Source organism: Rattus norvegicus, chromosome 13 (assembly GCF_036323735.1).
Source record: "Rattus norvegicus strain BN/NHsdMcwi chromosome 13, GRCr8, whole genome shotgun sequence".
NCBI lineage: Eukaryota > Metazoa > Chordata > Mammalia > Rodentia > Muridae > Rattus > Rattus norvegicus.
In genome coordinates, this window is record NC_086031.1 from 96,744,408 (window position 1) to 96,888,586 (window position 144,179).

Consider the following 144,179-nt stretch of genomic DNA (forward strand, 5'->3'; position numbering starts at 1 on the left):
CATTCTAACCACAGTGAAATGTAATCTATGTAAATTCCCTGATGGTTCCGGATACCAATGTGTTCTGTATGCTTATTGGGGATTTTACTTCCTCCTTGGGAACTGTCTATTTATTTAATTTGTCTGTTTATTGATTGGATTTGTGTTTTAGTTTTGGTATTCCTTATAGATTCTGGATAAGAATTCCCTGTCAGATGTATAGCTGAAAACTCTCTCCCATCCTGTAGGCTGTCTTCACTAAGATAACTGGTTCCTTTGCTGTGCAGAAACCTTTTACATTGATTCAACCCCATTTGACAAGTCTCATTATTTCTTCCTGAGCTAGTAGAGTCCTTTTCAGAAAACCCTTGCTTGTATCTGAACCTTCAAAAATCCCTTACCCCATGGTTTCAAACTTTTTTTATTTCATACTAAGATCTTTGGTCTATTTTGAATTTATTTTTGTGTAGGGTAAGAGATAGTGTTATTACTCCACAGTGGATATCCACTTTTCCCATTTGTGAAGAGGCTGTCTTTTTCTAACTTAGACTGCTGCTGCAATTGTCAAAGATTAGGTGATTCTAGATCCCAATAGTTGAGTGTCAGGATTAATCATTCTAGCATCTCTTCATGATGAGAGCCTTGAGGGAGCAGCAAGGACATACTGTGACATAATAAAGGCCATATGCACTGTGATCTCATAGTCAATGTCATGTCAAAGGAGGAACAGCTTATACAATCAGAATGAGACAAAGTTTCCAATCTCTGCTCTTAGACCATCTTAACTAGAGTGGTAAGACAAGAGGAAAAGTTAAGAGATACAAATCGATGGGGTTGGGGATTGCTCAAGGCCCTGGGTTCCAAGAAAAAGAAAAAAAGAGAGAGAGAGAGATACAAATCGAAAAGGAAGAAGACAAAGTATCGGTTTGTAGACAACAGAATACTTAAACATTATTCACACTCACCACGGAACTCGTTTCTGTGTGTGCCTGCAAGGGTGTTTCCAAGGGTTTAACTGAGTCCAGGAGATTCACCTTGAGTATGGATGACACTATCCCATAGACTGGTGTCCTAGGATGAATAAAGAGGAGAATGTGTGGTGAGTACCAGCATTCATTCTCATTGCTTCTTGATTTCAGAAGCGGTGTGACCAGCTATGATGCCTCATCCTCTTGTTGCCATGGATTTCCAGTTATGGTGGACTTTATCCTTGAACTCTGAACCCAGACAAACCTTTCCTTCCTTAAGTTGCTTTTGTCAGGAATTTGATCTGAACAACAGAAGTAAATGATACAGATGCCGAACTTCATCATAGTCCTTTTCCGAATATACTGGGATGGTCATGTGATTTCTGCCCTTCAGTATGTTTATGTGCTCTATTACATTTATTGATCTGTGTTGAATCATTCTTGCATCCTCGGGATGAAACCACCTTGGTTACAGTGTAGGATCTTAATTGCTGTTAAATCAAAATATTTTCTTGAGGACTTTTTTATTCTTGTTCAACAAGGGTATTGGCCTGTAGTTTTCTTTTGCATTGTGTCTTTTTCTGATTTTGGTGTCAGGGGAATGCTGAGTTTGGCCCTGTCTCTTCCTGTTCTGTTTTATGGGACAGTCTGAGGAGTATTTACATTAGCTCATCTTTAAGAGCTGGCACAATTCTTCAGTGAATCCATTCAGTTTTGGGATTTTATTTCTTAGGAAACTCAGTCTTGTTGCTTTCTATGGATCAGTTTAAACAATTCATAGTGTCTTGACTTAATTTTGGTATGTCATATATGGGTTGCAGTAAAAATTAAAAAATAAATGGGGAAGAGAAGGAGAGGCAGGGGGAGGGAGAGAGGGAGAGAGGGAGAGGGGAGAGATGGAGAGGGGAAGGAAGGCAGAGTGAGGGGCAGGGGGAGGGGGGAGTGGGAGAGGGAGGGGGAGAGAGGGAGGGGGAGAGAGAGAGGGTGAGAGGGGGGAGGGGAGAGAGGTGTTGCAGTCATCAAAGCTGGAAGGGGGATGCTACCTGGTCCTTTGACATCAGACATGGAGTTATAAGATTTGAAGTTTCCACTGCTGTTTTTCAGGCTTAACTTGGTCAGTATTTCCTTGCTATGCCCCTATGCCTCCCTTGGGGGAGTTTTAATGTACAATCTGTGGCAGCATATGTTGGAAGTACATGATTTGATTTTAATTTTGCTTTATATGATATTTAAGAGACTTTGGAGTTTAAACTACATTGAGACTGTGAAAGACTATGGAGACTTTTGAAGTAGAACTAAAATAGAGCCAGGGAGTGGAATATGGTTCTTTGAACGAGAATGGTCCCTGTAAGGTTCATGGTTCATTTATTTGAATACTTGTTCCTTGTTGAGGAACTCTTTGGGAAGGATTAGGAGTTGTGGCCTTCTTGAAGGAGGTGTGTCACTCAGGGTGGTTTCAAAAAGCCCTTGCTATTCCTGGTTAGCTCTCTCTCTGCCTCCTACTTTTGAAGAAGGAGGTAAACTCTTGGCTACTGCTTCAGCACTGTGCCTGTCTGCTGTCATGCTTCCTGTCATGAAGGTCGTGGACTCAACCCTTGGAACTGTAAGCCTCAATAAACTCTTCTATAAATTGCCTTGGGTATGGCATCTCTTTACAGCAATAGAAAAGTAACTAAGAATTAATATAAGAAGGGGAAACACAGAACAGAACTCCCAATACAATAAGCTCAAAATACTTCTAAACGTATACATAAATAGATGTACAAAGAGGGAGTTACAAATGGCATATTGCATGCTGTGCTGAGTTGAACCTGTGATGAGCCTGTCTGGGGTTTGTCAGAGATAATCTTAACATTGGTAGCTCTGTTCTTAGTATACATGGAGCTTCTACTGGCCTGCCACCCCTGGCTTTGTAATCTGTGGACCAAACAGGTCCTTCTACTTCTCCAGTACACCCCAGTTTGAACCCTCCAGCATAGGCAATGTTCTAGATGAGTGTGTTTCTCAAGTGTATTAAGAGGGAAGGAAACAGGGGTTGGGGATTTAGCTCAGTGGTAGAGCGCTTGCCTAGGAAGCGCAAGGCCCTGGGTTCGGTCCCCAGCTCCGAAGGAAAAAAAAAAAAAAAAAGAACCAAAAAAAAAAAAAAAAAAAAGAGGGAAGGAAACAACTACATGGGAGGACCTGTCTTAACATTTTCAAAGCCCTCTAAGCACTCATTACCCTGCTGGAGATACGCAGCCATAGATACTGAGCATTCCGCTGGCACTTCAGAGTTATCTGACATTGGAAGTGAACCTTACAGCATATAGCTGGCTCCAGAGGCTGGGCTGCTCTGCTGATTTCTTGTTTGGGGATATCAAGCTCCAGAACTAATCTCAGTCAATGGTGTGTGCTCTCAGCCACCAAGGGAGGAACCACCTTCCCTATGCACTTGACTGCCTGAGTCGAGTCACCGGCTGCTTGCACTTTTAGCTTCTGGCCTTCCCACTCTCCACAAGTATCTCTCAGGGCTTCCTTCTCACCCTGGACAGTGGCAGTTTGAGCTAGGGCCTTGAGCCTTGGGACTGCTTCCTATCCAAGCCTCAAGAGTACTCATCCGTAGACTTTAGATACCTTTCAGGTAAGATGGCACCCAGCCACAGTCCTCTGAAACAGGACCACTCTCCCAACTGCAATGACTGACTCCACAAGAGAAGCCACTGCTTCAGCAAGACCTACAATGGGACTTGAGGCTCGTGAGGGATATGGGCTGGTCTTGTGGGTAGGACTACCATGTGTGTAGGACCATCAGGATGATCTGGAATAGTCTTTTTACCCAGGCCCCCTTCTGCCCCCCTCTTCACACCAGCCATAGAGCTGGAACAATGTTCAGCATGGCTTTTTTCTTTTCAGCACCCACCTTCCACTTTATTTTTTGGTCAGGAGCCATCATAGGAGATCATAACTAGCAGGTAATGTTCCTGAGATGAGTCTGCCTTGGTTTAAAAAGAAAATCCATGTCAGATTTGCTCCCATAGGCAAGGCCCAGGGGAAATTCATTTTAGGAAAGATCCCTGCTATTAATATGCTTTTCCTGTTATTATTAAATATATAGCAATCACTGGGAATTAGCCCACCCCTTTGAGCAGATCTCTGCAGACCTACGAAGATGTACTATCTTGTGTTGATGCTAGCTAGACAAGTAGATAATTCTATAGAATTCCTGATTTGATTAAATAACTTTAGGAGGAAAGTTTTTAGAGATGGTTTTAGTTGCTAGAAAGATGTAATGAAGTTAGAATCAGGAATAGAATGTGCTCACTCCTCAGAACCGTAATTAAAGGCCATATAATAAATACAATGATGTTTCATAATCTCACTAAAAGAAATAGACTTGGGACGATTTTGAGTTCAAGGAAAAACATTTAGGTCCATGGATAAAGTCACAGGTGTGCACTATGTTAAGGCAAGGCCATGTAAAAACTGTTGCTTTGAACTTTTAATCAGTACATTATGATGAAGCACTGTTTGGAACTTAATATCAACATCCTTCTGTAACTCCCTTTCTATGTAACATTTTATCTCTCAGGTAATTTTCTAAGGAACTTTTGTCTAAGTAGGTATAAAAAGGCCAGAGAAAAGAAATAGTTGTTGGTTGAATGATTTGGCTTGGGGAACTTCGCCCCATCCACCCACCTATCCATCCATCCATCCATCCATCCATCCATCCATCCATCCATCCATCCACCCACCCACCCATCCCAATGTATATGTCTGTTTGTCTATACATTTGTGTGTAGGTATATGTGTATCTGTATAAGAACACATGAATCCTTGTGGAGTTCAGATGGTCGGGCCCAGTCAGAGTGTGGGTGTATGAATGTATGAAGAATGTATACCTGTCTGTGCATATTTGCCTGTATAAAGCATCTTAATCCTTTCCCTTTCCTTGCTCCCTGGTTCACAAACAGTTAACCAGTTTATCCGGTTTATCTGGCTGATTCACCAGGGAAAGGAGCATGGGCAGTAAATGTTTATCCCCTGCTGTTTTAAGATGAGGTGCTAATCAGTTTCTCTCCTTCAGAGGAGCTCAGACCTGCAGGTCAGCTACCTAATTGATTTAGACTTAAGGCAGGTAATCGTATTTTACAGCAATCCTAAATATCTCATAAGACCAAGTGTTACCTCACTCCTCCTCCTCAAGCTCATCCCCTACTACTTTGCCTCAAGAAGACCAAACAAGAAGGAACAAGACCTCTGCCCCCGGCTGCCCCGCCTCCCCCAGCTGCCCCGCCTCCCCCGGCTGCCCCGCCTCCTTCCAACCTCAATCTCTCCCAGTGTCTTGTCAGTCTTTTCTTCTATCTCTAAAGCCTTTCCTTCCTCTGTCTTTCTTTGGGATAGAGTCTATTTTAATTTTTAAAAATTTCCTGACACTTCTTTTTCGACAGGCCACACAGAGGTAGGTTCTAGACTGCCATCATACCCGGAAGTCTTTAATTTTTTGGATGGTTTAATACAGACATTGATAATTAGTTTTAAACTCCCCTCCCCATATCCAGAGTTATTATCTATTGTGTTTTCATTTCCATTTGAATCTAGGTTATTTCAGAGTGTCCCCATTGATTTCTCCAGTGGCTCGTTGGTAAACGTGTGAGCTTCCTTTCATATTGCTGTTTAGTTTCTCTAGTTACTCCTGTCACTGGTCTCTAGCTTTATTGTATTATGGTATGCTAAGGCATAAGCCCCTGTCCTTCTTGTGGATTTCGGTGGTCTTGGCAGAGTGCCCGGCACAAGGAAGGAGCTTTGTAAAGGTTTATTGAATGGAAGATAGAGACATAGAACTTTCCCAAGGCAAAGTTGCTATCTTTGATGTTAAAGCCACTGATTTTGGCTGGGCAGGAGTGCTGTTGGCCTTATGTGTTACATTTAAAATGGGGCATGTTTCGTCAACCCTCCTTTCATGACGTCATGGTTTGAATATGCTTGGCCCAGGGAGTGGCACTAGTTGGAGGTGTGGCCTTGTTGGAGTGGGTGTGTCACTGTGGGAGTGGGTTTTAAGACCCTCATCCTACCTGCCTGGAAGCCAGTATTCTTCTAGCAGCCCTCAGATGAAGATGTAGAACTCTCAGCTCCTCCTGCACCATGCCTGCCTGGATGCTGCCATGTTCCCACCTTGATGAAAATGGGCTGAACCTCTGAACCTGCAAGCCAGCCCCAATGAAATGTCTTTATAAGAGTTGCCTTGGTCATGGTGTCTGTTCACAGCAGTGAGACCCTAAGACACAAGAGAACCCTTTACTCCCTAAGGTGGAATGCTTATCTACAGGAGCATGGCCTCAGGACCAAGACCCAACAATCATTTCCCGTTTTCTCCATTTCTTACTCTTTGTGGCTGAGCTCATCCCTAAACTCTGAGTTCTGGCTGATATGAGAGTTTGAGGATTCAGACTAAAGAAATCTTGTCCATTTGACATCGGACTACCCGTTCACACATGACTTGCTCCTCCCTGTCTCCTTCAGGGCACTTTTGGAGCCAATCATGGAAGCCAGGGAATGTGTGGCATCTCTCTCTTGAGAAAAGTGTGTGTGTGGGATTGGGATGACTAGGGCGGTGGTATGTGGGATGGGAGTTTTGAAGAAAACATGACTCAGTGGTTTACTTAAGTATGATAAGAAAGATTACTCTGGACTAGATACTAGATAATGAACGGTGGCAATGGGGTTTCTGAGCAGGGACACTAGTGAGCAAGTGGGAAAGTGACGGCCACGGGGCAGGTCTGGGTCAGGAAGTTAAAGCCTCAGGGTACAGGGTTTGGATTAAACCAGTTATTTATAACTCAGTTACCCGAGTCATCACCAAGACCAAGTCCTTGGCAAAGAGCAACCCCTGGGGAAGATGGGTTTGTTTTGTTTGTGGTTTGAGAGGGCACAGTAGTCTATCATTGTGGTAAGGCATGGCAGAGACCGTGTGGCTGGCACGCCTTGGATCTGGGCACATCGGCAAGCAGAGACAGGCAAGGCTGGTGCTCAGTGATCTTTCTCCTTCCTTTTTTCCATATGTCTGTCCTAAGCTCTAGCTTACTAGGTAATGTCACCTACAGTAGCGTAGGTGCTCCCTCATTTAAAGCACTCTAGAGGCACTCTTGTGAGACACACCCAAAGATATACCTCATTGCTGCCTGACATCTTTCCTAACTCAATCAAGTTGATGGTCAAAACTTACCATTAATGCCAAACAATGTGGTGGGGAGGGATTCTTTAATTTTTCATTCATTCATTTGTTCACACATTCGTGTGTGTGAGTGTGTGTGTGTGTGTGTGTCTGTGCGCGCGTGCGTGCGTGAGTGCGTGTGTGTTTGGGGAAACCATGCACATACTACATGCATGCATGTACATGTGACTGTGTGTGTGTGTAGGTCACAGGACAATCTAAAGGAGTCTATTCCCTTTTACCGTTTTGTTCCAAGACTACGCAACTGTTCTTGGTCCTCAAACTGTGGGTCACGATCCCTTTTACAGGGGCCGCACGCCTGATATCCTGAATATCATTTACAGTACAATTCATAACAGTAGCAAAGTTAGAGTTATGAAGAGCAATGACAATAATCTTATGGTTGGGTTCACGGGAACCAGAGGAGCTAACTGTTTTAATTGTGAGAACCGATGTTCCCAGGAAGGAGCTGAGGTTGTCAGGCATAGCAGCAAGTAAGCACCTTTAGGGTACGGCTGGCTGGAGGATGGGCATATTAAGGCGACTTTATAGGGCTCTTTGTTAAAAGTAGAGGTTATGAGGTGTGCTCAGAAGGTTCAGGAGCCTGATCAGAGTTTAGTCAGGCAAAGAATCTTTGTGTAGGCGCTGATGGAGGCCAGAGGTGATCCTTGCAGGTACACAGAGGCCTGAGGGTGTCCGGTCAATAAAAGCAGTAGGGGTGGTGACCTGTGACAGTGTGTAGGAGAGGTGTCACAATAGATCCTGTCACCGGCATGCCAAGGGCAATGGAGGTGCACGCCTGGGAGCACAGCTCCCGTCAGGCGCAGTTTCCTACATCCCCAGCCCAGCTCAACCCCTCTCCTGCAGACCTGGGAAGGACTTGGGGTTCTTGATGATAATGACGTTCTGCAGCTTCCCCGGGCTTCTGCTCACTCACGATGGCACCCAGCACTCCCATCCCTTCCTTCACGATGACAGCTGTCAGGAGAGAAAATCTCTCTTTACTCTTGGGTGGAGCTCGGTGGGTTCCTTTGAGTACAGACAACTGTAAAGCTCCCTGAGATTTCCTGGACAAATAGGAATCGTCTTTATACCCAGATCACAGGGACCAATCAGTGGTGTATGACGTCAGAACCAGTCAGAAGGCGAGGGCAAAATGGCGGCTGTGAAGGCCACTTTGATGTTTCATTGGCTCCCTCGTGTGGCAAAATACAGTAATGTTATTTCAAGAAAAACAAAAACAAAAACAAAAAAACCATTTGATTCAACAAGGCAAAAAAGAAATCTCTACCTAAAAAAGCGGTTCCAGCACTAGCAATTAAAATTAGCAAAGTACACTGGCGTGTTTACCAAGGTCTGGATTTCAAAGCCCTCTGGAGTCTCATACCAACTCCTTCACAATATGTATGTGCTATCTGTCTCTATTCATGTACTTACCATACGTCCGTCATAGCAAATGTATGTATGTATGTATGTATGTATGTATGTATGTATGTATGTAGCAATTTAGTATCTACATATGCAACTATAATCTACCTATTATCTATAATGTATTTTTATCATCTACAATCTACAATCTATTATCCAAGTATCTATCTATCTATCTATCTATCTATCTATCTATCTATCATCAATCATCCTTATTAATAATCTATCATTATCTAGCCTATATCTGCCTATCTCTATCTATTATCTATTCATCATAATCTCCCTACTATCTATCATTTATCTGTCATCTCTCACTCTCTATCATCCATGTATAATCTCTTTGTTTACCTCTGCTTTATAAACCCACACAAAGAATCTGCCTCTAAAATCCCTTTGTATTACGTTTGTTCCCGCTGGCTGAGGCTTGGTGACTGTGGTAGGATGAGTGACAACTTCCTGAAGATGACCACACCCTAATCTTCCGAACCTGCACTGTTACTTTATAGGGTAGAAGGGACTTTGAAGAAGTGATGTCAAGGATCTTAAGACATGGTGAGACTCCCTTACTCTTCAGGTGGACCCAACATCACTACCAATTCCTTATGAGGGAGGCAGGAAGTTGAGTGGGAGGTGTCATGATAGCAGAAACCAGGAAATGATTTATGAGGCAGACCATAAACCAAGGTATGCAGTCAGGGTCTAAACACCAAGGATGGCCAGTACACGAACTTCTCCCGCACGCAGGGGGAACTCTAAGTTTAATCCAGTGAGATTGACTAAGACCCTTCAGCTCCTGAGCCACGGGAACTCTAAGTTTAATCCAGTGAGATTGAGTAAGACCCTTCAGCTCCTGAGCCACTCCATTTTTTACAGCGACCATAAGAATGTATGCAGCGGGAAGCTCCACAGTCTACACAGCCTGGAAGGCGGAACAGTAACTTCCCCTGTGCTCTGAGGGCTGGTTCTCACGCACACCACTCAGGACATGGCTGTGGGGCAAGTTCCCAGAGAAGGGAGTGGAAGGAAGATTCCTTTGTGGGAGGTTGGGGTGACACTTACTCACCTTTGGGGCCCACTGTTACAAATAGCTAAAGATGAATGAGTCCGTCCGGTGTCTGATGTCTGGCAGGGCTGGGATCATCAATTCTCTCTGGACCCCTCTACATTTTATCATTTCTCTCTTAAAGCTTTCAGTTTGCACGTGTTAATCATGCACATGCTTTTATTATTACATGTTCACGCATGCATATGGTGTGTTTTGATCGTGTGAACCCCTGACTGCCCTCTCTGGTCTGCCCTCACTCTGCAGACCTCCCTCTTCATAGTTGGCCCCCCTTCCCTCACAACTTTCCCTCTCTTGGGGGGGGGGAAGCAATCACTGTAGTTAATGGCACTAACAGAAGCAAGGGTGTAAGGTTACTTACTGGCGAATGGGCATCTCTCTAGCGGCTACACCACTGAAGAAAAATGTTTCTCCCTCAACGACCACTGATTGCCTATAGATCCTCAGGGTTGGGTCTCACCCATGACAGAATGTTTACAGATCCAATCTCTTACCATTTACCTAAAAAAAAATTTAAGCAACATTTTGTTAATTCTTTGATGATTTCACTACATTTACACTCCCCAACGTCTCTCATTACCACCTTCTCCACCCCTTCCCACCGAACACTGGGATTTTTCTTTTTTCTCCCTTGAGTCCAGTCTATGTTGCCTAGCTAGTCTTGGGGCGGGGTGGGGTCTGTCCTGGTGTGTTGTCAACCTCTCTGGGGTTATATCATTAGAAAAGACGGACTCTTCCTCTCCCTGAAGCTACGAAATAGCCATTGCTCCTCAGTTTATGGGAAGGAGTTACATCCACTTTCCCCTCTCTCTGCTGGGATTTTCTCTGACTGGAGTGGCACAAGATTCATGCGTACTGTTACAAGTGCTTTGAGTTTGTTGTGGGGTGTTCACCAGAGAAGACTGCTTGGACATGGGTTTAAGACAAAAGAAAGTCTCCATTAGCCAGCCATGACTACGTCGGGTATTTGGAATCCTACTGTAGCCCAGCATTCCTCAGGGTGGCGCTTACTGTGCTCTGCCCCCTTTACCACATATTTTTTAAAAAAGTTTTATTTATTTTATGTGAATACACTGCCGTTCTCTCCAGGCACACCAGAAGAGGGCATCAGATCCCATTACAGATGGTTGTGAGCCACCACGCGGTTGTTGGGAATTGAACTCAGGACCTCTGGAAGAGGAGTCAGTGCTCTTAACCCCTGAGCCACCTCTCCAGCCCCTATCACTAATTTTTATGGCATCCTTTTGGCTGGGGTTCTGGGCTCCAAGGCCGCTGATGTATTTCTCAGGTGGATCTTCTCTGAGCGGATCTCTCTGAGTGGATTTAAAGGGCCTCGGTGATGGATCAGCTGCTTCAGCAGCCTGAAAGTGACTCTCCCTGTGGAAGGCAGAACTTGCTCTGGAATGTGCTGAGAGCGGGTTTGTGAGTGAAACGCCTTTCACACAGACCACTGCATTTGCCCTGGAATGTGCTGTGACTGGCTCACATGTCAGCCCCTCAGGGCAGAGCAGATGTCCGTGACCCCTGAGAGGGTGGGGATGGCCACGAGGTGGAATAAAGACAACACTGACAGACAGCCCCCTTATCAATGGATTCCCATTTCTGGATATGATGGTCAGGAGGCAGCTTTCAGAGCCTTGGGGGTGAGAGGCGTGTGACCTCCTCGGGGTGGTGTGCACAGGTGTTCTGCTTTGTGCTGCTGTCATGCAGGTAAATTCCCGGGACTTCTAGCTTTGCTTGGAGGGACCATATCCGTTTGCTGCATCTGTTTTTACATCAATCACTACTTCCCTTACTGAGATACGAAATCTCCTTGTTAGGTTAAAGTCCTTTCTAGCATACCCCGTGTGTCTCAACACAGCCTCCTTCCCTCCCAGCGCTCTGTGGTTTTGAACCCGGATCTTTAATATTTGAGAGTGTTTTCTTTTCTTCCTGAGAACATGCCGGGTCACCCGTGGCTGTCAGCTGAAGTTCTAGCTCCCATTTTTCTTGGTCCTCAGAAGTCATAGGCTCACAGCATCAAAGGCAAGCAGATCCTGAATTTGGAGTGTCAGCAACCAGAAGGCTCAAGCTGTTTCTCCACTGGTATTAGTGGGTGAGGGTGACTGTGCTGGGACTTGGACCCATTCCTCTCTCTTTCATGGACTGCTAGACCCTGTGTGCTAGGAGCTATTCGCCACTCTGACCCTATGCGCCTAGTGACCTAAGGGGAGGACAGTGTCCTGTCACTTGTTCCCTGATTGGGAATTGGGGATGTTGCTCCTGGGTGTCTAAGACCCACCCTGGGCTTGGATGGAGGCTGATTCACTCTTTTTGCTGTTTTCTTGGAAGGTGTTTCTCTTGACAAGGGCTGTGGTTTGCATGTAACATGAGGGGCTTCCAGGCTGAAAGCCCTGCCTTGGAATCCCTGATGCAAGACATTAAGGAACTGAGGACTTCATTTCCTGTGGTGTTTAGAGGGAAGACCACAGAAGCGGTTGGGATGAAATGAGGGGACTGGGTTTAACGCTGTGATTGAATCCCAGTGGCTTTAAAAGGAGGAGGTACATATGGATGCTGGAACACACACACACACACACACACACACACACGTGCACACGTGTGCACATGTGCACACATGCACACATGCACACACACACACACTTGAGCTTTCAAGAGAATCCATACAAGGTGGGTCCTCCCAGCCTTACACTTTCAGAACTGTGAACCCAAACAGGCTTTTCCTCCATAAAGTGAGCCTCGGGTATTTTGTAATAGTAATGAAAATAGACTTGTATAAAATATTTCGAACTTATGCAAAAATAGCCCCAGGCCCCTTCTGTATATCATTTGCCCAGATTTACCAATTGCTCACATTCTGTAAGTTTGTTCCTTTGTTCTGTTGTGTAGATTTATCTACTGCAGCTCTACTTCTGTTTATTTGCTCACTATTATATGCATATCATATACATATATCACTGTGACCTGCACACGTGTGTGTTTGCGTGTCCTTGTGTCTATGACACCTGTGAATCGGTTGCAGACATGAGGCAGTCGTTCCCTCCAGATGGTTGAAGACGCATTACAGATAGGATATTTAACACTGATACATCGCTATCACCTAAGCCATGGTTATATTTTAATTTCATTAGTTACTTCTACAGCTGCAGTAGTTCCCTGGCAAATGCCCCAGCACGCGCGCGTAGACTGCATTCGGGATATGTCGCCTCAGTCTCCAAGCCACAGCGGTTTCTCCGCTGACATGGTTTCTTGTGACCCTGGTATTTTTTTTCCTAAGAACACGGGGCATGCTCGGTGCAACGCCTTCAGTGGGGGTTTATCTGCTCTTCGAACAAGATTGAGATATGGTTTGTTTGGCAATAACATCACAGGTGCAGTGTGCCCGTTGTAGGACACTACTTTAAGGAGGCATGCAACACTGATTTGTTTAATTTCTGGTGACGATCACCTAGGCAGGGCAGGGACTGTCATTTCCTTTATTGCTAAGTGACTTCCCTCTTGCAATCAAACAGGCATTGGCGGGGAGTACGCTGACACCACACCTTTTCCTCTTCAGGATTTCGCCTACCATCTTTTGTAACAGGGTCCCGAGACCTTAGCACAACTGACTTCATGGTGGAAGCGCCATTCAGGCTGCAAAACGCAGCGTGTAGACAGCACAGCCTGCCAAAACTAAAACAAAGGCCTTATCCACTCAAGTTCCGTATGTGTGGGAAATCTCTAGATGTACTAAACTTGCTTATTTTTTCTTCTGGAGTTCTGCTTCTAGCTAACTGTTCTTCCTGACAACCCATGACATGGTGTTTTGCGCTTAAAAGTTTATCCCAAGAAAAGCTCAGGGCTGTACTAGGTTCCTGAACACCCAGTGTAGTCACCAGCTGGCTAGTACACTTTCTACTTGTTCGAACCTATGTCGGTGTATTCTGTCATAAAGACCAATGTGGTGGTTTGCATATGCTTGGCCCAGTGAGTGGCACTATTAGAATGTATGGCCTTGTTGGAGGAAGTGTGTCACAATGGGGGTGGGCTTTGAGATCCTCCTCCTAGCCACCTGAGAATGTTGTCTTCTGTTTGTCTTTGGAACAAGATGTAGAACTCTCAGCTCCTCCAGTGCCATGCCCACCTGGATGCTGTCACACTCCCTCGCTCCCACCATACTGGCAATGGCCTGAACCTCAGAAACTATAAGCCAGACCCAGTTAGATGTCCTTTAGAAGAGTTGTCTTGGTCATGGTGTCTCTTCACAGCAGTGGAAACTCTAACCAAGACACCCAACAACAGCCTTTATCAGTATTTCTTGTCTGAACCCACCATTGTTATGGTCGTTATGAATTAGTGTTTTAGAGTTTTAATGATGTCCTGTTTTTCTGGTTGGCCTTTCCTGGCTATAAAGAGCTATCCCTCCTGGACATTTGTGTAGATAAGGACACGTGGAGTCTCACTTTACTCGTGGCTTAGAATGTATCGCCATTATTATTTATTTGGATGCTCACCTTGACCCTGAATGAGTGGTTCTCTCATTCATTAAAAATTAGGTACTGAAGAGGGATCTTCACTATGGCGGCACCTCCTTCTCTACCCTCGAGCATGGCGAGGATGGCGAGGATGGCGAGCATGGCGAGGATGGCGAGCATGGCGAGGCTGGCCTGAAGCTGCGGGTGGGGCCAGGAGGTGATCCCACTGTGCATTTCGGCTGGGGTGGATATCGCTACAGGGACCCCTCACCTCCTCCACGTTCAGAGAGGTGTCAGCAGCAGCTCGCTCATTCCCGCTCTCCTTGGAGCAACAGACTGGAGATGATCAGCATGCAAGGAGACGGCTTCGTGAGGTCAGTGAGGAGCAGCGGCTGTGGAAGAATAGCTGGGCTACTCAGGCACGCTGCCTGCTGCTGGAGAGTCTGGCAAAGCACAACTGTGAAGTAGATGACGATCTAGCATGTTAGATGTTAAAAGAGATGGCGAGAAGCGGGCCAACCCGAACCAGCTCTGAGTTGACAATGTTCTGAGCGCACCGACTGTGCTGAACGCTGACTTTTCCTCACATCAAGGCTCTGAGGGAGGATGAGGGAGTGCTTGCCTGCTGTGAGCTCCAACGAGTACCAGCTGATAGAGCCGGGACTTCCTAGGCAGGGTCAATGTGCTCAAGTAGGCTGACTATGTGCCACGCGGCCAGGACCTGCTGTGTGTGCTGCGGCATCCTGACCTCTTGGAGTTTTGAACCCAACCTCTAGGTGGGCAAATTCAACTCACACGCGTTCGAAGTGGGTGGCCCCTGGCGAATGCCGCATGCGAGTCCACTGCTTCTGTGGTGTGATGCCCGTCATCTTCGCGGTGGCCAGCAGCAGCCGCAACATGGTCGGTCAGGGAGGATAATCACCCCATCCTCCTGCAGGGGGCTCCGAACCTCTTCAAGAGCATCTCAGGATCCTGCACACCAGCGCTGTGCTCCTCTTCCCCAGCGAGTAAGACCCGCTTGCTTAGAAAGTCCTCGCTGGGAAATCCACACTCCTCCCGAGGATGCAACTCCTGAACCTCGAGGGGACCTGCGTGCCACCTGGGTTAGTTCCTTCATCTGGGATGAGTTGATGGGCACCACTACTGCTACCTCCACTTCACCTGTACACCAGAACATTCTCTGCTTTTTCAAAGATGGCCCCCGACATCATCCAGTGCATGCATCTCCGCCCATACAAGCTGCTCCAAACGGGGGACACCCACTTTTACTTCAGCCTTAAGCATAATTAATTATGTAAGTGAAATGTAAGCGTACAACCTGTTGATCACCCACCAATACAATTAACAATAAAATTTCCTCCCCCCACCCCCTGCAATTCTGACCCCCCACTTTTCCTTTGGCTTGCTTAGGTGTTCCGAACTTAGTAGCTTAAGGCGACCTATGGAAGGAAAATAAAATACGCCACAAAAGTACCCTCTCACTCTCGGTAAATAAAATAAAAGCAGCAACAAACTAATAAAGAAGTAAGTGAAATGAATGAAGCAAAATTAAAAATGAAGTGAATTTTGTGTTATGCGGCATTAAAAAATCAAAATCGAAATTAAATGTGAACAGAAAAAAGATAGATACATAAATCCTTGCCCATTTTATGCTTATCAGAGTGAATAAATAAAATACCATTTACCATAAAAAAATTACACTTCGCTACATGAGTTAAAGTTGGTCTGGGATTCGAAATGAATGCCACATGGGTTATTTTCACTTTTTCTTTCAGTCTGTTCAGTTCCCTTCTCTAAAAAGAAACGTGCCTTCTATCCTTCTTGATTTAGCTCTTTATATAATCCAAGAATACATGTATTTTGAGTGTTACTAACCCCTATGATTATGAAAATAAAAGAAATATTACATGGGGTTCCATACTTGTTCTCAGTGTGTGTGGGGGCACTGGGGATCACACCTAGGGGCTTCTCCATTCTGTGTCAAAGTCTCTGTGGTTGATTTTTTTACTCTTCCCTATCTGATAAATTCTTTCTTCCATTCAAGTGCTGACCAGGTCTGACCCTGCTTAGCTTTGAGATATTATGGAGCTTGGACCAATTCAGGGTGGTATGGCCTTAGATGTACCTTCTAATCTGAACTATGGTTGGGAAAAACTGTCTTGATTTATTCTGCTATCGTTAACTAGAAGATTCTTAACCATGGCATTATTTTCACATTCAGACAAAGCCTTAAAAAAAAAGAGTAAATTGTGTTTCCATCAGTTCTGAGGAGTTGTGCAATGGTTTTATTAACAGCTTATGAGTATCAGGCCTTTGGTGTTCTCCTAACAACACGTTGGTGGTTACGCCCTGGGGGAAATGGCTGGATTGGCACACTTTAATTAACACCCCATTACTTTCCTCTCTTTAGAATTCTGAGAAATCAATGCTTCTCCGGAGGACCCCAGATAATAAGCAACAATTCCGGTTCTCTAGAGCTGAGCCATCCGGTGTCCGTTTTAAGCACGAGGCTGCATGAAGTCTCGAAGAGTATTCAACATTGTGTACGGTGTTAGCGTACCTCTGGGGTAAGGGGATTTTTTTTTTTCTTTTCTTTTTTTTCGGAGCTGGGGACCGAACCCAGGGCCTTGCGCATGCTAGGCAAGCGCTCTACCACTGAGCTAAATCCCCAACCCCTAGGTAAGGGGATTTTTAATGTCTCATATCAATGGCAACTTAAGTTTTAGTTTACATAGCTGGGCTGTGTACTTTGCTCTCAGTTTAAATTGCTAGCTGGAGGATTTATGTCCTTGTTGGGAACAGAACTTAACTGAATCTAAGCAGGCACAATCTGGCATTTGTCTTTAGGTCACTGTACAACTTCCATCACTTTCCCTGACCCCCTTAATGGTATTCAATCATGAGGTCTACCTGCCCTGGGACATTGCTTTGCACATTTGACAACCCTGTCTAGAACTACCTGATTTCTGTTCATGCTAAGGTTTATGTAAGAGAGAATAGGGCAAGTGTTCCTTGTCTCTTTTGGGCACTTTGAAATAACCAAATTAATACGTGAGTACCCCAGGGTTAGTTTTAGTTACTAGTAGAGTGCTTACAATTTTATACAAAATGAAAATGTGTCCATCTTCGAGCCCCTAAAGTGCCTTCAACATCACTAAGATAAACCAAATGTGATGGCTCCCATACCCAGGTGACTGAGGCAGGAGGATTTGAGTTCAGGGCAAAGGGGACAGAGTACACTACACTAGGTCCTGTCACAAACAAAGCACAACAAAAGAAAACAAACTCAGTATCAAACAAACTAGAACACAAAGCTGTTTCCTTAATTCGTTTCCTGGGCTAAGGGGACGGCACAGTTGGTGAAATGCTCGAGTTTGGATCCCTAGAATCTGTAGTCTAGACAACAATCACCTGTAGTTTCATCAATGGGGAGTTAGAGATATCAGGGTTCCCTCGGGGTTGAGGCCAGTCAGTCTACCTGATCCAGTGAGATCCAGGGTCAGTGAGAAATCCTGTCTCAAAACGCAAGATGCACAGTGAGTAAGAAAGCCATCTGACATCAACTTTGGCCCTTACACTCACACCACACTCACACACACACACACACACACACACCTACCCACACTCACACACACACTCACACACACTCACACACACACTCACACACACTCATACACACACACTCACACACACTCATACACACTCACACACTCACAACACTCACACTCACACACACTCACACACACTCACACAAACTCACACACACTCACATACTCACACATACTCACACTCACACTCACACACATACACACACACTCACACACATACACACAAACTCACACACATACACACTCATACACACACTCACACACACTCACACACACATACATACACATTCATACACACACTCACACACACTCATACACACACACTCACACACTCACACACACTCACACACACACTCACACACACTCACATACATACACTCACACACATACATACACACTCATACACACTCACACACACTCACACAAACTCACACACACACTCACATACTCACACATACTCACACTCACACTCACACACATACACACACACTCACACACACATATACACTCATACACACACTCACACACACACACTCACACTCACACACACTCCCCCATAACTATATATATATATATGCATCACACACATACATTTTTAGTAATGGTATATGAATAATAGCATATATTTAAAAACTATAAAATTCTATAATTTAATAATTGTTTTATATAACACAATGAATATATAAATAATGTGATTGATCACAACATTTCCCCGATTTATTCTTCTTCATATTCGTGTATTAGGCCGTAAGACTGTTATGTTGACAACATGGTAACAGCAGATCACCAAGCCACCTGCAGGCCTTGGGACTGTCCTGTGGTCCCTGAAGTAAATGCTGAGCTGGAGTATGGTTTGCAGGATGTTTATCAGGGAGCAGCATCTGTGGGTAGGGAGGGAAGGGAGAAGCCAAATGTGACATAGTTGTTGCAGAGCCTTGTCTACTCACAAGGAGCACACTGGTCCACACGCGGTCTACCAGGCACACTACAGTAGGCTAAAATGTCTGGGTCTCCACGCTTGCCTTTTATTACCGGTTGGACAAGAGCCCCCTAGTGGTGGGGCTGATGATTAACAGTTACATCCAGGCTGTTTAGAATCTGTCCCTCTGTAGAGAGCTGCCTCCCCCATCTAGCGTGACTGCTGTCTTCTGAAGAGAGCAGTAGCAAACAGAATGTGTATGTGTGTGTGGGGGGATATGATGCTGCATCCCAGCCAAGAGTTTGGGTCTGTTCCAAAAATAGAGGGCTGGTTTAACGCCAGGGAAACAGGAGCCAGCATTGACTGGGTGATCTGTATCAACAGAAAGATGTCTAAGGACAAACACAGAGAGGGCAAAACAGCAGTAATAACAACGATATATCATGTAGACACTAACCACAGGAGAGCCAGCATATCTCTGCTAATATCAGACAAAGTAAAGTGTTGTTAGAGGGTGAGGTAAGGCACTTGTGGTGGCAGAGCTCAGATCATAAGAGACAGCGAGATGATCAGGTGCATCGGGGGGGCAGCTGGGAGAAACTTTTCCAGTCAGCTCCCAGTGTAGATAGTTTCTTTCTTTAGAGCAGCAGTGCTCAACCTGTGGTTCATGACCACCAGAAAACACATATCTCTGATGGTCTTAGGAACCGAGAAACCACTCGGTAGCAAGATTACAGTTATGAAGGGTTAACAAAAATAAATTTATGGTTGGGGGGTCTCTGTAAGAGCACTGGGAATATGTGCTTTTCTGACCCACAGGTTGAGAACCACTGCTTTACAGCATTGTGTAGTTAAAAAAAAATAAAAGGTGCCATCAAGTTATATAAAGACATGTTGGAAGATTTAATTCATGTTACTAAGTGACTGACAAGACCCATGCTATATAATTCCATGCTATATAACGTCTGGAAAAGACAAAGTATGCAGACAATACAAAAATTGTTACTTTGTATTTGGTGGGGAGGGGAGGGGGAATCTTGGCACATGGAGGAGGTTTAGAACAAAGAAACCATTTCATAGATTCAGCCAGGGTGGACAAATGTTGGCACACATTTGTACAAGCCCACAGAATCCGCAGAACCAAAGATGAGCCCTAACAGAAACTGTCAAAACAGTGATATATGCATCGTACCCCTGTAGCCCAAGACATTAACAGAACAACTTCTGTATCTTAGAGTGAGAGAGTGTGTGGGAACTCCATTTTTTTCTTTAATTTTTCTGCAAACCTAAAACAGATCTGGAGTCTATAAATTTAAACAGTCACCAGCAGACTGTGTACAGCGTTTCTTTTGGTATAAGTTACAGAAATCACCTCAGACTAAGCCCAGAGTAAACATAAATATAGGATAGGACTGGGCCCTGCTCAGTGATGACTTAAGCCTGAGGTGTGATTAATGTACGGGAGCTCAATGCCAGGCTATGATGTTGCAGGACCTACACGGAGGGCTCATCAGGAGTATTAAGCAGTAAGCAGCCAGGCTGGGAAAACCCACTGTAATCTAGCATGTGAGTTCAGCTTGCAAAATCACCTGTGTGATGAGGAAGACTTGGGTAGCTCTTGGGTAGGGCTGCCCAGCTTCAGAGTAGGAGGTCCAGAGCCAAGCCCCACTCAGCCCAGCTTTCTCTACAGAGGACGGAGTCCTGGATGTGCAAGATTCATTGCATTGCATTCATATACAATGCCCTGTATACACAAGCAATCCCGATAGCCAGAAAGGAGAAACTGAGTCAATATGTAATCCCATTCTGTAAGAGAGAACAGTGGCTGCCAGGGTCTGGGCAGAAAGATGAATAACTGGTTTGTTTTCCATAGCGTAGAGCTTCGTTCTGGGAAGATCAGAAAGAGTTCCATGGATGATTGTGCTACAGTGTGGACACACTGAGTGCCACTGTTTCTAGCTCTGTTTCTGTTGCTTTGATAAAGTAGCCTGACAGAAACGACTTGGAAAGGGAAGGTGTTCATTTAGCTCACAGTTCCAGATTATAGCGTCATTCTGGAAGCCAAGGGGAGAAGGTGAAGCAGTCAAGAACAGATGTTGTATCTTGCCTCCTTTGACCGGCAAAATTTTGCTTCACGCATTCTGAGGCCGTGTCGAGTGTGTTGAGTATACAGAATTAAACTAGTTAGTAATCTTCCCGATGAACACACCATTCACCTGTCGAGTTACCTCTCGCAATTGTTTGCTTCCAAGGCCGTCTTTGCAATGTTAGCCCAACTATCCCCTTTTCCCCTTAGTATCTTTTGCCTCTCCCCTGATCTTGTTTCTGAACCTTCAAATCCTGCACACTTGGCTGTTTTGAGCTAGTCTAAGAATGAATTAATCAATTGGCTTTTAGTCCTGGGCCAGAATCTAGGGCCTTATTGGTTAATTTTGTTGCTGTTGTTGTTGTTGTTGTTGTTGTTGATTTGACATAAACTAGAGTCAGCTGAGAAGAGGAATCTCAAGTGAGAATTGTCTTCATCAGATTGGCCTGAAGCAGTGTCTGTGAGAGATTGTTTTGATTGATACTGGAGGGCTCCACACACTGTGGGCAGAGTCTGGGTTATATAAGAGGCTAGCAGAACAAGCCAGAGAACAAGCCAGCAAGCTTGTCCATCTGTGGTTCCTGCTGCCTGGTTCCTGTTTTGAATTTCTTCCTGGTTACCCTCAAAGTCAGACTGTGACCTGGAACTGTAAAAGGCTGTAAATCTTGCCCTCCCCAAGCTGCTTTTGTGTAGGCTGCTCTTTCACAGTGGCCGAATGAATGAAACTAGATCAGCCCTCAAGCCTATGCCCTGTACTGAGGTAAAACCCAGCAAATATTTTGCTTTCAATGTGTAGTTACTAAGAGCCAACAGGACTACTGATTTATTGGTGTAAACCTAGTACTTCCTTTTTTATTTGCCTTACTGCTTCTGTGATCTTTTCCTTTCCTGTGATGTTTTCCTTTTGATCAACTCTTTTAAATTATTCTTTTTTTTTTAACCTGTAGACTGGCTACTCATTCTGCTATTTTTGGTGGTCACCCAGACCATTATGTCAGTCCTGCAGGGACTGAGAAATCTGTCTTAATCTCCCATTCCTCGACGCTGACAGTTACCCCGGAAGTTTGGTTAGATCCCACTTGTTTTGGAGAAGAAGAAGTTGCTCAGGTGGCTCATGCCATCCTGTTTTAGCATACGTGTCCCGGGCACAGATGCTCAGAATGACAGGGAGGCTTGGGTGTCTCAGCTGGCTCCATCCAACCCCGAGCTTCTTATTAGTCTTTCCTCTGATCCTGCCAGCATCCTTGGTGACAGCTGTCTCATCCAATATGCCATTAGGGCAGTGCTGTCTGTCTGTCTGTCAGTCTATCTATCTGTCTATCTATCTACCTACCTATCTACCTACCTACCTACCTACCTACCCATCTATTTGGAGCAAGGTACCATTGCATAGCCCTGGGTGGCCTAGAATTCATCACGGAGACCAGGCTGAACTTGAACTCACAGAGATCTGCTTCCTCTGCCTACCAAGTGCTGGGTTAAGGGTGTGCATTGTCACACTTGCAATTTGCAGTTTGATTTCATTTATGTGGACGAGCGTTTTGCATATAGGTGTGTTTCTGTATTCTGTGTGTGTGCTGGTGTTCACAGAAGCCAGAAGAGGGTGCTAGGTCTCCCAGGACTGGAGTCACAGAGAGTTTTGAGCTGCTATGTGGATGCTGAGAATTAAATGCAGGTGCTCTGCAAGAGCAGCCCTCTTAACCACTGAGCCATCTCTCCAACTCTGATAAATTATTTAGTTACCCTGAAGTGCAGTCCACAGGAAAGACAGGCCAAATGCACAACCTTTTCCCTTTGTCAATTTTCAGTACCCCAGTCACTTAAAAATGTGCTTAAAATATACTTGGTAGGTGTTCTCCAAAGCACCAGTGAGAAATGAAGGGTGTTTGCTAAAGAAGTGAAGCTAAACTAGCCAATTTTAAGCAAGCCCATAGGCTTGTTGGGAGCAAACTGAGTCCTAGGGGGCAGCAGAGACCAGCAGCTGCTGCAGTGGGAACAGCTTGGCTTCCTTACCTTTCAACATTTGTTACCACTGATTTGGGCTAGCTATCTTCACTGATCTAACATGTAATATCCCTATTATCTCTTCAAAAATACCCGGGTCCTTGCTACATGTCTCCTGGGGGGGGTGTGTGTGTGTGAATCTTACAGGGACTCCCAGTGGGACCCCCACAGTCCCCATGGTGTTCTTGAGACAAGATAGCAGCTTTCAATAATTTAAGTCTTTGGGAGAATTCAACATGTTGCAAAGTGATTGTTGATTGATTAAGCTAGAGGTTCTCAACCTGTGGGCATGACCCATTTGGGTGCACATATCAGATTCCTGCCTATCAGATACATTATGGTCCATAACAGTAACAAAATTTAACTGTGAAGTAGCAACAAAATAATGTTATGTTTGGGGGTCACCACACCATAAGAAACTGTATTAAAGGGTCATGGCATTAGGAAGATTGAGAGCCACTATTTTAAGCAGTGCCGAGAGTATCTTCACACCTTGGTAATAACTGAGACAAGCGAGTTTAGAGTTTGATTCTTTGATGGATGGCCATTGCAGTGAAGCCCCCTTTTCCCACCTGTAGAACATGGCTAATGGTCTTGGGCATTCCACAGGACTGATGCAGAAACAGGAAATGGTACATGCAAAGGCACAGCTAGTTTTGCTTTTTTGAGACAGTGTCTTGCTCTGTATTGTTAGCTAGCCTGGAACTTGTTATGTGTAGACTAGGCTGGTCTTAATGCATCCCTATGCATCATTATGGCTGGTGAATTTAATTCTTCTTACAGTCAAAACAAGAGCAACAGCAGGAGCAACAGGAGCAGCAGAAACAGCAGCAACAGCAACAAAAACAGCAGCAGGAACAACAGGAGCAGCAGCAACAGCAGCAGCAGTAACAGCAACAGCAGGAACAGCAACTGAGGAGCAGCAGCAGCAGCAACAGCAACCACAGTAGCAACAGCAGCCATAGCAGCAGCAACAGCAGGATCAGTAGCAGCAGCAGCAGCAGCAACAACAGCAGTAGCAGGAACAACAGCAGCATTCACAGCAGCAAAAACAGAAACAAAAGCAGCAACAGGAACCACAAACAGGAGCAGCAGCAACAACCGCAAGAGAAGCAGCAGCAATAACAGCAGCAGCAGCGACAGCAGCAGCAATTGCAATAACAGCAGCAACAGCAGCAGCAGAAACAACAGCAGTAGCAACATCAGGAACAGCAGCAATGACAGCAGCAGCAGCAACAGCAACAGCAGTAAGAACAACATGAGCAAAACGAACAGCAGCAACAGCAGCAACAATAACAATAACAGCAGCAACAACAGCAACAGCACACAAAGCAGCAGCAACATCAGCAACAGCAGCAGCAACAACAGCAGCAACAGCAACAAAAATAGCAGCAGCAGCACCAACAACAGCAAAAGCAACAGCAGCAACAGCAGCAACAGCAGCAGCACCATTAACAGCAACAGTAGCAGCAGCATCAACAACAGCAGCAACAGCACCATCAACAGCAGTAGCAGCAGCACCATCAACAGCAGCAGCACCATCAGGAATAGCAGCAGCACCATCAACAGCAGCAGCAGCAGCAGCAGCAGCAGCAGGAGTAAAAGCAGCAGCAACAACAGCAGCAGCAACAGCACCAGCAACATCATCAGCAACAACAGCAGCACCATCAATAACAGCAGCAACTGCAATAACAGAAGCAGCACCATCAACAACAGCAACAGCAGCAGCACCACCAACAACAGTAACAGCAACAGCTTCAGCAGCAACTGCAGCACCAACAGCAGTAACAGCAGCAACTGCACACAAAACAACAACAGCAGCACCATCAACAACAATAGCAGCAACACCAGCAACATCAGCAGCAACAGCACCACCAACAGCAGCAGCACCACCACCAACAGTAGCAGCAACATCAGCAGCAACAGCACCACCAACAGCAGCAGCACCATCAACAACAGCAGAAAGAACAACAGCAACAGCAGACAACAGCAGCAGCAACATCAACAGCAACATCAACAGCAACATCAGCAGCAACAACAACAGCAGTACCAACAACAACTGCGATAACAGAAGCAGCACCATCAACAACAGCAACAGCAGCACCAACAGCAACAGCAACAGCTTCAGCAGCAACTGCAGCACCAACAGCAACAACAACGGCAGCAGCAAAAGCAGCCACAGCACACAAAGCAGCAACAGCAGCAGCAGCAGCAACAGCAGCCACAACAGCAGCAGCAACAGCAGCAACAAGAGAAGCAGCAGCTATAACAGCAACAAAAGCAGCATCAAGAGCAGCAGCAGCACCACCAACAGCAGCAGCACAACCAGCAACAGCAACAACAGCAAGAACAAAATCAGCAGAAAGAACAGCAGTAACATCACACAAAGCAACAACAACAACAGCAACAACAACAGCAACTGTAGCACCATCAGCAGCAGCACAATCAAAAACAACAGCAGAAGCAACACCTGGAACAGCAGCAGCAACAGCAGCAAGAACATCAGCAGAAAGAACAGCAGCAGCAACATCAGCAGCATCAGCAGCAACTGCAATAACAGCAAGAGCAGCACCACCACCAGCAGCAACAGCAGGAAGAACATCAGCAACAACAGTAACAGCACACAAAGCAGAAACATCAACAGCAGCAGCAACAACAGTAATAATAGCAGAAACAGCAACAGCACACAAAGCAGAAACAACAGCAGCAGCAACAGTAATAATAGCAGCAGCAGCAACAGCAGCAAGAACAGCAATAGCAATAACAGCAGCAGCATTAATAGCAGTAGCAGCAACAGCAGTAGAAGCACAGCAGCAACAACAGCAACAACAGCAGCAGCACCATCAACAGCAGCACCACCATCAACTGCAGCAACAGCAGCAGCAACTGCAATAGCAGCAGCAACAACAGAAACAGCACCAATAACAACATCAGCAGCAGCAACAATAGGAACAAAAACTGCAGTAGCAACACCAGCAACAGCTTTAGCAGCAACTGCAGCATCAACAGGAGCAGCACCACCAACAACTACAGTAGCAACACCTGCAACAGCAGCAGCAGCAGCAACAGCAGCAGCAGCACCACCACCACCAGCAACAGCAACAGTAGCAGTAGCAGCAGCACCAATAACAGCAGCACCACCACCAGCAACAGCAGCAACAACAGCAGCAGCAACAGCAGCAGCAACAACAGCATCATCATCAAGAACAACAGCAGCAGCACCATCATCATCCACAACAGCAGTAGCAACATCAGGAATAGCAGCAACATCAGCAAGAACAACATCAGCGGAAAGAACAGCAGCAACAGCAGCACACAAAGCAGCAGCAAGAACATCAGCAGAAAGAACAGCAGGAACAGTTACACCATCAACAACAGCAGCACCATCAACAAAAGCAGCAGCAACAACAGGAACAGCAGCAGCAGCAGCAGCAACTGCAATAACAGCAGCAGCACTATCAACACCAACAGTAGCAACATCAGGAACAGCAGCAACAACAGCAGCAAAAGCAGCAAGAACAACATCAGGAGAAAGAACAGCAGCAATAACATCAATAGCAATAATTACAGCATCAGCATCAGACTACCAACAGCAAGAGCAACAATAACAGCAGCAACATCAGCAGGACCAGCAGCAACATCAGCAGCAACAATAACAGCAGCAACAACTGCAATAACAGCAGCAGCAACAGCACACAAAGCAGAAACAGCACCATCATCAGGAAGAGCAGCAACAACAAGAACAAAACATCAGCAAAAAGTTCAGCAGCAACAGCAGCAATAGCAGCAGCAGCACCACCTGAATCAATAGCAGCAATAGCAGCAATAGCAGCAGCAGCAGCAGCACCAGCAACAACAGCACATATCAGCAGCACCATCAACACTAACAGCAGCAGCAACACTAACATCAGCAGCAAGAACATCAGCAGAACAGCAGCAACAGCAGCAACAGCACCACCAACAGCAATGGCAGCAAGAACATCAGCAGAAAATTCAGCATCAGCAATAGCAGCAGCAGCACCATCAATAGCAGCAACAGCAGCAGCAGCAGCAGCAGCAACAACAGCACACATAACAACAACAACAGCAGCACCAACAGTAGCAACATCAGAACAGCAGCAAAAGCAGCAAGAACTACATCAGCAGAACAGCAGCAGCAACAACTACAGCATCAGCATCAGCACCATTAACAGCAGCAGCAACTGCAACAGCAGCAGCACCATTAACAACAGCTGTAGCACCAGCAGCAGCAACAACTACAGCAGCAACAACACCAATAGCAGCAGCACCAGCAACAGCAGCAGCAACAACTATAGCAGCAAGAACATCAGCAGAAAGAACAGCAGTAACATTAGGAACAGCAGCAACAACATCAGCACCATCGACAACAGCAGCATCAGCATCAGCAGCACCATCGACAACAGCAGCATCAGCATCAGCAGCACCATCGACAACAGCAGCAGCACCATCAGCAGCAGCAGCACCATCAACAACAGCAGCAACAACATCAGGTACAGCAGCAACAACAGCAATAACAGCAGCATCAGCAAAAGAAGCACCATCAACAATAGCAGTAGCAACATCAGGAACAGCAGCAACAGCAGCAAGAATATCAGCAACTGCAAAAACAGCAGCAGCACCATCAATAACAGCAGCAGTAACGGCAACACCTTCAGCAGCAACTGCAGCAGCAACAACAGCAGCAACAGTAGCACAATCCACAGCAGCAGCAGAAAGAACAGTAGTAACAGCAGCTACTGCACACAAAGCAACAACAGCAGCACCACCATCAACATCAGCAGCAACACCGGCAGCACCACCATCAACAGCAGCACCACCAGCAGCAACAGCAGCAACACCAGCAACATCAGCAGCAACATCATCATCATCATCACCACCATCATCATCATCATCCACAGCAGCAGCAGCAACAACAGCATCAGCAACAATAACAACAGCAGGAACAGAGCAGCAACAGCAGCAGCAACTACAACAACTACAGCAATATCATCATCAGTAACAAAAATAGCCTGCTGTAAAATTATAAAAATTGCATTGTCTTTTTTTCCCTCTGTGTGTCCCAAGATATCTGCTGGATATCTTGCCTGAAACACACATCCCAACTACGGGGCAGCCCCTCTGCCACCACACACTCTCCCAAACTCAATTCTCCACAAGAAAGGACATATAACACAATAACCTCTGATCCAATTGATAAGATGTAATCGCCCACTTAAACACACAAAACCCATAACATTCATAATAAGCTGTAAAGGCATGGAACCTTAACGTCAGCCTCAATGTTCTCTCTCTGCAGCTACTCTGCAGTCTCCTCCTCCCTTCCATTCCCGTCTCCTCCTCTTCCTTCAAACTTTTCTCCCGCCCATCCTTCCTTCTCGTCCAATCATCCCACATTTCACCCCTTTTGTCTAATTAAAAAAACTTATCTCTCAAATATAAACTGAGTACAACTGTTCTCATTTTGCAATTAAAAGCATGAAATATATCTAACACCCAGTCCAACACTTTATGAACATTTAGTTAAGAAAGGCTTTAAATCTGTTATATCCTGGCTAGCTTTTATACTATCTGATATCTAATACATGGCTTCCAGAACTGAGAGGTCGTAGAGACAAATCTCCATTAGCACAGTCCTCTGTTAGCGACATGTGAGCGCAAGTCTTGGGCCTTCTGGCCCAAAATCAAATCTCTTGAAATGCAAATTTTGAGGGGCTGATCACCGTTTCTTGGCAGAGCTTATCAGTCAACTATTCTGCATAATTTGTCCTTTTTTGGACAGTATTAGTCTGCAGATGAAACAGGCAGTTTTGCCTCATCTGGAGGTAGAGATGTTCAACTTCTTTGTTAAATCCTCCAAAGGGGAACTGTTAGGCGCAGATATGTCTCAATCTCATCTTTTGTGGATTTCTGATGTTTTTGAAAATCATCTATGTATATAAGGTAATCTGGACTGTTGTCCGTTAACTTGGAGCCATGAATTTGCTATTTGGCCCTTAACTCACATGTGTAATCAACTCAGAAGTTTGTAATGGCATCAGTAGAAGGACTGGCTCTAAACCTTGTACTTTTAAACTTTTCTGACAAATAAATTCTATTCCAAAACAAAGATACGATTTTTAGCTTAGTTACCAAATGAGATTATGACTGTATAACTTAATTCAGCTAATTCTTCCCTGTTAAATCACAACCATTACTAATTTCCTCATAAAAACAACCTCAGAATAACCACTTTCAGCGACGACTCTTCTGTAACTTCAAGCTGTACATGGTCGTTGAGATATCCTTGGGGGTAGGGGGTAGGAAGAATGAAGCAAATGCTGTAGCCGGGTGTGTCCTGACTGGACCCAGCTGAAACTCCTCGAGACCAGGAATCCAAGTAGGCACACTCTGTAAAATACAACTCTCAAGACAAAAGTTTAGAATCAAGATACCTTTTTATTTGATTCTCCTGAATCTAGTTTTTCAGGTGGTCTTTCTCTCTCAAATCTGATCAGTATGACTCTCTGAGGTTTCCAGAGCCTAATCACACTTTTTAAAAACACAAAGACAAAAATCTTTCTCCCAAAATACTGTGTTCCTTAGTCTGTAACCAGAAAAGCTTGTATCTTGTTCTCTCTCCCAGAGTAATAATATAACCATAAAACTCAGTCACACCCATTATGAAGATTAAACAATTTTTAAAAAAGGAAGTAAGCTAAACAATGAGCCTGATAGGGTTTTGTACTCTGTGATATCAGGAAACAAACCCAAAATTCCCGTGGAGCCCACATTAAGAGAATCTGAGCTTACTGTTGTGTTAAATATTAAAAATAACCACAAACCCTCGATAGCCGACATCAACGAGCCATATGGCCTTTAGCGAGGTAATTCATAAAACAAACTAAACACTTTCTATCAACTCTAATATCAATAAACAACTTATGAAATCAGGACTTTAGCCCAAAATATATCCATCTGTTAAGCTCTCTACCCAGAGCTGCAGATTTTTACTTAACCTTAATAACTCGTAAATATCACAATTTTCTACTAGGAGTCAGTGACTAATTTTTCCCTAAGTTCTGAAAATCCCCACGTGATTTGGATAATCTCTGTACTCTCCTTAAAACAAACGGAATCACCTTCTAATGGTACCTGTTATTAAGAAGTAGCTTGTCTAACTAGGATTTCAACCCAAAATTCCTGTGGAGCCCAGGTTAGAAGGACTATGAGTATCTTGAAAGACTTTCTTTGAAAAGCAGCTTTATCTCTAAGTCTCTGAGCTGTAACCACTTCTCACACAGCAGGAGACCTACAGCCTGCCAGCCCAGGCTGTTTCCATTTCTTTGTTTAAGTTTCCCCGGGCTTGAGACAACTCAACATGGCGCTGGCCTCCTCTTACTTAGAAAATAAAACTTTCTCTCAACTCTTAGGATTACTAGTGGATTCTCGCCCACAGGTTGGTTTGCCACCTGTTGTTGAAAAGTTTGAGGGGAGGGGAGAAGATTGAGATGGAAAGGAGGAAGAGACAGGAGGAGACTGCAGAGAAGCCACCACGGAGAGAACATGGAAGCTGATGTTAAGAGTCCTCTCTGTGTGTTTACAGGTTGTTATGAATGTTCTTGAGGGATGGATGTGTGCAGGGCTTTGTATGTTTAGGTGGGCAATTATATCTTATCAATTGGATCAGAGGTGACTGGGTTGTGTGTTCTTTCTTGTGGAGAATTGAATTTGGGAGAGTGTGTGGGACGCCATGGAGTTAGGATGTGTGTTTCTGGCATGGAAACCTGCCTTGGGAACTAGATAGGTAGAGAGATTGTCGCCAGGCTCAGAGAGAGGCCTTGGCAATGTGATATGGGATGGAGCAGAGCAGGTGAGACGCTTTGCTGACTGAGACTAAGATATCTAGCAGAAATCTTGCCTGAAACACACATCCCAACTTCGTGGCAGCCCCTCTGCCGCCACACACTCACAACAACAGCCCCATCAACAGCAGCAACAACAGCAGCAACAACAGCAACAGCAAAAGCAACAAGAGCAGCAGCAACCGTAGCAACAGCAGCAACTTCAGTAGCAGCAACAGCAACAGCAATAGCAGCAGGAGCAGCAATAAAACAAATCTTCCAATAAAGCTGACAGTTAAAAAGGACCCACCATGCTTATGTTTCCAGAATGTCAGTCAGAACCCCGGGGAGCATATGCTGGTAGTGGTAGAATGTCTAGGTTTCCATGATGGTTGGCAAGTAGCCTTGATGCTGCTCTTGTGCTGTTACCTTCCATGGAGTAAAGTAAGTCTGGCTCCTTGGAGTGCTTGCACACTGATCCTAGAATGTGGAAACAGAAAGGGCTCTGGAGGCTGGAACTGGAAAGCTCCCATCCTGTGCCACACCAACCAATCACTGGTCCTGCCAGGGACCTCTAGGGCCCATGGGGCATGGTTCAAGGGAAGGTCTGGGGCAATTTGGATCTCCTCTCTTGGAAATTTAGGCTGTGAAACAAAGGAACCCTCTGTCACTTAGTAGAAAGACAGTCAACCCTGGAGAGGCTGTAAGGGGCGAGTGTGTGTCGGGGGTCTTAGTTGTGCTTCGATGAAGACAATGAGTGTCTCAGGAGGCTAGCTGGGAGCAGGACTGGACTAGACGGTTGTCCCTTGCCAAGGCTAGCTGACAGAGGAGCAGTGGACTCAGGATCTGCCTGTTCTCCTGGGTCTCCAAATCTGTGCTTAACCACCCAAAAAATCCTACCTTCTGAGTTTTGGAGGCTCAGCTCCATGCAGTCTCTGGTCCCTGACTTCTTATCCTTGGGCCTAAGATTTATTTAATTTATTTCATGTATATGAGTACACAGTAGCTGTCTTCAGACACACCAGAAGAGGGTGTCAGATCGCAATACAGATGATGTGAGCCACCCTGTGGTTGGTGGGTACTGAACCCAGCCAGTGCTCTTAACTGCTGAGTCATCTCTCCAGCCCCAGCCTAACTCTTCGTAATCCACATTTTTCTCACAACCTGGCTGACCCACATAGCGAAACATGACTGGCCTAGAGCACACAATCAAACTGAAATAGCTGAAAGATATTCCCTGAGAATCTCTCTTTAAAGGGGGCAGCTAAGCCCTCCCTGATGAGAGCGGGCTGGGCACAGCCACTGTTTTAATAGTAGAATAAATCATAAGTAATTGTGTGTCACTTCAGGCTCTGCCTTTTCTTGGGATCACGTGACCTGAAATATGGCAGTCCCTGTGTCATGAGAACACACAAGCTGCTCATTAGGTATGTCTGTGACCCCATGGAAACCATGTGTGTGAGCCATCCTGATTCTAGCTCTCTTGATTCATCTTGATTCTCCCTCATATTGTCTGTTGATTTCAGTCCCCTTCCTTCCTCTTTTCTTCCCAAAGCTGCAGCCCTTTGAAAGACTTTTCAGGCCAGAGCCAACCCTAAATTCATTCTCCCCAGAAACTGTGGAATAATAAATGTTTGTTGTTCTAGACCATTAAGTACAGGATAATTGGTTAGTGGTGATAGATAAATCATACACATGTGGCTTGGTCTCACATTAAATTAATGCTCTCCAACTCAAATGCCCCCCAATGCTGCCTTCTATAATTATGTATCTTGTTCTTTCTCTTAGGTTTTGCCTCTCTCCCCCTATTCCCTCCCTCCCTTACTGCCCCTGCCTCCTTTTCTTACTTTCCAAATGGCCTGAACACCTATTTCCAAGAGAAAGTCAAACTAATTGGAACTCCAGGCTCTGTGCTTGCACCTCCCTCTCCACTGGATCTGCCTGCCATCATACCTGTGGCCTGCTGCACTCCTGGCAGAGGTCTCCCCCTACTCTCTAGGTATAATCTCTTCTGGCTTCTCCTAGGGCCTCCCCTCTGGAATCCACCCCTCACCTCCCCCAGCCATTTTAGGAAGAAAGGTCACTAACCTGTGTGTCTAATCTGGTCAAATGCAAGGAGGACTCAAAGTCAACCATTGATGAGTAATATCAGGGCCAAAAGGATCCTGGTCCATGGTTTTACCCTGAAAATCTGCCTGGAGGGACAGTAAGCAAGAGACAGTGAATACTCACACTGATTTCATTAAACTTTACTGTGAAAAGAAAAGCAGAAGCCAGACATGGTGGTTCACATTTGTAACTCTAGCACTTGGATGGTAGAGGCAAGGGGATTATCTACATTTCAAGGTCAGCCTGAGCCATACAGTCTGGACTTGCTCGACCTGGACAACAGAGTAAAGACTGCTTCAAAGAGCTAATTAAGTTGAGTGGTGGTAGTGGTGGTAGTGGTGATGGTGTTGATGGTGGTGATGGAGATGGTGGAGGTTGTGTTGTTGTTGTTGGTGGCAATGGTGGTGGTGGTGGTGGTGGTGGTTGTGTTGTTGTTGGTGGTAGTGATGGTGGCGATGATGGTGGTGATGGTGGTGGTGGTAGAGTTGGTGGTGGTGGTGGTGATAGTGGTGGTGGTTGTGTTGTTGTTGTTGTTGGTGGCGGTGGTGGTGGCGGTGGTGGTGGTGGTGGTGGTAGTGGTAGTGGTGGTGGTGATAGTGGAGGAAGAGGTGGTGGTGGTGATAGTGGTGGTGGTTGTGTTGTTGTTGTTGGTGGTGGCGGCGGTGGTGGTGGTGGTGGTGGTGGTGGTGGTAGTGGTAGTGGTGGTGGTGATAGTGGAGGAAGAGGTGATGGTGGTGATAGTGATGGTGGCGGTTGTGTTGGTGGTGGTAGTAGTGATGGTGGCGATGATGGTGGTAGTGATGGTGGTGATGGTGGTGGTGGTAGAGGTGGTGGTGGTGGTGGAGGAGGTGGAATGATTTAGGTATGTCTGTGACCACTTGGCATCAGGGACTAAAGATAAGGAAGTATGTCAGTGAGGTGCCCAGCAAGAACAACCTTCAAGTCTGTGTGTTCAGCCCGAGACTGTGTGTGGAGTCTGGGAAGGGCTTGGGACCCTGAAGCGCCCCAGCTCCTGTCTCTATGACCTTTTCTAACACCATAAGAACTTCCGGTGTGCTATTGCTTTTTTAGTGAGCAGTTTCTTTTCAGAGGAAATGCCAGCATCTTCCCTGTTAGCCTAGATGGTGACTTCTGAGCTGCCCCAGTGTGTGGGACGTGAGGTCAGGATGTTCATTGTGCTGAGAGACACCGGGAGCACTCCCCGCTTGTCTCTTCTTACAGTGTACTCTGCTTCTGACCCCGGATCTTGGCTTTCCTCTCACGCCCCCAGTTTTTTAATACACGCTGTGTCTCTTACAGTTCATCAGATTCTGAAGGCTCTATGAGATCAAGGTTCAGACCTACAAGACTGCCCACTCTTTAGATCTCATTGCTAGTGTTGGGTGCCCACTGTGCCCAGTCATGCTGAACTTGATCAAATCTAAGATTATTTTTTGAGATAAGGTCTTCTGTTGCTATATAGCACAGGCTAGATTCAAACTCAAGATCCTTCTGCTTCAGTCTCCCAAGCAATGGGATTATATTACATTAAGTGGGCTGCTACCCCCTGTACCTCTTGGTTACAAGTGAAGGTCCCTAAGACATTCATCTCACCGTTCTGAATAGCTTGTCTGACTTGAATCGGAGTAGGTGGACTTACTGAGGTTCTAGTTTAGTCTAGAAGAAGACAACCCATAAGTAGCCAGCTGGAAGGGATGCCGGGTGGGGGTGGGGGCCGGGTGTGTAGGGAGGGGGCGGAGCTTCCAAGCCCTCTCTAGATGCACCACCTCCCTAGCATGCCACATGGTCCACAGCCTAGATGCTTTCCAACCACATCATTGGTCATAACATAACCAGGGTGGAGAGTAATTCAATCCAGAACTTTCCTTCCTGGAGGAGCGGACGGCAATGCAGGTTCCCGTCTGGGCTCTGAGTAGCCTCCTTGATTTTTGTTTGTTGGTTTAGGTGTTTTCTTTGTAACCACCCGTGATCCGGAAGCCCACCCAGAGACACTTCATTAAAAGCAAAGATGTTTTCCACCCAGGCAATTCCATGGGATTTAAGAGCTCTGTGTTAGGAACTTGCCTTAAAGACTTGTTATTGGCATAAAAGACACTCCTGTTATTCTTAATTGCTTGAGGGAAATCCCAGGGGTTTTAGGAACTCTGTGCCAAAAGAAAGAAAGAGAAAAGAGAGAGGAAAGAGGAAGGGAGGGAGGGAGGGAGGGAGGGAGGGAGGGAGAGAGAGAGAGAGAGAGAGAGAGAGAGAGAGAGAGAGAGAAAGGTGCACGTACACACACACACACACACACACACACACACACACACACACATGGGTGTGGTGGAAGAGGAACCTGGCCACGACTCCTCTTCCTCTTTACCCATCACCCATAGCCTCACAGAGATGGCAGCTTGGGAACTAGATTCTCCATTGTCCAACCCTGCTGCTGCTATCCTAGTTAGGTCTGAATCAGTTCTTGCCCAGTTCCAGAAACTGACTTCTAACTATGAGAAAATGTCCTTGCCAGGTAATAGCTATCAGGGTCCCTCCATACCTCTTCATCTTGCCTCTCCTCCACTGCACCGCATAATCTTCCTCATCTTCCTCACTGCATGCTGTGTGCAGGGTCTTCCTCACTGCATGCTGTGTGCAGGATCTTCCTCATGCATGCTGTGCTGTGCTCAGGGCCTTCCTCACTGGCATTGCTATCCAGCTTCCCACATCTCACCTGCTTGTTTCTCACAGCAAGTCCTTTCACAACTGGAAAGCTCTTCCCCAAATCCCTCCTTATACTTGTGGACCTCACAGTTCATCACTCCGCCCTTGATTGCCACCCTGTCTTGTCATAGTTTGGCAGGGTCAGGCTGTGTTCATTTGTCCTCTCGTTCCTCTGCTCAACTGTGGCCCCTGCCCTCTGAGTCCTATCATGGATGGTGCATTCCGTCTCTTCCTGTTATTCAGATGCCTAGGAAATTGTAGGTCTTAACGGTGAGAAGATACAGATTTCAAATCAGAAGACCTAGCCTCAAATTTGCTACCCAAGCAAACTTGGAGGAGTCTGGCTGTGTGCTTGCTGGGAGTCTGATCAGCCATTCAATGTAAAAGCCCTGTGTAGGTCCAGTTTATTCCACTGAAGGGTTTAACTACTCTGTCTTAGCCAAGCTGGTTCAGCTGGTCCTGCATCGGCCACTGGAGGGCAATCTTAGCCAGTCTCCCAACTGGGCTCGATTTGGTCCCTTCTCGCCATGGATGAGGGCCTGAGGTATAAGTGGTTTCACAGATCTGCTGAGGGATGTACCCCAATGCTGTCACTTAGTCAGAGTTCTCTTTTCTTTGGTGTAGCTGGAGAAGGTTCTGCACATGGTCCATTACCCTGCAGCACAGTGAGCCATCCTGGGCAGATGGGAAGCCAGCCTTGCCCTCATTACTGCAAGTCTTGCCCCCCCCCTCCCTCCTGTGTCCTTCTTTCCTTCCCACAGCCCCACCCTCGTTGTTAAGTCCTCTAGTCTGGCATCAGATTCGCCCTGTTAACTCAGGCTGCTTGAGCCTCCTGAGTGCTGACATTCCAGGCATGAGTCACGGAACTCAGCTCTATTTAGATTTTGTGTTACGATATAAGAACGTACACAAGATCATCGTTTTTAGCCACACATTTCAACGGCAAGTTTTAGTTGAACCACCATCACCTCTTGCTAAGGCCATCACTGAAGAAGAAGAAGAAGAAGAAGAAGAAGAGGAGGAGGAGGAGGAGGAGGAGGAGGAGGAGGAGGAGGAGGAGGAGGAAGAGGAAGAGGAAGAGGAAGAAGAGGAAGAAGAAGAAGAAGAAGAAGAAGAAGAAGAAGAAGAAGAAGAAGAAGATGAAGAGGAGGAGGAGGAGGAAGAAGAAGAGGAAGAAGAAGCAGCAGCAGCAGCAGCTGTGTGCCTAGTAGCAGCCAGTCCTAATCTCCCGTCTTCCCTGTTCCCAGCAGTCACTTTCTGTCTCTGCCTAGGAGACGAATAAAGCATTCTGGGTGTGTGAAGGCATTTTCAGAGACTGCTAACTAAGGGTGAAAAACATGCCTTGAATAAAGACGACCCCATATTTAAGAAGGCTCGGAGGTCAGAAAATGGGAAGAACCTTCTAGAAGTCAGCCATTCTTGTTCTGGGACTGCCGGGGTGAGTTGCTCAGCTCTGTCAGACCCTCCCTGACATAAGGATGAAGACTTTGGAACTTGACTGTTAGATGTTTCCTACAGTGACTTTGAGAGTGACATGACTTTGGTGATTAGCTTCGTTTATTCTGTATAAAGTTTCAGGCATGCAGCAGTATTTCACTGTCGGGGGATAAAGTTTGGGGCCTTGCTTATATCAGACGAATGGAGTACTGACTATGAGCTACCCCATCTCTTGTTGGATCCTCAGGACTGGCCTTAAGCTCATGATTTTCCTGCCTTTGCCTCCCAAGTGCTCATTTCCCAGGTGTATAACATCACACCTAGGCGCTGCATCCATTTTTATGGCTCAATACAATTCCGTTCTTGTTCTCGGGATGTCCTATTTGCTCACCCACTGATGTGTGTGAGCATGTACCAACCCCCCCCCTCCTTTGCCACGAGGAACTCCTCACTGTACAAGCATCCATGTACAAAGTGTGAATGGCTATCTACTTTCCATTCTCTAACTGTGGAGAGCTGCTGGGAGCTACCATGCAGCTCCAACGTCTGGCGTTTTGCAAAACTGCCAGGCTGTTTTCCAGAACATCTGCACCACTTCCCATTTCTGCCAGCCGTGTCCGAGAACCCCGGAATGCTCTAGACACTGAGTCCATCCCTTGCTTCCCTTAGCATTCTGAACACGGGAGGCTCAGGAGACGAATCCGACGGCTCTCAGCCATTCCTTTTCCAGCGTTATTGGGATGCAAGACAGCAAGCTTTACAGATTTTAATTGCCCGAGAAGCCTACTTGGGCCCTTGGGTGCAACCAAGGTAATCTATCTTTCTTGCTGAGGGGACACTACTGCCTGGCTCCCTGGAGCCAAGGAGGGTTTGTCTGTGGGTGAGATCCAGGGGCTGGTTTGGCTGATCTGCACTTGGCTATTTGCCAAGAGGTGCTTATATCAAGCAGGAGCTGCCAGGCAGGTGTCTGCACAGACTCCTTGCCTCTGTAATGGATCCTGAGGCTTCCTGGCAGGGAGCTGGCTCTGGCTCTCGCAGCTGTCTCAGGCATGACGTTGGGAAGACATCTGTCCAGATGGACAGAGACTGTGGGTACAGGTTGCTTCCTCCTCGGTGCCTGGCTGGATAACAGGTGGACATGACTGCTCCAGAGGGGCTGCTGAACTGGGGCCTTCCCCCCTCCACTCGCCATTCCTTTTGTGACAGGACAAATGAGGGCTCTATTTGCAGTGGCTCAGACCTGCCTGCCTGATGAGGAAGGACTGCTTGGCATAGCATCTGGATTGGGAACGAGGCAATTTAGGAAGGGGGAGTGAGGAGGAAGGAAGATGGCTAATCCCAAAGGTGCTCCGTCGTCGTGGGGAAGCAGAATTACCAGCTGTGCAGCTTTTGTGCCAGGAAGAAGAAGGGCTTGCTCATTTTTGTCAGTCTGAAGGGGGAGATGCTTTTGGGAATCGGGGAAGAAACACAGGAAAAAAAAAAAAAAAACGCTCCTATGAGGTCGTTATAAATTAACTACTGACCCTGTACAGGATTGCCAGGTCCTGTAAAATCCATCTTGCTTCTATCTATTTATCTACTGGAAATCTAGATATGTGGTTGTTTCTTCATATAACAAATATTTACTGTATTTCTGGGAGCGTCCTAGGAGCCAGAGACTGAATGACGAATAAAACTGGTCCCTGGGACCCAAAGTCTGACTGGTCAGAGGCCTTGCCTGCTCTTCTGATGGTGCGAAGGGGGCGGGGCTAAATTTGAGGGTGGGGTTGGGGAAAACCTTTCCTGGGGCACAGGTCTGAAGGATGAGCAGAGGGCAGAGCGGAAGAGTATTTCAACCTGGCAGGAACAGTGCATGCAGAGACCCAAGGTGGGACAAACACGACATCCCATAAACAGAAAGCAGTACTCTCGGGGAAGAGCACGGAGGAAGGAGAGACGTGGGGACTGGTAGCAAAGTCAGCAGGTCCGGTGTGGGTGCCCTGGCTCCCACTATCTACGCAGAAGCCCCACACTCTTCTTGGCTTGCTGGGGATGGTCAGAAAATTGTGTTCGAAACGACCACATTTTTCCTGTGACTCAGCACAAATTTCAGATAACTGGGCGATAGAGTAGTCAGGAATAAAAGTACCTCTCCTCCACCCCCCAATTAGGGCTGCGGGGCTTCTAGAATCTTCAGTGTTCCAGGCAACTTCAGGGGGGTGGGATGGAGCCGGGGTTCCGGTTTAGAGGAAGGGTGGGTCAGCCTCGTGCATGGTGAAGACTTAGCTGTGAAGCCTCAGTGAGCCCAACACTGAGCGAGTGTTGATTCCAAGGAAAAGAGGTGCTGAGGGCTTAAAGGGGGCTCCGAAGGCACGAGGGAGCCAAAGCTTCCAGATAACTGCCTTGAGCCCTGAAGGTCATGCTGACCTTCTATTTCTGATGAATCACAGGAAACCCTGTTTTTGTCTGTTTCATGTTTGAGAGGTAAATGTGTTCTCTGCTCGCTCAGAAGCACCGAGCTCAGGGCTGAACACACACAGATGGCGTTCAGCATGAAGACTGGAAGGCCTCAGAGGCCGTCTGGTTCAGAGTCCAACTGTGAACCCTTGTTTTAGAATCATCTGCAGGTGAATGGTCTAAAGACTGTGGTGTGTGTTCTTGAGTCTTATCTCAGAAGTACTGAATCACAATTATCTTAAATTTTGTTTTATTTCCTTCTAGAGACAGCGTCTCAGGCAACCCAGGCTGGATATGAACTCACTATTGAGCCCGCAGTGATCTCGGACTCCTTGTCGTCTGGTCTCTACCTCTGAATGTAGATTGTCTCTGCTTGAGTGGCAAGCCCTCTATCCACTGAGGTATCTTACAGCCCTCAGAACACTCTTAGAGCCGCCGCAATAATGCAGGCTACTAGGGAGACTGTGTTGTGGGTAAGTGGTTCAGAGAATTCTTGTTACACTGTATTGGTTGTCTGTGTCTTTTGCAACAAATGAACACACGTGACAGAAAAGAACAGAAGTTGGAGATGGAGCAATGGCTCGGGGTTTGAGAGAGCCCTGGCTGTTCTTCCAAAGACCCGTGTTTGAGTCCTAACACCCACACGGAAGCTAACAGCTCTCTGTAACTCCAGTTCTGGGGTCTCTGGCACCTTCTTCTGGCCTCCAAGGACATATCAGTTATTTAATGCATGGGTATACACGCAGGCAAAGCACCATGCACATTAAAGATAAAAGTGCAGAGGGTTATTCTCTGTCTGTTCTGGAGACCCACAGATCTAAGTTACTTCTACTGGACTAAAACCAAGGTGTGGGCAGGGCAACTCCTTGTTGAAGTCCTCCCTGCCCTATCCAGCTTCTGGAGACGTCTGATAGCCTCCGCTGTGGCATCTGAATAGTTTGTGAACAGCAGGAGAAGGTGGGGCAGAGTCACCTGCACCTTGGGTACATATTTGACCCTGTTTATGACTCATGTCCCTTTGGAACAGAGCCTCCCTCAGGTGGAAAGTCTACATGCCCCACCTCCCTGTGAGCTGCCTTATAGGGCAGCATCCCCACAGGGCTCTGAGAGGCCCTGGAAGCCCTGCTTTCCTGACACCCTACAGGACTCACAGGCAGGCCATGGCAGCTCTGGCAGCGGGAGTATCCAAGCAACGTGCAGTTGCTGAGGGGCTTGGCTCTAACCAGAATGCTGTGAAGTATCTGGGCCAGGACTTCGAGACCCTGAGGAAGCAGTGCTTGAACTCGGGGGTCCTATTTAAGGACCCAGAATTTCCAGCATGTCCATCAGCTTTGGGCTACAAGGATCTAGGACCAGGCTCCCCAGACACTCAAGGCATCGTATGGAAGCGACCCACGGTAAGCAATAGGGAAGTGACCCTGGCTAGGCACAATTGAGTGTCACGCAGCGTAGAGAGTTGCCACATCTGTTCAAGAGTTGAAGTAAGTAACAGTGGTGAATTCTGTTTTGGATCCCATAGTTCTGACCCTGCCTTACTTTCTGAAAATTATTTCCAAGGAAGAGAATACACAGGCTTTAGACAAGTTAGACCTCATGAGTGGCTCTGTTGCTGCTTTGGCCTTGAGGGACACCTCTCTGAGCTTCAGTTTTTCCACCCTTAGAATAGTGTGGCTGGGACCATTGTAGTTCAGGCGTAATTGCCTCAGGGTGTAATTGCCCTGCTTGTAAGAGACACAGAACACTCGGTACTTAGGAACGCATAGTGCCCCCAGGCCAGCACACAGGGGAACAAACCAAGGTTAGAGAGAATCAGCCAAGGGCAAACTGTGATAGCATGGCTGCTGAGGGACATGGGTTACTGAAGGTCGTAGAAGGTTCCGTCCAGGCTGGAGAGGAGATAGGAGAGGTGGAAGCCATCCTAAAGGCTGTGGGTGTGGCCACTCTGTGGTCTTGATGTGCATTTCCCTGGTGATAATGATGCTGTATGTCTTCATTTTTGTGCTTCATATATCTCGGGTGATCCTGTAGAGAAACACTCGTTTAAACCCTTTGCCCAGTTCTCAATGGTTCTGTTTGCCTTTTCTTCTTTGTTTGACTTTGTACTTTTTTTTTTCTCCATCTTTATTAACTTGGGTATTTCTTATTTACATTTCAATTGTTCTTACCTTTCCCGGTTTCCAGGCCAACATCCCCCTAACCCTTTCCCCTCCCCTTCTATAATCTTGTTCCCCTCCCCATCCTCCCCCCATTACTGCCCTCCCCCCAACAATCACGTTCACTGGGGGTTCAGTCTTAGCAGGACCAAGGGCTTCTCTTTCCACTGGTGCTCTTACTAGGCTATTCATTGCTACCTATGAGGTCAGAGTCCAGAGTCCAGGGTCAGTCCATGCATAGTCTTTAGGTAGTGGCTTAGTCCCTGGAAGCTCTGGTTGCTTGGCATTGTTGTACATATGGGGTCTCAAGCCCCTTCAAGCTTTTTCAGTCCTTTCTCTGATTCCTTCAATGGGGGTCCCGATCTCAGTTCATTGGTTTAATGATGGTATTCGCCTATGTATTTGCTATATTCTGGCTGTGTCTCTCAGGAGCGATCTACATCCAGTTTCTGTCGGCCTGCACTTCTTTGCTTCATTCATCTTATCTAGTTTGGTGGCTGTATATATATGGGCCACATGTGGGGCAGGCTCTGAGTGGGTGTTCCTTCTGCCTCTGTTCTAAACTTTGCCTCCCTATTCCCTCCAAAGGGTATTCTTGTTCCCCCTTTTGAAGAAGGAGTGAAGCATACACATTTTGGTCATCCCTCTTGAGTTTTATGTGTTCTGTGCATCTAGGATAATTCAAGCATTTGGGCTAATAGCCACTTATCAATGAGTGCATACCATGTGTGTTTTTCTGTGACTGTGTTACCTCACTCAGGATGATATTTTCCAGTTCCATCCATTTGCCTATGAATTTCATAAAGTCATTGTTTTTGATAGCTGAGTAGTACTCCATTGTGTAGATGTACCACATTTTCTGTATCCATTCCTCTGTTGAAGGACTTTGTACTTTTGAGGTTAACCCTTTCTTTACTTCTGGAGCTGCCTGTTTTGTTTTTGTTGTTGTTTGTTTTTGCATCTAGTAATCCTGAGAATTAAGCTGTTTGTTGCATTTGCGCAGCCACACCCTGATATTGCTCCCTCTGCATCTACACTTCCCAAAGTTTCACCTACAAGAGAAAATATGCAATATTTATCTTTGCAAATTGGGCTCCCTTCATGTAAAAATGATGATTTTTTTTTGCTTCTGTCCATTTTCCTGCAAATGACATGGTTTCTTTATTTATAGTGAACAATACTCCACTGTGAATGTACACGTATACCCCCCACATAAATATACATTTTTTACTCAGTCATCTGTGGATGGGTACCCAGTTGACTCCGTTAACATGGCTCCTGTGACTAGGACTACAGTAAACATGGGCACACAAGTGTCACTACTGTAGCTGACCGTGAGTCTTTTGGATCTACACCCAGGAGAAGTATGGCTGCCTCTGCTTATCCCTACGCTTCTAAGTAGCAGGTCTACCTAGGCTCTTGTTTCAAGGAACGGAAGACACGTTTGTCTACGTGAAGGTTGCAAGATCACATTTGGGTTCTTAAGAGATACTTTCTTTTGGGAGGTTGCAATCCTTTAGGGCTTTTCTGTTTATGAGGGGCAAGCACAGCAGCTACTCTACCCCGGAGACATCGATCTGTTGGTTGCACTGATCTTCAGTGCTCTCAGCTCCTTGTCTCAGTCTGTGTTCAGCATCCATCCCGAGCTCCTGTGATGTATGTAATGCCCAGTGTGGATGAACTTAGTGCAGCCTTGTCAATACTCTTTTCTACCTCAAATACCTTTTTCCCCTTCTTGGCAATTAGGCAGCTTATTGATTTTAAGGAGAAATACATAGTCAAGAGTGAAACCATGCCAGGAACATAAGGACCCCTGTTAAAAGATGTGGAGGGGCCCAATTGTTGGAAAGTTAATGGATCGTGGTAGGCTCAGTTTGGAGCACCCAATCTTTCTCTAGCTGCTGCCTCTTGGATTAGTGGCTTTGGTGTTTCTAATTCAGCCATAATTTGCTGTGCACTTGTTCTGTGCAGGAAGGTGTCTTGAGAAGTTTTAGCTAGTTAAGGAGGGGGGCAAAGAACAAGCAGACAGCTGAGGGATACTGGGGTGGAGAAGAACTTGGGCTTGGATGTCACACAGTGGTCAAGGTTATGGTCCCTCATCTATCATCCGCTAGCTGAGTGACTGTGGGTGAGCCACCAACCTCTCTGAGACCCAGTTTCCTCAACTCTGAAGTGAGAACAACAGTCTTGCTCACTTCCTTGGGTTGTGAGTGAGTCTGGATGAAAGAATATGTAAATCCTTGGAAAATAAATGGTCTCTATATGACATCACATGAGAGAATGTCTCGAGAGTAAACTATTAAATAGGCATGGGAGTTCAGTGAAGAATCACTGAAGCTTGACCGTGCAATTGGACAGGAAAATTATGAAAGAGAGCTGATCTGGGATTGGTGGAGAAAGATAGGTGAGAGCCAAGGTGCTGGGCTGCGGAAGGGCACGCAGGCAAGAGTATTTGGAGAAGGCAGGGTCCTTAGAGCAGTTAAAATATGGTGGGCAATGGGTGAGGCTGGAAACATTTACTGGACCAGGTCTTATCTCCCTGGGAGTTGTGGGCCTGAGGACTTTCTGTGACCCTTGAAGGATCCATGTAACATACCGGTCACGGCTTTTTTTTTTTCTGACTGGCTTTGCCGACATTCTCTCTTCTTACTCCAACCTAAGATTATAGCAGAGCTTAGCAGACACTGGATGTGTGTGTCCTTGGCTTGTATCACATGAATAGTGTGATGGAACTGAGCAGAGAGTCACTTTGGAAACAGCAGTGTCGTCTATGGTTAGTAGAGTTTGATCGATTTCCCCATTATCTTGCTCGTGAGGATACAAGGAATGTGAAATAACATATGAAATGGAACCAGAACAGGGGCCAAGGACCAGGGTTCCTGGGTTCTGAGAGTGGGGAACCAGGAGTCCACAGGGGAAACTAGGACGGTGTGTCGAGAGATGGGAAACTCAAGAGCTAGTGAAGACGCATGCCACAGACGAAAGCTTTTAGAGGGAGAGCAAGCCAACGGTAGCAAACATTAAGGAGCACCCAATGAGTGGGTTAGAAAATGCTCATTCCGGGGTTACTGGTGACCAGTAGGAGGTCAATTTTATGGAGCCGTGAAGAAGGTGGATTTCATGGGAGTGATGGATGAATGAATTAAAACATATTTTCATTAATTATTCAAAAATTTTAGACATGCTTACAATGGCTGTTGACCTCAACCCCTCCCTCTAATTTCTTCCAGACCCAATGCTCCACATTTCCACCCTGTCCCTATTTCATGAGTCCTTGAGTGTCCGGCCATGCCTAGAAGACATTGTTTTGATCTGGTCATCCCCAACCTCTGGCTTATACAGTCTCTCTGATCCCTCTTCTGAGATGCTCCTGAGTCTTGAGGGAAGGGAGTGTGACAAGGCTGTCCCATTTTTGGCTGAACACTTCAGTGACACTTAGGTTTTGCATTTGAACCACCGTTCCGCTGTGAGATTGTGGTGTAGGGATACACATTAGAGGGCAGTTTGGTACTATGTCCATTCAGCATAATAACAGCAGGAGGGGATGTTTTCTTTTTTCTTTCTTCTTTTTTTAAAGGATCATTTAAGAAAAGAGACTCTTTCAACCCTCCACTAAATGTGCTTTCTTCCTTCCGTATCAAAGTTACTTCCTTCTTTACACAAACACAATTTAAATTAAAAGATTATCCAATCTGTTGCTTTTTCTTTTCTTTTCTTTTTTTTTTTTTCGGAGCTGGGGACTGAACCCAGGGCCTTGGGCTTGCTAGGCAAGCGCTCTACCGCTTAGTTAAATCCCCAACCCCCAATGTTACTTTTTAACTAGTGTTTTCAAATTCCCCCACCTTTTAGTGGTCAGGAAATAATGGTCCAGAGGACAAGAGCTTTGAGCATCTGAGGGCAGCACTGTAGCTATGGCTTTTATATTTAATGTAGTGTGTGTGTGTGTGTGTGTGTGTGTGTGTGTGTAAGGTATGTATGTGTGTGGTCTGTATGTGGTATATGTGATGTGTGTGCAGTATGGTGTGTGTGTGGTGTGTGTGTGTGTGCGTGTGTGTGGGTGTGTTTGTGTGCGTTTGTGTGTGTGTTTGTGTGTGTGTGTGTGTGCTGTGTATATATAAGTGGTATGTGTGTGTGTATGGTGTGTATATTGTATGTGAGTGTGATATGTGTGGCGTATGCAAGTGTGTGTGTGCTGTGTGTGGTATGTATATGTGATGTATGTGTGTATGTGATATGGTATGTGTTGTATGTGCATTGTGGCATGTGTTGTGTGTTGTATGTATGTGCTATGTGTGTGGTATGCTGTGTGTATGTGCTGTGTATAGAATGTGCATGTAATATGTGTGTGTGGTACGGTATGTAGTATGTGTTATGTATATTGTGGCATGTGTTGTGTGTATGTGTTGTATGTAGTGCTGTGTTGTGTGTATGTATGTTGTATGTGTGTTATGTTGTATAGTGTGTGGTGTGTGTATTTTGTATATATGGGGTGTGTTTGTGTACCAATGTCCCATCATGTGTGAAGGCAGAGGGAGGTTCTCCCCGTCTCCCAAATGAGTCCTCTGGAACTGAATTCAGATTGTCAGACTTGGTGGCAGTTACCTTTACCTGCTGAGCCATCTCTCTGGCCCACCATGCCCTTCTTTCATTTGCCACCAGAGACTGCAGAAGATTAAAACAAAATAGAACAAAAATTAAATCTCCTTCACTGGAGGACTGGCTGAATGATTCATGGTACTTTTAATGCAACTGTAAAATTCTCTTTGTTCTAATAAAAGATGTAAAAGGTGCCTATGATCACACAGACTCAGACGCGCGCGCGCACACACACACACACACACACACACACATGTTCACACCAGCCGGGGGAGGGCTACAGTTTGCATGTTGTTTTTCCCAGAGGGCCCACCTTAGGATGATTGGGACATGCAGTAGGACAGTTAGACTGTGTGCGTCACAGTCACTGTGTTTCTCTGAAGAGGGAATTAGAACTCTGGTTCTTTCCACCTCTCTCTGTCTCCTTCCTCAGTCATGAGGTGACAATCAGGCCTTGTTTTCCACACACTCTTTCCATGTCATCTGCCTCAACACAGACCCCCAAACAATGGAACTGATCATGGACTGAACCTCCAGAGATGTGAGCCCAAGTGAGACTCTCCTTCCTCTTTCTCCTCCTCTTCCTTCTCCTCTTCGTCTTTCCCCTCTTCCCCTTCTTCTCCCTCTCTAGATAGAGTCCTTAATGCACCCTCAAAATAATGGTCTTGCTTCATTCTTCCAAGGGTTGGGTTACGGATATGACCACCATGCCCGACAACTTTTCTTCTTTGGAAGCTGATTACCCCAGCTACATTGTTACAGTAATAGAAAGTTGACTAAAACATACAGAGACACACATGAAAACGTGCTATCATATTAAAGACAGTTTTTGGAAGGATGTTTTAGAAATCTCGTGGGGCTGTAATTACTTCCTGTTGGAATTTTTTGTCCATCAGTAACAGTTACTTTCTCAACAAAAAGTGTAGATAAAAAGTAACACTTGGGTAGGAGAGTGAGTTGTTAGGGGAGAGGGGCTGTTTCTGGCCGTGGAGGCAGGAGCTGACAGGTTCACACTGAATTGTAGGACTGCCTTCCAGAGAGTTCCACCTCCTCATGGAGAAGCCCAGAACCCCTGTTCACAGCTATATCTGGGCCCCACCCTTTTTGCTCAGCTCCCTCTCTTGCCTCCTTGTCAGGTCGGACATATCATTTCTTCACGTCTTTGGAGTAAGCAATGCTTTTCACTCTGTAGACAACCAGACCCTCTGTGGTGCAACCCATTGATCTAATCCCTCTCAATAAGTGTAGTCCAAGTTCCCTTTGGTCCCTTGAGGTCTCTCTCACCCTTTCCCCCTAGCAATTTATCTTGTGTCCTGTCTGACTGTCTTCTTTGAACATCCCTCTGCAGACTGTACTAGAGCCCACCGCTATAGTAGACCACCATTGTCTTCATGTGGCCGGCTGGTTAGCCAGAATTCCCACTGGAATTTTAATAGGTGCTAGTCTTTCTACTCTGTTTCCCAATAACATCAGCTTGATTTGTCTGCGCAAACCAAAAGCACTCTCAGGCCACTGTTTTGTCTTTGTTTTCCTCAGTCCACCACCCTTTCCTCTTCCCTGCCTGCTGTGATCCCATAATATCCAGAATGGGGCCCAGTAGTCCTTCCTGGGTAAACAAAGAAAAAAAAGGCTGACAGCAAACCTCCTGGTCCCTATCCCCTAGTCTAGGTGACATCACCAGTGAGCAGATGCCACATGGAGGCTGATGAATGACCTTGTCATAACCGAGTTTTCCGGTCTGGAAATGGTACCCCCGACACCTCATCCCTGACTTCCTCCCTGACACGGCCACAATCCCATTAGCTACAAGATCCTTGCTTCCAAGTCATGCGTTTAATGGGCGTCCACAGTGTGCATTGCCTTTTGGCAAACGGCTCTCTAACTTGGCCTCTGGGTAAAGAGGGCTGATGTCCAAGTGGGCAGGGTTATAACTCAGATATTAGGGTCTTAGGCTTTACCTTTCTCCTGCAACAACACACCCTTCAGCCTGTTCACATCCACACGGCCACATGCCCACACACCCAGCCTGCAGAGCAATCGAAATCCTGGTCATTACAGGGTCTTTGGGCTCTGGCTTTTGTCAGGTGGACTAGTAGCTGTGTCTCTGGTGTCCTCCCTTCTCTGGTCTTAATGATATGCCAGAGAAGTAGAGTCATGCGTGTGTAGTGGTAGACAGCCTTCTTCCAGGTCTGAAGCCTGTGCTGCTGTTTTAACCCGTGCTGCCTCCATCACTGAACGGCGTCTTCTGACTTGTGTTTTCTCCTAAACTACCTCCAGGAATTGTGTCCCAACCCTCAGTTTATTGTTGGTGGAGCCACACGCACAGACATCCGCCAAGGGGGTCTTGGTGAGTAACTGGGTTGAGCCCTATTTATTTAGGGCGAGGGCGGGTGAGCGTGCGGAATGAGCAACATCAGATTAAGCTGTTAAGACTCGGCCAACCCAATTATGCACACATATGGGCTTCTGTTTCTGCGGCTGCGTGCTTCGTGGTGGGTCTCAGCGTTGTGACTAACTTTTGGCTTCCCTTAGCCAGCCATTTTCTGCCAGCTCATTGAACTCTTTTCACGCCAGACGGAAGAGCCAGGCTTACATATCTATCATAGAAATCCTGAGATGTTTTCCACAGCTGCCCTTAAGCAGGTGAGCTTCCTGTGGAATGACCCTCTCTGTGTAATTATAGCAGAGGAGATGCCTCTGTTGTGAGTAAGAAAACATGATCCTATCTCTCCCAGCCAAACATTCTTTCACAGGCTGGGGATCGTGGAATCAAGAGCCTCTTTTTAGGGGCTAAGGAGTCATGGAGGGATGGGTACCAGTCAGGATGAGATACTGGGTTCAGTCCTCCAGACAAATGAACAGGGAAACAAACAAACAAAACAAAAACAAAAACAAAAACAAAAACAAATTAACAACAGCCCCCCTTAGAAAACCCGCCATTTTCCCATGTCTCTCAGTATTTTCGAGCCAGCAGCAATTCAATTTAGAAAATATTTTTATTTCTATATTGTATGTTCTAGACTTACAGAGGTGTACCTCAGTCCCAGAGGTCATGCTGGAATACAAGAGGCCTCCCAGTCTACTCCCCAGCACCAAAATTCATAAACAAAGTTGACTGGTCAGAAGAGTTTGACAAAACACAGTAACAATTCACTTTGTTGATTACCAAGTTTGTATCTTATTCCTAAAGAGAATCATTCAAGGCAGTTTCTAACCACTAAGTTTCCATATCTTCTCATCAGAGTTTAAATATGCAGAGGACGTGCATAGAGACAATACCTAAGGCCTTTTTTTGGGGTGGGGGTGGAATTTATCCTGAGTGGCCCTGGGCTGGCTGAGGCAGAGGATAAGCATGAAGTCACCCACTACTCTCCATTGCTAGAGTATCTGAGATTACAGGCCCCTGTGCCAAGCCCACCACCCATTATAGGCGGTACTGGGTATCAAACTCATGGCCTTTGGTGTAGTAGGCCAGCCCTCTATCGACTGAGGAGCATTGGGAAAAGGACATTTTTTTTTTTTTTTTTTTTTGGTTGTGAGCCTAGCCTTTAACGGCTGAGCCATCTCTCCAGCCCTTTTTTTTTTTTTTAATATCAGAATACTGTTAGGGAGCAAAATTTACTTGAAAACGTAACAAGTTTTAACCAGTTCCTAACTGTTTAAACACAAACTAGGCACAATTGTTGCCTTACTTCTTTAGAAGAAAAGTGATTGGCTCCCAGGAGTAGCATGATAAGGAGCTTGCATGACCATCTTTTCTTACTGTGGAGAGAGCATTCAGAAATAGTGTTCTCAGTGCTGGGGCTCAGTGGTAGAGTGCTTACCTAGCATGCAGGAGGCCCTAGCTGGGTTTAATCCTCATTGCTGCCAGAAAACAAACAACGAACACCCTTCGCCACACTGCACGACCCCTCAGTCTCCTTCTGTAAATATTTCAAACATTTAAAGTCTATCTATCTTATAAAAAAGAAGCATAGGCTGTCCTTGGTAACAGGTTAGCTCTGTCGACCTACTGACCTCCTAACCCCAGAGCCTCCCTGATGGGAGTTTCTACACAGAAGTGGACAACATTTGATACATTTTATGGCACAGCGGATCCTAAATTAAACCTGCTAATCTTCCATACTGCCTTGCTACCTAGTTAGTGAAGATTAGAGATGTGTGTGTGTGTGTGTGTGTGTGTGTGTGTGAGAGAGAGAGAGAGAGAGAGAGAGAGAGAGAGAGAGAGAGAGAGGAGAGACTACTTGATGGAAATAAGCAACCCCCTCCTTCTACACCAACCCCTTGACTTTGTTCCTTAGCCAGTTCCCCCCTTCTCTCTTCCTCCCTTCTCCCTCTTCTCCTCCCTCTCTCCCTTCCTCCTTGTTCCAGCCTGGAAAACCTCTTTCTCCTCAGCCTGTGGGAAACCATCATGACTTGGAAAATTGCAGGGCCATTGATTTTAAATGCTTTCAATGTTCTGTGCCTCAATGAGTACAGCAAATAGCTTAGTCAGAACTCAGGCAGCACGACTACAAAGCAGGAGCTTCAAATGGGGTGCCACACACAAGTGCCCCACTCCCAGAAACTCATACCCTGTGTCTCCCTGGCCCTGGAGTGAGGCTCCCAGAGGGTGAATGTGCTGACCTTTAGCAGGCTCTGGGTGAGGACACGATGCCCTTTTTCTTCAAGCTAAACAGTTAGTCTAATTTAGCACACAGCCCAGGGAAACACAACTTTGAATGTCTGCCTTTAATGGCTCCTTGTTAGAGACCTTTTAACTTTGGGAAAGGCTGTTAATGAGAGCTTTTTCATTGATTGACTTGGTGGGATTGTCCTTTGATTACTGTTAAGCAAGGAGATTTGAGAGCTTCCAGAAGGGGCTGGAGGGTTTCCATGGAGAATGCGTGCGGTGGATGGAAACCCAAGCTAGAAGCACAGGAAATGAACCTAACTGGCTCTCTGATTCCTGCGCGCATCAAAACAACTGGAGCCGCCACTGTGGCGGTGGATTTTAATGAAGACAGCTAGAGGGGGCCACTGAGCTTTGAGGAGAACAGGTGCCCAGGGACCGTATTTAGTATGCAGGAAAGATGGTGTGTCATAGCCAAGGCTGAAACCAGTGACTGAGTAACTGCAGTTCCCGCGGCCTGCGAGATCTGAGTCAGGGTCGGTCTTGAACAACGAGGAAGGATTCCTCACTGGGTATAACTCATCTACCCCAGGGCCCAGGAAGCTTGACATAGCATTTGCCAATTTGGGAGTGGCAGAAGGTAATGCTTACTTAATGCCTTGTTTGCATTCCAGAGTCCGACACTGGCACTTGGGTGTTTCTCGTATTTTTTCTTTAATTGAAATTTTAAAAATATTTAATTTATACAGTAAAAAGAGGTCATTTATTTATTTCTGCTATACTGGTGATTGAACCCAGGGCTTTGGGCATGCCAGGTGGGAGTGGTGACACTGAGCTCTACTGGAGCCCTCCCTCCTTTGAAAATTCATTTTAAGATAGAGTATTACCAAGGTGCACAGACAGGCCTCAGCCTCACTCTGTGAGCCAGGTGGGCCTTGTTCTCGTGCTCCTTCTGCCTCAGATTTCTCGGAGTGCTGGGATTATACATGTGTACCAAAAAACCGAGCTGAAAATGATATCTTTTTGAAAGAATTCCTATGATATGATTTTCGGTAAACACATTTAAAAATTCAAAACAATGCAGTATCTCTAAACAATACTTGAGAGTTGTAACACTCCTCCACTGTCCCCCATTACAGTCCTCCATTCCTCTATAAAATGCCTATTTTCTTCGCAATGCTTCACAGACCTAATTAGAGTGTGCCACCATCCCATCAGAATATTTTGCCATCCCATCATGGTGTTCCCCTGCCCTATCATAGCACGCAACTATCCCATCTCAGTGCTCCACCAACCCGGCCCAGTGCTCCACCATCACATCCCAGTGCTCCACCATCCCAGTGCTCCACCATCCCATCCCAGTGCTCCACCATCCCATCCCAGTGCTCCACCATCCCATCCCGCCCCAGTGCTCCACCATCCCATCCCGCCCCAGTGCTCCACCATCCCATCCCTCCCCAGTGCTCCACCATCCCATCCCATCCCAGTGCTCCACCATCCCATCCCAGTGCTCCAACATCCCATCCCAGTGCTCCACCATCACATCCCAATGCTCCACCATCCCAGTGCTCCACCATCCCAGTGCTCCACCATCCCATCCCAGTGCTCCACCATCCCATCCCTTCCCAGTGCTCCACCATCCCATCCCGCCCCAGTGCTCCACCATCCCATCCCATCCCAGTGCTCCACCATCCCATCCCATCCCAGTGCTCTACCATCCCATCCCATCCCAGTGCTCCACCATCCCATCCCATCCCAGTGCTCCACCATCCCATCCCAGTGCTCCACCATCCCATCCCACCCCAGTGCTTCATCATCCCATCCCAGTGCTCCACCATCCCATCCCAGTGCTTCATCATCCCATCCCAGTGCTCCACCATCCCATCCCAGTGCTCCACCATCCCATTTCAGTGCTCTACCATCTCATTACAGTTATTTACTATCTCATCACCATGCTCCATTGTTTCATTATAGTCCTTGACTGTCTTACCCCACTGTGCCATCACAGTGCTCCAGTGTCCCACCACAGTGCTCCAGTGTCCCCTTGCAGTGCTCCAGTGTCCCCTCACAGTGCTCCAGTGTCCCATCATAATGCTTCACTCTCCTAATTCACTGCAATGCTCCACTGAATTATCACAGTGCTCTAATATTCTATCACAAGGTGTGTTCACCTCATCATAATGTTCTGTCCATTGTTTCAACATAGTGTTCCACTATCCCAAGATAGTGCTCCATGGTTCTATCCCAGTGCACCACTGTGCCATCAGTGTTCCATTGTCCCATCACAATACTCCATTGTTTTATCCCCGTTGTCCTTCTATCCCAATGTAGACTTGTCTCATCCCAATTCTCTGTCCCACCACAGCGCTCCATTTTCCCATCATAGTGCTCCACTGTTTTATCACAGGGGTATTATCTCAGTGCTTCATTTAGTAATCACAATGTGCATCTGTTTCATCACAATGCTCAGTCCCATTAGAATTCTCCACTGTCCCATGACGGTGCTCCACTGCCCCATCAGAGTGCCCCATAGCCCATCACAATGTTTCATCATCCAATCAAAATTCTTCACTGTACTATTGGAAAGCTCCACTGTGCATCAAACATTATTCCAATGCTGCACTGTCTTGACATGGAAGTCCCTTGTACCATCCCAGTGTTCTGTCTTTCACATCATCCATCATCCCATTGCAATTGCAATGTTGTATACACTTCCACTTTATAATAATCCGCTGCCCCATCAGAGTGTTCCATGTCCCATCATAGTGCTCTATTGTCCACCATAGTATCTGTCTCATATCAGTGCTCCATTGTTCCAAACCAATGCTTCCTATAAACCCTCATGGTGTTTTAAAATTCTATCACACTGCTATACCTTCCCAGTATAATATTCCATCACAGTGCTCCACAGTCCCATCACAGTGCTCCACTACCTCATCACAGTGCTCCACTGCCTCATCACAGTGCTCCACAGTCCCATCAAAGTGCTCCACTACCTCATCACAGTGCTCCACTGCCTCATCACAGTGCTCCACAGTCCCATCAAAGTGCTCCACTACCTCATCACAGTGCTCCACTACCTCATCACAGTGCTCCACTGCCTCATCACAGTGCTCCACTACCTCATCATAGTGCTCCACTGCCTCATCACAGTGCTCCACTGCCTCATCACAGTGCTCCACTGCCTCATCACAGTCCTCTACTGCCTCATCACAGTGCTCCAAGTCCCATCACAGTGCTCCACTACCTCATCACAGTGCTCCACTACCTCATCACAGTGCTCCACTGCCTCATCACAGTGCTCCACTGCCTCATCACAGTCCTCTACTCCTCATCACAGTGCTCCACTACCTCATCACAGTGCTCCACTACCTCATCACAGTGCTCCACTACCTCATCACAGTGCTCCACTACCTCATCACAGTGCTCCACTGCCTCATCACAGTGCTCCACAGTCCCATCAAAGTGCTCCACTACCTCATCACAGTGCTCCACTACCTCATCACGGTGCTCCACTACCTCATCACAGTGCTCCACTGCCTCATCACAGTCCTCTACTGCCTCATCACAGTGCTCCAAGTCCCATCACAGTGCTCCACTACCTCATCACAGTGCTCCACTGCCTCATCACAGTCCTCTACTGCCTCATCACAGTGCTCCAAGTCCCATCACAGTGCTCTACTACCTCATCACAGTGCTCCACTACCTCATCACAGTGCTCCACTACCTCATCACAGTGCTCCACTACCTCATCACAGTGCTCCACTGCCTCATCACAGTCCTATACTGCCTCATCACAGTGCTCCAAGTCCCATCACAGTGCTCCACTACCTCATCACAGTGCTCCACTGCCTCATCACAGTGCTCCACTGCCTCATCACAGTCCTCTACTCCTCATCACAGTGCTCCACTACCTCATCACAGTGCTCCACTACCTCATCACAGTGCTCCACTACCTCATCACAGTGCTCCACTGCCTCATCACAGTCCTCTACTGCCTCATCACAGTGCTCCAAGTCCCATCACAGTGCTCCACTACCTCATCACAGTGCTCCACTACCTCATCACAGTGCTCCACTGCCTCATCACAGCCCTCTACTGCCTCATCACAGTGCTCCAAGTCCCATCACAGTGCTCCACTACCTCATCACAGTGCTCCACTACCTCATCACAGTCTTCCACTACCTCATCACAGTCTTCCACTACCTCATCACAGTCTTCCACTACCTCATCACAGTGCTCCACTACCTCATCACAGTGCTCCACTGCCTCATCACAGTGCTCCAAGTCCCATCACAGTGCTCCACTACCTCATCACAGTCCTCTACTGCCTCATCACAGTGCTCCACTGCCTCATCACAGTGCTCCACTACCTCATCACAGTGCTCCACTGCCTCATCACAGTGCTCCACTACCTCATCACAGTGCTCTACTGCCTCATCACAGTCCTCCACTACCTCATCACAGTGCTCCACTGCCTCATCACAGTGCTCTACTACCTCATCACAGTGCTCCACTACCTCATCACAGTGCTCCACTGCCTCATCACAGTCCTCTACTGCCTCATCACAGTCCTCCACTGCCTCATCACGGTGCTCCACTACCTCATCACAGTCCTCCACTGCCTCATCACAGTGCTCCACTACCTCATCACAGTGCTCCACTGCCTCATCACAGTGCTCCACTGCCTCATCACAGTCCTCTACTGCCTCATCACAGTCCTCCACTGCCTCATCACAGTGCTCCACTACCTCATCACAGTCCTCCACTGCCTCATCACAGTGCTCCACTACCTCATCACAGTGCTCCACTGCCTCATCACAGTGCTCCACTACCTCATCACAGTGCTCCACTGCCTCATCACAGTCTTCCACTACCTCATCACAGTGCTCCACTGCCTCATCACAGTCTTCCACTACCTCATCACAGTGCTCCACTACCTCATTACAGTCTTCCACTGCCTCATCACAGTCTTCCACTACCTCATCACAGTGCTCCACTGCCTCATCACAGTCCTCTACTGCCTCATCACAGTCCTCTACTGCCTCATCACAGTGCTCCACTACCTCATCACAGTCCTCCACTACCTCATCACAGTGCTCCACTACCTCATCACAGTCCTCCACTGCCTCATCACAGTGCTCTACTGCCTCATCACAGTGCTCTACTGCCTCATCACAGTCCTCTACTGCCTCATCACAGTGCTCCATTGCCTCATCACAGTGCTCCACTGCCTCATCACAGTCTTCCACTACCTCATCACAGTCCTCTACTGCCTCATCACAGTGCTCCACTGCCTCATTAGAGTGCTCCACTGCCTCATCAGTCTTCCACTGCCTCATCACAGTCCTCTACTACCTCATCACAGTGCTCCACTGCCTCATCACAGTGCTCCACTGCCTCATCACAGTGCTCCACTGCCTCATCACAGTCCTCTACTGCCTCATCACAGTGCTCCACTACCTCATCACAGTCCTCTACTGCCTCATCACAGTGCTCCATTGCCTCATCACAGTGCTCCACTGCCTCATCACAGTGCTCCACTGCCTCATCACAGTGCTCCACTACCTCATCACAGTGCTCCACTGCCTCATCACAGTGCTCTACTGCCTCATCACAGTGCTCCACTGCCTCATCACAGTGCTCCACTACCTCATCACAGTGCTCCACTGCCTCATCACAGTGCTCCATTGCCTCATCACAGTGCTCCAAGTCCCATCACAGTGCTCCATGGTCTCATGATTGTACCCATTTGAGCCATCACAGTTGTCCACTATTGTACCTCAATGTTCCTTTGTCCATATCCTAATCTTTTAGTGTTCTGTCATGGTACTTCCTCTTCTGTCCTTGCATTTTGGCCAGTGCACGCCCCAGAGCACCTGATGTCTCTGTGGCACTGAGCTTAGTGGCTATCACACAAGAAGGTATATTTGTGTGTCAGAACTCATTTGGTCCCTGGATTTAGATGTCCTACCCAACCTCCCTAAGGAAAATGGGGAATATACTGGCTTGCGGATAGGAGATTGCTCTGTTGGCATTGGTGTAGCTGGTACCCATAGATCTAAACGTTCCTGGCATACCTTCCGGCCACCTTCCATTGCTAGTTTGTATGAGTTGGCTGTTATCCCTTCCATGGAAGAGAAGGTCCATATGATGGGAAATCTGACTACTCCTGGCCTCACATTCTCCCTAGTAGCTTTCTATAGATGTCATAGGAGGCTTCTGATACAATGGTTGGGATGGTCATCCACATATTGGGTCAGTTGCTGCAGACAGAAGGGTTAATTTCCTTACAGCCAGCCCAATCTGGAGCCTGGACTCACTGTTAGGATTGTGAGCTCTCTACAAACCATGTTCCAAAAGAAGTGGGCAGTGGCTCTTGGTCGACAGAATGAGAAAGGACAGTGGAACAGTGTGGCATTTAAATGTATGTACATGGGCTGAAGACAGGGGTCTAGCACAGTTTGTGCTTTCCAACTGATAAGTCATATCTGTCCTCTGAGCCGGGGACCCTGGCTTCTTTCCTTCTCCAATCTATCACTCTGCCACATCCATCTCTATTTCTTCCCTGTGGGCTCCTGTTTTCTCTTTGGATTGGTAATTAGCCAAGACTCTTTTAGCTCATCTGTGCAGATCTGGGCCTTCCTGGTTGGCTGATGAGTGTCCTCTCTACCATGTTCACAGTTATAATTAAACCAGCCAGGTAAATGCAGTTAGGGAACTGACACTTGCTTCCTTATCACCCTGGATGTGGTTGCTAACAACCCTGGGTATGACAATCATGTGCTCCACAGGGCATGGTATAAAGCAGCATCGAGAGAGTGTTTGCAGCTCTTTGATCTTTGACCTAAACCCTCTGCCATTTTGTTATTATTAAAGTATTTGAAAACTGATAGAACCAAAGCCCAAGACTTCTTGTGGCTTTCTTCCTGCTTTCCCAGTATTGTCAACAATAGGCTGGATCAGGCATAGACAAAAGTTTGGTCCTGAAGCTGCCTATGCGTCTTCATTTTTCAAAGCTTGGAGTTTTGTGGAAACCAGATGGTCTTTTGTGGAAACCAACTTTCTGACATGGATGGGTAGGGACGTTAAGAAATTGTAAAGGTGTCTGAAGGAGCTCGCTGAGCCTCAACAATTGAAGAATGTTCTAGAAACAGTTCCCAAATGGCTCCTTGACAGTAACTGTGGAGAGAGGTACACAAAGATACCTCCACTCACTGCTGTGGTACCCCTGCTAGGATTTCCAGTGATGGCTAATGGCCGGTCTCTAGTAAGCTCAGTGGCTATGGCTAACTCTTCTGTCTTTGGCTGCATCCAGTCCTTGCCTTTGCTCATAGGATAGAAAGAAAGCATTAACATGTGGTGTCCTTGGTGTTCAAGGCTTCAGAAAGACAAAGAACTCAAAGGCCTTTAGTGACCTATGGGCCCAAATGCCACACGAGGGTGCACTCCCAAAGGCAAAGACCTTGGTCCCTGCAAAGTGAAATTCTGAAAGCTCACTGCCTTCAGAAGAACATTTTTTCCTCTTTAACAAATATGGACTAGAAATTTCCAGAATATAGCAAGAAGTCATCAAGCTTTCTGAATAACATATTATAATGTTTATCCAAGATTTAAATCTATTGGGTGTTTTTTCTTCTCTTTTCTCCCTCCTTCCCTCTTTCCTCCCCTCCCTCCCCCACAAGCTTGCCTTTCTCCCCCTTCTTCCTTCCTTGACTTTTCTTTTGGGTTGGGGAAGACACCCACTGCCCCAACATATAAATGCTCTACCACTGACACATCGGCTCTCCCTTTTATATTTCGCTGTCATGTGCCTGGTGTGCTTGTGTCTCTGTGTGGTCACTTCCCCTCACCCCCTTTGTCTATTGACCTGAGTTTTCTCTTCATCTCTCTGAAATTGATATCATAGTCATCTTTGTTGCATTTATTGAATAGAGTTTTATATTCTGTGTTTTAAAGAGAGTGAGTGAGACATTTCATGTCTCTGAAGATAATCGAAAGCCCAATAGCGATGACATGACCTCATCATCCTCTCGGATGGAGCCCCTGCATTGATTTTCTTCTGTGAGCTAGCACTTTCCCCATGGGCAGGGTCTGGATTCCTGGGGCAGGGACGGGCATATGCACTCAACAGTAATTGAGAGTAGTGTCAGCCACCTTAAGACATCTTCTGATCTGTAACATACCCCCAGGACCGGGGCGAAGTAGATCAATTCGCTCGGTCCAGATGCTTACTTTTAATGAGCACCTGGGGAAGCTTCCACAAGCACAAAGGACCAAGTCTGCTCATTGATTCTAGAGAGCATAGGGTCAGACCTCTGGGGGAGGGGGGATGCAGGGGCCAGCTTCATGCTACCCAGTGGGGGTAAGGGGGGACGCTGATGAGCTGGATTCTGATGGAGTCTCTCTTTCCTTTTGCTGTTGTCTCTTTCTGCTCTTATTCTCCAGTGCTCTCATGTTCTGTTCCACTGTGACCCTTCACCTTTCTCTTCTGAGCAAAGGTGCTGGGGACAAGCATTAACATTTGCTACGAGTTTGACACATTGAGTTTTAAAAAGATACTCATATTGGCTATTATTCCAGAACACAAAAGAATTCTACATGATACGCTCAGTTCCATCCAGCCTCACTTACCTGTTTCCTTCCTGTAGGACTCAAAGTGCAGAAAAACAGGGCTGGCAACCCCAGCCACTTAGTAATTGCATCTCATAGAACAATTGCTACAAATATACAAACTATCACTTTGCCTGATACTTTGCCCCTACCCACATTCCTTAAAAGATATTCCCCCATATCTTTTAAGCCACGAATGAAGCACAAACATTGTAATTTCAAAAAAGATCGATAATTTTCAATAGAATTGGACTTGAGAACACTATTACTTTTTATTCTGTGCATTTAGAAACAGTATCCTGAGATCAAACTTATGGCTTCACTGAGCTGTCATCAGGGTCATTTCACAGGCAAGGTGAAGGTCACTTACAACACGCCAGTTCACTTCTCTAGGTGAAGATTTGTCAGGGTGTGTGTGTGTGTGTGTGTGTGTGTGTGTGTGTGTGTGTGTGTGTGTGTTTAATTTAGTATATTTGGGGTTTATGTGCTTATATAGAATATGACTCAGCGAAGCACTTTTCACCCTTCATCAGGAAGAATTTACAGTTCTTAACCATAAAAGGTACAGACGAACCTCTGAGTCTTCAGGGAGATATTCTCTATCAGGCTTTTCTTTCTAGGCTCAGTCTTGGCTGAGCAGCCTGAGTTAGGATGTACAAGTCATATCCCACAGTGTGGCAGATTCCTGAGCAGAGGGCTTCGGCTGAAATCCATCTGTGTTGTTTTAATGGATCCTGCTGTCTGTGACCCACTGGAAGCATAGCTGGTTGCTTCCTACTTGTGGCTTGCATTTTGAGGGAGTCCTCTGGAGACCTAGAGAGGAACTTTTCGTCACTGGCCAACCTTGATGGTTGGGTTTCTGTGTTCTCCCTGCTGCTGCAGGAACCCCTACCTCAGACACCAGGTCAAGGCACATGGCTGGTGACAGGACATAGGTACAGGAGGCTCTGGGCCACCTGAAGACAGGCTGACGAAGCACTGAGTACTGGCAATGTGGTGTCTCGGTCCTCAGAAACTGGGGCTGCTTCTGAACAGGAGAGGTGGATGCAGGCTTGGGGGCGGGGCAGCGAGGGTGAAGCCTCAGTATAAGCACAGGTCCTTCACATCCAGGGAGCTCTGGGGCTTTATTGGAAGGCCCAGCAATTGCATCTGGGGCTGTAGCTCAGAGATGTATCCGACCAGTCCCTGAGAAACCAACTCTCAGTATCCATGGACCAGAAGCAGGATCCTCAAGAGCCTGTCCTCCTGCAGTGAACCCGTGGCACCTGTTCACATGAGATAACACAGTTGCACGAGGCTGCCAAACCGACACTGGATTATTCCACAAGCCATTCAAGGCGTCATGCAGTTTTGGGTGCTTTCTCTTGCCCCATCCCTTCCTGTCACCTCTTGACTGCCATCTTGGGCACGCTATCCCAGCCCCCACCTTCAGCTTTCTCCCTCACACTGCCCGGCTTTATTTTCTTTTTGGCATTTACCACCGCTGGGCATGTTGTTTATTAATGTTTTTCCTCACTGAAATGTACCGTGCAAGATGTCAAAGATTGTCTTTGAAATGTATACTTAGGGTCAGGAGTCATACTTAGTCCAGAGTAGCTACTCACTGACCACTTGTGAAATGAGTTTGTACAGGAAGTCTTCAGTAGCTCTCGGGTGACAACGCTTCCTCTGCAGCCTCTCCACACACACCCCCCATCCCACTCCCCGGCCCACACCTCCCTGTTCAGGGCTCAGCTTTCATCCTCTCTCCAAGCACTCTTCCTGCTCTTATGAACTATGCTCAGGATATTTACCCAGCCTAAAAATGCCTTGCTTGTCTCCATCTCTAACAGTCTCTTGGATTTTGACCTCAGAGCTGCTTGCGGTTGGAAAGCTGTTCTCACTTTCCAGGGAGACGCTGAGCTATCCTGTGTTTGACATGTGCTGTACTTTAAGAACCCATACGCCCCTGAGGTCTTACAGCTCTCCCACTGGCTTCACAGCATCATCCTCTCTCCAGCCAGCTTCGGAGGGGGCTTTAAGCAATGCTGTCCCTGGCTTTGACGGTGGCTGGGGCAATTCCCTGGATCTTAGCACCACTTTCTTCCATGGTCCTCTCAGCATTCGGTATTTCCCTATTATGCCTGTCTCACAGCATTTTGCTGTATTCTTTGTGTTCCAAGAGGCCTTATAATTAAACACAGGAAGCAAGTAGGCACTGTGTGATGTATTTACATGAACCCCGAATGTATATATCTAATGATGTCCCCGCCCTGGCGAGTCAGTTTCATTTTCATAACCTACTAAGAAATCTTTCCCTCTCAATAGCATTAAAGGTCTGATTTGTGGTGTGGGGGAGGAACTCCCTAAATTGTTTTATGCTGGAGAGCGTATTTTCTTCAACAATAGCACAAATTAGATGGGAGTTGTTCTGCAGAGGTTTTCCTACACCGTTCCGAGCATCCTTACTCTTCTCTCGCTCCTTCTTTTCATCCAGGCTGATAAAGCTAGAAAACCAAGCATGATGGTCTCGCATTCACACATGACCTGCCACCCCTTTCTGCTTTTCTTCCCTTTTTGTGACTACATTAAGTCTGGGGTGCTCTGCAGCTCCTAGAAGCAGAGGGACACCCACCCTACCCCCACCCGGCTCGGAACTGTGCTTGGGCAAATGCCATTACTCATTGCAGCTGCTCTCCATGATGAGTGGCCCCACACGACTGTGGATCTGTTGTCAGGCCTGAGCAGCCTTTCCCTAGTCGCCATGGGAACCAGGAGTGAAGGTGCGAGGTGACCTGTGGGGCAGCAGAAGTGGATTATTGAGCGCACGTTATTATTATATGTAGTACAGCCGGAAAGAATTATGTCGAGGACATAAAAATTATAGTTGCTCTAGGGGCTAGACTCCCGAAACTCAGGAAAACACCAGGGGGCTCAAGGCTGATTTTTGAAAGTAGCTGTCCTCTCGAGGTGACCATAGTACTCCACGTCCCATAGAGAACATGGCACTGGACCCTTAAGGATGTCTGGATGTGTACAAAACATAGGGTTGATTCTTTTCTTCTAGATCAATGATATCCTGCTATAGTGAAGCTATGGGGGTTGCATGATACTCCAGAAAGCCATGCTAGATAGACCCTTCGTCACTTGCAGTTGCACCTGAAGGGGATGTTTGATGGTGGCGGGTCCAGTTTGGTAGGGGATGCTTCTAAGGGGTAAGGAACATGTGATTTAACCTACATACTCACTACTCAGAGTTAGGATGTCCACGGCCTTTCATTTGACCAAGTAGTATGTTTCTTTCTCATGCTAGGAACAGGTAATGAGACAGTCCCTCTCTCTGCTCCTCTGGCCTGGGGTGGGGGAGAGGGGAGGGTTCTTGGCAGCAGCAACCTGAAAAAGCCCTTCCACCTGGAAGAACATGGTTAGGGTGCAGGGTGAAGTAGGGTAGGGCAAACAGGAAGTAAGGAGCTCAGAGGCCGCACAGGGGCCAGATCATGCAGAGCCCCGACCCTGTGTGAAGAATTTGAAGAATTCTGGATTATTCCTAAGGATAATGGGGGACCACGTGGATTTTAAGCAGATGTTGTGCAGCCAGATGTAGAGTGTGGAGAGTGGGAACCCCAGGCAAGACACAGCTGCACTCTGAGAGACTCTCACTGGCCTCAGATAACCATAGGTCCATAGAGTAAACCGGAAGCCCTCGTTTCATAGCAAGCCATTTCTTTAAAAAGATGTGATTATCACATCATTTTGATAAACGATATAAGAGATTATGAGACATTTTCTCATAGCTCACCATACTTAGGAATAATCGCACATGGGACAAAGAAAGATCCTGAAAGCAACCCTGAGCTCTTCCGAGACCTCCCTTCATCCTTAGTACTCGAACTACCCCTAGCCCAGGTGTCTGTCCTGCCTGTAGCTGCTGAGCTTTCTCTTCCTCAGCTGGAGCTCAGGTCTGCAGCCGACAGCACAGCCACTGCACCAGTTTCGCCCAGCTCTGCGAATGTAGCGAGTCCTTCAGTGCCACTGTCTTACTCTATTCGTGCTACTGTAACAAAATGCCACAGGCGGGGTAACCCGCCAATCACAGAAATGCAGGTGGCCAGCAGTCCAGATCAAAATGCTACAGATCGGATGTCTTTGCCTCCAGAACAAAGTTTCGTTGCTGTGAACTCCTAGATGTGAACACCACGTCCTTTCACAGCAACAGGCAGCAGGGCAAAAATGTGGCAGGCCCTGTCAACTCTTGGGATTCTTCATTTGTGAGGTCCCACCTCTCAAGATTTGGTTTCCTGTGACTGAGATCCAAGATGGGAGTAAGTCCCATGTGAATTTTGAAGGAGACACAGACATTCAGACCATGGCAGTCACTTTGCTACCAATCGCCCTTGCGCTGGCTTGTGCTGGCTTAGTGGGTAGTTAGGAGAGGAGGCCATGTTAACTGGTGTTTGACTGTATTTTTGTGTTGTGATAGCCTTCGCCATTTCCTAACTATAGCACCTAGGTAGTGAATGAGGGACAGAAAGGGTCCCTTAATGTTTCAGTTTGAGCAGAGATTACTAGGGAAATGGGATTGCGGGGGTCTCTAGGGTGAAAATCAAAAGCCTTTGGCCAATAGTTGGATGTGGGGAGGGTGAGGGAAGAGCAGAGTGGCTCCCAGGCAGGAATGGAGACAACTGTGGTGGCAGTTAGTTACGACGGGTGCGGGGAGGTTGAGTGGGAGCAGACCCTGGCAGATGGGAATCAGACTACACTTCACTTCCTGTACAAACTGGGGTGACTCAGGGAATCCCCAGCAGCTAACTACTGTCGTTATAAATCTTGTTTACTTACAGGTAGCAGGTACTCCATAAATGTCTGCTGATTCACATTTTGGGACTCCCCATGTTTGGGTTAATTGTCGGTGATAATAGGGGAATAATGGAGGTGCTTATTGAGAGGTTCATGAGTGTCAAGCATCAAGCTTTATACATCTTACCTCACTCTTATCTTCCTAATAACCTAAGGGGTAGTGACTGTTTGGTGCGTCTGCCTGGTGAGTAGATGCTATTAGGTGAGGTAGGTGCTGGGTGAGCTCAGTGTTCATCAAGGTGGGGAGAGGTTGTGTTCTGGAAGAAAACGGAAAATAAAGTGGAAGAGAGGCTGAGAAGCCTCCTGTGGGAGGTGCGGAGGAAGGGCCAGTCCTGAAGTCTCTGGTTCCCTTTGTGCAGAAGTGCAAGGTATCGCTTAAAAATGGTCATAATGGTGCTGGTCTTAGCCTCTGGCCTTACAAGGAGAAGCAGAAGCCTCATCTCCCAGCTGGACACTGACTGTCTGACATCAGTGGCTGGTCGGGGCCTCAGCTGTACTCATCTGCAAGTGGCTATCAGAGTCACAATCTCCCTGCACGGAGAGCCAAGTGCAGGAAAGCATCATCCCGCCCTGCCCTTGTGCACTCCAGCAGTGAGGGGTGAAGTCCGAGAGTGAGGGACCCACTGGAGGTGGGAGGGGTTTGAGCCTAGAATACGTTTTCTTCATCTTTATTTTGTAGAAACTTGTTGGGGAAACTTTGGATTTCCCCCACTCAGAACATACTTCAGCAGGATTTGTGGTACAGGAGACTTTCAGATATGCAAGGTGCATTAATCCCAAGGACGTTTTTATTTTTTCAGACTGACAGGATGAGTAAGGAAAGGGTATTATGAAGCTGTCTCGGCAGGTGGGTGGTGACTGGGTGACCCACTTAGAGCAGAACCCCAGTGAGGGCCTCACAGGAGCTTATCTTTGACGCCATATTGTTCCTTTAGGGAAAGCAGTTACCCTCAGATGCTGGGAGACACCCCAAAACCCCATGATTCAGGACACACTGAAGCTACTGTTTGTCCTGGGTACAGGGAGGTCTATGGATTTTCCATTTTGAGCAGAGAAGTTGTTGCTGCCTGGGGGAGTCGTCACTAAAGTATCTGAGTGCATTTCAAGTTGACAGTGAACTTCTTAGTTCCTGGATTGGGCATGAGTACATGTCTGACATCTCAAACTGCTTTGATTTCCACAAGAGCCCTGGCCAGAGACCTGGGAAACTAAATTTACTCTCCTCTGGTTTGTAATTCTGTCCAATTCCATAACTGAAACCGTATTTCCACCATAACTCGGTCCCTTTGGAGTGAGTGCCCCTCTGCCCTTCTCTCTCAAGATGGTGTTGAGTGTGTGGGGATCTGGCTGCTGGGCTATGAACAGCCTGGGTGTCCCCATGGGGCCTTATGCTTGTATTCCTTGCTGATATTGAGCAGAATTCTCCTGTCCTTTTTCTTTTGAGGCTACAGGGAAGTTGAGAGGGTTCTGGAGAGCCAGCTAGGAATTTCTGTCTGGTTGTAGCTCAGTCCTTTGCAAACCCAGGAGTTGCCCAGGTCCAAGCAGTATTCCTCCTCTCCCTGTTGGTTTGCCTCTCGAGCCGGTGGGGCAGAGGCAAAGGGGCCCTGGGTCCTCTGGACACTTCGCCACAGCCAGCTGCTTCTGGGAATTTGGAAACCTCGCCTCCTTTTTCTCCCTCCTTCTTCCTGCCTCTCTTGAGCTGCATCAGTAGATGGGGTCAAGGAGAAAGATGTTGGTACTCACCTGGGCTCCACAAATACCATGCTCTCTGGTTCATGCAATTCATGTCCCCCGTCTGTGTCATCTTCCTAGATGTCCTGTCTACTCAACTAGAGATGTTTAGTCAGATACCACCTAAGAAGAGAGGCAGCATTGTGTCCTTACTAAACCCTGGTACAAGTAATCCCTTGATGCCATTAGGAGATGTTGCACGCAAATGCGTGAAGCTAATGCCGGGGTAACATGGGATAAAGTTTACAGTAAATTCTACAGGTAGGAGTTTAATGGTAAAACGATTACAGTATAGCAAATACACAAACTGCAACATAGTCATTCGTTATCATTATTGAGTATTGTGTTTTGTGTATAATTATCCACGCTATCCTTTCATAGGACTAGCCAGCCTCCACAAACAGGCCTAGTGGGCTGCACTAGGCTATAATGTCACTGGATAATGATAATGTTCAGTGTCACTACTTGAGAGAATTTTTTATTTCTACTATAATCTTAGGGGTCCCCATCAAACATGTAGTCTGTGGCACCTGAAAAACAATATATGTTTTTACATCTATTATAAAATATGTAACATAATTTTAAGATAAAGTTCATAAAATATGTGTTTACAGATATAAAAATGTATGGAAAGCATATATGTTTTATGCCTGAAAAAGAGCATGTCATTTTATGTATTTTATAATATATTTACATATACACATATGTATATTAGTATCAAGATATTTAATACTTAGTATCATTGACCCTTTACAAAAGCTGTGGGTCACAGACCCATTTTATGGAAGAAAGCTCTGAGGTTCACAGGAGTTGAGTAACTGCTTCTGGCAAACCTTCATGGATATGCTACCAGGAGGTAATGTGTTTTAGGGAGCAGGTGACAATTGTCTTAGAGTTGGCAGGTGTCATGGAGATGCCAAAGGCCAGAGCTGAGTTAGAGCCAGGTGCTACCAGGATGACTTGGGGACAGGGCAAAGGTGAAGGCTGACCTTAGAGGAGAGTCCAGGTCGCAGGGCTTCTGAAATGTCTACCTTGTCTCTGTTCCCAGGAGTGAGAGATAGTATCTCTGTTGTTTGAGCAGAGCCAAGAATTACATTACTGTGTGGCTTGAAGGGTCAGCTGGAGGCCAAGAGGCCAGCCACCCAAATCCCAGTGGACTTGAGAGAACACTACATGCTAAGAATGTTCAGAGAAATGAGTATTAGAAACTGTTGGTGTAGGTTCCAGAGGTGGAGACAAGGCAGGGACTTCCTGTAGCTCAGAGTTTTCTTTAATCAGGGAAGGCAGGCATGAGAAAAAGCAAGGGGAAGCAGGAAGTGGGTCTCAGAAAACTCTAATGATGTCTGACAAAGATACAGTGTGAGAATTACCACTAGAGACACGTAGAATAGAAATGTGGAGAGAAGTCATTTTGTCTGTCCTCCTTCCAGTGTGGGGAAGCTTTCCTCAGATTCCCTCCCCCACCTGTGTGTGTGTGTGTGTGTGTGTGTGTGTGTGTCCATGTGTCCATGTGTCTGTGTGTCTGTGCATGTTTGATTCCCCTTCCTTTCATGCAGAGGACATTTGGCAGTATCTGTATCAATTTTTGTTCATCACACAAGGCACCCCATCAGCTACAAGTCAGGTACACTGCTCAACATTCAGGATGGCCCCTACCATAAAAACATTGATTCCAAATACCAGCCATGTTGTAACTGAGAACCCTATGCTAGCACATTACACTTCTATCTTGAGAGCTTTGCTCAGCAAGAGAACCGCTCTAATCTAAGCCTGGTTCTTATCTCGTAGTGTGGGCACATGCGTCTTTGTGATTCTCTGCTGGAGAAACCTGAACATGGGCTGAACTGTAGGACTCCCTTGATGGTCCAAGTACGTGTGTTCAAATCACTTCTGACAGCGCCATCCTGAGGTGACGTGATAGATTGTGTGCTGGGTCTGGGTGGAGCTCATCATCTGCCTGCGGTCAGCATCCAGTCTGGGCAGAACCTAAACGACAAAAGCAGGAGCAGCCAGAAGCTTATGTGTTCTAACGCAGTTGAACAGGCATGAATGGAGTGCAGCCAGCTTGAAAAGGCAGGCTCACCAACAGGAGGGAGGAAGGGTGCTTCTGAGACTGCTGGGCAGTGAAGTGCCAACCTAAATTAGTGCCCTGTGTGTAAAAACATTTTGAGCAGTCTTATGGGGGAAGAGCAGGCGAAGGGTGCCTTAGCTGTGATAAAATATTGAAGATGTTTTGTTTTTTTAAAACAAGCATTTGTTAGTGGGGTCAAAGTCTTTGGATTGCGTCTGAATGTGTAATCAGGGAAAACTGTCTTGACTATTTTCACCTTGCTATGGTGCCCCCATTTCTAGTGAGAGTGAATGGGAAGGAGGGAAGTAGGAACTAGCCAGTCAAAGATAATATGGCTTTCCCTGTTCTAGGTTCTTGTCTCTTTGGAACATGTAGTCCTTCTTTGGTTATTCTTTATGAGAGTTATTGTGTGGGGGAATGGTTTCTTTGTCTCTTTGAATTCATTAGAGGATGTAAGGAGGTGGTTAAGTCATGAGGTGGAGCCCTTATGAATTGGATCAGTGCTCTTACAAAGGAGCCTCTGGCGAGCTTTCTTTTCCCTCCTACCATGTGGGATGTCAGGATGTGGTAAGAAATTCCTTATCTATGAACCAGGAAGAGAGCTCTCCAAACATACCAAGTCTGCCAACACCTTGATCTTGGCCCTCCAACTTGCAGAACTGGGAGAGACAGATTGGTATTGTTCACAAACCACCTAGTAGGTAGTATTTTATTTTAGCCCCACAAGTGAACAAAGGTGCTTCTCTTAAAGTCTTGTTACTCCCCAAGAGGGAGTGTTCATGCAGGAACCATCTCTAGTCTCACCCTGAATTTAGCCTTGAATCCCTGAGATTATCTGAGCATTTGTTGGTGCCATGGGGGAGATAAAGGTTACTTCAAAGGTCAGAAAAATTCTGCAAAAAGTAACTATGTGTGTGTGAGGGGGGAGGGAAGGGAAGGGAAGGGAAGGGAAGGGAAGGGAAGGGAAGAGAAGAGAAGAGAAGAGAAGAGAAGAGAAGAGAAGAGAAGAGAAGAGAAGAGAAGAGAAAACAGAGAAACAGAGAAGGGGAGAGGAGAGACTGGTATGTAGTCTTGAACCTCTCTTTTTTGAGAAAGGCTAGGGGTGAAATTGCGACAGAGTTCTTGCTGGTGGTGATAGCCCTTCAGGCTCTGGTCCTGGTCGTAGTTTACTGATTACACGGTCAACCAGGCTGAGTGTGAAAAACCAAGTGTGCTCACTCCTGGGCTGTGGAAGCAACTTTATTTAGCCTTGCCGTTAACATAAGAACAGAAGAGTTGGAAAAGGGCTTGGGAAACCTTTAAAAAGTTGCCAGGCTTTTAGTCTGAAAGTACATAGGAGAGGTTGACTACTTGTTTATTTATTGGAACACTTTTACCTATTATTTGGCCATATCCATCCCAAAGCCATCCCCCCTCCACTATCCCAAGAGTGGAGGGGGAGGAGGCTTCCACTCTTCCTGACACTGACCAACACATCCCCTCCTACCTGCCCTGCCTTTCCCTTTTAGAGTTAGTTTATTTTATGCACATGGGCATTTTGCCTGCATGTATATTTGTGCTCTCTCTCTCTCTCTCCCATCTTTCCTCTCCCACCTCTCTCTGTCTCTCTGTCTCTCTCTCTGTCTCTCTATCTCTCTCTGTGTGTCTCTGTCTCTGTCTCTGTCTCTCTCTCTCTCTCTGTGTGTGTGTGTGTGTGTGTGTGTGTGTGTGTGTGTGTGTGTGTGGTGTGTGTAATGTCTGTGGAGGTTAGAAGAGAACACAGAATCCCTAGAACTGATGCTAAGAACTAAGCCACCATGTGGGTGCTGCAAACCAAACCTGTGTCCTTTCCAAGAGCAGGGAGTGTTCTTAACTGCTGAGCCATCTTGTCAGTCTTTTCCTTTTTTCTTTTTCCTTCCTTCCTTCCCTCCCTCCTTCCTTCATTCCTTTCTTCCTTCCTTCTTCCCTTCTTTCCTGACTTCCTTAAGCAAATCCAGCCCTCGGAGTCCAGCTGCTGCTGCTTGCCAAGTTCCTGAAGATCTCGTTGGCTTGGCTTTGTCCAGGTCTTGTGCAGGAACAAATGCAGTGGTCATGCCCTGTCTAGGAGGCAGCATTTCACAGTGGTCTAACGTCTGGCTAGAACGTTCTCTTGGCTCCATCTTTCACAGTAAGTCCTGAGCCTTCCTGGGGCAAAGACTGATTTTATGCCCCACTTAGGACTGAATGCTCAACAGTCAGTCTCAGAGCTTTGACCCGTTGAGTCCGTGCTGGTGCCAATGCGGAAAGGGGCTTCTCTGGCTAAGGTTGAGAGATGCCTGGAGGGTACAAGGAGGTGTTAGAGCAAGAAGAACTGAATGAATAAGAGAAGCAAGGACAGCTTCACTAAACCCTAGACCCCTAGGTTCTGGAACCCTCAGTAAAGCTGGAAAGAGGCACGATTGGGCAGCATGATGCCATACTGCTTTATACGATGTGAAGGACACTCAGGACATTTTGCCCTCGTGCTGCAGAGCCATGAGCATCTACACAGGTGTAAACTACATAGCTTCCAAGATGCTGGTCCCTCCCACTCAGTAGGTTAAAGTAAGCATGTAGTGTCCAGAGCCTGTGATTCATTAGTTAGTGCTGTCGCCGGGAGTCAGTGGCACTGTCTCAGATGTGGTTTTCAGGGGCCTAGAAGGTCTGTCTAACACAGAAGTGGGATTTCTATTTGCTTTTAAATATACTCAGATATTCAAAGTGACCAGCACCAAGCCCTGGAATGTTTAACCTCTCTTGACTTTTATTTCTTCTGCTTCAAATTATGATGATTTCATGCTAATCAATATCTCAAGGGTTTTATAACCAAGGCTCTCACTGTGAACTCTGAAACACAAAAGGACCATTATCCTCTACACAGATCATACGAAATCAACTGCCATTACCCAAGGCCATAATGGGAAAGGATCGATCACTCAGTCCCTCCCTCCCTTCCTCCCTCCCTCCCTCCCTCCCTCCCTGCCTACCTCCCTCCCTCCCTGCCTGCCTGCCTCTTTTCCTCCCTGCCTCCCTTGTATACCTAATATCCTGGCTGAATAGGTTCACTGTTTTTTCCAACCAAATGCATCCAAGTTGACAACAAATGGAGCAAACTGAGGGATCTCCTCCTCACTTCCTCTCTATTTCCATTCCACCACACGAGAGCCTAGGAACTGTGCTCATTGTACGAGGGAGGCACAGTAATAAAGAGCGCACAGAGTTTCCATGCCTGAGTAAAACCCTCCCACGGAGGCCTCAGGAGCTGAATGTGTGTGCACTTCAGCCAGGAGAGGAGAGCCCACCTCTATGACCTAGGAGAGTGCTGTGATACCTTTGGTAGACCATGTGTCCTCCCAAGATTCAGTGGCAGACCTCAAGCCCAGCATGATTATGCTAAGAGGTGGGCCTTAGGCACCAATGCTCCTCTGAGTGGGTAGGAGAGTTAGCCTGGTCCCTTAGCCTGTTCACGCTTCTGTCGTGCACCAAGCAGAGAGAGTGGCTCTCATCCATACCGATTCACTACCAGCTTCTCGAACTGTGACATACACACTTCTGTTGTTTATACATAACCCTGTCTCAGGAACTGTGCTACCCCTGAAGTGTAGTGTTTGACAGACAGGGACTCCAGAGCAATGGGGACGGTGAGGGCCTGGCCTGATCAGTCGTTGTCTCCTCCAATTCCTTACAGGAGACTGCTGGCTTCTAGCAGCCATTGCCTCCCTCACCTTGAATGAAAAGCTGCTTTACCGGGTGCTTCCCAGGGACCAGAGCTTCCAGAAGGACTACGCGGGCATATTTCATTTCCAGGTATTAGTCCTTGCTTGTGACTTAGATATTACTCCAAATCTGTGGCATCAGAAACTTTGGAAGCGAGGTCAAGCTACTGATGTTAGATTTCCCCTCTGGGTGATTAGGGTACATACTCATGTTTGAGAACCATTCCTTTACACACATCTCCAATCATTTCCAATCCGTCTTCATATCCCCCCAGGCCATGGGCCAAGAGACTCGCTATGACTAAGGACCAGGAGATGTGTGTCTGGCCCCCTGGTGATGTTTGAGCAAGCTCTCCTCTCCACAGACTCCAGGGAAGACGAACTGTTTCTCAGTGTCTGTGGCATCTCCCATGTACAGATGGGGCATAAGTCCTTCTCTCAGGGCATTTAAGGCTCATGAAGGTTGGAGACATGCTCACTGACTGTGGAAACCCTACCAAGGATGCCACCGAAGGACCCCTCTCTGCTTCTCCATGTAATCTGTGCTGTGTTTCCCACCCATAGTTCTGGCAGTATGGAGAATGGGTGGAGGTGGTCATTGATGACCGGCTCCCCACCAAGAACGGGCAGCTGCTTTTTCTACACTCCGAAGAAGGCAATGAGTTTTGGAGCGCTCTGCTGGAGAAAGCCTATGCCAAGTAAGTGGGAAGGTGAAGAACCAGAAGACCCCGGAGCCTCCCCGAGTGCTCTCCCCTACCCTCTCACTCAGGATGCCATGGCCAAGATTTTCCTCCCAGCATCCATTGGCTATACAGAAAGCACCACTCTGAAGAGAAATGGAAATTTCATCTGGGAGTTCCAGATCTCATCTCTGGGGCTGGAGATGTATTTCAGTGATAGAGCACATGCCTAGAATGCATATAAAGCCATGGTTTGATCCCCGATACCATGAACTTAAATAAGTAAAAATATATGTTTTTTTAAGACTCTCTGTCTCATAAGAATATCTCTCTAGCCATTATCTTATTCTCTCTCAAGACCCAAGGTAAGAGCTTAGGGAAGCATGGATGTTCAATTAGTGATGATGATGGTAATGAAGAAATGAAATGTTTTTAGCTATAACTCAACAAAGTTTCTGCTCATTCCTTGAGTGACATTTTTTTGAGTGACATTCCAAGTTCAATGGCTTCTTTGGGTTTCTTTGAATTAGTCACTCTATTCTAACACCCCGGTGACTTTCTGGCTGTGTTAGGGCAATCCTTAGCAGATACCTCCCAGCCTCAAGGGAAGGTTCCACATTCTAGCTGTACCTGGACACCCTAGGAACCCAAGAAATCAGGGCAATTTCTGGAAGGGCTACACTTGGTTTTAAAGTTGGGAGGCCTGGAGGGGCTGTCTAAAGATCCGTTTCTAGGGAAATCCTGGTACGTCTGGCTGAAACAGCGGCCTGTGTGTAATCTGAAGTATTTGTCTGAGGCAGCGGCCTGTGCGTATTCTGAAGTGTCTGTTTGGGCTCCTCTTCACAACTCCTCTAGCCTATGTGTTGTTATTGTCTCTTTCCATGGCCCATGGTCCAGTTGTCGAGGTTGCTCATAGCTGTGGATGTTGCACATTTTTTTTTCAACAGGCTAAATGGTTCGTATGAGGCTCTTGTTGGAGGCTCCACAATCGAGGGGTTTGAGGATTTCACAGGTGGCATCTCTGAGTTTTATGACTTGAAGAAGCCTCCGGAAAATCTGTACTACATCATCCAGAAGGCCCTCCGCAAAGGCTCTCTGCTGGGCTGCTCCATTGATGTAAGCCTCGACTCTTCGTCTCTTTTCTCTGGTGACATATTGGTTTACAGTGTACAGGAAGTGGGGAAAGCCTAGTGAGTAGGTAGGAACTAGGGTTGGTCACATTTTAAGATTATCTTTGGCTGGTAACTGTTAGAGCTGCTTCAGTATGGCTAGACTCATCCTGAGCGCACAGCCCAGTTCCCTGTATTCTAGATGCTACCTACTTACCATCCTTTTGCTAAGTCATCCTCTCTGTCTTTGGGGGGAACAAGCATGGCAGCTGACAATATCTGATGAACTTAGAGATCCCCGAATGAAAGTGGAGGGTCCAGCCTTGACAGGAAGGTTGGCTGTATGGAACGCCAATGTGGTCTTAGAAATCAGATCTGGGGCTGGAGAAATGGCTCAGCGGTTAAGAGCATTGACTGCTCTTCCAAAGGTCCTGAATTCAATTCCCAGCAACCACATGGTGGCTCACAACCATCAGTAATGGGATCTGATGCTCTCTTCTGGTGTGTCTGAAGACCGCGACTGTGTACTCATAACATAAAAGAATAAATACATTTAAAAAATATATTTATAAAAAAGAAATCAGACCTGGAAGCCAGTTGTTATCTGGTCATGTGCTCTCTTGTCCTATGTAGCTGTCATCATAGGTAAGCTTGTTTGTATGTTTGTTTGTTTGTTTGTTTGTTTGTTTGTTTTGAGGCAGATCATTCTGACTATGGTCAGCAATTGCTCAGTGCCTGACCGGCATATTAAAGTGGGTTCCCTAGAAATGGGTACCTCTGCTTATGGGTCCTGGCAACCCCTACACTCTTCCCACCTGGGAGGTCCCTGGCTGTGTTCTGCACTTTTAGAAAGCATTGTAGTCCTGACTCCAAAGAGGTCAGGGTCAGCCTCACTGATTGGACTTTCTTCTTGACACAGGTCTCAACTGCAGCTGAAGCAGAAGCCACCACCAGGCAAAAGCTGGTTAAGGGTCATGCATACTCTGTTACTGGAGTCGAAGAGGTAGGAAGGGTTAATAGAATGACTAGGTGCATCCCAAAGATGTAGGAGGTGACACTGAGAGGTTCTGGGGTTTCCTGCTTGTCCAGGGCAAGTTTCTCTCTGGATTCAGAGTCCTGGACAGATGTGTAGTTAACTCCTGTTCGTTACAGGGTGCCCCGGCTTCTTGGAGAACAGTATCTGAGCTACTCTGGCCTCCTCTAGCAATCTGGTTTTAATGAAATTCAACTCTTTTATGAGGTGTGGTCAGAAGTGGTATAGGGACTGTCAGATTCTACACACATTGCAAATAAATGTTCACGTAGGCAAAGCAGTGTAAACCCACAGGAGTCCCTAAAAGAAGTAGCAATTTCTACTCCAGAGTTCGGGGTGAGAATTAATAATGAGAAGGCACAGAGGTGTCCCTCATCTTCTGACCCTAGCATTGCCAGGAACTATATGTGGTTTTTATTCCATATGGTTTATCTATGTCCAAATAGGATTTAAATAATTTGGTTTATGGCTAAAAGTGTAGATATAAGTGGACCATAAGACAAAAGTAAAATACATCCATCTAAATGGTACTATGACTGAGAAATGAATTTTCTTTAGGTTTTCTAATGGTCAGTACAGAAAGAGCCACACACCTGTGCCCCAGTTTGCTGTTCACTGTAACGGTGACAATATTTGCGACATATCTCTCTGCTGAGTGTGGTATTGTAAAATCAAGGCAGCTCTATAAACATGGACTGAATATTATGGGGAAACTTCAAGCTAGTTTTCATGGGAATTATGAGGATAAGGACTAATAGACTGACATCTTTATGAATGTATTAAGTGCCAGCATGTGTGCAGTGGTGACCATACTTGAGTGTTCACTAAATAGTAGGGTGAGAGAGTGTCTTAGTTCATTTTCTGTTACTGTAACACAATACCTGAGTCTAGATGATTTATTAAAAAAAGAGTTGTTTTTTTTTTTAATTTCATGCCCTTTGGAGTTTGGGAAGTCCAGTACTGGGTAGCTTCATACTACTTCCTAACAGCATCAGTTGGAAGGATAAGTGGACACAGAAGACAGAGAAACAAGGCAGGCTGAGTTTGCTTTCTATCACTCTTAGCAACTAATTCAGTCCTGAGAGAATGAAACCTCCTCACACCAGAAGAATGAACCCAGACTCTTAGGACAGACGTTAATTCCATTTGTGTTTTAATCTCTTGAAAGCTCCACCCGCAAATCCCATGACAGCAGTGATAAAACTTTACCACAGCTCTCTAAAGGCATTTATACATTTATACATTTATACTATATCCTATGCTGGGCTCCCGCCCTTTCTGTGGAGAGGTGTGAACAAACATTTGCTCACCTGGTTAAGGCACCAGTGACAGATCAGAGAAACAGTCCCACCGAGATCTACCTCAGGTGGTTATAGCAGGGTTATGTATGACTTAAGCACAGCTGCATCACCAGAAACCCACCATGGCCTGTGACACATGGGCATCCCTGGAGCTGCTTGTGTGACCTGGAGGCAGCACTCACTGTAGAACCACTGCTTGCCCTGCAACTGTTCACTACTTTTGTGACCTCAGGGAGGAGCTTTGTGAATCTTGTCACTTTCAGGAACTTCCTGGGCCTCCGTGTTTCCTTTACTCCTCAAGTCTTCTGAGTTTTCTTTAGGAGGTGATAGTTATATATATATATAGCTAACTAAGCAATTTTGAATTACTGACCTTCTCCAAGTCTCCTGTTTCTTATGCCAAACTGTGACGTTTAAATGCAACGATTGTGTATTTGAAATGCTTAGCACTGTACCTATCCCAGTAGTAAGCAATAAATAAAAGTTGGATGAGGTGGTGCTGGTAGTGGTGGTGGTGGCACATGCCTTTAATCCCAGCACTTTGGAGGCAGAGACAGGCAGATTTCTTTGAGTTCAAGGCCAGCCTGGTCGACAGAGCGAGTTCCAGGACAGCCAGGGCTACATGGAGAAACCCTACTTTGAAAAGCCATTTTCTATCTCTATCTCTGTCCACATCTACATCTATGTCATCTATATCAATATCTTTCATGCTATTGGCTTTGCTTATGGAATATTTATTAGGATGCTGTCTTTGATACCCAGAATGAGGTCCAACTTAGTCAACTGCCAAGTTTAAACCTAAGTTTAAGTAGATACATAGTTGTTTTTGTGGTGGATTCACTCTTCACTTGTTCTAATAATTTGCGATCAAGGCTTAAAAGCAAGCACGGAAGGAAACGAACGTGTGGTGTTTTAGCGACATTCGGAATGTAGACGCGCACTGCGGGCAGCAGTTGTGTGGTGACTCGCCTGTGTGGTGTGTGGATCTTGCAGGTGAATTTCCATGGCCGTCCAGAGAAGCTGATCAGGTTGAGGAACCCATGGGGTGAAGTGGAGTGGTCGGGAGCCTGGAGTGATAAGTATGTCCCTCTTCCCCTTTCCCAGTGCTCCGCTATCCCTGGACCAGGGTGTCCTTTAACACACAGTAGACACAGTGGGACACATTGCTCCCTGGGTTCTGCAGGGCTTCCCTTCTGTAGATTATACAGTCTGCTGAGGGAACAGTTCTGGGATGGGAAAAGCAGAATAGAAACCACTCTGCCGACATTTTTAATCCTGGATCTCTGCTTTGGCACTTGAAACGTTGGCAGCTCCATGGAAATTTGCCTAGAGCTGAAGGCTTACTTTATTTCCTGCCCGCCACACTGGGTGCTGCAAGGTCCAATCAGTAGCTCACAGATCTGATCGTTCCATGGCACAAACACTGCCCCCTCAGAACCAACAGAGAACTAAGATGCCAGGAGAGCCTGGATCCCGGGAGCCATGGCCCGCTGAGGCAGTAATGAATGGGAATGTCTCACTGTGAGCTCAGGACTGGATGGGTGCTGATCCCTGGCTGGAAGGATAGTCTTTGGGAGGCTTATCCAGGGATAAGGGGAGTCAGTCAGAGCACGTGAGGTCCTGAGATGGCTGTACTCTGGCACTCATGACTTTCATGTTCCTTGTCAGCTTGAGAACTGCCTGGGCTGTTTACCTGCTGGCAGTTGGAGAAGGCCACTGAAGGTCTGAGATGACATGTCTAAACTCGGCCAGCATCCAGCTGTGTTGTTTACTTTGAAAACCCCAACAGTGACAGTAAAAAAGTCAAGCCAACCAGGAGATTTAGATTAGATCTAGAGTTCTCCATCAGATCCCTAACCTTAAAAAACAAACAAACAAAAACAAAAACCAAGCACACGGTGGGACTCAGTACAAATTGAATGGATGTTCCAATGACTTTATGAAGTCCCAGAATCCAAGTGCTTAGAAGCCAGCTGGAGGGAGAGGCTGGGTCTGTCCTTCTTCTCTGCCAGGGAGGGAGGAATGGGGGCATTGATGAGTGTGCCCAGGGAAGAGCTTTGGTTCATTTTTAGGATTGGTAGTAACACTGTTCTCTTATCTAGATATTGCCCATGTATCTCAGGAAAACCCAAAGCTGTGAAGGTCAGGCAGCTGTAGATGACATTTGAAAAAAGCACTCGGATATCGCACTCGGATATCGCACAGGAAGGCCACCAGCGGGACACTTGAGGGAAATTCCTATAAATGTGGGCCTGGTAATCAAAGCTGCAGACTTAGGAAGTGGACAGTGTCTACGGACCCAGAGCTAGCTGGCCCCAGTCTGATAGGAGAAGAGACTGGCAGGTTACCAATGGATAGAGAAGTGCATGCCTTTTGTGTGACAGGACTTCCTTATTCTTACGGTCGGAAGTCAGCGATTCTTAATTGGAACGTAAATCTTGCCCAGGGAGTGAAAATTAGACAAATCCATCACACTCGGGCTGCACACCCAGGCAATGCCGGAGCCCACGCCTGTGGCTTCACCTGTTCCCCGGTGGTGCAGCCCTTCACACCAGGTCCAGTCTGTCTTCTTCCCTTGGTGGGGCGCATCCCATCTGTGGCCCTCTGGGGACATTTAGCTGCAGTAAACAGCTTGCACTGAGGAACGATCACCTCTGGCTCATTTTTCCCCCCTCCACAGTGCACCTGAGTGGAATTACATAGATCCAAGGAGGAAGGAGGAGCTGGACAAGAAAGCAGAAGATGGCGAGTTCTGGTGAGAAGCCGTGCCCAAGGGCCCTTAGTGGCAGGGTCTGTTCCAAAGTATATGAAAGGTCCTGTCTCTGGGACTTGCAGGAATGTGACAGCATCCCTCACTCGGGGGCTTTTGTTTTCTCTTCCCCTTCCTCTGATATGAGTCTACCTCCGTTCTTATGTCTAAAGCATTGGAACCCAGGTCTCTGTGCCCACAACAAGGCCTGGCCAGCAGCCTGTCTGCCTGTTGTGAGCCTAAAACAAGCCCCCTTCCTCCAAGTTCTAAGGCCTAGCTTATAATAAAAACAGGATTCTTTCCTTTCCTGGGCCATTAGGGGGGTCTCTTGGAAGATGGAATGTCTTAGAGGAAATCTCCACACTAGATATCGTGGAGAATTCCTCAGAAGTGGGCCTTTGGTGGGCTTAGCTGTGACCCAGCCTAGAGGTCAGAGCTTCGTTCACACCCCCGCTCCTGGAGGAGGCGAGGGGTCCTCTGGTTCAAGGTTCCAATTCCGTGTGGCTGGTAGATACACAGAGGCAGATTCTCTAGGAATTCAGACACTGATCACAGTAACAAATCTGTACGGTAGCTCTGCTTCTCTGCATAACTGGGATGTAGAAAGAAACTCGGGCAGTCCACGCGGCCGGAAGACAGAGCTCTCTCCTGGGCCTCGAATCTCTCTCCCAGTCCAGCCCATCTTACTCTCTCCCTTCTGGTTCCTTTGTTCTTCAGGATGTCCTTTTCGGATTTCTTGAAGCAGTACTCCCGACTGGAGATCTGCAACCTGTCCCCAGACTCTCTGAGCAGTGAAGAGATACACAAATGGAACCTAGTACTCTTCAACGGCCGCTGGACACGGGGTTCTACAGCCGGGGGCTGCCTGAACTACCCAGGTGAGGCAGAGGGCCATCTGGCTTTTCCTGCGGAGACCGTTTGGCTTTTAGCATGGATCTTTGGATAATTAATGCTTGTGGATCTGGGGTCCTGTTTCTCTTCTGACTTGGAGGCCCGGCTGGGGAGGGTGGACAGTGGCTTTGCAGCTGCCTGTCTGAGGCCTCACCTCGGCCTGCTGCTTAAATCATTAATCACCTGTGTTTAAATCATTTTTGCTTCAGCCCTGCTGCTATCTCAGTTTGCTGCATTTTGGTCACCCCTCCTGGACCATTGCTAAGGCCTCCTGCTCTTCTCTTGGACTTTTCCCTTCCCTACCTGGTCCAGCTGGTTGACACCACCCCACTGAGCTTTGGGGCCCAGTAACTAATGCTGTCAGAAGGCAATCTACTGCTTCTGTGGGTTGCTGTCAGAAGGGCAGCCATTACGCTTTGTGTTACCCGAGTTAGAGTGGAAGGGGTAATACTGTGGGGTTCAGGAATGGACATACGTGGGTTACGTATGGGTCATGTTCCATTCCGTGGAGGTCACCAGGGATCTATCCCTGGTGGGGATGTCCTGGTCAGACTGCTGCCTCTGACTTAACTCTGGTTCCTCTTCTTGCCAAAGGTGAGAGGGCTGCCTGGTTCCTGCCAGATGACTAACATGTACTTGTGTAGGCTCCTCCTAGGTCGAGCCCACTGAGGCAGCAGCTGAAGAAACAACTGAGAAACGACCCTGCAGCTCCCTGGAGAGACACAGGAAAGAAAAACATGCACCCCGCTTGCTAGTGCCCTCCTTCACACTTCTTTGGTTTGCTGTTGCTCTGCTGATTTGTGTTGATTGACTTGCTATCTCTGGGCAGGGTGGAAGAGCAGCCATTTCTTCCCAACCAGAGCACTGCGTGCTGTAGAAAAGGCAGCATTGTAAAACCCCATGTGGGTACAGACAGAGCACAAGGTCCTCCCTCCACTCCCATCCATCTCCATCTGGCTGCAAAGACCAGCTGTTGTCAGGCCTGAAGGGGGAGCTGATGGCCTGCCCCCATCAGTCAGCTTAACGCTTGTGAGACCTGAGGGGCACTCCTTTCCTGGAGCTTCCGTTTCTCAGCCCTCACAATGGTTCATAATTCCTACCTTCCAACTCGCTGGGGCCCAGTGAGCATTGTAACACAGAGTGCACGGGGAAGCGCTTTGTAAACTGAGCAGCGTTATACAAATGGGATGTGTTATTTTTATGGCCCATTCTCTTCCTATAGTACTGTTAAGGAGTAAACAAAAAATGTGGGGATTGCCGTAATGCTACATTCGGGAGAAATTAAAATATGCTCACCATTAGTGAGCTCTTAGGAAAGACGTAGGAAATTCGCGTGGATCATTCTGGAAGCTCAGAACCATAGGGGGTTCCCAAGGTATCTGCACGCACCAAATCATAATCCCATCTGTGCTGCCAGCTAGCTGTCAGAGAGAAATGGATTGTTCTTGCCTCGTGGTAATGAAGTAAGTGCAGAAGATTACTGAATTTTCTGTCTCCCCTGGAATCCACAGACACCTGATCTTAAAATCTATATACACCTGAGCCCTGAGGGGGGGGAAAATATCTAGAAATGGAGGTTCTGAGGAGAGGCTGAATAAGTACTCTTACTGTTAGGGGAAAAATAAAGACTGTGCCTCGGCCGTATGTGAGTGCTATGCTGTTTTTATGGTGCTGTACCACTGTATAGGGATTGTGAAAACACCCATAATCCCTCCTCCCCCTAAAACAAACGTTCCTCCCCAACTCTTTGTCACAATTGACAAATTCGCCTAGCATGGCGAAATCTGCCTGGCCTGTCTTCTTCACTTATACTCTAAATTCAACTCCACCATAGAACTCTTGGGTGCCTAAGACTGATCTCTCAGATTTCTCTATGCCCCAGCTTGGGTAGTTACTAAGTTAAGAGATATTTTTCAAAAATTGCCTTTGAATAAAGACGTCATGTGTGTGCACGGGATGTTGGTTTGTGCATCTGTGTGTGGATGCACACTTGCAGAAGATGTCAGGTGTCTTTCCAGATCAGTCCCCACCCTGTTCCTTTGAGACAGGGTCTCTCGATGAACCTGGAGCTGTGCCAGCAGGGCCAGCAGTCCCTGTTTCTATTCCCTAACAGCAGTGGTTTTACTGTCACAGTCATAGCCACGACATTTGGCATGGTGCTAGGATCCGAACTCAGGTCCTCTTGTCTGCACATCAAGCCCCCTTACCCACTGAGCCATGTCCCCGGCTCAAGAAGGCATCCTTTTCAGCATCCGTAGGTGGTGAGTCAGGAATGCTTAATGACACTGTGGTTCCTCTTACATTATTAAATGACCTGTGTGGAAGGGCCTGTGTCTCATCAGTAGGCTGCAAGACTGAATGTCCTGGGAGGTTTCTTGGGCTAAGGGGCAGAGGGTAGGTCTCAGGGCCTCGTGGGGTTAAAATTCAAACCAGGAGCTTCTCTTGGGTTTGGTGGGGCACATGGCAGTCAGATGGCTTTCAAACTGTCAGGCAGAGGCTTCTTTGGTTCTTCTGGGACTCTGCCTCACCCACCAGCTCCTTCCAGGTGAAGTCTTTAGCTAAGAACAGGAAGAAATGAAAGGCTTCCAAGAAGGCAAGATACTGCTTCCTGGTACAGTCCAGAGCAGCCCAAGATACTACCACTCAGACGGTTCTGGGCTATTGGTTGACTAAGCTGATAAGATAGATGTTCTAAATATCTACTGGTGGGGCGGGTCAGGGAGGTAGGAGGACTGATTTCCAGTCCCGCTATGCCAATCTGGTCAGTGCTATTCTTTCATTGGGATGATGCCTCTTTTTTTTCCCTCACCCCTGTTGAACCACCATCACTGCACAACTTCCAGGCACGTACTGGACCAACCCCCAGTTTAAAATCCATTTGGATGAGGTGGATGAGGACCAGGAGGAGGGCACCAGTGAACCCTGCTGTACCGTGCTGCTGGGTCTGATGCAGAAGAATCGAAGACGTCAAAAGAGGATCGGCCAGGGCATGCTCAGCATAGGCTACGCTGTCTACCAGGTATCGCTAAGTCAGGCTCCTCTGTCACGGTATACCGATGTCTTTGATCGGGTTGTTCTGGTCAGTAACTGGAGCGCATCTTTCCTATTCTTCAAATTCTCTTATTAAGGTGTTGTCTTTGCTTCCTTGTATCTCTAGAACTCTTACTGAAGCTTGGGTTCTATAGTTATTCATCCCTGTGGCTATAATCTTGTCTGTTAACACTCGGATGCACAGTTCACTACACGGTACAGAGCAGTGAGAACTCAGGGTAAATGTGCATTTTAGACTCTTATCCGAGAAGAGGCGTCTCAGATATAGGAGCCCAGAACATGAAGGTGAAAGGCATTTGAGCAGTAAAATGCATTCCAGATGTGGATAGAGAAGCCAAATGTATACCAGCCCCTTCTTCTGACCATAGGGAGTCACTCGGAACTCATAACCACCAGTTTAGGTAAGAGACCCATGTACAGCCCCTTTGGTTCCAGGGTCTCTGGATTGAGGAACATGGCTGGTTCTTGTCTCAGGCTTCAGACTCTGCCTCAGGATGCCAGGCTTCTCCACTGATTATCCCTCCGTGGACTTTGTCTTCCTGATACAGCAAATCCAGCCTTCAGGTCTTCACAGTCCAGCTAGGACCATGCTGTAATTTACCCCTTTACCCAGGCGAAGACTCCATACAGTGTATCCCACGGGACTCAGGTTTTGTGTACTTGTGTTGCGGTAATAATAAAAAACAGGCATGACCAGTTCCCTCGTGTCACCGTTTCACGCTGGGCCCCTGGTCACTCCCTGGCATTAGTTCTGGCACCGTACGTCCATATAGAAATAACCTTAATTTATCTCAGCGGCGGCTGGTTTCAGTGAGGCACCACGCCACGTTAGCCTAGCTGTCTTCTAGCCCCAGCCGTCTCTTCACTCCCATTGCTAGTCACCCTGGCCAGCCCTGGCCAGCCCTGGCCAGCCAGGAACTCTCTGGTTCTAGCCACCCACCCGGTAAAATCAAGACTCAAAAAATTGGAACCGAACAATCAGATTTACATGTTAAGCACTCAATCCACAATACATCCACAGAATGAATTCACTGCCAATTAATAAAGGCAAAAGTCGCCCACCTGGACAAGACAAAGTTGACCTAGTCCACCTGGATTGGAATCACTTCACCATCTCCATCTTGATTCCCCTGGCTCCTCCTCCTCCTCCCTTCTTCCTAGACCTGTTCCCTGCCTACCCTTCCTTTTCATCCAGTGATAGGCTACGCCTTATCCTGGACCCGCCTTGCTGCTTAATGACGTCATCCTACATGTTTGTGTGTGTGTTTGTTTTTGGTATGATTTTATTATAAATGAATTTCTTGGTAAAAATACAGCTCTAATTAAAAGACTGGGAGCAGCTGGGAGGCTCAACGTCTTAGTATAAATTAGTGCACATAAAATAAACATTGTAACACCAAGTATTGTAATAAAATTTGTAACAAAGAAAAATTCAGTTGCCAAGCTCATGCCAAGCCTCCAGCCTCATTGATCATATTCTTAAGCTTGGGGTTTCAGAGGGGTGTGTGTGTGTGTGTGCGTCTGTGTCTGTGTCTGTGTCTGTGTCTGTGTCTGTGTCTGTGTCTGTGTCTGTGTCTGTGTCTGTGTCTGTGTAATTGGAGGAATGGCGGTAGAAAAGAATTGCTACTTAATTGCAAGGGAAAAGAATTGAAATTAACTCAGCTCCTTTTCACTCAGACTTAGCTCTTCCAGCCCTGTCTAGACATAAATACTGTAAAGCCATCCTCGCTGCTTACAGAGATAGGAGCCCAGTCCACATCCATCTCGTCGTGTATGCATCCCAATATGGCAAACTTGCCTGAGCACCTACTCTGTGCCATGTGAAGAGCTACAAGCTGGTGACCCTGAGGAACAGCACAGGGTTCCTGTCCTCAGGGTGCTCACAGTCAGGAACGGGAAACCCAGCCTACTCAGCTGACAAGAGAGGTCTGCAGTGGTGGTTCCACCGCAGGAGTGTGGGCTCCTCAGCTTCATGCTGGAGGAGACTTTGATCGGGTCTTCAAAAAATGACCTGGGTTTCAAAGGTGGCAAAGAGAGAAAGAACATTGTGGCCTGAAGGGATGCCATGTGCTCCCTGATAGCTTAAAACTCAGTGACAGTCCTAGAGAACTGACAGCTAGCAGGAGCGGTTACAGAGTGAGCCACTCAAGGACGCTTGGCCAGTGCTTTATCCTTCAGGCCTCCTCATTGTGCCAGAGCAACAAAGCGATCTTTCTCAGTAGCTGTGCATGGTGTGGTGTTTGCACCAATAAATAATGCACACGGCACGTCAGTGTCGTGTATCAAATTATAGCTGTTTGTGAAATACACCAGGGTATGTGATCTGTGGTCTCACTTCTTGTCGCTGGAGGCATATCATTTAGAGCTTAGAGTGTGTGAGCAGATTGACTTTAAAGTCAAATTGAGGAGATGGATGTAGGGAGCAGCTGTGGTGAGGGGAGTAGTCTGGGTGAGGGGAGCATTTTGGGTGTAGGGAGTAGCTGGGCTGCAGAGAGCAGCTAGGATGTGCAGAGGAGCTTGGCTAGTTAGGAATATCATACTCACCCCTGCGTTACCCTTCTCTGGCTGGGACTGCCTGAAACTGGACTCTAGCCTGAGGTTGAAAACCTGTGTCCAGTTGAGAAGCTGCCAGGCAGCCCTGAAGGCTAGAGAGCCCTTCTCCTGCCACCCACTCAGGATCTTGCATTTCACAGATGGCTGCCCTTCCAGTCTTTGTGTGGGCAGTGGCTGTTCCTATCTGGCCTGGGAGACTCAGGGCCAGGTGGACTCAAAGTATATTGCCAGAAGCGTCCAGGTTGTTGAGAGAAAGCTGGCCAAGGTAATTAGGAAAGTTCCTGGCAGGGGCAGTGAGGCCTCGGTATGGCTGATTGTGTTTTAAACTTCAAACTAGAGGAGTGCCAGTGTCCCTTGACCACTGTGGTTCTGCTCAGAGGATGCAGCCAACTCTCAGAGTGGAAGGCAGTTGCATAATGGGCCTAAGGCTCTTTTGGTTCAAACAGCCCGTGTGGCAGCAGCAGAAGAAGGGCACAGGAGGATTGGGGTCCTCTTTTCTAGCCTGGCTCGGGAACAGTGGGCATAGCAGGGTTCCCTCTCTGGGTCTGAGAGTTCATCTCCATAGCTGATGTCTTTGATTTTCCCCAGAGAGCTGCAGCTGAGCTAGTGAGAAAGAATTCACCATCACATGCAGGCAAAGAAAAGGGAAGAGGATGATTGGGGTGAGGGAGTCAGAGGCTAGGGGGACGCTTTCTCTCCACATCCCTCTCTCTAACACCAGTACCACTCTCCTGTCTAGCTTTCCGCACGGCTAGATGTCACTATCATAAAGGAAGGGGCCCGTTAGTTCCAATTTTAAAATCCCAGAGGAGTTTCCTGTAGGGCTAGTTTGGATCACCATGGGCAAAGACAGGATCAATTATGACGTCAAGTTGAGTGGAATTTTCTTTCCAGCCAACTCCTTGATCTGGAAGACTAGGGTAGGAAGTCTCTTGGAAGACCTTGAATCCAGCTTAAGCTCAAATGTTATTACGTTTGAAGCATTTGGGAGATCCCGGTAGATTACACAATTAGTAAACAAAGTGAAAGGTAGGAACCCAGCCCCAGGGATCCAGGACTCAGCAGTCTGCTTTGAATCCATCCATCACTTCCCAGTTCTGTAACGCCTGCCACTCCTCGCCTCAGCACGAGCTCCCTCCCTGTGCTTGGCCTGCCTGAAAGGTGTAGGGAGAGATGTACAAGGGGAGGGTTTGAGCTCTCGGGTGACCTGCTCTTGTTGGTTTTCGCCTGCAGATTCCCAAGGAGGTACGTGAGTATTGCCTGGATGGAGGTGGTCTTCATTCGGTAAGAAAGGGCACACCTGTCTTTGGCTCCTTCCTTCTCTTGTGGACACTCCAAGGATATGGTGTTCTCACTGAGAGCCAGTGAAAACGAGCTCAAGTCCCAGCTGCCAGGTCTGTGGGAAGAGAGCAGGGGTGACCCTTGCCCCCACGTGCATGGTGGGTTGGTCTGAATAAGGTGATTACAGCATACTGTAGGACCCTTCTTGTCTGGCCAGCAGGAACAAATGCCCCGGTGTCTAGTTAGAAAGGGAAGGGCCATGCTCGCCCTCTGTGCTCTGTCTTGGTCCATGGTCCTCAGCAGCTCACAGCTGGCTTGGGGAATCCTATCAATAATGTCCTTGTGGTTTGAGGTCCCCTCTAACCTCCTGGGTCTTGTTCACCTGGACCACTCACCTCAGAAGGTAGGGGTCTGGAAGCACTCCTGAGAGGGGACCTGCATGTCCCCATGGGAGGGTACAGTCAGCACAGAGCAAGGCCCCACCCAGAGTATGCTGGCCCAGCATCATCTCAGCTGCAGCCTAGGGATGGTTAAAAGTCTTAGTGTACAGACGGCATCCCAGCAAGTCCCAGCAAGTCACAGCAGCATCTTGGGGTCAGGAGAGAGCAGGCACTGTAGGTTTATAACCAGCCTCTTGACTCTCATGGCTGGGCTTTGATGTGGATCAGTTACACTAATTATGGACCGGGGTGTACCACGCTGCAGCCTCCTCTCCTCTCCCAGGTTCTCAGCACGATCAGGAGTGTAAATAGACCAGCAGGGTCCAGATTCATAGACTTGGGCCCAGGCTATGTTCCCAGATTGCAGACTACTGGTCTGTCCTGCCCTTGGATCACAGATGCACGCCACTTATCATGGAGGGGACGGCCCAGGTGGGTGGTCTGGTGCATTGTTTTAAGTACTAGAAAACAACGGAAACTGAACCCGAGTTAAATTCCCATCAGATTTGCTCCATCGATATGGAGTGTGGGGTCCTGTGTGCACATGTAGGATTTTCCCCCAGGGGCATCTACAGTGCCCTTGGCGTGATCTGCAAGTGTCAAGGAGTCTTCTGATAAAACTTGAACTTACCTCAGAGTCCCTGGAGGGACTGGTAAAGCACAGACCACCTGGCTTCACATCTATAACCCCTGGCTCTGGGTCCAGGGTGGGCCTAAGGAGTTGCCCATGCTCCACCCTGTAGGATTCTGCTGACCTTAGTCTTGCACTCTGAGAATCACCCTCAGTTGAATCTGCTTGATCCCCGTATTACCATTGCTAGCTGAGTCACATCAAGGGGCGGTGTGAAGGCCAGAGACCCTTGACCCCGAACTGGACGGAGTCTCCATTAGCACAACAGAAACCAGATTCTTGCCTCAGTGGCTCCAGGTCCCATTCTGGCCTCCCAAGGATTCTTTGATTGGTTCCACCCTTGGATTCTTCCAGAAACTCTGTTTGCCTTTCCCCTGTCAAGCCCAGATTATAGTTAACTGCCCATCTGCACTGACTGTGCCTTTCTCTGGGCTCTTTCCTCCCTCATCTCCACCAGGGACAGCAAGAATGACATTGAGCTTGTCACACTTTGGTGTTGGCTAAGGTCCTGCTGGTATGCCCCAGCTCTCTCGTGTCCAGGGTGTAAACATTTTCAGAGGGAATCCCAGCATTGTGGCTGACTTAGTTGCCACCTGGGAGGGTCCCTGAGGAGTCCCTGTCAGGGCAACGACAGAGGGACAGGTGGGCCTACTTTTCTCCCCTGATCAGCAGAACTGAGATCCGGGGAGGGTCTGGTGAGCATGTATGGACACTGACCGCTCCAAGGCGGGTGTTTCAGCCCTTGCAGCTTGCCTGCACCTGCCTCTGTCACGGGCATCATATAAAGATTGATTGTAAGGATAGAGGGCTCTGGGGAGGGTAATTACAGCACTAACAACACTGGCACCTGTGTTTTTAGAGCACTCCGCAGTCAGTAATTAGCCTGTGTCACACAGAAGCAGCCTCCCCACTCCTCACAACAAACTCATGGGGGTATCTTACCCTGTCTGTGGGAGAGTCCTGACCCCCAGGAGGCCAGCAATCAGGCTTGGATGTAGCTGCCTCCTCTGTCTGTCTTCTTCAGAGTCTGGTCACTTTAGTCACCTCGCAGAGCCCTTTGTTTGAGGGCCAGCTGGACTGTGAGACTCCATGTTGTTCTTGTAGAGACAGCTGTGGGTGCTTGCTGCTGGAATCATGAGGAGAACTATGCGAAGCTCACAGTAGACACCCAGAGCTCCAGTCTTCGTTTAACTGGGGGAGGGTAGAAGGTCTGGCTGAAGTCACAGCTAAGGCCACAGCCTCACTGGGCTTAGCAGCCAGTAGGACACCCCAAGACCACTTGGTGGTTGACACAGAGTGAGCTAGCTCGTGACTGAACCAAAAGCCTCCTGATTCTTACACATTAGGTACAGCAAATCGCCCCTAACTCGACAGGGTGGGGCTGAACTCCAAGGAGAAACTGACTCTGCCCATTGATTTGTGCAGTTGGAGAGTCACACGGATGCACACCTTGGCCGGGACTTCTTCCTGGGACGCCAGCCCTCTACCTGCTCCAGCACTTACATGAACCTTCGGGAGGTGTCCAGCAGGGTCCGACTCCCCCCGGGACAGTACCTGGTGGTGCCATCCACCTTCGAGCCCTTCAAGGATGGTGACTTCTGCTTGAGGGTGTTCTCAGAGAAGAAGGCCAAGGCTCTGTGCGTCTACTTTGTTGAGTGTCGGGGGGTGGGGGGGGGTCGGGGGGACGGGGTGGGTGTCGGGGGTGGGCGGGGTATCAGGGGATGTTTTCTGAGTTAGGCCCCAGCTGGAAGTGCAGCATTGGGAGGACCTCATTGTTAAGTGACCTGCCTCAGGATCTTAGCTGATGCTCCTAAAGGAAGTTTGGAAAGTATGGCACCTCCCGGGGACCTTCTCTGGGTGTGCCTCCTGCTGCCTCCACTTTGTTCTAGAGGGCTGGGAGTTTCCTCATCCAGAAACCCGAGGCTGGGGAGAAAGGGCACCAACAAGAGCCTTTAACCAGCTGTTCTACCATCTGGCAGAGGCTGACGAGCTAGGGCAGTGCACACGGCACACACATACTTTGTACATACACCACACACATCAATTATATACACTACATACAACCTACTCACTATATATATGTGTGTCATATACACTAGACATAGATGTGACATATGTGCTAAATGTATACTACTTATACACGCCACATTATACATGCATGCACACCATGTAGATGCTATTGAGAAACATACACATGTACAGCATGCGAACCATGTATATCATGCACACACACAGCGCATGCATCCAATACATAACACAAACATGCAACACACAAACCACACATATATATTATATACACCACATCATATGCACACAACATATGACATGCGCATACGCCTTACATTATTTGCATAACACACACCATACATTTCAATATCACATATCATACTATGCACACATACCACTAACGCATAACAAAAATATGCTACACTCATTCACTACACATCGCACACAGGACATCCTCATGGATGCATAGAAACCATATACATATCCTATGTACCACATGCCATGTGCATCGTCCACCCATACCGCACCACAGGGCCTGAGCACACAGCACACTCTCACTGCATACCCTGCACCGTGTCCCCACTCCTCACTTCAGGCCCCCACGAGGCCAGCAGAACCTTCAGCAGTGAACTTTTCAGAAGGGAGAAGAGCGGCCACAGGAGCGGGCAGGAGTGTGTCTCAGAATGTTCAGTATTCTAGGATCTGCGGGAGACCAGTGAACCCCTTATTCCATGAAACTTAGGATGGGTTGTATGTTGGGGCAGTAGAGAGGTAAAGGATTCCTTATAGGAATTCAGCCATACAGTAAGAAAAACAAAAACAAAAACAAAAAAACCAGGAGCTAAAAATACTGGGTGTGGAATCCCCTTAAGAGGAAATTGTCCCTGAAAGGACCATTATCTGAACTTGCTTTTTCATGTTTAACTCATTTCTGTCTGGATTTCAGGGAAATTGGGGATACTGTATCTGGACACCCTCATGAGGTATGCAATCCTATTGGGCCAAGCTCTCACACTACTGCATAGCAGACGTTCAAGCTTCTTGTTGATTTGACAGAGTTCTTTATATATCAAAAACGGTAGCATTTTATTTCTTTGGGACATAGTACTATAGTGTCTAAGGAATGATACCAGAGGCTGTCCACTAGTCGTCTACTGCTGCTACTACTACTACTACTACTGCTACTACTACTACTACTACTACTGCTGCTACTACTACTACTACTACTACTACTACTACTACTACTACACACACACACACACACACACACACACACACACACACACATGTTTGTATGCATACTCACAGAAAAATGTGCAGGGTTTGAAGTATGAGTTCAATTTCTTCTCCTTCCCACATGGTGTGCGTGAGTGTGTTCATGCATGTGGGGTGTGTGTGTGTGTGTGTGTGTGTGTGTGTGTGTGTGTTTTCTTTCTGTTCCATGGGGCAGGACCCAGGGGTGGGGGATGTCTTCACCCAACACAAGTCCAGTCCAGCTACATCCACTGTTCACCTAAATGGACTGAGTGTCTATGTGCAACTGCTACTCAAAGTGCCCTCTAGTGGCCGAGCTGCCATCTTGGAACGAAGGCGCCGGGATAGACATGCTCTGTTACTGGAAATAATCAAATGTGTAAGTTTGCGTTTCTACAGTTGAGTAGGAACATGGCACCTGAGGATCCATATGCCTGGGGCTTGGGTATGAGCTTGCCCGGCAGGAAATGCCCTGTCATTTTTTTTAATCTTACTATGCTAGTCTCTGTTTGGTGTGGTTGCCCCCAGGACCTGCAGCCCTCTTGTGAAGCACCTCTCTTTAGCACCAGCCTTTCCTGGGCTCTTGGTAACTCAACTCTGGGTGCTGATGGTAGCTTAGCCTTGTTACTTCCGGGAGTCTTATCATTCTTACTGGGGGTCACAGGATCGTCAGAGGAGCCACAGCGTGTTGGTGTAGGCCACACAGAATTGCAAGTCTGTTTTGATTTCTGCCCAATGATTTTAGAGTACATCATGGAAACAAATATAATGCTTTCCCTTCTGAAAAAATAATTAAATTGTATGTGTGACAAGTATCATCTTTTTCTTCTAAAGGTCACATGTGTGGTTTTGGGTTTGTGTGTTTTGTGTGCGATGGTGTGGTCAGTAGCCTCCTGGAAGAGGTAGGTAAACAGCCCTGGAGGCTGAGAGAATAGGATGGAGACAGGAAGTCTCATGGCCTTCCAAGACGGGCGTACAAGTCTCCAAGTCGTGGGCTGGTCGTTCTTTCAGCAATCTCTGTTTGTCACACCTAGGATGGTAGGGAAGGGCAGAGAGGGGTCTGAACCTTCATTCCATCACTTATTAGCTATGTGGCCTTGGCCTGCCACTGTGCGTGCGTGTGTGTGTGTGTGTGTGTGTGTGTGTGTGTGTGTATGTGTTTATGTGTGTGTGTGCACGTGTGTGATTTCTGTATTCTTTAGCAATGTATTTAATTATATCCACATCTATTTCTCCTCTCTAGCCTCTCCCAACTTCATCTTCATTTCCTTCTCCTCCCCCTCCCCCTCCCCTCTTCCTCCTCCTCTTCCCCATCCTCCTCTTCCCCATCCTCCTCCTCCCCATCCTCCTCCTCCCCCTCCTACATAACCCACTGAATGTCATCATCACTGCCTGTATGAGAGATGGGAGTGGGGCCGTTCATTAGAGCATAAGCAATCTACCATGGCTGTACAGCTGAAGAAAACCGACCCCCTCCCCCAGTCAGCAGCCATCGCCTCCAAAGCTCCTCAGTCAGGCAAGGATCTCATGCACCTCTCACTAGTCTCTCTGGTGAGTTGACAGGCTCTGTCTTGCACAGGTCTGTATAGGTAACCGCAGCGTAGGTACTGTGAGTTCATGGATGTGTCAGTCTTCTCGTGTCTAGAAGACACCACTTTGCGGCAATCCCCCCTCACCTCTGGCTTGTACTATCTTTCTGGTCCTCTCTTTCTGTGATGCTACTTAATTCTCTGTTTCCCCATCTGCGAGTAGTGAATAGCATACAGTAACGAGATGACCTCACAGCATGGTCCCAGATAATTCATTTAATGTGCCTCTCAGGCAGTAAGTAAGGAGAATACCATTCCTACAACCGTAACCTAAAATTACAGCGTCATTAGGCTATCCTGGGCTTTGTGTGCTCATCCTAGCAATGGCTTTGGTTCCTGGAAACTCTTCAGGCTACGTGGGGAGCTTTCGCTCCCTTTCGACCTTTCTTGTGATGGCTGAGAGATCATTTTGAATGTATTTGGTCAAAGGCGTCCATTGAATGGTTTGTAATTTTTAAAGGGCTGGCATGCATTAGCTCTCATCTGATTTCGAAACGGCCCACGAAACAGTCCTAGGTGGTTTAATATTAGCATTAGAAAGTGGATGCTCGGCGTGCAGACCGGTTCCAGTAAGCAGCGATTGGTAGTTCAGTTCCTGTCCCATTACATCTGCTAGGGTCTGCCCCTTAACCTACCTCTCTCTCTCTCTCTCTCTCTCTCTCTCTCTCTCTCTCTCTCTCTCTCCCCCTCCCTCTCCCTCCCTCTCTCCTTCCCTCCCTCCCTCTCAGAGAGAGAGAGAGAGAGCTAGGAAAGCACATATAAACAGCCTCACATTTTTCATATGATTTCTGGAACTCAGATTCCTATGAGGTTGCTGGCAAAGTCCCTGGACATTCTCCACACCCACCCTGTGTGAGATTTCTCTGTGTCTGTCTTACTGTTCTCTGAAAGTGATTCAGGGTTGAAAGCAAACATCCAAGGCTCAGGGTCCTGGATTGATGGTTCATCAGCGGAGAGTGTATACTGCTCTTGCAGAAGGCCCAAGTGTGGTTCCTAGCACCCAGGTAGGAACCTGAAATTCCGACTCCTGGGTATCCAATACCTCTGGCCTCTGGGCATGATCACTCATATGCACATACCCCTCCCCACACCTATAGAGAGGTAACATTAAAATAAGTCTTAAAGGAAGAGAGAGGAACTCTGGATCTGGCATAGCACCCTGCTGGACTGCCGGCCCTCTGCATGACTCCTTCCTTACCGTCTGTCTATCTATATTGGTTACTTCTCTGCTGACGTAATAAAACACTGCAACCAGGGCAGCTTACAGGTGATTCATTTTGGCTCATGGTTCTAGAGGATACAGTCCATCATGGTTGGGAGGCGTGGCATCAAATAACAGGCACAGCAGCAGGAGCAGGAAGCCCAGAGCTCACATCTTTAAATGCACATCAAACCAGAGAGAGCAAAACACAAATGGGGGCTGGAGAGGTGGTTCACAGATGAAGAGCACTGACTGCTCTTCCAGAGGTCCCGAGTTCAAATCCCAGCAACCACACGGTGGCTGACAGCCATCTGTAATGAGATCTGATGCCCTCCTCTGGTATGTCTGAAGACAGCTACAGTGTACTTAATATATAATAAATAAATAAATCTTTAACACACACACACACACACACACACACAGAATGAGGGTTCTAATATCAAAGCCTACCTCCAGTGACATACTCCCTTCATCAAGGCCACACCTCCTGAGCCTTCCCAGACAGTGTCATCAACTAGGAAACAAGAGTTCAAGTGCCTGAGACTACGAGGGACATTTTTCACAACCCTATATGTTCCCACTTAGCCTAAAGCCTGGCCCAGTACGGGCTCGCCATAGAAACTAAAATGCGGTTCATGCCACAATTCCTGTTTAACTTTACCAGCACCCTCCCTTTCAGCCACATCCCCGTGACATGGATGAAGAAGATGAACATGTCCGGAGCCTGTTTGAGGAGTTTGTGGGCAAGGTGAGTGGAGGGCAGGTTCCTCTCGGCTGAGTTACAAAAGGCTATCGGGTCATGCTTGTCTGCACTCCCTCGGGTCTACAAGAGTACAGGAGGGCAAAGCTGCATGCTCTAGGTCTCCAGCCTGTGTCTGTCACTTGTCACTTCATCCTGCTCGAAGCTAGCAGGCCTTTCCTGTGTTTCTAGGAGAGAGAATAACTATTGTCCAGAGGCTACTTTTCTTCCTGTGTTGACAGACTTGAGAAAATGGAAGAGCCCAATCTCTGGGTCTTGCCAAAAGCCTTTCAGTTTGTAAATTGGTCCCTTCAGATGGGGCCTCTGAGTAGAAAGCCAGGGCAGTGTGACCTGTCTAAATCAGAGGGGGAATTGCTGGGCAGCAGCAGGAGGTCACTCAGTTAACCTGCCCTGGGATTAGAGACACAGCTGGGCCCACTGACTTGGGAGACCAGCAGCACTCGCCCTGCGGAATCTGAGCCTGGTGTGTGTGTGTGTGTGTGTGTGTGTGTGTGTGTGTGTGTGTGTGTGTGTGTGTGTGTGTGTGTGTGTGTGTGTGTGTGTGTATGGTTGATTGTGCATGTATGCGTGGTGTGTGTGTGTGTATGACTGTGTGTGTATGACTGATTGTGTGTGTGAGTGTATGACTGATTGTGCGTGTGTGACTATGATTGTGTGTGTGTGTGTGTGTGTGTGTGTGTGTGTGACTGTGAGTGTGGTCAGGATATGCACAGCTGTCTCCCATTTCTCCTCCCCCTGTTCAGCTGTCCAGGGCTCGTTTTGTCCTGATCTTTTAGCGGTCATAAGTCTGAGTCCACCCAAGATTCAGTGTTGTCCCCACTGGCCCCATAAGTGAGTGAAGACCCTTGATGGGTCATGAAGTGCTAAAAAGATCCCAAGAAACACTTTCTGCCTCAGGGGCACGCCCTACCCCACTGAATTGCCAAGAGACTTAAGAATGGAACGGAAGCCTGACACAGAGGTCTCTCATCCCGTGTCATCGGGAGGCTGAGGCTGGAGGATTGCATGATCTGGGAGTTCGAAGACAGCCTGGAATGTATGGAATCTCTGTCAGAGAGTGGGGGGATGGGGAAGAATGGAAAAACATAAATCATACCAGAAAAGAAGCCTTTGCAGCAAAGCAAGCCTACAAACAGGAATACGTCAATTCACTCTACCCAGTTGCTCAGACCAGCGTTTTTCCCAGCAGAGGTTTGTTTCCTCAGCTGCCAAAAGGGCATGCTTTACTTAGTACATTCAAAACACCAGAGAAGAAGCTGGTTTTTGGGTAGATGTCTTTTCTCTCTTGTGATGGGGAAAGGACCTGCACACACATCACCATCCACCCCCTCGCTGGAAGAGCGACAGAGCGTTCTGGAGCTGGTCCAAGGTCACAAGGCCTCATGAAGGTTACAGCCAAGGTCCAGTAAGGACTCTGAGCACCCTATTTCTTTCCTGGTGGGTGGCTGAGTCATTCCTTTTCAGAGAGGTGCCTGGTGTTGCACTAAAACCGACCACCCTATGCCCAGAGGAGGTCATCCGGAGACACAGCCTTTTGAGGTTTTAGTCTTACCTTTCCCATGCCAGAGGCTGTCCCCAGGGATAGAGGAGGTCCAGGGTGACTGGGCAGAGTCCAGACTGGAACCCAGTTCACAGCCCATTGCTTCTACCACAACCCTTGTTCCTCTCCCTGCCTGAGGTCTATCTTCCACCTGGGAGGTAAAGCATGCATCTTCTCTCTGATTCAGAGTTCACAACAAACACATATGGGCTGCTTCAGTCCCCAAGTCTGAATCCCAGTCTAAAATGTGCTCCTGCACGGAATGGCAACTCACATACGTGGGAAATCCGGCACCTGGTGTCTGTGAACCCCAAGCTATTATAGTTCAATGATACATGACATTTTGTGAGTGTGTGTGTGTGTTTGTGTGTGTGTGTTTGTGTGTGTGTGTGTGTGTGTGTGTGTGTGGTGACTGGCAGTTTCTACAGTCACGGCTCCTTAACTGTAGTGTGGATGCAGCTTTGTTAAAGGTTTAATGATGCTGCACAGAGGGCGTGTGGGACATCAGTGCGAATTCCCACTGCTGCTACTTGTCACACTTTGTTCTCCAACCAGGCAAGTCCATGAAACAGGTGAGGCTGGGCTGGCAGCTTCTGTGGAGTTAGGCGACAAGCTTGTGCCATCCATCTCTCCTCTTCCCTACTAACCCTCCTGCGGCCCTGACAGGATGTCGGACCTCAGAGGAAATGGAGAAGTTGAGTTTCTAAAGACGTCACATGCTTTGAAGAATCACAGGGCTGGTGGACCTGGAGTCTGGCTGGGGAGGGAGCTCTAATTGGATGCCACGAAACAGCTTGTTGGGTCTGAAACAGTTCACATTTGGGCTTTTTCTAGGATTCTGAGATCAGTGCTAATCAGCTCAAGAGGGTCCTGAATGAAGTACTTTCTAAACGTGAGTTCTCCCCTGGGGTCTATCGGAAAGTCCGTGGGCATCCAAGAGAGGTGCTGGGTGGGGCTGAGAAGGGGCCAGAGATGAGCCAGAATTATCCCAGGTAGAGAGAAGGGATTCAGGCTGCCTCTGACCTTTAGAGATTCCAATTCTGTGCAATGAGGTGACATGTGACAGGGAGGAGAGGCTGGGGAGGAGGTGGCATTGAAAGAGGTGAGACCCACACTGGTAAGCAACCAGACCCTGCAGGACCAAGAATCTTGACATCAAATGAGAGTATTTCTAAGTCCTGAGAGAAAAGAAGCCAGGCTGTGTTTGATTTATGTGATACTTTCCCCACAAAATTAATGCTGCCTGAAGATCCCCTACCATGCTTCTTTGGGGATACAGGAAGGAGGGTGATTCTGACTGTTCTTGCCAACACTCAGTTGTTCAAAGCTTCAGACTTCCGCAAGCCTTGGGGACTGCCCAAGTGTCAAACTCTCTCCCAGGGAGGGCCATTGCACTGCCTTCCATGCCTCTGTGCCATGGGAGCCAGCATGGAGTCAGTCACCTTTTGCTTTGGTCCAGATGTGTCCCGGGTTATGCTCTTCAGCTGGTTGGGTGACGGGCTCTCATGCTAGCCCAGAGACAGGGCAGGACCTGAGCTGTGTCCTAGGGCTCAGAGCGCTGCCATAGCTTAGGAGAGCTCTTGCACACTCTGCTCTGCTCTGGTCCTTCTGTGACTCAGAACAGAGTGGAGGAGAGGGCTACACGGTCTTTAACAGGTGAAGGTGGAGAGAGGTCTGCAGCCCCCAGAGAGATGCCTGTGAGTTAACAATGGCTACTTCATCCAGCCACTGTGTGTTGTGACCACAGAGTCAGCTGGCCTGTGTTTAAATCCCAGCTGTGTTCCTTACAGGTCAATGGCTTTGAGTGAACTGTATAAGTTCTCTGGGCTTCAGGGTCCCCGGTTATAAAATGACGATGTTGATGATAACGTCTGCCAAGTGGAATTACTCTCAAGAGTAGATCGTATAGTGATGGGGAGACCCAAGAGGCGCTGGGGCATGGATGGAGGGTAGAATGGAGCCAAGGACAGGCTCACACCAATATCCTGGTAACGAAGCTCCGCTTACCTCACTGCAATGCTCACTAGACCAGTTCTTGGTGGCAGTAGCATCATTATACGATGCAGGAAACCAAAGCTTGCAAACATATATCTGTGGGTACCAAATCTGAGGTCCATAGCTTGAAGCACAAGGCCAGGGCTGGTCAGTGCTGTATCCCAGGGTACCAGGAGGCAGGCAGTGTATGTCCCGAGCCACCCACGATGTTCTCACCCTTTCTATGGCTACCGTATGCTCTTCGATGGTCTCCGACTGTCCGGCTCATTTATTTTCCCACTCCTCAGACACTCCTGACTCCCGCCTTCTTTTCTTTTTAAATATTTAGGAACAGACATGAAATTTGATGGATTCAACATCAACACTTGCAGAGAAATGATCAGCCTGCTGGATGTATCCTTTAAATGTCACATCCTTTTTTCCCGTTTTAAAGACTCCTCTGCCTTTTTCCAGGAAGGAGAGAGCGCCCAGGGGAGGAAATGAGAAAGGAGACTCATTTACTGAGCATATGTCAGGAATTGTGTTTGAGGTTTTTTTTTTAAACGTGCTATTCTGTTTTCTGATTGTCTTCACCACGATTGGGACTATCTCTCACTTATCCATAAACAACAACAACAACAACAAGATATTCCATACTTGAGTGCCTGGTCTAAAGTTTGGAATGTGGAGACAACAAGTGGGACTTTCTCCTCCATCATCATCTGCACTATGTTGTGCGTCCCCATCTGCTAGATCCATTCTACCCCACGTCCTCACCCAGCCCTTCCTCAGCTCCCCCTGTCACTGTCTGATTTTCTTTCAGACACATAGCTCAGTACACAATAAGTACTCCTGGAAGGAATATAAATCAGATATGAGAAATTCCACATGGCCTCCCCCCAGCACACATCTCTCTTTTGGTTTTATTACAACCTTTGAGAAGACCTTGTGTTTCTAAGATCTGGGCTTTTGTTGTTGTTGTTTGTTGGTTGGTTGGTTTTTTTTCGTGGGGGGGGGGAGGTTGTTTTTGACATTCTGACAATACCATCATGATTTGAATGAGCAGTTGCACCAGTCACAGAAATCTGAGTGTGGAATTAACACAGCTGCAGCCGCTGTCACCCAGGATGGTGAGGGTGTGAGGCCAATGAGTGCTGCTGTAGGAGGCTCTAGGACGATGTGGTTCTTTGTTCCTACCTCTGTGCCTGGCCTCTGTAGTGAGCACTGAACCTTTTAATCTTAATTTGAGTTTGCTTCTCACCATCACCCCCATTGTGTGGCTTGTTGCAAACATGGAAGGTTTATTAACAGTTTGAGGCACTGATGTAGGCTCGCAAGAGAGAGAAACTTGCTAATGACTCAGAGTTTGTCCATATTGACCTTTAACAAACACAGAGTGATGGGACAGGAAGCCTGGGACCTATGGAGTTCAAGACTCTCTGGCTGAAGATCCGCACATATCTGGTACTTCCTCTGGGGAAAGAAGGGCATCTATCTCTCTGGGCCTCGGCCCCTTTCCATCCTTCTGGCCCTCTATAATACTCATTCCTGGGGTGTTCTAGATTCTAGACTCTGGTCAAAACCATCCAAACCTAGGTACATGGTTCAGAAAAGAGCCAGGAGGCAAAGGCGACGAGAGACACCGATGCCAACCTCTATAATGAAAGGCCTCATGCACAAGGCAGAGCACAGCACGGGCATTAGCCCCATTTCTGTTTTCCAGAATTTCTTTGGAGGCAGAAATACAGCCTCTCTTGAGTGCATCCTTGGCCTCTCAGGAGAGTAGTAGACTGTGAGGAAACTGTCAATGCTGGGGCTGTGCTCTTATCACGTGGAGTTTCTCTCTGGCTTCAGGAGATCTTCCAAGAAATGGACCATAACCATGTAGGGACCATTGAAGCCCATGAGATGAGGACAGCTCTCAAGAAAGCAGGTGAGGACCTGTCCTGTAGAGTCCTATAGAAGAGGTCTTAGGACCCAGATGTGCTCAGTGGGAATAGCACATGTTCTCATGATGGTGAGGGCTAAGGGTCTTTCCTGAGGGCTTCCTTATACTGGATGCCAGTGTGGCAACCAAATCTTGCTGAAGATGCATCCTATCCAGGGAGGAGGGATGCTCAGGGCTACATTCTGCCTGTTGCTGAGGCAGTGATAGTAGTTACAGGTACGGAGCTCTGCAGGGGCTCAACTTTTCTATGTTCACCTACTGTGGGTATGCAGCTATGGCTGCCCCAGGGCTGGGCTGGTGTTGGACTAGGGAAAGGGCTGATAGAACTTCTCTAAAAGTGGAGGGAGTTGTTGGCAGAGCATCTCCTGGGTCTCCCTGGGAGAAGCAGAGGAGTCCTGCTTTACAGATCTCCACAGACTCATGGAGGGTCCCCTGTGGTGTCATCCCCTTGAAGTCTATCAGGAAAATGCAAAGACCTTTGCATCATCCACGCATGACACAGCCTCTCTTGGCCATCAGGTTTCACCCTCAACAACCAGGTGCAGCAGACCATTGCCATGAGGTATGCGTGCAGTAAGCTTGGTGTTGACTTCAACGGTTTTGTGGCGTGTATGATCCGCCTGGAGACCCTGTTCAGTAAGCCTGTTCTCATTACCCCTCTTCTTTTCATCAGAGAAGCAGAGCATTGTGGGGGTTAGGCCAGGAGGTGAGGCCTGACGGTGCCTTTGGAGCATGGGGACTAAAAGTATAGATGAGATTTGTATAGCTGATACTTAGAAGGAGGCGAGGTTTGACACTTTAGGGGCTACAGATGTCCAGGCTGGTCATACTTAAGGGCTGAGGCTGTCTTTCCTTGGAGACCTGGAACTCTGCTATCCTGATTACTGAGCTATGCAAAGTCATTAGACCAAGGGTCCCATGTTATGAGCTTGTGTCGATTCGCCTGTATGTCACCACGAGGGGCGTTTGAGAGGCTGTGCCACCTTCCAGGAGAGAAATGGCTCTCTCTCTCGGAGGCAGTAGCTGTATTCCTTCCACACTGGGCACTGGGATTCTGTTATCTTGTAATCAGCGGGATATCTTCTTAAGGGAGGGGACCTTCCCCACTCAGGGTGAGTCCAAGGTGGAAAGTCTTAGAGGTAATATCTGTTGGTTAGAGATAGAGCAGAGGGACTGAACCGTCCTCTGCCCACTCACCAAAGAAACTACCAGTTTCTTGATTGAGCTTCTGAAGATGAGGAATCAGAGGGGCATCTTTGCTGATGATGTTAGGGTTGGGCTTGGGCTTGGGGTTAGGGTTAGGATTCCCATTCAGTCTGGGAGATGTCTGCTGCTACTAAAATTCACCCTGACTGCTGGTCCCCAGGGTTAGACTAGATCGGGAGGGCAGGGGATATAGGGGAATAGAGGGGTGGAGGGTTGTAACTTGACATGGACTGGTCAGAGGCAGTCTCTGATGTTCCAAACCCCAGGAATAGACATGCCTAATTTCTTGCTTCTCTGGCATTTCAGAACTGTTCAGGCTTTTGGATAAGGACCAGAATGGCATTGTCCAGCTCTCCCTGGCTGAGGTAAATGACCCAAGGTTCGAGGAACTTCTCATAGACAGACTTTGAAATCTCTGGACAGAATAGGTGCTCTGCTGTGTTTGTTCCTACCAACCATCTTATTGCCATGAAAATTCCCTGAATGTTCTGTGGTCAACATGAGGAGAAGGAATGAATAGTATTTTAAGAAGTTAGTCAAACATCTTGATCAGTTCATTAAGTAATTTAATCAAGTGCCCCCTCTTAACCCTTTCATTCCTTTACCTTAAATCGAACGCTATCCTTAGCTCCATCTAAAATCATTTCAAAGATGCAAACTCTTGTTAATTGGGATGGACTTACATGCGCATTTGTGTCTGGTGGGAGGAGTGGATACAGTGTAAAATGGCTGACTTTTGGGGCTTCTGAATTAACATATATGGGGGCACAGGAAGCCAAAACTGAATCTCCAATGAGGAAGAATGAAGGTACGAAATAAATGAGTGTTCTTTTCGTGCAGAAGTCACATTGTGCTTAATGCAGAAAGTGACAGCCAGTGCCTGTAAGGGGCATACCCTGGGTGACAGAGTCTATCGCTGGCCTCTGGGGGGGGGCGGTTAGGGGAACAGGAAGTGCAGCTATGGATCAAGGCTTCTGAGATAGTGGAGCTAGAGGACTGGGTCATCACTGTCCCTGCCATGTTAGAGGACTGGGTTACCACCTCTCTGCCATGTTAGAGGACTGGGTTATTACCTCTCTGCCATGTTAGAGGGCTGGGTTATCACCTCTCTGCCATGTTAGAGGACTGGGTTATCACCTCTCAGCCATGTTAGAGGACTGGGTTATCACTGTCCCTGCCATGTTAGAGGACTGGGTTACTACCTCTCTGCCATGTTAGAGGACTGGGTTATCACCTCTCTGCCATGTTAGAGGACTGGGTTATCACCTCTCTGTCATGTTAGAGGGCTGGGTTATCACCTCTCTGCCATGTTAGAGGACTGGGTTATTACCTTCTCTGTCATGTTGGAGTACCTGGTTATTACCTTCTCTGTCATGTTGGAGTACCTGGTTATTACCCTTCCTGCCATGTTAGAGGGCTGGGTTATTTACCCTCCTGACATGTTCTGAGTCCAACTGCTTTTTATTCTTCTTGTTAATGGAAATGCTTTTGGTTATTTCCTACGACCAAAACGAAGCTTTCTTTGAAACATACCTGTGGATTCCTGTAGATACCTGGGAATTAGCGTACGACATACAAGGAAGTGTACATGCAGAAGTATACACACATACATATAAGAACATATAGCATATATATGAAATGCAGATATAAATGCAGGAACATACACACATACATATAGAATGCATATACACATATAATGTATAGGTATAAATTTAGGAATATATTCACATATGTAAAAATATAGAGACATAAGAATACAGGAATGTAAGTATAAGGATATATGTATGTCTGTAAGAATATATGTGTTTATGAACATAATTGTCCTTTATGGGGCTTTAGTTCCAGAACCTTCCTAAGATACCTGGATGCATCAGACCTTTGTATAAAATGGCATACTATTTGCATAGGGCCTTCCTCTTGCTCACTCTAAATCCTCTCTAGGCTGTTGATGATGCCTAATGTAATACATAATGCCTAATATTCTACAATGATGCCAGGGCTAAGTAAAGAGCGGTCGTCTCACTGCATTATTTAGGGAAGAAATGACAAGGGAAAAAATCGTTCATATTCAACACAGTGTAGTTATTTTTCTGGAGATTTTTAATCTGCCCTTGGTTAAATCATGGATATGTGACTTGTGGATTGACAAGGCCTACTGTACTCATCGATGCACCTCTTTTTGGAGGCCCCTTTGGGTACAGAGTTTTTCCTAAGTTGCATTTCCTGCAGCACTCTGATTTTGGAGCTAGTGACTTTGTTAAGAGCTTCCCATGAGTAAGGCACTCGCTGCATGATGGAGCCGTAACAAGTGGTGATCTCTGAGGCAAGGAGGGCATCTGTGGCCAAAACCCACACACTCCCTAGAAGCTAAGCACTGTGTTTGTCCCTTCTTTTGCAGTGGCTGTGCTGTGTGCTGGTCTGACCCGCTGTTTGGACATCAACAACTTCCCTGTCTCCCACTTGTCCCTTTCAGTCTTATGAACATGTGACCTCAGGTGGCATTTACTGACTGTTGTATTGTTCCAGCCAACTGTTGTTCCTGAGACACTGCCTTTCCCAACAGAGCAGTCTAGGGAGCCCCAGATCTCTCAGCAGCACCGAGCTATGAGCTAACTGGGCAGATCCCAGGGTTCAGCAGAAGGAAAAGAATCAATTAAAGTTGTGGGCCAGGATGGTTTCTGTCTTCCTCTAGAGATGTTCAATGGTGAGGGCCACCTGGGCATCAATGCTACAGGAAAAGATGTGACTTGAAGCTCCTGCTGGAAGCACGACTGCTTCTGAGGGCTCTTGGTGAAAGGGGTAGAGTCTCAGTAATGCCAAGAAAGGGTACAGGTCAGGTAGGGGAGCTGGGAACCATCCTCTTTAGAGGCAGGGAATGTTGTTAGCTGATAAGCAGCTAGAGAATTAATGTGGTTCAGGTGAGTTTTGCTTACAAGCAAACACGGGGCTGTCTGCTGCTGGTGAGGAAACTGAGACCACGCATAGCATAGCATCTTGGTATCTAGACAGATACATTAGCTACTTTTCTATTGCTGTGACAAAACACCATGAACAAGGGCAGCATAGAGAGCAAAGAGCTTATTTGGGTTCATGGCACCACAGCGGAGAGCCTACGATGATGGAGTAAGATGGAATGATTTTACACTGTCAAAAGCAGGAAGCCGAGGGTTCTCATTTTGAACCACAAGCACAGTTCTCAAAGCCCCCCACCCCCAGTGACATGCTTTCTCCACGAAGGCCATATCCCCCAAAACCCACTGGGGACTAAGTATTCAAAAACCCGAGACTGTAGAGAGCATCTCACTCAAGCCACCACCACAGGGTAGCACTGTGTCTCCCATACAGCCTTCAAAGCAGAGTGTAAGGGAGACAGTACCCGGGCAAACCTTGACTCCTGTATTAGTCTGAGGACTAGTTTTCTGTTAGTAGCAGAAGAGTTTGATGAATATTACTTGTAGGATTTTGGCCAGAAATCATGGTGATTTCACCTGAAGACTTTCATACTGACTTCAAATCTCCTAGACTCAGTAAAGGGGAGGAGCAGTGTTCGTTGCTTTTTATTGTAACGGTGACACAATGTGACCCTATGGAAGCAACTCAAGGGAGAAAGGTTTACTTTCTCACAGTTTTCAAAAGTTTTAGCTCCCACAGGAGGGAAGGTGTAGAGAATCCATGACAGTTGAGGCAGAGGTCTGAGCTCCATACAGCATGACCGTAGACAAGAAACCCAGCAAACCAGCCAGGACCCAAAGTAGATAGTACTGCCTCACATCCAATAGCTTTTCCGCTTTGGAAAGGTCCCTTAGCCTTCATTAAAATGAAGCTGCAGCCCAGACATTCAAACCATGAAAGTTTTGGGGACATTTCACTTTCAAATACAATCACTCTGCCCCTGCCCCCTGAAGTGCATGCCATCTCATGATACAAAAGGCATTCAGTCCAATTCCATCAAAAGTTTCCACAGTTGTGACAGTCCCAACCCTGTTCAAAAATTTAAAATTTCCTTCGAGACTTGAGGCAAACTCTTAACTGTGAAACTCTACAAAAATAAACAGGCTAGATACTTTCAGTGCACAGTGGTACAAAGAGGAGAATGGGAGACCAGTAAGGAGAGACTAGACCAAAGCAAGACCAAAGCCAAGCACGGAAGCAGTAAATTACATAGTTCTGTGTCTGGCAAATGGGGCTTATAATGACATCATCTGAGCTTCAAGGGATGGGGTGGCCCCTCCCCTTCCATCTCTGCTGCCTGAGCCCTCAAAGTGTATGGGAGGCCAGAACTTCCTTGGAGACAGGGAATGTTCTTAGCTGATAAGCAGCTAAGAGAGCTAATACAGTTCAGGTGAGTTTTGCTTACAAATGAACACAGGGCTGTGTGTTGATGGTGAGAAAATTGAGGGCCACCTCCAATTACTGCCTATAGCTTTTATCAGCATATGTCACCCGCTCTTGGTTTTTTTCAGTATCCTGGAGTCTCCACTGAAACTTGGGCCTCACCTTAGTGGCCTCATCAGGAGGTCCTGTGGAGGGTTCAACCCTGCTACACGTTTCCTGGCCTTAGGCTTTTCTCTGGAATCTCATAGTAAAATTCCATCTACTACAATTGCATTGTTTGTGCTTGAAAACTCAGCACCACGCAGACGACACTAATTTTTGCTTCTAACTCAGGATACAGCCAGGATTCTGAAGGCCATGGCTGCTGTGTATTCAGCATACCCAAAAGGCTTAGCCTGGGGAAATAATTTCTGAGCCTCCCTGCCCCCTTTAGGCATTCCTTTATAGGATCTCTCATTTTAAATAAAAGTCTTTCAACTGAGTTTATACCCTGCTATCTCCAATAGGTGGGAATCTTTGCTTTGAGGCCTGCCTCCCTGCAAACCCTTACTCACTAACCGTGGCAAAGCACTCAATTTGTCTTTAACAATACTGTGGCTTGCCTGCAGTGTTCCCATGCTAACAGCATTCAGACTCCTTTGCTGAATGATTTACAAATCCTTCTACTCAACTCTTTGCTTTCAGTGGCCCCTCACTGTAAATTTGGTTAAAAACAGCCAGTGATAACCATGCTACAACCTGGGTGCCATGCTGTCCTGAAATTTCCTCTACCAGATTAATGAGTGCTTAAAGACATGGGTGAAATAAGTGCAGGTTCTTGGTCAGGGTGTACCATGAATGACCTTGAGTCCCATTTCCAAATAAAGACTTCATATCTATCGGGAACATTACGAGTACAACCCTTACTGCCCATGTCCTATTGGCATTCTGATCTTCTGACCTCCCACCAGAACCTAGCATTTGGCAGAACTTACACTATCCTAACTTCTCTAGTCTGCAGTTCTAAAATCTTTTAAATTCCTCCTGAAAATCATTTCCAACAGCCTGAGAATCACATGGTCAAGCTTACCACAGCAGTGACCGGCCCCACAGTTGCTTTTCCCATCACTACAAGATCCCTAACATCAACTTAAAGAGGAAAGGCTTATTTCGGGCTCAGGATTCTGGAACTTTCACTCCATCCATAGGGAAGACATGGCAGAGTTTACAGAGATGGAAACATATGGCTTGGCCTCTTTATACCAACCTCAGACAAGAAACAGGACACATAGGCTGGACCCTGAAGCATTATAACCTTCAAAGTCCTGCCCAAAGTGTCCCTTTAGCCTACCCAGGGCCCACATCCTAAAGGTTCCACAGCTCTCAAAACAGTGTCACAAACTTGATGGTACAGGCCTGAAATCCCAACTGCACAGACAATGAGGCAAGCGAGCTGTGAACACAAGGCCTATGTGGGCTACAGAATGAGTTCAAGGCCAGCCAGGAAAACTTAATGTGACTGTCTCAAAAAGTAAGAAGACCACTGAGATGATAACTCGTGTTGCTTAGCATGCAGGGAATCCCTGGGTTCAATCCCTAGCCCTGAAAGTAACGGTAAGGGGAGGAACATGAGGTGGGTGACTGGATGTTCAGACATGAACCTGTGGTTCAAGCGTGAATCTATTTTGCTGTCTGTGGCTATGATAAACACCATTACCGAAAGCAACTTGGGGAGAGAGGGCGTTATTTTGGCTTGCAGGTTGCAGACTATCATCAGGTTAAGTGAAGGGGCCACACCTGTGCAGGTGGTCCTGGGTTATGTAAGAAACCTGGCTAAGCAAGCCGTGGGAGGCAAGGCAGTCAGCGATGTTCCTCCATGTTTCCACTCATGCTCTGGCTTCCCTTCAGGATCCAGTAAAGTGTAAGCTGAAGTAAGTCCATTAAGTTGCTTTTGGGCATCGTGTTTATCTCATCAATAGAAAGCAAAGCAGGACATAAACTAGTCCTGGAGAGTGGGCTGCTGCAGGAGACCTGACCAGCTATGATTAATAAGAGACCAGAAACACTGAAGCCAAATCTTTGCTACACTGGGACAACCAATGCTAGTTATCTGAAGCTGAAAATTCAGCTGTAGTCATTAAGAGTCTAGTATCACTGAGCTTGGTTCTGCTTTGATCTGACTGTTTTTCCATCTTGGAGTAAGAAAGTACGTAGCTTATTTTGGATCCCGAGGATGCTCACAATTAAGAAATTTTGGATGTTTTCAAAAGACCGAACTTTTAAAGTATCTCCATTTTCTAAAGATTGTGGGACTTCTAAAGTTGGATTGTATTTTATGTTGGGATGTCAACTGGAATGATTGGGGATAACCAAGTAAGGAAAGGTTATAGTTTAAGAGTGATCTGTTTGTCAAATTGGTTAAGAGTTCGGTTGTGCTGATCAGTGTCAAGTACACACAAATTAGAGTCACTTGGGGAGAGGGAATCTCACTTGAGGTATTGACTCCACCAGACTGGCCTGCGAACACATCTGTGGACGTGTCTGGATATTTTCTTCGTTGATGTTTGATAAGGGAAGTCCCAGCCACTGCGCACAGTGCCACCCTGGGCACGTGGTCCCGGGTTGTATAAGAAATCAGGCTGAGTGAGTCTTGGAGAACAAACCAGTAAATAGTGTTTCCCCATGGCCTCTGCTTCAGTTCCTGCTTTGAGTTCCTGTCCTGACATCCTCTCATGATGAACGGAAAGCTGTGAAGTAACCCTTTCCTCCCCAAACTGCTTTCGGTTCTGGTGTTTGCCACAGTCAAAGAAAGCAAAGATGATGACGTTGGTATTTTCTGAATGCCTGTGTCCAGAAGCCCTACCCACAGGCCTCTGAGGCATCTTCTCAAGTCCTCCTTGTCAACAAGTCTCTGATCCAGAGCTGTGGCTTGCTGTCATTGCCTAGTGCTGTCATAGACAACCACACCACCTATCTCTGTTTGGAAATAGATCAAAATTCTGAGTTCAGTGTATGGAACCTACTGGGTGTGCAGAGTGTTTGGGAAATGTGGTGTAGTTTTACGTGGCTGCGTTATAATCAACTTGCAAGTATTTTTGTTTTAAGCCTGTGGGCTTCACTTACTTTAGGGAATGACTGGTAATAAAAACCGTCTCATTACAAAAGTGGTATTTACTTTGATGTCTTACATTCCACCACCAAGTGGGCTGAGGATTCCAGCACTGTAACTCTTCAGTTCGCTTCGGGCTTCTTCCTCTGTTCTTCTCCCAGATGAAGGCATCAGAAACGTTGCGTTTAGGCACAGCCTCTTGCTCCTTGCTTTCTCTGGCTTCCTGCCATTGTAATGAAATCCCGAGATGATATATTTATAAAGAGAAAGGTTTATTTTCTTTGTAGTTTTGGATCAGGCAATCTTATATCGTTAGGCCCCCAGGGACAGCGGTATGTTGTGGCAGGAGCAAGCAGGGAAGTGAAGAAGTTACATTGTGCTCCAGGAAGCAGAGAGGGGGAGCACCAGTGCACACAACTTTAAGGGTCTCTCAACAGCACCATCTAGGCAACCAAATCTTAAAATGCTGGCCTTTGAGGGCAACCCCATAACCACACAAAAGCCTCCCTTAGATGAGGCCGTGTCTCAGGAGACATAGCGCTTCCACAGCATCCCGCATGTCTCCATCGAAGCCCATGCCGCACTACCAAATAAGCATGTTGACCAGCTGGCCTTCCATGTTCCCACTGGATAGTGAATGCAGGAATCATGTTATCCTGGTCTCCCTGTTTCCCCATCCTAGTGCAGTGACTGGAGTGAAGAAGGTACTCAATCAATGAGATGACATTATTGCCAGAGGAGGCTCTGATCATCAGGGACTTCACTTGGTTTCCAAGGAGATCAGATGGGTTTTCACTGGTCACATACGGATGACACAGGAGTTTACAGCATCTGGAGGACAGTCTAAATACAGTTGACACGCGGATGTGCTGAAACCAGGGCTCTGCCCAGTGTGAAGGGCATGCTTCTCTTGGAAACACGTGATGCCTTCAGGCTCCCGAGTGAGTGTTTCCATCGCCACACCCACCCCCAGCCCCAGTGGCAGAGCAGAGGAAGCTGGGACTCTGTGGGCTGGCCCTCAAACCATCAAGTCTTTGACATGAGCACTCATTCTTGGAGAGTTCCGGAGTTCTCCCAGTTCCCATGAAGAGAATAGAGGGGCTTAGTGGGGTGATTAACCCAGCTAGGAGGGACATCCAGGGGTGGAGGGACGGGGCTACTTATCACTTATTGTAAAGAATGCCCCCTTGTCACTTTACTTCACTTTTTAAAGGCACCGTTTATTGCTTATTAGTCTACAGGAAGAAGCAAAGGTCAAGTACAAACCCCAGACTCATTGGCGCCCTCTAGGAACTGCAAACTGACATTCAGGTGGGAGGCATCCCTGGCGTACCTAGTGTTCTGTGTAACTCCATAGCAGCAAGAACATCGCACCGAGACAGTCTTGTGAATTAGCTTTCTCCTCACACGCTCCTGCCCAGGCAGGGCTTATTGTAATTATGGGTAATCACAGAAGCAGCCTGAAATGAGGCTGGGGAGAATCAGACACACAGTCCGTCTACAGACCAAGCTAGCTCTGCAGAGTTGTACCTAGGCCCAACCCAACTGGCCAGGAGGGTCTCCCCCTCGCTCAGGTGGTCCCTCTCTGGCTCCTGGCTTCCCTCCCATGCCATTGCTCTTCAGTGTGTCTCTGGGACAAAGCCTTCTTCCTCCAGTCAGCTGTGCACTTTCTACTCAGCCAGGCTTCTTTGCTTAACTTGCTCTGTCTGGTTCAACCTGCCTGGGTCCTCAGATGTCCATCTTCTTTTCAGTTTTACGTGTTGCAAATCTTGTGAGTCCCATCCACGTGCCCCAGGACATGGCTGTCCCCTGTTCTCCAATGCCACTGCCTGTCTGCTTTTCTCCCACAAGAGCCCCGAGTCACAGATGAGTGTCTGTTCCCCTTCTGTACCTTAATCGTGTCCTCTGAGTCAGAGATGTGGGTGACTTTATGGCTTGCAGAACAGTGGGGGAGGGACTAAGTCTTTTGCTTATCCATGACCTCTTTGATTTTGGAAAAGACTAAGTCTGCAGGACTCATTTAAGGGGACCTATCTGTCTTTGTTACTCTACTCTTTAGCCCTCATGTGACTGGAAGTCCAACTATAGCACAGCAGGTGCAGTTTGTGCGCCCTCCCACAAGCTCATCAATTAGATGTAGCGTTGTTAGAACTAGCATGACCGTGGAACATACACAAGTGTATGTCAGTGTTCTTTTAAAGAGATCCCGAAGAGCTCCCTGGTCCCACCCACCATGTGAGAAAAGAAGGTCAGACCTTGAGGAATCAGGAACTACCTTCTCTCACCAGACACCAAATCTTCCAGCACCAGCATCATGGCAGGCTTCCTAGACTCCAAGACTGTGAGAGATGAATGTCTGCTGTCTCTGAGCTGTGTGCTCTGCAACACTGAATGTGGACAGACTGACAGAACAAGGACAGATGGAAGTCTCTGTCTGGTGGCCCTGTATGAGTTCCTGCCTGTGCCTTTGTCTTTGGGAAGGAACACATTAGCCATGGGCTGGTGGCAGCTGAATGGAGGAGGAGGGCCCACTGGTTGGGGACAAGGTGATAATGAGGAGTTTGCATCTTGTAGAGACAGATGTTGGTCCTGGGGAGGCCTGTCTTGGTTTATTAGTGGCTGAAGGAAGGCCTCGAGTGGGGAGTGGAACCGAGGCAGAGGCACTGTCCCCTCCACAGAGCTATTTAAAGCTGCTGATGTGTCTCCTCTTTCTGTTACCCCTAAGGCAGATCTGGGGAGACAGGCACCTGGGAAAAGCTGTGATTAAACTGCCAACTACAGACACTTAAGACAATTCTGCCAAGATTGCTGGTGCGGGCCTGTAATTCCACCTACTCAGGAGGATGAGGCAGGGGGATCACAAGTTCTAGGCCTGCCTGGGCAATTAAAATGAAATTAAAAGTAAAGGAGGTGTTGGGACACAGTTTAGTTGTAACGTACTAAGAGGTACAAGGCTCCTGAGTTACTGCAGAATGTGTGTGTGTGTGTGTGTGTGTGTGTGTGTGTGTGTGTGTGTGTGTGTACACAAATATTCCTTTATTTGTAACTTACTTTTTGTAAATTCAATACTTTTATGAAGCTAGGAATCGGATTTGGGGCCCAAAGCCTCATTCTTGACAAGTACATTCCCCTATTACTCGGCTCTGCCACCAGCCCATCTCCCTTCCTTCCCCCTTCTCCTCTCCTCTCATTCTCCTCTTTCTCTTCTCCCTTCACCCTCTCTTCCCCCCCTCCCCCTGCCTCTTTCTCTCTTCTTTGTGGTACTTGGGATGGCTCCTCGTGCTAGGCAGATGCTCTACTCACTTGCATCCCTAGCCATTTCCTTCGAGACAAGTCTCCCCACGTGGCTTCAACCTCACTAATCGTCCTGCGCACACATCCCCAGGATGTGCATCACTGTTACAATTTCCTATACATTGCTTTCCATAGAAATTAACTTATAAAACGCCATCATTTATATATTTATACAAGTGCAATATAATTAAAATAGAAACAATATAGCAAAGCCCCAGGTACAAACACACTGAACAGTTTTAATGGCTTCCATGTCTATTGTTTATTTTTTTCTTGTGCTGAAGACAAAATCTTTGCTAAAGTAAAATGTCGGCTCACCTGACATTTTACGTTATTGTAGGCTCCCCTGTGAAAAGACCCTGTGCTATACGGCTGCAGCTGCTGGCCAACTCAACGAAATTAATAACTCTTTAATCACCTTTACTAACCAATCTCCATTCAAATTTCATTGATTGACGTCAACATCAATTTCTTTTTTAAGAGTCAGTTCATTCGGGTGGAGATTCAAATACTCCTTCCGCGTATACTTTTTAATCTGCAGGAAAAAAAGGAAGAAAAAAGTCTTCGTTTTCTCATGCCATTGAGTGAGCAAGGAATAACTGGAGTTTTTAAAGAACGCTGGTGATGTGAATTAGTTCGGCACGTTTGTGTCTCAGTCTAATTAAATCTCGGGCAGGGTTCCCATTCTATCTGCCCCTCCCTCTCCTGGGGTGGGCACACAGTTTGCTTTGCAGGGCATAGCAGAGTGGGAAAGCAGGAAAGCGGCTCTCTTTTCCACTCTGACAGGGAGGCCGCCCAAGCTCGCCTATCCTTGGAGGAGGTCTCTGTCTCCTGGGCCTGAAGCCTGGGTCACTGTTTGGGCTAAAAGCCCTTGCCCAGCACCTACAGCGAGTCCAGTGCCCATGCTCAATCTTTCTTAGTCTTTTCTGTCCCTGAGTAGCTCCTGGGGATGGGAAACGGGTCCTGCTGGGAGCATGACCTTCCTGGCTTCTAAAATCTCCTCTTCCCTTCCCACCCCTTTCTCCCTTCCCCCTTCCCCAAGCTTTAAGACAATTTCAGCCTGAGCTGGGTAGAGTTCAGGGGCAGAATGGTGTATCTAGCACTCGGGGTCAGAGTCCCATCTTCTGCAGCACAAACAAAATAGAGCACCCAGAAGCTATGCCCCTCCAGCTGGGTCATACTACAGGCACCCCCTCAAGGCCACAGAGCACAAGGCTAGCTGTCTTTGGACACATGGGAAAGGATATCATTAAAAAAACAAAAACAAAAACAAAAACCCGCACACTAGATTTGAAGTCCTGTGAATTCTTCCTCATGCTAAAGCTAGAGTTCAAGAGGGTCTCTCCGGGCAGAAATTTTCTGTGAGTAATTCCTTCATTTATTCAAACATATCCAAGCAGATGGCAATATCTTGCCCTCAGTTTGTGCCTCATTATCTGTAAAATAGGCTGATAATGAACACATGCTTTCTGGGTTATCGGAAGGGTCTGTGGATACAAGTGGGAAGACCAGGTTCTAGGAGGCCAGCCATGAGCTCAGATGCCGCGGCTGCAGGTAAGCCAGCAGTTTCAGTCTCCTGCTGATTTTGAGGCTTGCCTGCCTTCCATGAATTAATTTCAAGCCTGAGGAGTCTGAGAGTTAGCAAGCTTCTCAGAGTCGACTCATCAAATGCTCCTTTGAGCAGCATGAACACAGCTGTCCCTGCCCCCACTTCCCACACACCCCCTCTCCCCTCTCCCGTGCACCCCCAGCCTTCTGGGGCTCTGAAAATTCCAGGCTCCGAGGGGCACTGCTGAGGCCCCGCAGCTTCTGAGAGCTCAGGAGGGAAAGGCACAGCAGTTAACAGGGAAAGCAGATGGGAATCTTCAGGATCTTCCCAGGGTGCTTCAAGTCAGATGCCTTCATCTCAGGCTTGTTGAGTGGAGTGAGGGGGAGAGCCACTGCCTGCTGTGGAATTCCAGCCCAAACCATCCAGGAGTCAAAGGACTCCTCCTTAGCTCTGGAGAGGATTGCAGGGGAGTCTGTTCCAGGACATCATGGATGCTAGCATGGGTCTGCACCTTGCACTCTCACACCCTGCCTCTCACTCCCAGTTCCCATCTCCTTCCGGTCACCTGGAGTGGAAACCACTCAGCACCTCAATCATTCAGTCAATAAATATTTCTTAAGCAGGCCATGTGTCCGGCTGAGCCTCTGTCCAAGGAGTTTCAGTTGGAAAGCACCAGGTGAGCATGGATACTGTCCAATGAGGAGACACTGGTGCAGGAGCCCCAGTCATTAAAGCCGGCAATGATCTAAGGGTGGCAAGAAGGTAAAACCCATTTTAACGGCTAGGAAACTGCTAGGTGGGACTTTATTCATTCAGGAACCTCACATAGCACACATTTCCGGGTATGTGAGGAGTGGGGGAGGGAACAGCCGAGAGAAGGTAAGGGACCGGGAAGATATGTCTACTCGGAGATTCCTGTGTTTCTCAAGGACTCACCATATCTCCAAGCTTACCACTGTAGTCCAGCTGCTCACCTACGCTAAGCTGCATGGCGTTTCCCCCCTCCCTCCGAGGAAAGTTATTGCAGGATACCTTAGGACTCTCTAAGCTTCAGGTTGCTTGGTAATGTCTATCTCCCCATTATCTTGGCTGGGACCCCAAGAGCTTTCCAGGTAGCTGAGAAATACCTTTTACAGTTGCTGCCCAGCAATGGCTAAAGCCCCTTGATGTGCAGCCAGCTTGTGGTGTTTACAGTTATATCTTTCCCACCCACCGAGGGTAACGGAGGGGAGGGGCCTCACCAACAAATGTAGTGGCCTGAGTTGTGTTCCTCTATAGAGAATGTACTAGAAAGGGTCCCCAGGAGCTAGAAAGCAACCCATCTGCACAGCCGATAGAGCACAGTGGGTTCCCACTTCTACCTGCATTCCTGAAACAGTTACTGCTAATTAATTTCTGAATTACACAACAATGCACTTCCTAATTACACAGGAGGAAGCGAGAGCTGCTATAACGGGGTCCTTATCTATTGCACAAGCGATTCTAATAGATGCTAGCAGGGTGAGTGGGGGCAGAGTAGAAGAAAAGGCAGGACGAGAGAGGAGAGGAGACAAACAGATGGGGCCAGAGAAGACCCCTGGCTGGTACAATCCTAGCCCTAGAACAAGGCCTTTCTCTGAGGGCCTCAGCAGCCCTTCTGGGAGCTGTGCATCAGCCTCTGGGCTCAGATAGTAAGGGCTTCCTTGGGAATTGTGCCAACTGTGCAAACACCAGCACAGAAATGTAAATAATAACATGCAGACTCAATGCAAACATAATTATAGCCCTGCGTTAGGAGGAGGGAAGACTGGCTGGGGACCTGCGTGTCTTCACATCTGCAAGTCCCAATCTGCGTGGTGATGATTAAAGCAGAGGCTCTGGGTGTTCTCTCTCTCTCTCTCTCTCTCTCTCTCTCTCTCTCTCTCTCTCTCTCTCCACCTGGATTTTTTTTGTAAGTCTACACGTTTAGACAGCACATAAAAATGAAGGATTTCCTATCATATGGGCACATCTGGGCTATCGAATGTTCGTTAGACTCAGTGGAGATTACCGAGTGCCTACTATGTGCTAGGAAGTATTCCAGGCAGGGGAGTCATGGATAGGATAACATAGGAGCCTGATTTGGATGTGTCACCAAGGGAAAGAGATGTCAGAAGGAGGAGCCTCGAGAGATGAAATGAGTAAAGGAGGCAGAGCCATGAGAGCGTAGGGAACCCCAGCTCTGTCTCAGGGTTTGGGGGGCTGTGCTCCATGGGACAGAGGAAAAGATGAGGCATGAGCTACCTCCCTAGGCAATGGGACTAAGGGAGCCATAGCTCTTCTGGACGCAGGTTCCTGGCAGAAGCTCAGGCAGGGAGGCTGCGGGTGCTATCCTAAGTGTGGGCCGACGCCACCCTGTCCTTTGAGGGGCACACAGGTTATTTGAACAGATAAACAGAACTCATTTAAATAGGGTAGAAACTTCTAAGTGGCAGCTGAATGGCTACAATAACATGGTTATTAACCATGACTGAAAAGCAGAGAGAAGCTGAGAAGTGAGGAAAATCATGACGGAGAGAAATAAGGATGGATATGACCCTGGTAGCTCACAGTGGGGAGGCCACCCACAGGTAAATGGAGTCACCAGATAGCCAACACTGATAAAAGACAAAGAGAACTTTGCCACTCTAGCTTGAGCCCTCTATAGACTTCTGCCCTTGCCGGTTGATGCTGTAGGAAAGCACGCGAAACAAAGTAATTTATTATGGAAACTTCTCAGGAGGCTAAGAAATCCAGGAAAGGCACAAGTTCATTCACAAGGGCATCCCTGCCCACAAAGCTTTGTCGCTCTCCCAGAGGTCCTCAGCTAAACAGCACCTCTGTAACCTCCAGTGGTATTCTCCTTGCTCTATTTTCGCATCACTGAGATGTGAACAAGCAGCCTCGTACCCCTGCTGCCAAGCAGTGCAGTGCAGTGCTGTGTGGCCGCCTGCTCCAGAGCAGACACTTGCTGCCGTGACTTCTTCATCACTATGGACTCTATGCCCTCAACCTATGAGCCAAATAAATCCTTCCTCTTCCAAGTCACTTTTGCCAAGCAGTTGGTTGCAGCAGAGAGAGAAGTAACAAATAGACCTCAGGCTTCTGTTCTCAGGCTCCTTGGTGCATGCCGGCCACCCACGTCATTTCCTGCCTGGCTTTTGTTACATAGTCTCAAGTTTTAATCTACCTTTGTTCTGAAAAAAGAGAGGGAAAAAGAGAGGCTTGCCCTGAGAGAAGGGGTCTGTAGAACTGGAACTCTCCGTGTCCCCAGCTGAACCTATTCCTCTTTTGTCGTCCCCCCCCCCCACCATCTTAACGCTACCACCCTGCCATCTGGCCACAATATGCCCTCATCTTTATTTCTCTTCCTCATCCTCAGGGCTAGCCCATCACTGAGTCCTGTCCAATTCTTTTTCTCCTCAATGCTAACTTTCCCCTTTCTTCCCCTGTTTCTCCTGAGCTAGACAAGTCAGGCTCTCCTGAAGTCTGAATGGGGCAAGACCTTTCACGGAAGCAGCCAGAAACCTCCTGTGGGTTTCTGGAAGCCAACCCACTGTGGGCTAAAGGGGTGTGCCCTCAGCTGTCTTACTTCAGCCATTGCCTTCCCGTGAGTTCTGTGTGCCTTGGATCTCCAGACTACTCTGTCTTTGCTGCATCTTTCAGGACTCCCTGCATTAGTCTCTTTCACCAATGGGACCAGGTCTAACTGCCCTGAACTCAGTTTTCTTCTGCCCCTGCTTCTGTCTGAGCTTTGGGTGAGAGAGTGGGGTCTTCCTGGGCCCCCATTCTGGTATCACTCCCTTTGCAGGTTAGGGATGTTCATCCACTTTCTGTGGATTCCCCTGCTTTTCTTCCAATCAGACTAGGATTAGAGATTACCTGGCCCAGCGCTATGCCCCACAGACTACCCAAGATGTGTTTATGTAGCACCAATGCTCTCTGTGCTACGGACTCATGGTCTTTGGGTTCTTTTTAGAACCCACCTCATCCTGTACTCCTGCCCCCTTCCCCAGGCTCTTAGCAACTCTCCCTGCAGCCCAGGGCTCTTTGCGCACTTCAGCGGACTTGGTTATCCGGTTTGAACTTGGCACCCATAAGTTCTTTTGTTTTGTCTTGCTTTGCTTGTGGGATCACTAGAGACTAACTTGCAAGTGTATGGGATGCAGCATGCATTGTGCAGGAGCTGTGCCCTTGGGTTTGATCTCAGCACTGCAAACAAGAGCGTGGGACACTGAGTTTGGTCAGAAGGGAGATTTATGAAGTGTCGGGGAGACAGCCTCTCTGCTAGGCTCTGTTCTCATTGACTCCGTGACTTTTGCAGGCCTCAGTTTCTTCGTCTGTAGCGTGAAGGACTTGGGCTGCATGGGTAAGCAGCTTCCCTCCTGGCACTCCAGAATACTCTGTGTCTGGGGAATCATAAATGACTATGGAAAGTGCGCCTTCTGAAGTGGAGCTCACGCCACGACTACTTTCAGTAGGGAGGTGGTGAGCAGCACAGGGTGCTCAGGAAGTGAGGGACCTGGATGGCAGGGTCCCACTGACCAGTTTCTCTCTCAGTTGTCCTTTCCATCCTGGTAATCTGCACCATCAACCGTAACAGGAGCTGACAGCGGCTGCATCTTTTCTAAGGACCACAGCTTCTACCACAGGTCTAGGCTCTGTTCCGTCTAATCCCTGAGACACAAGCGAGGAGCGAAGGTCCCTGAGGTGATCCACCATCTAGACGCAGAGCCGGCACTCACTAGCTGCGCAGTCTGGATCAGCTGGTTGCTGGTCCTTTTCCTATTAGTCAGTGTCTTCTTGCTGTAAAACAATGTCACTTCCCGTGAGTCTATAGGGGCCATTTCATTCAAACCACCACATTCCACCCCATGACCAACCCCTATAGGCTTGTAGCCATAGCACAATTTCAAAATGTATTCAGTTCAACTTCAAAAGTCCCCGTAGTCTATAACTGTCTCTGCACTGTTTAAAAGTCCAGTTCAAAGTTTCTCCTCAGACTCATGGTGATCTCCTAACTCTATCTAATCTCTGGTAAAACCAAAGCCAAAAAAGCAGATCACAGACTTCCAACATACAATGGCATAGGAGATTATATATGTATATCTGTTCCAAAAGGGAGGAAACAGAGCACAGTGAGGAAAAATTGGCCAAACCAAGACTGAAAACCAGCTGGGCAAACACCAAACTCTGCACCTCCATGTCTGACGTCAAAGTGCTCTTCAGATCTCCAACTCCTCTCAGCTTTGTTGACTAAAGTCTTTCTTTTGGGCTGCAGTACACTTCCTTTTTTTGGGCTGGTTCCCCTCCCTATTCACAACTCTCCTTGGCAGGTATCTCACAGTTCTGGCATCTTCAACATCTTGGGCTCTCCAATGAAATCCAGAATTCACCTTCACAGCTTCACAGAATGGCCTCTCTGGGCCTCCACGCAGGGAAATTCCTGTCATACACCCGGCCTCAGCAGCTTTCCTTAGCTATGGAGGGAGACTCCACAGCCCCTCTCTGGTATACTTGACTCTAAAGCCAGAACCTTGTTCTGTTGCTTGTTGGGGCTGAGACACGGCCCCTCTTTTTCAATTACCTCTTATTTTCAGTGGTTTTCTTTACTGCCTAAGTTTAGCTGTCCTGGAACTTGCTCTGTAGACCAGGCTGGTCTTGAATTCAGAGTCTGCCTTCCTAGCTCTGGGATTAAAGGAGTGTGACAGCAAGCCTGGCTCTGGGATTTTCTCTGATTCCTTTGCACAAGTTTAGCTGGGTGGGCTCTTACCCCAAGGTCACCATTCCTTTTATTCCACTTAGCATCAGGCTTTTCTTTAATCTGTGTATCTTCTCGAACCCAGACCTTAGCTCCATTAAGCTTCCTGGTGTCCCCTTTCTCCTCAAACTGTACCTTTCGTATGTTTCCTTACCCAGCTTGCTCCTTTTCATTATAGATCTGTGTAAGGGTGGCCACAGGACACAGCCAGGACACAGTCAATAGGCTTTTGAAATCTCCTCTGCCAAAGCTATTAATTCATAACTCTTCAACTTAGCCATAGGCAGATTTTTTTTTTTGATAAGAACAGAAAGTCACCACATTTTTTTTTTTTACCAAAATATACCAGACCAGTCTCCAGGCCACATACTAACCTTCTTCTTCTCCTCTGAAACCTCTTGAGCCAGGCCCCCCAGTTCCAATCACCCTCAGCACCACTGTTCTTCCATGCTCTTACTAGGATGGCCCATTAAGCCCCCACGTAAAGCATTCCACTGCTTTCCTAACCCAAAGTTTTATAATTCACATTCCTCCACACAGAAGCATAGACAGGCTTATCAGAGCAACACCCAACTCCTGGTACCAACTTCTGCCTTAGTCAGTGTTCTGCTGCTGTGACTAGACAGAATGACCACAGCAACTCTAAAAACAAACAAACAAACGAACAAATCAAAACCAAAACCACTTAATTGGGGCCGGCTTAGAGTTCAGAGGTTTAGTCCATTACTGTCATGGCAGGAAGCCTGGCGCTGGAGAAGAAGCTGAGAGTTCTACATCCGAATAGGTAGACTTGGGAGTAAAGTGAAGCGATGGGACTATATGCAGATCTGAAACCTCAAAGCCCACTACTGCCAGTGACATACCTCCTCCAACAAGGCCACACCTCCTAGTCAAATATGCCACGCCCTGCCCTCTGCTCCTTCGGAGGTGGGGGGGGGGAATTCCTTCAAACCAACACACTGTCCCTATGTTATCTTATCTGAAAATGGGGAAGGCAGAGAGTTCATAGAGTCGAGTGGTCAGGATGATACCAATGTCTCCTGCGTTCAGACCAGTGCCCAGAATACAGCAGAGTCCCTGGAATTGAGTCATTAATGCTTAGAGGTACTGAGGCTTGAGAGGGTAGACCTTAAGCCTGTGGCTGTCCACACAGCGGTTATCATCCCAGCCATTGCTCTGGCACAGCACTCTTAGGCTTGTTGTCCCACACAGGGCTCGCCCTGAGAGTAAGGCCCTTCTTCTCAGAGCATTCTTCCCATTGTCCTTTGACACTCTCGGGTCCAGAGGGAGGCAGTTGACATGCTGATTTACAGTTTTCCCCTGGGAACCCTAGAGAGGCAAAGGACAGAGTCAAGCAAAGAGCAGGCTCTCTGCCCTTGCTGGAGCACTCACACTGAGGAGTATCTGGTGTGTGAGGTCAGCCATGTTCCCCAGCATGCAGGCTGGAGCTTTTCCAGACATGCTTGCTCCAGTGTACTTAGGTTTCCAGTAGCAACCCACTGTGAAAGGGAGAGCGAGTTTGTCTCTACTCTGTGCTTAGAAACCCACTGGTTTATCCACGGGACTAATGAATTCTGCCAACTTGATAATCAGCAGGAACGGAAGAGTCAACCAAAGCTAATTCTTTCTTGAGTACACGGTAATTAGTTTAAAATGACTTATTTAGTGAGAGGTAACAGTGAGGCTAATGTTACCTCCCCAGATGATGAGCCAATCAGTTGTATACACTGCCTTCGAGGTAAAGTGGGGGAACAGGCAGTCACACAGGAGTGCAGCGCCATCTTAGAGGGCTTTCTCTTCCTCAGCCCATTGGTTCTGCCCTGAGTGGGAGTGGACTGGCTTCTGCCTCCAGCACAGAATGACAGCTAGAACGTGCATCCCTCAGTCTTGGGAGAGACAGGACCACACCGGCCAGCTGTTCTCTTCACGCTTCATTTGGGTGAGATCACTTCTCTTTAGAGCTCCCCCACACCCTATGAAAAGCCAACATTATTACCAGCTCTTCAACTCAAGAGCCGCTGCAGCTGTGTCCATTTACCCACAAGCACCCACTGACCCTAAACTCACCAACTCTGTGCTGTAGTCCAGAGCTCTGCCCTTTCCATTTGACCATGGTGACCATGACAACTGATGGATGCTGATGGACCAGGACTCCAGGAAGAGGCTGTGGCCCTAGCTGACACTGGAGTGAGGTCAGAGAGTCTAAATAAGAAACATTGAATTTCAAATCTCTCCTGCCACCTCTTAATGGTACTTTGGATGAACCGGTCAACTTCTGGTCATTTTCTTACCCTGAGCTGAAAATGGTAATGATAGTAGCTTCCTGTGAGTGCCAAGGTTCTCCTTCCTTACTGTGTACAGGGGACATTAGAGAAGCCATGACAGTTTACACCTAATGAAGAATTTATATAGCACACTTTTTTTTACTTGAATTTTAGTTTCTGTGTCTTGTTACTTCCTTTTCTTTTCTAGCTTCTATTCCTCACTCATGATAAGTTGTTTTTTGTTTGTTTGGTTGGTTTTTTGTTTGTTTTATGTAGTCTCACGGGGTTCTTTAATCTATTTCTAGGATAAAATGTGGGATTAATAAGTGGCATGTTGTAAAGACTGACAGTGGCTAAATGTCTACCCTTTAATGTTCCCTCCCTTTCTTGGTCTTAGAAGCCCATGCTCTCTTCCCATTCTCATTTGGGAGGTCCATATAGAGGGCTGAGAATCTTTAGGGGAGTAATGTGAGGAGTAAGGGAATGTTAGCCAATGACCAAAAAGGAGACAGAGACAAGGGTTGAACAAGACTCATGGTCTAAGAAGCAGGGCACAGTGGAGTCAGATAGAGCAGATCCCTGGCATAAACATTAAAGCTGATGAGTTTGGAGTTGGAATGGGTGGATGTGCATAAAAGACACAGCCTACAGCTGGTCTTGAGTTGTAGGTCTAATGATGTAGATGTGGGCACCCTAAAGAAGTCAGTGAGTCATTTGTGACTGAATTTGTGACTATGGCACACAGACATCTCAGAGGTTGCTGCATTCCACAAAAGGACCAGGAAAGACTGTCTTGGTTGAGCTAATAACCAAACCTAAAACAGCAATCCATACCCTGTAGGTCAGTGGAGGTCTCTCTCTTGACAGAGTTCAGGGACCAGCACAACCAAAGTTCAGCAAGCTCTTTTCAGTATGGCTAAACAAACCAATAATGTTAGCATATGCTTGACAGGAAGGTGTGACTGACGTGGCCTGAGTGCCACTAGGTCTTTGGTCTGATACCCTTGAGCAGTGAGCCTTAGTTCTTAGGATTCTAGCTCATCTTGGCAGAGGACCTACCTTCTGGAAGTCTGCACCCTGACCCAAGGGATGAAGAGAGAGGCATGGGGGAAGGTACGGAAAACTCTTTCTCAGGATGAGCAGAAGTCTAGCTCTGTCAAGCTTGAGGAAAACAAAATATTAGTGGTAGCAGGAAGAATTTTTGTCACCTGTAAAGTGGGCGCCAGCAGCGTCTGCTGGCCTGGGTCAGTGTGAACTAGATGGGGGAATATGTAGCTATTCAGACCAGGGTTTAGGATAGACAGAGGACACACACGGTAAGCATCCCCCTTCTCAGTATTAGAGATAAAAGACAGGTACACAAAGTCTGGAAATGCGGTCATCCTATAGAACCCACATTCTCTCTCCGCCTTCTTGACACCAGAAGGCACTTATTCTAGACCACGACGACAACTTTCTTTGTTGTGGTAAATTCAGGTGACTTCCACTGGTCCTTTGGCTCACTTTCTCACTACCCAGGGGAAGTGACCTGTGCTAGGTTGCTGAAGGACTCAGGGGCTGAGCACTCTGCTTGAAATAAAAATGGAAAGTGTTTTGGGGCAGGTTCAGGTACACTTTTTAAAGTTGTGTGAAGAGGGAGACGTTTATGTCGAAGCTATCAAGTGTGATCACTGTAAATGCAAACACATTAGATACTATTTTTTTTTTTTTGTAAAAAATGTAAAAGTCAGGATTTGCCCGAATAGCAGGGGCCCATAGTAGAACCAGAAGTGCCAACTAAGAGGGTTTAAGCTGGTGTGTGTGTGTGTGTGTGTGTGTGTGTGTGTGTGTGTGTGTGTGTGTGTGTGTTGGGAGATATCAGGGAGGTATGGATGCTTCAAGCATCAATTTGCCTGAGATTTCCCCAAAGCTAGACAAGGAAGAAAGGAACAGGGTGCACTGGGCTTGACATTGCTGGAATGAAGATTAAGACAGTGGGTACTAGGATCATGTGTGAACCACCTTGACTCCATTCTGCCTGGAGAAGGGACAGTGTGCCAGCGTCCCAGGGAATGAGAGAAGTAGGAGGCCTCCTGGTCAGGGTCTTGGTAGGAATGAACAGGAGCGCTGTCCCTCTTGCCTGTCTGGTGCTCTGTGTGTGGAGATCACTGCAGACAGGGTGGGGTGGATGTTCAGCTTTCACATGGGGGATGGTAAGCCCACCTGGCCAGCACAGTGAGATGCTACCCTCAATGCCTTTCAGCATTGGTCCCCAAAGCGAGGGTGTCTGGAAAATAGGACTGGAAAGAACCATGCCTGGTGGGTGTGAGAGAGTGGGCAGGGACCAGTAGATCTGTTTTCCAGCTTTTTTCTTTGTTTTAATTTAAAGAAATCATTGGTGGTAGCTTTAATGATGCTTATGGAAGAAAGAATAGAAGATACACCTTACCCACACACTGCCTTAACCCAGAGGCCCACTTTTTGTTTCTGGGAGTAAATTAGGAAATTATTTAACTCATCTAAGTTTTTACTTCATTGGTATAAGTTTGTCTACTTATTTTCTTGTGACACTTATTTGAAGTTCTATTGGGTTTCATTCCTGTTATATTTTATTTATACGTTTTCTTTGCCAAATTGTGCTCTGGTGTCAAAGGTTTGGCCCGTCTGTGTTCTCCATCTGTCTCATGTTGGAACAGGTTCGGCTGGTCAACAGAATGGCACTTTATGCTGACCCTGCTCTCTGCTCCGACAGAGAATATTTAAGTTGTCACATTAAAAGCCTGTGTGGCTTTACACAATCAAATTCTATGGAATTTTACCCCACCAAGACTAAGGCTGTCTCAAGATCATTCTATCAAAATGGAAGGGTGTGTGTGTGTGTGTGTGTGTGTGTGTGTGTGTATCTGCGTATGAGTGTGTGTGTGTGTATGTGTGTATGTGTGTCTGTATGTCTGTGTATATGTCTTTGTTTGGAGGGAGGGCTGTCTTTGAGCATCTTTATAAATGATTTCTTTTTTGTTGTTCTTTATGTGATTATTTTTTGGTTGTTTGTTTGAAGTTTCTGATTGTTCTGACTATATAAACCAGTCTGACCTTTACCTAGAGATTCTCCTGCCTTGACCTCCCAATATACTTCATGTGTACTTCACACTTGGCTGCAAATAATATCTAGTTATTCTAAACCATGAGATGGAAGGTGAAGGCAGATTCATCCTTTAGAAGTTTCTCTAGGTGGCATGGTTGAAATATGCTTGGCCCACAAGAAGTGGCACTTTTTGGAGGTATGGCTTTATTGGCGGAGGTGTGGCCTTGTTAGAAGTATGTCATTGGGTTACCTCACTCAAGACGATATTTTCTAGTTTCATCCATTTGCCTATGAATTTCATGAAGTCATTGTTTTTAATAGCTGGTAGTGTAAATGTACCACATTTTCTGTATCCATTCCTCTGTTGAAGGACATCTGAGCTCTTTCCAGCTTCTGGCTATTATAAATAAGGTTGCTATGAACATAGTGAGGCATGTGTCCTTGTTATATGTTGGAGCATCTTTTGGGTTTATGCCCAGGAGAGGTAGAGGTGGGTCCTCAGGCAGAAATATGTCCAATTTTCTGAGGAACAGCCAGACTGATTTCCAAAGTGGTTGTACCAGCTTGCAATCCCACCAACAATGGAAGAGTATTCCTCTTTCTCCACATCCTCACCAGCATCTGCTGTCACCTGAGTTTTTTATTTTAGCCATTCTGACTGGTGTGAGGTGGAATCTCAGGGTTGTTTTGATTTGCATTTCCCTTATGACTAAAGATGTTGAACATTTCTTTAGGTGCTTCTCAGCCATTCTGTATTCCTCAGCTGTGAATTCTTTGTTTAGGTCTGTATCCCCCCCCCCCATTTTTAAATAAGGTTATTTGGTTCTCTTGAGTCTAAATTCTTGAGTTCTTTGTATATATTAGATATTAGTCCTTTATCAGATGCTGGATTTGTAAAGATCTTTTCCAATCTGTTGATTGCTGTTTTGTCCTATTGACAGTGTCCTTTGCCTTACAGAAGCTTTGCAATTTTATGAAGTCCCATTTGTCTATTCTTGATCTTAGAGCATAGCTATGGATGTTCTGTTAAGGAAAATTTCCCCTGTGCCTTTGTGTTTGAGGCTCTTCCCCACTTTCTTTTCCAATAGTTTCAGTGTATCTGGTTTTATGTGGAGGTCCTTGATCCCCTTGGACTTGATATTTGTACAAGGAGATAAGAATGAATCAATTTGCATTCTTCTACCTGCTGACCTCCTGTTGAACCAGCACCATTTGTTGAAAATGCTGTCTTTTTTCCACCAGATAGTTTTAGCTCCTTTATCAAAAAAGTGACCATAGGTATATGGGTTCCTTTCTGGGTCTTCAATTCTATTCCAGTGATCTACCTGCCTGTCTCTGTATCAATACTATGGAGTTTTTATTACGATTGATCTGTAATACAGCTTGAGGTCAGGGATGGTGATTCTCCCAGAAGTTCTTTTATTGTTGAGAATAGTTTTCACTACCCTGGGGTTTTTGTTATTCCAAATGAATTTGCAAATTATTCTTTCTAACTCTATGAGGAATTGAGTTGGAATTTTGATGGGGATTGCATTGAATCTGTAGATTGCTTTTGTCAAGATGGCCACTTTTATTATATTAGTCCTGCCAATCCATGAGCATGGGAAATCTTTCCATCTTCTGAGGTCTTCAATTTCTTTTTTCAGAAACCCTTACTAAGACAGTAAGAAATTGATGAGTGAGGGCTTAATGACCCAAGATAAGATTGAAAATTAAGGTCCATCTCTTCACTCTTCACTAAAGGTCGCAGCCAAAAGAATCAAAGTCACCATAGATGTCCCACGGGAGGGCTGTTTGAATGCTCTAGGTGGATTTGACTGTTGGTGGCTTTCAGAACACATCCATCCATCTCTTGCTATCTGCACGTGGTGGGGAAGTGGGGGAAATGAGGAACAGCAGAGTCTTGGCTGACTTTTAATTCTCAGACCACAGCAGGCATCCCGCTCTCAGGGGCTTTTGCTTCCCGGCAGTGTGGAGCCCTGTGTCTCCGCTTGTAGCGATGGACTTTCCCCCTGCCATCTGCAGCATCTTATATACATGGCATTCACTCATGTGTGGGGTTATGTGTGTAGTGCTTTCCAAATGCCTTAGGAATATGACTGCTGTTCAGTTGTGCCCTACAAGCCCCTCCCCGCACCATGAGGGGATCATATCTTCACCTCAAACAAGAAGATACGAAGGCAAAGTGCTGCTCTCCGAGGTCCCCCCGGGACAAACAGGTTCCAAGCTGCCACCCCCGGCTGCCCACAGGCTCCTGATCTCTCTATTGGTGCTCCAAGTTCACTTCCTCCCCAGGACACACTTCCAATTCAAAGAGATTTTCAGAGAGTTTGCAGAATGACCATAGAGGTGCCAGTAAATGGAGGGTACTCAGCAGCCCTGGACAGAAGGATTCTTCCCCGTGAGCAATGACTTTCCCAAGGACAGTCTTCCAGAAGGGTCTATGTGGGTTACTGCTTTCCTTATTTATTCACCTGCTTTTATCTTTGGAAGTGCTGTGGATTAAACCCAGGGTCTCACATATGCTGGGAGTGTGCTTTACCACTGAGACCCACTGTTCTACTTGGAGCACTGTTCCAAATCGAGCAGCGTCTTAGTTCAGATATTCCCTAAGGTGGTAGGGAGTTAGAGATGGTGGCCACTGTCCTCCGGGGCTAGAACTGATCGGAGAATGACTTAGTCTGAAAGCAGTCACACAGCCTCTTTGGGGCAAGCCCAGTGTGCGGTTAGAAAGAAGAGACAGAAAACCCAGTCGCAGGCTTGGCCACAGTTACTACCATCTTCTCAAGCCTCTTTGTGGGGACAAAGAATGGATAGCTCCGAGAGAGCAGGTTGGAGAAACAGGGTGGGATGGGGTCCCCAGAGGGCTCTATTCAACACTCCACCCCATATCCAGACCCTGGCCGACGTCATCCCATGGAGGTCAGGACTCATTGCTGGGAACGGCAGCCTAACTCTTCATCCCGAGCTGCATCTGTGTTAGGGAAAGAAATGAGAGCTCGTGGAATGTGTGTTCCCAGCTCCTTGCTGACCCAGGGACCTCAAGGGAGGCATGTGAATGGAGTAGCCACAGAGACTTCCTGTCCCACCTTTTCTCATCAGCAGCCCTGTGCAGTCAGCACTATTAACTCCATTTTACAGGTGAAGAGACTGGCATTCTGGTGCTTATCAACCTACCTGAGATTACGTAGCTAATTAGGAGTGGAAAGCCAGCTCACTCGAATCTCCAATGAGCCACAGAACCTGCTCCAATGAGCCGCAGAACCTGCGTGTGTCTCTGGGGCTTTGGTTTCCTGTTTAGAGCAGCTATCATTTTAATCCCTTCAGCTTAGATGGTCTGCTGCCCTCTAAGGGTGACTCTTCCTCGGGCATTTACCCCAGAGTCTAGAGGGCGAAAATTCCTTTTTGATCTTGTGTGATGAGGTTCCTGGTGAAGTCTCGACTTCTCTCTGGCTTCTTGGAAGACGGTGGAAGTACACGGGAAGAATTTTTGTCAAAGGCCGTGAGGCCCCTCAGTTAAATGAGATTTTTAACCACTGCAAGTTGGAGACGCTGAGCTGTTTTAGTGAGCCCCTGCTAGCATCTTGAGCAGAAAGGCAAGTCCGTTGACTTTGTGTCTCTGTGGGGGAGGAGGCCCTCTGATTTTGCCTCTGAACTACTGTTCTCTCCTCTTGAAAGCCATTTGGGTTTAGCTCTTCCAAAGGGCCTGTGTGAAGCACCTGTTTTAACTTCGGAGCGGTCCCCTCCATGTCCCAGCAATGCCAACAAAGCCCTTCTATTTCCAGATCTGTGGTCAAGGCTCCTACCTCTGAAGGGTCAACTTTGATGTGTCCATAGCCCTTCTGCAGAGATCTCTGAGCTTCTCCTGCCTGGGCAAGTCAGTCCCTTGAATGACCTGAGAACAAGAGCATCACCAGTTACCAGGAAAATAACGTCTGGTTCTTGTTCTGAGGAGACTTCAACACTAAAGTCGGAAATACTCCACAGGAAACTGAGATGAGGCTGAATCATCTCCAGCCCCCGCTGGTACTCCGACGCCTTATTTCTTAGCTTTTCGTTTGCTGAATCCCCACTGTGTGCCGAGCTTGGGCCATGCTGCTGAAAGGAGCAGTCACCTGTGGCGGGAGACATTTCCAATGAATCTAGATTCTGTCTCAATCTCCTTCCACTCTGGTTGGATGTGCGTTTGTGGCAGCCTAACAGGTCAGCAGACTTCCTTGCAGCTGAACGCACTCATGTCCCAGTCTTGATTAAAGAGCTGACAAGGAGAAACTTCTATGGACCTTCAGGGAAAAATTTCCCAGCAAAAGAGTTGTCCTTCCTTCTGATGAGATCATGACGGGCCTGGGGGTTCAAACCCATCTTCCACTTTGTGGGATCCAGGTTGGCGCTAGCGCTACAGATAGGAAGGAGCAGAAAGCAACCGGCTCTTGGTGACTTCATCACACGGAATTAAGCAAGCGGAGCACTTCCTGTCTGCAGACTTCTGAATGGGACAGGTGATCAATATCTCTATTGTTCAGGGCTACTCACTTGGGATATCAAATACTATGGGAAAAGCAACACATGCAGGTAACAGACCCTTTCAGGGAGATTAGCATCCAAAGAAGACAGGAAATGCTCCTGTCAGGCCTTGGAGAGAATTCACCAAGCCATGCCATACCCATAATTTTCAGCTCAGTCTTATTGTACGATAAAAGACTCCCATAGAAACAGTGTGTAAAGCAAATTACAATTCTCCGGAGCTTTTCTGCAAATGTTTCTGAGGTGTCTCCTGGCATTCATAATTGGCATTCAAGTAGCGATTGTTCCTCACACGTTGGAATTTCTGTTTTGACAAGTGGTAAGTGGTAAATATCTAGAGACTTCTACCATTAACTTACTGTGTGAGCCAAGTATCTTTTAACTACATGAATATTTATCTTTTCATTGGATCGTTCTAGTGATTTCAGAATTCATAAATAAGGGTATTAAAGGGAGACCTTGCCTGTGGCCCTGCCTCTGAATATCCGGGTCTTCAGTCACCTCTATTATTCTCAAAGACAAAATTGGGGGCAAATTTCAGATTCTATCGTCTCTTCTTCATCCTGGGGGTTGGCTATTGCCCTGGTTATCCTAGATCTAATGCAGTAGAAACAGGTACTTGGGGCTTGCGTTAGAGTTTTTCTCAGCTGTTGTGATAAAATGCCTAACCAAGGGGACTCACGGGAGAAAGAATTTATTTTTGGACTGTGACTCCAGAGGGATACGGCCCATCATGGCGGAGGGCATAGCAGCAAACATCTGATATGGCAGTCACAGCGGGAGTCTGAGATCAAAGATCACTCCCAGTGATGAGCTTCCACAACAGAGCTAAACCACCCACCTAAGGCTCCCCAGACAGGGCTAGCCAAGTGTTCAAATACTTGGAGGCCCATGGAGTAACCATTCTCATTCAGACTACCCCAGGCTGAAACTCACATAGCAACTTGGCCACTCTGAGGAAAGGGACCATTTGTAGAATTCATCACACAGGGCTTCCAAAGCTAGCCACATGTCCCAAACCCTCCTCTGTAGTAGGCGTGTGGTAGTTGAAGATTAGAAAGTGGTATTTTGAAAACTACCCTTCATGGTGCATCTGCGGCCTGACCCATGGCATCTGTTCTCTCTTACTCGTGAAGTCCAGAATCTGCTTCTTACCCTCTTGTTTACAGAGCCCTGACTTCTACAGTTCCCTCCGGTCAATAAGATATCCTGGAACTAAACTTGGAAACCACAGTGCAAGTGAAATCCTTCTTTCCCCCTCATCATGGTGACAGCAGGGAAGCTCTGGCCACCATGGAGTTTTCCACAGAACTCTGTTCTCTGGCCGGTGTCATCTCTGGGCAACACAGGCTCAGGACATAAAGGCTTACAGCTGCTTGTGGTGGTGACCACAGCGTTTGGACATCAGGCAAATCCTGAAGTGATCCTGTGATCTTTGGATTTATTTCTATGAAATAAGCAGGAGCCTCTGGGGTAGGCAAGGACTGTCAAACTCTCACCCTCTGGCCTGTCTAAGAATCGATCCATGTCACTGCAAACCTACAGGGACAGAGGCCCCAATCACCCGCTCTCCAACTCCAGCTGCAGGCTTAGAAGGGTCCCCAAATCCCAGTTGTTAGGTTCTAGAAGCCTCTAGAAGGCCTTGTACTGATAGCTACAGCCGTCATGGCTGTGGTTTAGTGTGGGAAAAGATTAAAATCATCCAAGGGAAGAGTCCAGGAACTATAGCACTGAGCTCCAGTCTCGTCACCCAAGCTCAGGACACAGATGTCTTCTGGCGTCCATGTGGCAATATGCATGGCACAGGGCTGGCCAGAAGCACTCACTCCATTATCTCTTCAATTAAAATAACAAAGGTTTCTGGTTTCTTATTTGAACCCTGTCCTTTGCCACCCATAGAAGGTGTGAAATAGACCATAATGAAAGGTCACCGTGGCACCACGTATTGATGATGGTAGTAGGGCACACCAGACAAGGTCTTGAAACACAGGTTCTGACAAACTGTGATAGCCAGGATCTCTAGAGTGACAGAACTTATAGGATGAATCATAATCTTTTTATAGAGATTATATATATGGAATTATATATATGGAGAGATATATATGGAATATCTGATATATATGTACATAGATGATCTATTAGAATGACTTACAGGCTGTGGTCCAGCTAATCCAGCAATGGCTGCCTATAAACATAAGATCCAAGCATCCAGTAGTTGTTCAGTCCATGAGGTTGGATGTCTCAGCTGGTCTTCAGTGTACACTGAACCTCAAAGAAGTAGACTCTTGGAGAGCAACTTCCTTCTTCCATGCCTTTTATATAGGCTTCCAGCAGAAGGTGGGGCAGATTACAGGTGTCTCTTCCCACCTCAAAGAGTCGGATTAGAACTAGATCTTCCCACTACAAATGACTTAATTAAGGAAAAAAGTCCTTACAGGTGTACCCAGCCAGTTTTGAATTGTAGTTAATTCCAGATGTAGTCAAGCTGGCAACCAAGAGTACCCATCCTAGTCTGTGACCCTGGGGTCTTCCAGGGCAAAAGGCTAAGAGGAAATTGAGTTCTATGAACTCCCTCTGGCTACTAGTGGTAGGTAGAAGGTCAGAATGGATCCTGTCAAGGGATTTATCTAGGTGGGAGAGCGACCTCAGCTTAAGGGAGTGAAGGGATCCACTGATGACCTAGAGGCCAGGAAGAGAAAGTGTAATCCAAATGGAGAAGTTTGTACACAGGTCAAGGAAGCTGGTGACATTAGAGCCTGTGGTTCAGGGTGTCCCAAGAGCAGCCCTGAGAATGTCTTACAGAAGACAGTGGTACCACTAAGTTCAGAGGAAGTGGATATAAATCATGTTAGGAGTGACTGTGGAGGGAACACACACTTCTCCTTGCAGGACTCCTAACAAGGCTTCTTGCCTCTTCAGGCCTGGTCTGGGGGCAGCAAAGAGAAGGCTCTGACTTGGGCCAAGATTAGTATCCTGCCTAGGCCTGAGGCTGGCATTTCCAGTGCCACACCACGATTGTGACTGTTTGTCCCACAGCACTGAGTGTAACTCAAGAGTGACCAGAAGAACCATGAGCCTCAAAAATAAAGATGTTCATTCAATGTAACAGATAAACGAATCTACTATTCCTTCTAGATGTTTACTCCACTGTGTGTGTGTGTGTGTGTGTGTGTGTGTGTGTGTGTGTGTGTGCGCGCACACGTACCCTGTGTTTCATTTTTAAGCACTTAGAAGCCATCTGGTTTAGGGTAGTCATTCAGTAAGTAATAACATTCGGTGAAGAGTGTGCTTCAAGATATTTCACTAGTCAGCTTCTGTCACGGTGTTCTGCTTGACAAACGACTTGAGGAGTGGTAGCATTTCCATTCTGCTCTTGAGTTCTGCGGAACTTGGCTCACTTAGACTGTGTGTGACTGCAGGCTGTGGGGTGGATCTATCTTTGTCCCACACACCTCTCATCTTCCTTGGGATACCGGGCACAGAAGATATGCTCCTCCTATGTCAAGGGGCAGGCACCCAAGAGGGCAAGCCTAACCATTCCCTCCTGCCAAGACAAGTACTGTGAATGCCTTCAAAGCCCAGGGTGGGGATCTAACAGTGCAAGTGAACACGAAGAAAGAAGACCAATTCAGTTAATCACAGGTGCCACAGTGTTCTTTCATCAAAATGCTGGGTTTGGGGTGGAAGCCAAGAAAACTCCCTTTAGATATGGAAGCTTTTTCTTCTGAGCATGTAGGGAGGAGGCCAGTTTGGGTCCTGAACCACATCCCTGTAGGGAGATTGCACAAAATTTTAAAAGGATGGGGACACAAGAGGGAGTCCTTGGGGGGTAGCTGCACTGTTACCCAATTGTATTTTGACTTTATGAGTTAAGAAGGGAGTGCTCGCTGGAGACTGGGCTGAATCCAGGACACCTGGCTTCAAGGTCCTTAATGCATTCTTCTAGACATTAGGTGCAGAGCTCAGAGTGACGAGGGGACAAAGGGGCAGGGCATCTGCATACAGTTAATGAAGGCAATAGAGGCAATTGGTTATGTATTTTTACAATTTATGCATCTTCGTTTAGGTAGCAGCAATTTCTATATTCTTTACTGGTTAACAGACAATCAAGAAAACATTTGGAGATGTGGGATAGGCATTCGTTCCTAGGCCTGGGAACTCAAACGTGGTTGACCCTGCCAATAAGATGGAGAAGTTGTCCCTGAGATGGATAGACTCAGACAACTGTCTCCTTACAGGCTGTCCCTGAGACGTCTGAACTCAGAGAGCTGTTTACAACAGAAGCTGTTCAGCTATACAGAAGCCCCCAGCTCTCCTAGAGTCTAGGACCTTGAATTTAGTTTCTCCCTGTGATTGAATGGAGTCTGAAAAATGAAACAGCAGTACTTAGAATACGTTTCTTTTGCTTGTTCCCAACAAAAACTTGAAGATAAACATGGCTCAAGTTGTTCCTTGTCATGCGGGTTCTCAGTAGAGCAGGAGGGAGCCAGCATGGACGGGTCACTGGGGACTGGTGGTCCTCAGGGACCCCAGACTTAGCAGCAGGAGTTCTGAGCTCTTGGTCTTGCTTTGTGGAATGACCCAGAAGAAGAGTGAGATGAAGCACTGAAATTCTCAGACTGGGAACTATCGTCTGAAACCAGCCCTGGTTACTTCCCACAGGAGGAGCGTGTATACTAAGGAGTGTCTGTGCTTGTAGGAATCATCTACTGTCGCTGTCCTCAAACTGAGGGTGAGGCACAAGCAGTGTGGATTCACAGTTTCATTTCGCTCTGAGCCCTGTAATTTGTGTCGCCGGCAGACTTTCTGAAGAGTTACCAACGTCATTCAGGCTCGGGAGGGTCTACTGCTCACACATCATTCGTTCAACAGTAACAATGAACTTGAAGCTGTCGCTTATCCACTTTATGAGCAAATCCCTTATCCCTAAGAAGATATTCCAAACCTCACCTCTAAGCTTCAGATTATGGGACCGATCTCCATTGTTAGTTTATTGTTAATTTATCCACACAGACAGGATTTGAGTCCAGCGACGCGTCACTCCTAAACCTTTCTGTGAGATGATTTGTTGTGATGTCCTGTGGCAATCCGGGGATATGGAGTGCTTGAAGGGATTACACATACAGTTAACACTGATAGCAAATGCTTGTGTGACATCGGCAGTGTGCCAGATGCTGGTCTAAGCAACGTATCTACGCATATAGCACATATGTGCATGTAATATGTATTTATGTTCATTTATGTGTCCGTGTCCATGTCTGTGTGTTTGTGTGTGTGCGTGTAGGTATGTTCCTTTCATTCATAGGAACTGTTTTATCCCCATTTAAGAGAGAGGGGAACTGAGGGATACTTGTCCACATTTGTGTGGCTGTAAGGTGATAAAGCCAGCCCTTGGGCCCAGGCAATCTGTTTCTAGAGCACAAGTTCTTTCCACCTCTCATCTCGGCTGCCAAGGTAGAGGAGAAGAGCTTTAGAACTACAAAGTGCTCTAGGCGGGGCTTTGGGGAATCCTGGAGAGACTACGGCAGGGGAGGGGAAAAGACCCCTGGGAATTAGCCATGGAGAGCAAGCAGGAAGAAGGGCGCAGAGAATGTTTAGCTGATATCTAGTCAGCTCCTGGGGATCTCTGAAAAGAGGTAAGTAAGAGGGGAGCAGGGAAGACCCCACCTCCAGGCCTCCTGCCTGGTTACAGAGTTTACACTTATCCTTACACGGTTGGGTCTCCAGAAGCAGGAGGCAGGTAGCATGTGGCAATAGGGGGCCTGGAGGTGCTATGAGGAGCCTGAAGTCGGGGTGACACGGGCATGCGGAGGTCAGGGTCATCCTGTGACCTCAGCAGGCAGACCCGCACATACAGCCAGAGAGAAGCTGTAGAAAACTTAGTTCTGCCCTTCCTGAGCCAAGTTCTTAGGGGCGTCTCTCACCACTGTTTTTGGACACTCTGATAATTTGCTCACTTTCAAAGGCAAATCTCTCTACTCGCCCAGATTCTGACTTTCTCCCCATGCTCTTTGTATCTGCCTGGTAAACCCAGAGCTGAGGGAAAGTTCAGCTGGCGAGAGCAGGGTCTGTGACCACCAGTGCTACAGGCCACCTAACAGAGGGTCTGGGGTGTGTGTCCCTAACCCATCTCATGCCGGCTGGGACCCTGTCATCACAGACTGACATTCATTTTAGTAGTGCGCTGGCAGAAGTGTCCTTAAGGGTGGAGATCGGGAGTCACCGGCGTCTCTATGCAGGTAGGCATCTCTATGCAGGTAGGTGTCTCTATGCAGGTAGCCGAGAGCTAGAGCTGAATCCAGAGGATTGGTTAGGCAATCATGGTTTCTAGAAATGTGAAGTTACACAGGCTAGGGAGAGCCGCCAGGTTAGTGAGAGCTAAAGGCAGAAAAGGGACCCAGGTCCAGGCAAGAGGATGGGTAGAGCAGGCTGGTGTGGAGAAAGGAAGGCTGAAGCATGAGGATGAAGGTCTAGACTAAGGCTCCCTACAGATGGTTCATCATCACCACCACCACCACCATCACCATCACCACCACCACCACCATCATCATCAATATTGTTATTATTAAATTATATGAGTATGCTATTCTTCCTACATGTTTGTCTATACACCACACTCATGCCTGGTGCCCTCAGAGGCTCAAAGAAGTCATAGGATCCCTTGAAGCAGGAGTTTCAGATGGCTGTGAGCACCATGTGGGTGCTGGGGATCTACCTCAAGTCCCCTGGAGGAGTAGCCACAGCTCTTCATTTCTGACAGGTTCTGAAGCAGGTTCTGACTGGCTCTCTCTACTCTAACAAATACCTAAGATAAACAACTTGGGGAAGGGATGGTTTATTTTGGCCCTCAGCTTTGTAGCTGTCTGTGGAACATTAGCACTTTGGACCCAGAGATCAGCAGCCTGTTATGTTATGGTGAGAACCAAGCCAGGTTCCTCACTGCTGAGATCAGAGAAAGAACAAGACACCGCTCTGGTTCAAGTGCAGTGACCCAAAGACCTCCCACTGGCGCCTCTTAAAGGTTCAATAGCCTTCCATTAACACCAGGCAGGGGATACATGGACTTTGGGGGAAAATTTACGATAAAAACTGTGGCAAAAGGCACATCTAGAGGAAAGTTGGAGTCCTCTCTGAAGGTCTTAGACATTTAAGTCTTTGAAAAAAAATTATGTCCAATAATAAATGTCCGGTAGAGATCTGAGTTACTGGCTAATCCCAAACTAAACCAGTCCTCAGATAGATGTTGGGCTAGAGGCTAGAGATTGGTATCCTGGAGACAGCAGACGCCTACCCCTTCCCCAAGGCTCTATCCATTCCCGGACTCAGACATCCCTCTGCAAACAGTCAGACTTGACTGTCCTCTGTGTTGCTACCCAGGCCCCTCCTGGTTCGTGGCTGGCTTTCTCTTTCACATGGCCTGCCTCTTGCTCCTAAAAGCAGAGCTAGCCCAGAGGAAGGGGAACAGACAGAACTGAAGCGGCTTCCTCCTACATCTCCTCTCCTTTTGAATAAAGACTGAAGCAAAGCCAATTAAATGTGAATGGTTGGGTTGAGAAATTACACAGGAAAGTCAGACGAAACACACGTCCGTCCATTCCTTACGGGAGTCTCGCTTCATCTCACTGGTGACGTTTGGACGGGTAAGGTCTGGATCCTTGGGGACTTGTGAGACTTCCATAACCACGCTGCTGTGCTCACTAGTTTGTGTCTGAATCACTTATAATACAGTTTAAGAGATTCCTCACCAGGTCACCATCATAAATGAGAAGCTATTCCCCAAGCACCTTATCTAGAACAACAAATGGATCAAATTATTGAATTTATTAACATCTAAATTAAAAAGTCAGAAAAACCAAGTTTTAATTAATCAACTTGCAAACAGCCGCCCCCAGGGAGAAGATAACAGACCCTTTCACAGCAGTCTGGGATTGGAGGCATATTTTTTTAAAACAATAATAATATTTTTTTACCAAGGCTCATATCTGAGGAATTCATAGCTGCCCTATAAATGTTAATTATTTAAAGACTTTCTGAGACCGAAGCAGATAATTACTATTTTTCTCAGGCTTTCTAATGAGGAGATGGCACAGGGTGGGATGGATGGATGCCTTTGCCCAAGGTCGTAGTGCAGGCTGTGTGAGAGACGCTGTGGGAGCTGTATTGGGGGCAGTCTGCCCTGGGTTCTTCTTTGTGCTCGGTAACTGGCTTTCTTCCCAGCCCCTATCCTGCCAATAGCTTCAAGCACAGCCCTGTCTTCATACCCAGGGGTCTGTCATAGGACTATGCCTTCCCAGGTCATGCTACCCATGACTCCGTCTGGAGCAGAAAGAAAAAACAGCTCCCAGAAGTGTCCTACGACTCCCAAGGCATGCATGCCACGGCACATATGCACCCTCCCCTACATATACAAACGCACACATAGATGCAAATAATTAAATATAATTTAAAGAAGAAAGAAAACAGGTACTTAGAGGGGTTAAGAAGTGCAGCCAAGGTCACACACAGCTGGCAAATAAAAAGAGAGATTTGAACTTGAACTGATGTCTTCTGGTACTTTTTCTTCCACTCTAAAGATGGCAGGTCATGATACCACAAAACGACAGATGTTATCTTTCTGGGTGTGGAGTCAACGGAACAGTTCTAAGAAGCTCAGCACCATGACTGATAATCCCGGCCACTGCCCTCTACATTCCTGGGGCCAGGAATTTCACGAATGGGTGTGGGTCACCTTGTAATCCAGCTACTGGGAGGATAAGGTTGACCAGAAGCAGCTTTAAGGGACCCCCCCCCCCCCATGATCCCTGCCTGTGTGTAGATGTGGACGATGGAACTTTCTGGGGCCAGCTTAGTCTCTACCACAAGCCACCAGTTCCCTGCCGTGGGAGCAATCAGGCCCCTGCTCTATCTGCTGGGAACTAATTAATTCCCCTCCCCTTCCTGGAGCCCTTCATCATCTAGAGAGCTGCAGTTCTTCCTGGGAGGATGGCTGTGCCCATGGCAGGGGCCATGGTATGAGACACAATCAAGATTCCTTTTGGAGGAGTCAGAAGGAAGAGCAGGAGCCCACGCTGTCCATTGTCGCCTGCTGTAGGGATCAGTCCACGCAGGTGGTTCTCCAGCCACTCCCCCATGTCTGGTCCAGTGATGTCAATGGTCTTTCTTTGAGCCCATTTTTCTTCTTCACTCATTTGCTTTCCAGGCTGAGGTGGTGTATGGCTTAGCTCTTTCTCAATCTGCTCATCTTTAAAATGGGAGTTCTGCCAACGATACCACATAGGGTTATCCTGGGGTTAAGTGGGAAGGTGTGTTTATAGCTCTTAGGTTGCTAGCGCCTGGCCCTAAATCAGTGCTCTGAAGAGTCAACCTGGCTGAAATCAGTGCCATTAATCTTATTGAAGCTGTTCCTCCTCAGCCGTCAGCTGTGGAGGAGCACCTGAGGGCTCTAGGACAATCTAAATGAGACACCCAAGGCAAAGCATTTGCCTGGCAGTGAGAATAGTTCATTAAATGCGTGTGCAAAATCCCAGGGCCACGAATGTAAGACAGGGCGTCTGACCTGCAGTCAGGGCAGACTGGAGGCAGGGTGATGCCTATCCCTGGGTCTACCTGCCTAGCGGAGAGTCCTCTTTTCCATTCTACACATGGACCAGGCCCTGTACCAGCCAAGGTCAAGATTAAAATCCTCCCAATGTAGGGTGTGTTCTTCAACTTACAGGTCCTTCCCCCATCCGTCGTCAACTTGACTTTTACCAGAAGGCATCAGGACTGCCACACTGCCAACAAGGAAGCCCCAGCTCGGGGCAGAATCATTTCTTTTAGTTCTGGGTCAAGGATGACTATGACCATTTTCATTCTGTTCAGTGTATTGGACCTTCCCCAGCCCTTGATGCTGTGCAGCCAGACATGATGGTTGCTTCTTCTGCGAAAAGGGGAGGAAGAGTCTAAGTCTTGTTTGTTTATTGGGCAGCTGCTTGTCAGGTCTGATATCCTGCAAGCACTCTTGAGATCCCTAAGAGAGAGAAACTGGCTCTCACCAAAAGACAGGGGTTAGGAGATGGACTTATGAATTTCCCTCCTAATTACTGCTGAGGGAAGCTCTGTCTGGCACCACCTGTCCTTTGCTCAATCCCCCTCTCCCTGCCCCCGAGTCTGTCTGTCTGTTTGTCCACCCTGCATCCCTCAGTCTGCTTCTGGGCTCTCTTGTTCGACTTTTTGGGCTCTATCCTTTGTGCTGTTCCTGTTTGAGGTGGTAAAATTCTGCCTGTAAAGGCCACTCCTAGATTACCTAACCAATGCCAATGCACGGGAGGGGACAGCCTGGGCCTCTTGCCTAAGCTCATCCGCCAAGCAGCCAGCTTCAGACCTGGAACACAGCCCTCCCTCTGGCCACCTCCTGGATGACTTGGCAACGGTACCATCTGTGTCCCTTGTGGGTGTAACAGTGGTGACTGCCTGGAGTTGAGGTGTCTGTGGCAGGACACGTGTGGGTGGTATATTTACTGAAGGCAGCACACTCTGGTCTCTCTGGAAACTACTTGTCTGAGGAACAAAGGCACCCACAGTTGTTCCTGCTTCAGTGGCTTCACTCACCGTGGGAGCCAAGGACACAGTTTTCTCTGCACGAGTGGCTTGGTTCTCCCACAGGAGGACGTTTATTTTTTTTTCTGTCAGTCTTATAATCACGGGGTTGGTGAATTCTTAAGTGGGTAAGTCTTGGGGGAGGGGTCTTTCTTGTAATTTATCCAGCTGTCAGCAGGAGTCCTGGAAGGTGAGGGTAAGGGAAGTTATTAACAGATTCTGAGAGGGCTTTTGTAGACTCCCTGCTGACCGGAGCACCCTCTGCTTTCTAACCTGCTTACCAAGAATTCCAACTCCGGTCTGCCCAGACACTCAGTGGAGGCTGCCTCCCCCAGGCAACCTTCCCTGGAAACTCTGCCACCTCACCCGTAATTCTTCCCTATGTATCCCTCCAACAATCCCCACCCCTTTCCGACATCTCTCCTGGTTCCCCTCATTCTTCCTGCTAGGATCCAGGGCAAGGCTAGAGGTCACTGCTCTTGGTATTCCCCAACCTCCTGGGCATGTATGAATGCCTGCTTGCTGTCTGCTAGAGGAACCCTGTGGATCCAGGCCATGCTCGCAGAAGAAAAGGAGGAAATTGAGCTTTAGAGGTTTTCCTTTCCATTCTGCACACAGCTTCCTGTGGGAACTTTCATTTCCTCTGGAATGTGGGGTGTGGGTCCCTCCCACCACTGCTTCCCTTTCCCTGCTGTGGAATGCTGGGATAAGATGCTGGGAAGAGGCCTGACCCCTTGACCAGGCCTATGACATTAAAGCAAGCCCGCCTTTGCCTTATTCTTATTTCTCTCTCTCTTATTGGCTAGTCGCCACTTGAAAGTATACAGTTTTGTGAAATGAATGTGCTTTTCTCACTTCCCATTAGTGCCATACCTCTCCAGAACGCCGTCAACCCCCACCATCCCCCAACCACCAGCATCCTGCTTTGTCTTTACTGTTCACAGCAGTAAGACTCTAAGACGACTAGCACCTCTCTTTTGCTTATGTGATAATTGAATTAGTGGTAGCAGTGACAGGTGCCTAGGGTTGGAGTCAGTGTCCTATTGGGCTTCTGGGCTGGCAGAAGCTGGAGAATAGGGCCTTCTGGGACCTAGATTCTGGGTGTGTGCCATGCTTTGGGAAGCCACCCGTGTGTTCTGACAGGTCTGGCTTCCACTCTCCTTTAGCCAAGTAAGTGGTTTTAGGTAAGGCGCAAAGTTTTGGGCCCTTTGGTTTGCTCAGCTGCAAGATGCCACCTGCCTTCCACCAGAGAAATGTGAAGATCAAAGGAGACCTGTGTGAGTGAAAATCAGAGGTATCTACAAACAGAATTAATTCAAGGAGAAGGGACCGCACAGCTAACCAGTGATCGGAGCAACTTCTCAGCCATCAGATCTGTCCTCCATGCTCTCTCTCCTTTGGGGCTGTGAAGGCCTCACTGAGATAGGTATGATTTGGTTTACGCTGACCAGACTCACAGGGTCTTTATGGATAAGAGGTGACACCATCTTCCCTCTAACGTCCTACAGGCCTTGCTGGCCATAGCATCTTGTCATTTCATGAATTCGTAGTTTCTGACTGTAGGGAGAGCCATTCTAGGCTCATCCCAGGCCCCAGGGATGTAGACTTTACCTTCCCTTGAGTTGTACCCTTCCTTGCTTTGGGAAGTGTCTGTTTGCATAGATCTGTGGAGCTTCCTCCCCTGGGCTATGGAAAAAAAAATCAAGCAAATATTTAAGGAATAAAGGTCTTAAAACAACAAGGGTAAACACCCAGGAATGCCAGCTATTATAAGAAGCATAAATGGTTGGGGGAAAAGATGCTGCTTATCTCAAGCAGGGTGGCACGTGGAGGAACGGCAGAGCCTGGCTCTCCTCACGCCATTACACAGCCGGCCAGAAGACTCCCGAAAAGCCCAGACATCCAGGCACTCACACGAAAACATCTAACTCCTAGATCCTTAGCTTTGCTGTCTGAAAGGTGGCCTGGGCTGCTCCCCTGAGGGAAAAAAAATGGGTGTGTATAGCACACCAAAGAGGAGACTGGACCACCAGGATGGCCTCCTGAGAATTTACCACTCAATGGAAGTCTGGTCTTACGTGAAGAGTTGCCTACTGGGAAGATGTGTCTTTTCTCATGGGTTCGAATCCATGATATCACTGACCCAGCATGCACCACAGCTCAAGGAAAGGCCTGTTCCAGCAGCGTCTGCTCCGTCGGTCAGCTGGTCCCTCAGCTTTATAGAACGGCTCTCTCGGTTTGTTTGTGACAATTTGTTTTCTGTTATATGCCCTTAAGCCCAACTCAAAATATTGCCTTAGAGTCTTATTTTTATGAAGACAAACGTGCGTATAGTGAAGTGCACAGACATTTACTGGTTCACTCAGTCAGCATCCTGGTTACCTATTGGTGATAGCAGATCACTCTTGGACCTAGCGGCTGAGCAACGATGTCACTCCCTGGGAAAGCACTCGCTTCGTGGTTTGTTCTGTCTCCACTGTCACCAGCTTCAGTAATGTTTGCTTAGCTCTCCTCACTCAACTGCTCTCTGTAGACGACCTTCCATAGATTCTGCTAGACATTACCTGCATATTTAGCACTTACAGTTTTTCCTAGGTGGGACCTCCCAAGGGTTTACCCACAGGGCTGCCTGGAATCTGGAAGTCAACCCACTTCCCAGCATGTGACACTGGCTTCTCACCGCTTGGTGGCTGGACTCTGAATGTCCCATGTGGAGGCATAATTGATATGCAAAAGATCACATACAATGTGCGTGCGTGCGATGAAATGACTTGTGTTATTACCATGATCGAATTTATGTGCGTACAGCACCTTCAAGTCTTCCTTTGGTTTCCTTTCCAAGTGTGTTAAGAATACTTCTCATGAGACTGCCTTTCTCAACACATTGAGCACAGACAGCTTACTGTCAAGGGTAGATGCTACCTGTACAACAAACCTCTGCAACTGTCTAAGGGTTTTATTGCTGTGAAGAGACACTATGACCAAGGCAACTCTTTTGAGGTAAACATCTCTTGGGGCTGGCTTACAGTTCCAGAGGTTCAGTCCATTATCATCAAGGCGGGAAGAATGGAAACGTGCAGGAGGAGTGGAGAATTCTACATCTTGATCTAAAGGCATCTAGGAGGAGACTCTCTTCCACACTGGGTGGAGCTTGAGCATAGAAGGAGACCTTAAAACCCACCCCAACACTTCCTCCAACAAAGCTACACCTCCTCCAATAAGACCTCCTAGCAGTGCCCACTTTCCATGGGCTAAGCATATTCAAACCACCACAGCACAGCAACTTCCTCAGCCTGTGTGACTATAATTTTATCCCTGGAACCACATCACCCAGACCCCTCACCAACAACACTCCCCAGTCAGCCTTTTCTCTGAGTGGGCTTGACAGATAAGGGTAAGTTCTGATACTTGCTAGGAGTCGACCTCAACAACCTATCCCCTCTAATCTTTAGCTTTCCCCTCTGTACAATGGGAGACTGTTTCCTACCATGGTGATGAGGTTAGATGAGACACATGTGTTAGCCACTCTTTTTCTTCTTGTCTTCCCTACCAGGCTTTCAACCCCATACCAGGTACCAGAGATGGCCTTTGTTGTAGTTAATACTGACAGGATTTAGGAGCACCCAGGAGATGACACTCTGGGCATATCTGTGGGGATTTTCTGTATAATGATTGAGGTGGGAAGGCCCGCCCTAACTGGGAAACAGCATTGGAAAGGCAGGGGCCTGGACTGACAGAACAGAGAAGGTGAACTGAGTACCAGCATTCATCTCTCTGCTCCCTGATTGTGCGTGCAATGTGACCGACCAGCTGCCTCATATCCCTGGCATCCTATCATCCTGGCAACGGTGGACTGAACCCTTAAACCATAAGCCAAAGCAAACCCTCCCTTTCTTAACTTACTTTCGTTAGGCATTTGTCACTTTGGGGAAAGTGCCGGACACAGTCTTGCTGTCAGCTAAGGTAAATCGTCTTCGAATATGAGCTTCCAGCTCACCCAGAGCGCCCTGGGCTCCCAATTCAATGTTGGCCTCTTTCCAAGCTGTTCCCTTCACACCCTACACAATCCAGAAAGGTTAATGGCTTCTGGGGAGTCTTTTTACCTCCTACTGGAAGCTGCTCTCTCTGTGTGGAACAGCTTTGGGGAAGATGAAGTTTATTAACTTGTGGGACTGGAAGGGACCTTTAGAACCATTTTCTGCACCACAGGTCTCTCCGACAGAGGCCGGCTCCAGATGGGCTGCTGGCCTCTTAACAGGAGTCTGTGTGAGGAATGGACGCGATGTCACTTGGAGAGGCGAGCACGTGCCTGGCGTGACATTTACTGCTCAGGAAGGTTTAATGTACTTTATCTGGGTGCAGTCTTAGATATGGTTAAATGTGATGGAAATTTCTAGGCCTTTGGCTCTCTTTGCCTTCTTAGGGGAAAGGAAACACTGAACATTGAGGGAAAAGTTCATGACAGAACCGTGTAGGAAGCTCTTTTTAAGACCCAAATCTGCCCTCAATCCCTGCTATGGTATTTCAGAATCCTGACTGTGGATGTGTGCACAGACAGATGCCCCAATAACTCCCAGGCGTGTCCCCACCTCTCTCTGAAAGGGCACAGGCAAGGCGGAGGGAGGGACACAGGACAGCAGTGTGCTCCATAGCTACAGCTATTGAACCAGGGCTCACAAAATAGACCCCTTTCTGCTGGTTGTCATTTCTAGCTCACAATGCTTCACAGGCGTCACTACATTCTGAGTCCGAGTTCATACTCCCATTGCCAAGGCCGGCCAAGTGCATCTGTCACAGCCAGCTAGGGCCAGCGCTCAGGCGAGAGAGGAAGGGTTGAACCCTTCTATCGAACTCTGCCAGGGTCTCAGACCATGGCAGCGGTGTCCATCACCCAGGTGTATAGGTTGGAACGTGTTAAAATAAGCGTTTATTTCATCTCTCCTATTATATTCACAGTCACGGGGTACCAGTTTCTTTGATGCT

General features: G+C 47.3%; 2 protein-coding genes and 1 long non-coding RNA gene across 9 annotated transcripts; all 3 read left to right on the forward strand.

Annotated features, from left to right (window-relative positions):
- The first annotated feature begins 615 nt into the window (after window positions 1–615).
- On the forward strand, window positions 616–1,288 carry LOC120096330 (uncharacterized). The gene is made up of 2 exons (XR_005492688.2): window positions 616–772; window positions 1,119–1,288. It is a non-coding gene; the product is annotated as an uncharacterized LOC120096330 (long non-coding RNA).
- Window positions 1,289–13,487: 12,199 nt separating this feature from the next.
- Window positions 13,488–26,052, forward strand: LOC120096331 (uncharacterized). The gene is made up of 3 exons (XM_063272774.1): window positions 13,488–15,376; window positions 16,493–16,649; window positions 23,483–26,052. The coding sequence occupies exon 3, from the start codon at window positions 23,958–23,960 to the stop codon at window positions 24,765–24,767; it is 810 nt and encodes a 269-aa protein (XP_063128844.1). The 5' UTR covers window positions 13,488–15,376; window positions 16,493–16,649; window positions 23,483–23,957; the 3' UTR covers window positions 24,768–26,052.
- A 13,180-nt stretch (window positions 26,053–39,232) lies between these two features.
- On the forward strand, window positions 39,233–103,418 carry Capn8 (calpain 8). Of its 7 annotated transcripts, XM_063271983.1 has the most exons (22): window positions 39,233–39,389; window positions 39,484–40,616; window positions 48,246–48,315; window positions 71,517–71,635; window positions 72,109–72,242; window positions 73,172–73,340; window positions 74,253–74,336; window positions 76,661–76,746; window positions 78,348–78,422; window positions 79,134–79,294; window positions 82,151–82,326; window positions 86,145–86,156; window positions 88,689–88,900; window positions 90,217–90,253; window positions 93,994–94,062; window positions 96,449–96,506; window positions 97,938–98,002; window positions 98,984–99,052; window positions 99,443–99,521; window positions 100,056–100,172; window positions 101,049–101,107; window positions 103,141–103,418. In XM_063271983.1, the coding sequence occupies exons 2-22, from the start codon at window positions 40,230–40,232 to the stop codon at window positions 103,162–103,164; spliced, it is 2,262 nt and encodes a 753-aa protein (XP_063128053.1). In that variant the 5' UTR covers window positions 39,233–39,389; window positions 39,484–40,229; the 3' UTR covers window positions 103,165–103,418.
- The last annotated feature ends 40,761 nt before the right edge of the window (window positions 103,419–144,179 follow it).

Bases quoted from the DNA above. Each gene is read 5' to 3' on its own strand.
- LOC120096331 (XM_063272774.1), top strand. From the start codon at position 23,958: ATGAGCAAAACGAACAGCAGCAACAGCAGCAACAATAACAATAACAGC.
- Capn8 (XM_063271983.1), top strand. From the start codon at position 40,230: ATGTCCCTTTGGAACAGAGCCTCCCTCAGGTGGAAAGTCTACATGCCC. The intron at 90,254-93,993 runs GTATGCAATCCT...CCTCCCTTTCAG, and splicing joins TATCTGGACACCCTCATGAG to CCACATCCCCGTGACATGGA. The intron at 94,063-96,448 runs GTGAGTGGAGGG...GGCTTTTTCTAG, and splicing joins TTGAGGAGTTTGTGGGCAAG to GATTCTGAGATCAGTGCTAA.